This window comes from Mytilus trossulus, chromosome 1 (genome assembly GCF_036588685.1).
Source record: "Mytilus trossulus isolate FHL-02 chromosome 1, PNRI_Mtr1.1.1.hap1, whole genome shotgun sequence".
Taxonomy (NCBI): Eukaryota; Metazoa; Mollusca; class Bivalvia; order Mytilida; family Mytilidae; genus Mytilus; species Mytilus trossulus.
The window spans coordinates 62,664,485-62,805,295 of record NC_086373.1 but is presented as its reverse complement, the minus strand read 5'-3'; the positions used below and the strand labels follow the sequence as shown (position 1 = coordinate 62,805,295).

The following is a 140,811-nucleotide window of genomic DNA, read 5'->3' as shown; positions in this document are numbered from 1 at the left end:
TTTATATACACATTGTGCCAATCATAAACTGTCCTGTTGCTATATAAATAGAAAAATACTGAAATTATTGGTATAGGTCATAGATGAGAAACGAATTCACTGACTTTACTTAAACCCGAATCCCCACATATTTACTTTCAAAACAGCTAAATCAAATATAAGGTACGTAACTTGTTCACATGTTCCCGTTAAAACAAACAACAATTATAACGGTAAACAACGAAAGAATGGGAACATTATAATAATTACAGAAAAATGTCCGCACACAAAGGAATCTATTCGGGTATGTAAATAAAATATGATAAAACAAAATCCTAAAATCAATTGAGATAATCTGGTAAACCGTTTTCATGTCATGCACCCAATATGCTTAAATAAATGTTAAAAGAATTATCGCTAAAATAATTTTTGAAATTTGATAACCATATATTTGAAAATAGCGATGATGGTAAATTCGACTGAGCGGAAGACATTGGTTTTAATATGTCTTGAATGATAATAGAATTGGTATGTGGGGTGCAAGTATACAGAAAGTCACGCAAACTGTCAACCAAAAATAACAGGTGTTCTAATCTAAGTTACACCTGTAGAGAATAGTCAGTGTTTTGTTACTTTCATACCTGCTCAACGGAAGAAAAAAATTAATTCAATGGACATAAAAGTAAGGTATGCGGACAATATGCAACCGCGATACGAAAATATGACAATAAAATCCATTACTTCATAAAAAGAGCGTATAAATCGACATTGTACGGTAACAAACGGGCAAAGATAGCGATCTTAATATGAGAAAGTTTATTTTACATAACAAACGAATGGATGCTTTAATAATATTCGTAGACGAGTTTCTAACGTTTAATTATGCAAAAAATCAATAAAACTCCTTTACAATTCATAATATATTATACTCTTAAAATATTTTTAACCACATATAAAGCAATTACACTCCAATAAAATATGGAAGTAAATCAAAGTTATGAAAGAAACACGCTCGTAGCAATGATGCTAGATATTTGTAACTATTATCTTAATCATTTACATTTAATATATTCTCTAATAAAACATTGCTTATTCGTGTTACAGCCAAACTATTCTATCATTAATCTCTTTCAGTCAAACAGGGTCAACACCTATCCACATATAAACCCGCTTATCTTTGTAAACTTGTATATCGTTGTAAAATGACATCATTTGCAGTACATTATTATAAACTTCGCTTATCTTCGAGAAAGTATAAAAAGTATATGTTTTCATTTAGAAATTAGTTCAGTTAATAATTACTTACTTAGACGAAATATCAACATATAAACCCGCGTATCTTTGCAATTGTAAAATGACAACATTTGCAGTACATTATTATAAACTTCGCTTATCTACGAGAAAGCATCAAAGTATATGAATTTCCATTTAGAAATTAGTATATTTAATAATTACTTACTGAGACGAAATATGTATATCCTGACACGGGTTTCTCAAATTTAAACTTTTAACTGTAGAAACTTTGTTGTACAACCAAATAAATCATCTTCTATTCACACACTGATGTTCCAAAAGTGAAAAGATTTTTTAATCAATTTTACTAAAAATTATTCCAGTGCTTTCAAATGAAAAATATTCGTGTTCAATTAGACTTAAAGATGATATACATCATGGGGATGTCGTACGCCCATTTTACGGTTGACTTTCTAAAAATTCAAATGCTTCATTTAATAATATTGATAATACTCCTTCCAATAAGAAATTTCCAATGCACATATTTTATTCGATGTCCATTCAATCAAATCACATACAAGAATTTTCACTTGACAAAATAATGCCCAGTTTGACATCAAAAACGGAATAATTGAATTTGTTTTATTTTAATTTCACAACAAAATTATTCTAACACGAGATATTCACATCAATGGTACAAAATGTATCTAAATCTCTAATCATATTTCTCGCGTGCACCTTTAGAGATTTCTTCTGTTGTGTTTTACCACGTGACCATGCCTATCATAGCCGTCATATAAAACCTTTAATTTTTTCTATTGAGTATAAGACTGTCTTTAATAGCCAGGTAGAAAACATAGTTAAATTAATGATCTCTTATTTTCCCACACCTTTTTACCTATGCAGGTTCATATAACATTCTTGCTGTTTATTTATTTTTCACCGCTGTAATTATTCTTCGACAGAAATAACTTTCTATTTGACTATCTAATTAAAATTAATAGCATTGATTAGTCCCTATATGAATCATGTTCTGTATTTGAACATTACCATTGATTATATACATTTTTCATTTTTTAAACAAGTTTCTCTATAAATTGCATGTTAGTCTGTCACATGAGGCATGACAATTTATGATATAGAACCCTTGAGACATGCCTTTAAAATGAACTTTGCAAACCTCTTTATAAACATCACAGTTATTGTACTTTATTTATTTATCAGCAATTGTTTTATTGTGTTCGAATGTTCTTATCATATGCATACTATGCATATACATAATAAACCTCTTGAACACATATCACATAGGGAGACTCGTACTTGTTCGACTCTTGTGTGTCCTTAAGCTAATCAATCGACTCATCATAAAGTATCTCCCCTGTGGTCAAAGTGCACACACAACCCAACTGTCGAGAACATTACTATTTTGTTTTTCTTTCATTGAATAAAAAATGTATGATTAATATTTCAAACTGAATTGTTTGTTCAAGTTGTATCATTTCATCTTTGATCTTGCTCCGTTTATCGAACTTGAAAACACATGTATATTGTATTGTTCTGCGTTGTATTGTATTATATTGTATTGTATTATTGTATTTTATTGTATTGTATTGTATCGAATTGTATTGTATTGTATTGTATTGTATTGTATTGTATTGTATTGTATTGTATTGTAGTATATTGTATTGTATTGTATTGTATAATTTGTATTATATTGTATTTTAATGTAATTATAATTTTTATTGTATAATATTGTTTTGTATAATTTGTATTGTATTGTATTGTTTTGCATAATTTATATTACATTGTATTGTACAAAAACGCTCATCAGCAGTGTAAGCTTCAGGTCATGAGGGGAAACATGTTATTTTCTTTATACGAGCCATATAGATACAGATGCGTTTCGAAAACATTATTTTTGACATTGATTACTTCGCTGAGATTGGAGACATATATTTTTACAACGAAATTGTCTACATTGCTTATTTGAATTACATTTTTGAAGATCAACTATCAATCTAACTTTATTACCGAACAAGTGCTAAGTTTAAATCTTTATGATAGGTATAAGGATTACAAACAGCATAAGAAAATATATTAACGATTAGATTGCAATGTGTAATATATGTATTGATTGATTGATTTTGAAGCTCTTATACAGATCGTCTATGCTGTTTACATAACCGATATGTAACATCAACCGTACGCAACACTTGTACACATTTACTACAGTTTTGTAAACACAATTCGATTAGCTCCATGAACTCCGGTCAAACAATCCTAAAAACTAAACGAAATTATAGTCAATCTTGTCATCAACATGTTTTCTGAAGCATCAACAACAGTGAAAAAAAGAGAGAGATATGATTTTTAGTTGTTAAAAGATGTAGTTTTACTAATTATTTCTGAGGAGTATCACCGTCTCAATCAGTGCATGATTGAACAGATTAATTTAGGCAATAATACTTTTGTGATTAGTCAATAGTTTTTTTTCAAAATAACACAAACATAAAAACTAATATTATATAGTCTTGATGGTACCATTTACCTAGTGCTTCGGCATTGTGACAAGATTTGAAAGATTTTGTAAAAATTCGAAGTAAGCTAGAACTATTGTTTTTCAAACTTGGAAACCCTTTCTCCTAAAAAGAAAAGAGTTCGAATCTGCTTTCACTGATTGAAGGTAAGTTATTGCCATATTGATAACAAAAAATAATCTTTATAGCCTGTGCAAAGTTATCAATGTCTCAGTTAAGTTATATACATTTTATGCATAGTTTTAAACAAAGTTGAATAAAACCAGTAGTGTTAATCAAGTTTTAATTTTGAAAAAGACATCCTGTAACGAAATAATTGCAGTTTTACAGATTTGAAAAAGACGTTACTTTGTTAATTTTTTACCCCTCCCCTTGAATGTTTGGAGAAAAATACCAAGGATGATACTCACATTATAGTTGAATCTTTTGTCATGTTTCATTTCTGCCAGACTTGTAGATTATTGTCTTTTTCAGTATATAGCCCACTTTGCTTACGTGATATTAAAAAAACCCGACCAAAACAGTGTCCTGATAAATCATTTTACGAAATACGGAACTAACTTTCGGACAAAAATGAAGTTTAAGTATTTCAATCTGCAAATTTCCTTGAAGCTTCGGTTGTAGGAAATAAACGTGTTGCTGCAACCAATTAGCATGGGTTTGAATGTTGCTTTTGTATCTTTTGACTCACTTGAACTTTACACATAGATATAGGAAGATGTGGTGTGAGTGCCAATGAGACAACTCTCCATCCAAATAACAATTTTAAAAAAGTAAACCATTATAGGTTAAAGTACGGCCTTCAACACGGAGCCTTGGCTCACACCGAACAACAAGCGATAAAGGGCCCCAAAATTACTAGTGTAAAACCATTCAAACGGGAAAACCAACGGTCTAACATGACTTTTTTTCATCTAATTACTAGTATATTACAAAAGCCATTGCATGGTGTCGTGTCTACAATGTTCTTATTTTGGGCGATATCTTTTTGCGCCAAAAAGTAACTCATTTGCGCCACAACTTAATTGCGCCAATACTTCTTTTGCGCCACCTAATTTTCAAAACTATAGGTATCATTATTATTGATTGTTGTTGTACACCAGTATTTAAACGATATGGAATTTAATAATTTACTTTATTTCGAATGTGCCTGATGAAAGCTATCCCTGAAACAAGTGTTTTGCGCACATGTGTACCATATCGTATACGTTTTCAAAGTAATCTTTGTTTGTAGAAATAGTACGATACATGATGTTCCGAATGTTCATTAAACAGTTTATTGTCGTTTTCTACAATTTCCGCTATCGCTTATGGTATGTATACTATTTCTCTTTTACATGTTTAAATATGTGATTTACATTGCAATAAATTTCAAGGGAAATAAACGTTTACTGTTATAGTACGGCATGGATGTCTGTTGTTTTGATCAGTGTGTTAAACTAAACGACTACTTCTACCCTTTGAGTGTACGCCACTGCACGCGTTCTGGGATAGTCTTTTCCAGGTGCTTTTTAAAAAGACAAAACAATGGGAAACAGAATATAAGAAGCATCAAACAATAGGAATGTGTCCATATAACACTAACATTTTCTATGATCCGTGGATCTTAAAATTGGGAGGAAAACTCTAATTTGGCATTAAACATTGAAATAGTTTATATCACAGGGAACATGGGTATTGAGTTTCAAGTTGATTGGACTTCAACTTTATCTAAACTACCTTGACCAAAAACTGTAATCTGAAGTAAGACACACGGACGGACGAACGAACGAACGGACCCACAGACCGAAAAACATAGTGCCCCTAGATGTAAAAAGCCATGTACCCGCAAAACCTGGTTTTAACCATAGTATTTTTTCGTATTTACCGCTTTTTATTTATCAATCAACGTTTTCTTTACAAAACGGAACATGAGCACAAAAACATCTAACAATACCTTGAAATTGCTTTATCCTTGGTTACACCAACAGTAGAAAGTTATTGAAATGTTCTATCAATTTCTAAACAATTTTACTAAATGATTATTGAATTTAGAGTCCCTTTTTAAAACTTTTGTCTACTAGTATGCATTATAAGTACAGCGCTAATATACCTATCAGTTCGACCCAATATTCTGTAAGAGCAATATAAATTGTAGGTACTTCACTTTTGTCTGTGAAACAAATTACTGGGATTCTACAAGTGAGTAAAACATCATTGGTTTGATACCAATTAATTCAAATTAATTTCATGCACATTGAGATTAGAGGAAAATCATCGAAACAACTTTGATCGACTAACCCAATATTTTTATGAGTCTCTTATATATAGTTCACTCCCTGTTTTCAATTTGTTTCGAGTTTATTTTTCTATAAGTTTCTTGTTAGTAATTGTTGTGAGGACAATATTTATGTCCTCATTTTTATTTGTGGTTTTCGATTATTACAAAGTATCTTATAACCTTTCTCATTAACAAAATAAAACATACTAAAAATGTACTTATGGTAGATAAATCTGCAGTACCTTCTTGGCAAAGCCATCATAATATACAGGAAACATCTGTAGAAATGATGATTGTTCATATATATTTTTCTTACTAATGTGTTATGGACAAGATCATTAAAAGACGAGATAAAGAGCAGGTGAGAGAGATAATAATCACTTAATTGTTCTATTATGTTGTAATTATTTTCCTGGTCATAACCTATGTATTATATGCCATTCTGTCTGATAGTTAATCCTTCAAAACATGTATACATCAAAAAGTACAAATATATAACATTCCGGTAGGTCAAGTTTACATGTGTAGTCTGGATAGTTAGTACGTCTTTTTTGTGTAATGTTATAGGGTTGTGGTCATGCATGTAGGTCGACCTTTAAGATAAATACAGTAAGTTCAAAAAGTATCACTAAGTTATAATTTATTTCAGCACTCACTCTTGGCTATTTCATGGTGGCCATATTTTATTAATGGTGGAAGTCGAGTGAGTGTCTGAAGAGAACAACAAACCTTCGAAAGAAAAAATGGCCATACAAGTCAAAGTATTTATTGATTGATTTTGGTGGTTAATTAACACAACTTTCAACATACTGACCATTTCGTGGCAGTCATATTTTATGAGTGGAGACAGACGGTATGCCTCGAGAGAACAACCGACCTTTGTTAGGACATAGGCGGATCCTTTTGTGGGAAAATTTTGGTTGATTATATAGGGAATCACTGAAGCATGACAATCCTAGACAACTAAGATTGTAATCGAATATACATCTAGTATAATTGAGTTCAGCAACTGTTAGCTTGTTTGGGATTCGAACTCACAAACTCAATTCTGACAGGCAAGTAGACCATTGTAGATGAACAACTTAAATCATAAGGTTGAACAAAGCCTGTCGGTTACTATATACATATAAGCAAGTACAAATACCTCAAATACTATATTGCCGCCCAATTGTTGCGAATCAATTCTCTTTTTTTGTAAGTGTTCGTTGTTATTAAAGTACAAGTATATTTAGCCGCTTATTCTAAAGAACATGTGATAAATGCCTTATAAATAATAGTGATGTGGTAAAATTGCCTATTTTGGTATGTTCTCGATGCTCAACGAATCTGTGTCATTGGTGTTAATTGTGTATGAATTGAGTTTAATTTTCATTTTATTGAGAAACATTATTGCGCAGAAATAATATACATTGACAGTTATCACAATGTTATTTGTTTATTTTAAAGCGAAATAAAGACTTAACTGTCCATTACGCAATGACTGTGTTAAAGGTGGACGCTGATGTTCCATATGTGACAGCTACCGGCTCGCCCTTTTAAAATTTACAGCAGAAGCTAGCATAGGATGTTTCGGATCTGTCACTTTAAAAAATACATTGGTCAAGTAATTATTTCTGTACGATGATATAGTTTATAAAACATTCGGAACAAAAATCGTTGCTTTTATTTCAATGATATCGTTATAAAAGAGAAGCAAAAGATACGAAAATGAAAAGTAAACAAGAATGTGTCCCTAGCACACAGATGCCCCATCCGCACTATCATTTTCTAGTTTCAGTGAACCGTGAAAATGGAATAAAACTATAATTTGGCATTAAAATTAGAAAGATCATATCATAGGAAACATTTGTACTTAGTTCGAAATTGATTGGACTTCAACTTCATCAAAAGCTACTTCTACAAAAACTTTAACCTGAAGCGGGACAGACGAACGAACGAACGGACGGACGAACAAACGAACAGACGAACTGACGAGCACACCAGAAAACCTAATGCCCATAAATGGGACATAAAAATAAACCGACATCGTCATGGCTTAAAAAATGAAAAAGACCAATAGACAAACAACAGTATATACAAAACATACAAACCAAAGACTTAGCAACAATTGCAATTTGTCTAGTTAAATTTCTCCACATTTGAAATTGAAAAATTTGGAACTTGAAATAACTTGGATTTTAGTACATGTGTATCTTCCAAACCATGAGGCATATCATTAAAACATATGCGAGTACTAGTAATACAAATTAATGATATTTTATATAACGAAGATGATTCTCAAGGTTGTGTAATGATGCTTTCGCGTCTAGTCATTTCAGAATAATTATGATTTTATCATATTTTTGTTTGTAACTTCTTACTTTGGGTAATGATTTGGAAAGTTCTTTCAAAAGTTGCTTTAGTTCTTAGATTCAAACATCGTTTGACATGATGCAATCATCCGCGAAGATTGCTGCAATCAGAAAAAAAACATTGATGTTAATCTGTTGGTGGTACACCTCGTCAAAATATGTAATTTGTAACAAAGAAAAAATATCTCATATATCTATGTTTCTTTTTAAGAAAAACACTGCATATTGCTATGACGTAAGACCAAGTCATGGCTGTCTGCTGCCTTTCTTCTTCTTGAGTAATCTGTCTACAGAATGTACCTGTAGAGAAATGGAAATACCATTAGGAACTTTTTTCTTTTCTTTTTAGCAATGTTCTATTTGAGATCAATCCTTCCCACCCATGTATTACATTGCTAAAGATCGTCCCCTATTAGAAAGTCAGATATGCAAAGATTGTTTCTATTAGAAAGTCACAGTTAATGTCCTTTTATCGGTTTGTTTTTAATTGTTCAGATAACACCACGGTCAAATCTACAAATAGCGACGGCATTTGATAAAAGAAAGAAAAAAACGAACACCGAAAGTGCTACTTTTTAAAGCAGGTAAAGAATTTGCATTTATCAGTAACAGACATTAGTATAACAGTGACACACATTCGTGCACAATGCCAGACACTACTGGTGCACCTATATATGCTGATAACATGCGTATGCACATGCATTTTGCTAATTATTTGTTAATTTTAAAAGCAAACATCTGCCATTTTAGATAGGGTTTAATTGTATCTGCTTTGACTGTGTCTGTGTAGGTAGGTGATATGGTATTGTTTTGTCTTAAATGTCAGGTTTAACAACAAAAAAATAAAACCAGAAGAATTTAGAAAAGTTTTTATTTAATCGTGTAAATGTTTAGTGTTAACACTATCACTGAAATCAGCCAATTCTAGACAACACATGACAATAAAACATTCATTTTCTTAAATAAAACAAAACAAAAAGCTTCATCTTCTTATAAAAGATATGATAAGCAGATGGTGTTAGATGAATTTGTTTCACGATAATTGTTATAACAGATAATTAAGTTGTTTTTGTGTTTGTTTTCTTTTATATTATGTTTTTTTTTCAAGTCTTAAATATAGTTGTGATGTATCTGTTCCAGACCATATGAGTATTTGGACCGTACACGTACGGTCCGGACCGTATACGTATACTCATACGGTCAGACCATACGCGTACGGTCGGACCATATGAGTATACGCGTACGGTCCAGTACGAGCTGACCATATACATGTTATTTGATCATATGTGTTAAATCGAAACAATCTTTATTTTTAGTTTTACAAATTGTTTTGGATAATTAATTACAATTAGATAGATAAAATGAACAAATTAACAATTGAAATAAGGTATTTGTTTAATTGTATATCTGAATCCTATCTTGGTACTCTCGCCCAAGGTGACACAATTCAAGTAACGTAATATTTTTAGCATTTTCATGTATGCAGTTCTGGCATGTTCTTTTGCATTTGCATTTTTGGTAAAGTTGCTAAATATTCTAAAACAATTGAACCCCCACATTATGTTTACTTCCGATACCTTCAATTTCAGTGTTCATAATACAATTAATGTATTACTGATCGACATGCTAAATGCAAGAGAATAACATATTTAATTAGCGTGAATTAAACAAAAGTTAAAATAGAAAGTTTTTGTTTCAATTACAATTGAACTTTTTTATATTAATTTGATAGTTAAGTTATGTTGATCTGCTATATGCATTTGTATCTAATAAACTTGACCAACTTTTTGATATAAGCCAGACCGTACGCGTACGGTCCGACCGTATGAGTATTTTGAAAAAGTACGCATACGGTCCAGACCGTACGCGTACGGTCCGAATACTCATACGGTCTGGAACATATCCATTGAGCTGGTAGTAAACACGTTGGCAATAAAAGAGGGTTGACTAGGAGATATTCCCTTCCCTAACCAGTTTTTTTTTTTGCAACTTTTTCCACCTCTAAATTTTTCGCTCCTATATCCCAGATCTAGACTTTTTATCCCCTTTATCGCACATCCCCACTTATTCAGGTGAGGATCCAGGATTTTAGGTGAGGGCTGCGCAAAGTGTTTTTTTGTGGTAAAATAATCGAAATATTCTCTATAAGGCTGAGGACAACCCATGCTTTGCAAATTTTAGGGGGGGGGGGTGCACGCACAGCACGCATACGCCGAATCCGCCGTTGATGTTTATCTCGTTTATCCCACACAAAAAAACGAAATTTACGTTATGAAAAGGTCAAACGAACCAAATCTGCGCCATTGGACGCTCATTACTAGACTTTAACCCCGTGAAGAAGTTTCTCCGTTCCAGTACTATTTGCGAACATTGCACTGAAGCCGGATGTGGCCAATTTAACGTTTTCTCGGTTGTGTTTCAGTTTTGCTTTTTTGACTTTTTGTCTCAAATTATTAACAACGCGAAATCGCAAAATTGACAGCATCCGCTTCCATAAAAAGGAAACACGACGTATAGTAGCATCTGATTTGGACCCGAAACATCAATGTGTTTTTTTCTGAAGTTACCTCGTCGACAACGTTCGGATCTAAAAGTATGGAAAGAAAAGATTACAAAAACAATTTCAAGAACTCCTTCAACGGACCAAGCACCCATATCTTTATTTTATGCAACATTATCGGTAAACCGAATATGTGTGCATTAACTCTACCTGATAACCTCAAAGTTTGGTTTCACCTATACCTTAATATCAAATACATAATAAAAAGGTTTGATTAATTTTAATCAAACAGTCACTGTTACTCTTAACTTTTAATCATGTTGATACAATATCTAAAGTGACATATCAAATTATGCAAAGTATTTTTTTCGTTAAACTTGAATATAATTAGTATTTCATTAGGAAAATTAATTACATAATGATCTTAAGTAGATGTTTGAGAGATTTACTTTAAAAACCAAAACAAACAAAGAGGCGTTGGAATAATTCTATCAAGAGGATTAACTAACTTTTTCTGTTTGTTTCTTTAAGTTGACATTGCGATCGTTGTGGTGGGTCTTCCTTTAGATGTCTGTCCAGGTATTTAACTACAACTTAATCAGTGGAACGAAAATCTTTTACTATTTACAAACAATTAGTTAAAAAGGTGTTTGGTGTCAAACGGTTACGTCTAAAATGTGTGATAAGTCTCTTCATAACGTTACAACACGCACTTATTCTCATTCATAATAATCATGAAGTTTAATAGCATTCCACTAAGTCTTAGGGTTAATTATATAATATAAAAACTGCGTCATAATTGATTTATGAATAAGATAAACCGAAAAATATGGAATATGCCAACATAGTTCTTTTGAAATATTTATTATGTCTGTTTTTATATGTGTATGAAAGACATGTAGAGTTCTTAATCCAAAATCATCTTTCAGTTCAGAATATGTTTTCTATTTGTCTTTTAATAATACTTTAATGAAACACATATAAGTCGTACAAAAAGTAAGATTTACTATAGATATAATAAGAATATGTACTTAAAAGTATGTTAAATTGGTAGGCTGGTTCGTAATGTTGGCAATATAGCATATTTTTTAGGGAAACTGTTTCTTGGATTTATTTACCAACGACGTCAGTTTCCGAATTAAAGGAGTAGGGGCTTTAATGGCCTAAAATGGCCCCAGATTTACAAGATAATAAAAATTCTAACAGAGCAGATTTTTCTCCATAAATTATAAGAATACGAGTAAATGATTTAAAAAAAATGTTTTTATTTAACTAAAAAAGGTTCAATGACGTCACAATGGTAGGTGCAAATGACGTCATAATTGGGAAAATAAGCAAAAATACTGAAAATTTGATGGTTTTTCTAAATTTTGACCACCGCACCATTCTTGCACCAATTAGAAATTTTAACATTTTGACAAGTTCATACATATCAAACTTCGGATAAAAAATCTTTTTGGTGCAAGGTTGGTGCGATAGTTTATTTTATATTTTTCATAGCCAAGCGGAGCAATAAAAAGCTGAAATTTGCCGTCCAAATTTGACCTTTTCATCTGACAAAGTTTAGTTTATACATTCTTATACCTATAGAAACTTTTTTTTTTATGAATGTAAAGTGTATTCCTAATTTTATTTCCGTAAGTTTATCTAGTTTAATTTCTTTAAAAAATTCGACAGCAATAGACTTCATGTGTAAGGGAGTCAATAACAACTTTGAGGACAATTTTTTTTAATTATGAAATTTTAGATAGACCTTCAATATAACAAAATCTGTACATTTCTGATGTTCTTGCTAATTATAAATTCAAAATTTGTTGTTTGAATGGGGCAATCTTCTCTCTCTGGTATTAGGTCAGATCCGTGAATTATTTAACGAAAAGTGTGTGTGTGTGTGTGTGGGGGGGGGGGGGGGGGTATTTTACCTATATATTTTACCTAAATTTCCATAATTGGCGAGAAACACGAGATTTATTTCGAAAATGAAACTACCTATATTCCAATTGGATGTGTCTTTGCGGGTAATGTGCATAGAGAACATGTTCTATAAAATTTGATGGTAAAAAACGGAAACGGCCTAAGGTAGTCTATCCATATATCCGTATAAACATGTATATATTATCCGTATAAACATGTATATATATATTATTATATAAGTACGCCTGAACCTGTGACAACTCTACAACAGATTTATTCATTGGATCACCAGCAGTTATGGTGATACATGGCTGTGTACATTATGTATATACAACTCGTTTAAACATCAACCCAACAATTGGTGTGAGTGCCAATGAGACAACTCTCCATCCAAATAACGATTTAAAAAGTAAACCATTATAGGTTAAAGTACGGCCTTCAACACGGAGCCTTGGCTCACACCAAACAACAAGCTATAAAGGGCCCCAAAATTACTAGTGTACTATATGGATAATTGATCTTTCCATGCATAGAAACAAGAGACTGAAGTCTGTAAGCATACTATAGGTCTGTTACCTTTTTAAAGGTTATGTTTTGAATAGTTTTATAATCATGCGTAAAAATGAAGTGTAAATTTTAAAATGTGACCCGGCTTTGTTGTTAAGCCCCATTTGTGGGCATTATGTTTTCTGGTCTATGCGTCTGTTCGTCCGTGGGTATGTCAGTCTGTTCGTTCGATTGTCCTTGTGTCTCGCTTCAGGTTTAAGTGTTTGGTCAAGGTAGTTGAATCTGACATCAGACTCAGACTTTTTTTGAAGTAAATTTTACTGTTTGTATTGTGTGTTTGATTTTTTCTACTTTGCCTAGAGGTAAAGGGAGAGGGGGTTTGAGATCGCAAAAATAACATGTTTAAAAGGGGGTGCCGCTGTTTTGTCACCTTACCCAGTTTTACATTTTAAAAATATATACCTTTTCATAAATTGCGTAGGAAAAAAAGTTATATTATATATATCTGATAGTTTTCTCAACTTTTCACTTATTCAAACTTAAAAAGGTGCCCCCCCTTCAACTCCAACCCCTTCCGGAAACATAACTACTGCCATGGAAATACACTGACTTTTGAAAACACCCTTTAATGCATGTGTCTGTATCTATTTATTTTAGATAATCAATATTAAGATTTCTAAGCGCTAAATGTGTCTTGTCTTTATATTATTCTTCTTGTCGCTGATAAGTGAGACCCCACTCAGCATCAGATGCACAATCTGTATATATCAGCAATACCTGGTGTTTTGTTTTGTTTGTTGGTGTTTCAATATGGCTTTCCCCCTTAATATTTACCTTGGAGTTTGTTTCTTTTTACTATTTACATCTTAAATTGCCTTTCTGTTTCAATATATTTAAAATTAAATCTTGTAAATAGAAAACAAATCGCGGTTGCCATGGGAACAGATATGTTGCTAGGGAGAAACAACAGTGAATTGGCAAAAAATGTGCAATTAATTATGTAATATTTAAATAGTGTACAAGTTTAAAGTTCACTACATGCTAAACAGGTTCAATTTCAAATATAGATATATTTAAGCTGTATAATAATCATGTTTGATGAGTTTAACTCCGCCATTTTAGTGGTTGCTAGGCAACAGAATAAAGGAGCTAGACCCAAAATTCGATTATTTTCAGAAGGTCTATGGTATAGACTTACAACATGACAAATTAAATGGAATTTGGGGGTGGGGCCAAAAATGGCCCTTATAGCCCCTAGTCCTTTTTGAAATGGTCGGTAAAATACATGCACATTAAAAAATAATCCACGAAATCAAATTTGAGGAAAAATGCTTTTATTGCTGTTTTTCGTCTCAAAGACGCATCCCTAAAACTTTATTAATAAGGGAGATCACTCGTATAGTGTTATGATAGATTAAACTTGTCTATTTTTATAAATAAAAAAGCGCGTACGATCATCCTTTTTTATCAGTTTCAAGTTGAAGATACTAAACAGCAAACAAGTTCATGCATTCTATCTAAAAATGTAATCATTTAGTTATCTTTCAAGTGATAACAAAATATGTGCATTGAATTTTGCACATCCACAAAACTTTAAAATAGCTAGGTGACATGTACTTTTAAGGTGGTTTAAGGAATAAAACTGATATAAACTGCCTTTTGACAAAGTGTATTAAGAATGTACCATTTGTTAGACATACTCTTATACTACTTCAACATGTATGATATAACAACACGAACTTTCTGTCAAAACGAATTTAAAAAAATCCCACCAGCTGATAAAATGGAGACATATATACCTTAATAACGATGAGTGATATGAACTCAATCCAAGCAACGTAAATATTAGTTTGACTCTTTGTCAAGTGAATGTAATGCATCAAACCAGTGAAGACCTTAGGAGTGATTTCGTCGATTAAGATAGACAACCACAAGACAATTAATAGTTTCGGGATTAGAGGAGGTGGAGATAGCTGCATAATTCACCCCTATAACACAGGAATTAAAAGATTAAGTTTCGTTTTATTTGATTTAGTGCACAAGATATATGGGTTATTTAGGGAATCGGTACTGTAATATACATACAATTAATCAAAATATGATTCATTTGACAATTGTAATATCTTTTGAATCGAGAGAAAAACAAACTGCGATGTTTTTTCTTAATGGTAAAACGAGATCCTCTATGATTTAATTCTTTATATAAACAAATTACAAAGATTTCGTTTCATCCTTGAAATGAATACACTACAGAATTGTCTATCTCAAATGTTGAAAGAAACGAATAAATTTTTTTTTTATTCAAATCAATTCAGTTTTCATTCATTCATATATATTTTTTTTCCTGGTATGACGTGTTTTATTTTCTCTTCTTTTATATGTTTTTTTTTTACAAAAAAGCGGGGTTAAATCCATTGGTTGCTTGGACTGAGTCTCTGATTTCACGAAGAATTAATATAAGTAGGCCTATTGCTTGCTCCCTTGATTTATTTTTAACTGTTGCTTATTTTAGTACATATTTAGCAATTTTTTCCTACTTTTAAAGACAGTAAAAAATATAATAAATCGAAAAGGTATTTTGTATGCAAATTGGGTCGCACATGATGAAGGACGAGAAATTATACTGTCAATGGGAATATGTGGTATGTTAGGAAATACCAGAAACTTTTCTGTGAAACAGGCCTCACACAGGTCTCGCAACAAGTTGTAAGATTTTTGGTACGCACACGAAGAATCCGAGTTAACTTCTCAATCTGATAGGACGTAACTGCGTATTTATACATCCCAACTTGCCTCGTAGCCAAACGGACGCTTCTCTTTCGCATATATAGACAGGATCACTTATTAAGTACATGTGACCATACTTCTATATGCCAGTGGGTCCTTGAGATTTAAATATTTCATATTATAGAATAATGGGAGTAGGTTAAATTAAAAATGATAGATCATTCAATATCTTTAGTCTTAGAAAAAAAAAGGTTTTTGTTACGATTTGCGCGCGTATAGACATGAAAAACATTTTTTTAACAAGTATTCATTGCAACTTAAAACAGTTGGTGTCTATCTGGAATGTCGTGTCATAACTTTTTTGACTGATCGTTGTAGCTTCCAGGTCAAAAGCCGTATTTCGATACTTTTTACAATACGAATGTATAATAAACTCAATAATGATTAGGTATACATAGTAACACTATAAGTAAAATACTCGACGTTAATGTCATAATTCAGGTCAAAGCACTTCTTTCAATACCAGCGTCTAAGTTGATGAACCAGAGGTATGTCAACGAACGACTCGTCCTTTTTATTTAAAAAATGATCATCAGATGGTACTAAGCCCTTGTTGATAAATATTCTGTATCAACTTCACAACTAATACACGATGGTCTTGAAGTATATATTCTAGGTATATACTGATATTGTTTTCCATCTTAATAAGCTGTTATAGTATTCTTTTTTTTCGTCTTGATAAATATTAATTTTACTGTTTAGTCTGGTTTTGGTTTTATGCATTTGACGCGGCTCTGTACCTATGCATCCCGTTTCTGTTTTTGTATTCCTGTCTTTCATTTTTGCTAATGTGCTATGTCAATATGTCTTTTTGTGTTTCTTTGTTACATATGACGTGGCTCTGTACTTATACATCCCGTCACTGTTTTTGTATTCCTGTCTTTCAATTTTGCTAATGTGCTTCATTTGTATGTCTATATGCCTTTTTGTGTTTCTTTGTTACGAATGACGTGGTTCTGTACTTATACATCCCGTCACTGTTTTTGTATTCCTGTCTTTCATTTTTGCTAATGTGCTTCATTTGTATGTCTATATATAAAAAAGAAGATGTAGTATGATTGCCAATGAGACAACTATCCACAAAAGACCAAAATGACACAAACATTAACAATTATAGGTCACCGTACGGCCTTCAACAATAAGCAAAGCCCATACCGCATATAGTCAGCTATTAAAGGCCCCAATAAGACAATGTAAAACAATTCAAACGAGAAAACTAACGGCCTTATTTATGCAAAAAAAATGAACGAAAAAAAAATATGTAACACATAAACAAACGACAACCACTGAATAACAGGATCCTGACTTGGGACAGACACAGACATAAATAATGTGGCGGGGTTAAACATGTTAGCGGTATCCCAGCCCTCCCCTAACCTGGGACAGTGGTATAACAGTACAACATAAGAACGAACTATAAAAATCAGTTGAAAAAGGCTTAACTCATCAGATAGACAAAAAATAAAAGTGGACGTGGCCGGGTACTTTTACATCCCGACACAAAAAGACACAATGAACAGATCTGAGAGTACTCGCAGTTATCGGACAGCTAGTTCAAAGCCATTAACAACTATTAAAAAAAATCATGCCTCTTAGACTAAGCTATATATCTTTTTGTGTTTCTTTGTTACATATGACGTGGTTCTATACTTATACATTCCGTCACTGTGTTATTGTTCTATGATGATTTTTGTGTATTCTTATCTTTCATACTTTAGTCTTTATGCCTTTTTTGTGAATATGACGTGACTCTGTACTAATACATCCCGTCATTGTGTTATTGTGTCATATATGTGATATGTTTATATAAGTAATGTGCGACAGAAAAGGAATCAAATATTGAAATAGAAAATCATAGAAGATAAAGAAAAAGTGATGATTTTTATAATCATCGTGATCGTTACCTTGCAAAAGGTGCCGAAAGTATGATAAAATGTTCGAGATATTTTTGAAAACAATTAGTGCCCATCGGCTGTTGTCTGTTCTATGGTCGGGTTGTTGAAGCTTTGACACATTCCCCATTTCCATTCTCAATGTTAGCTTTCAGTCAAACCCAAACGTCTTTAATTTAAATAAAAATCTCTAAATGTTACCAAATTTAAATTTTAACCATTAATTTTTTTAATTTAACCGTGTCTAAGTTTGTTAAACGTGTAGGATTGCAGTGTCAGCGTACGGTGTAGGTATGTGAACTTATTTTAAAAACAACATAAATAAAAATTAAACTATTGGATGCTTTATTGGTTCAAATCAAATTACTGTTATTCAAATGAAGAGGCGTTTAAGAAATCCAGGAACATATAATTACGTTGACTGCATATCCCATTATTTGTTAATTGAAAACGTTACAATAATGTCCAGTCAATCTCAGGTCATGTGTTTTCTTTAATGGTGAAATTAGATTACTATAATGATATTTATAAACGTAAGCATTTTAAAACTGCAATGTTGCACATATATATTAGGGTTCCTTGGAATGATTCATTAATGTTTGTTCCACGCCGAGCTGTAAATGTAACACGCAAATTCAAGACGATAATTATAATGTCATATGAATATACAATGGAACAGGGCGGATTTTATATCTACTATATCACAATGCAACAGTCCACAGGAATACATGCCAGTCTATCCAAACATATTTTTCCGACTCCGAGTAAATCAGTTTTTTTTACCTGGGTAACTTCCAGTCTATGACTAATCCGGCTCGATAATGAGTCCCCCTTTCCCATTATCGTGAATTTAATTCTTAATTATATGTCATGCATTTGAAAGTATATATATCCTTTTCTTTGACAAGAGGCTGTTAGAGCGACAGCAAACCGGATTTATTAATATTTATTTGTGTCTTGGCATTTTTCAATATCACAAGAACCATAACTGATGTACGGTTAGAGTGAAAATCAAACTTGACCTACATTTTGTCATCAGTAACAACATATTAAAATATGCAAAGCTTTGGTTGAATGGTTCATGAGTAAATGCACCATCATGACTGGTAACACATTTTTTCAATCGTTAAAGAACCATAACTCCAGAACCGTAGAAGTCAAAATCGTCATTTTTAAACTTGACCTCCGTTTTGTTGTCAGTAACAACATATTAAAATTTTAAAAGCTTTGGTTGAATGGTTCATGACTTAATGCAAGGACAGGACTGGAAACGCCATTTTTCAATCTTTCAAGAACCATAACTTCAGAAGCGTAAAAGTCAAAATCGTCATTATTGTACTTGACCTCTATTTCGTCATCAGTAACAACATATTAAAATTTTAAAAGATTTGGTTGAAATTTTCATGAGTTAATGCACGGACAGGACTGGAAACGCCATTTTTCAATCTTTCAAGAACCATAACTCCACAACCGTACAAGTCAAAATCGTCATTATTGAACTTTAACTCCATTTTTTTTATCAGTAACACCATATTAAAATTTTAAAAGCTTTGGGTAAACGGTTCATGAGTTAATACACGGACATAATTGGGTCGCCGCCCGACCGCTCGGCCGCCCGCCTCACATCCGTAAACCAAAAAACCGACATTTTTGTCACAAAAATCCGGTTAAAAACCTATATTATCATATATGATAGATGATCAACGCATAATGTCCGATACTTAAACTATTATCTCATCACACATGACGATATCACATATGAAACTGCACCAGTAATTCATATATAGCTTCGTACTTGCTTTAATAATAGTGGCAGCCATCAGCTTATCACCAGCTGTCATCATGCGAGATGAGACTTTTCTCATACGTTCCATCCAGCAAATTCTATTATTTTTTGTTTGCCACTCATGTACTAACTATTGGTCGTATACACTTTCTCTTAACATCTTTATTCCGTAAAAACATGGCAAATCCTACTACACCATCTCTAACCGCATTTCCACCTGACCAACAATGCTATAAAGTATAGCTTTTATTAATAAGTTATAACGCCTTTCCTCGTCGGCTTCATCTAGCATTGTGACAGTTCATGATGCCTGGTTGCATTTTGTGTAAGTGCATTTCAAACTAGCTGTTTCCCTATGTCCGAAACAGGGGCTACGTTCTGTTTATTACGCTTCGTTGGCTTTGATTATAGTTTAGCGAACAACGTCACCAATGTTTCGGAGTTTGGCTGTTTTCGCCAGATGTTTGAAGGATGATAACACTTACTGTACAGACATTCTCTATTAAATAACCTATTGTTTAAAAGGACTACGACCAAAAACAATTAAATTTCCTCAATGAGATCTGCAAATTTGCGATAAAAACGTTTGTGCTTCCTTCAGTGGACTTTGAATCGATGTTTCTGTGAACATATATAATTCGATCTACACCATGTCAATTTTGATTTCTTTGGTACATAAAAACCCATATTGATATCTTAGAACGACTTTAATTGTATATCATTAAAAGGGTAGACAACATGATATGACTTTTTCATCCAACCTTTGTTCAACCTCGACTATTACGTCCACAACAAAACTTTAAAAGCGTGAATGAAAAAAACCAAACAAATGTGAGACGAAATTGAGTTCATGGAGTATTACAAATGTCGAATCAAGGATTAATATCAACTAGTAATGTTGGAGACTGATATAAAACAAATACCTTTCATTAAAAATCATATAGATTGTATAAACCAACATCAAAGAGTAACACAGAAAGACAATTATTAAAAATACCATAACATCTTTGATGTTTCACACACAAATGATATGTAGACAGAAAAATAAACATCTCCAACTTAGTTGGTTTCTGTCTTAATGTTTGTTTTATTAGAAATATGTACTTGTAAGTGCAGACATTAAATTCTCAAATCAATTATATATGACAACGAAATTGTAAGCCCTTGAATAAGTTTTATTGCAAAGTCAGAAAGCGAAGTGTTATGCTATACAAGAATATACTATTTTAATGCATCAAAAGCCTCTATTTATAACATGTATTGTTACGTCAAGAAGAATTTGCATCAATTAAAGTAAGGGTCGTATTGACTCTGTTAATGACCTTGAAGTATTTTGAAAAGAATAATTGCATATATATATTGAACATATACAACTTTATCGTTGGTAAATAGCCCCAGTGAATTAAGATCAATATAGATAGCAGTTTAAGATATGAATACATTTATACTTTTGTAAAAACAATTGTGACGTCGACAGATTTGCTGGCTATCAAACCAAGTTTAATTATGTACCAAGTCAAGCATATGACGGTTTTCTATTCGTTCCGTTGATTTAACGTTTAGTTTTGTCAGGTTTAATGGAATTCCCCCTTTTTGATTTGACCTTGGAATTCGGTATATTTGATAATCCCTTGCCTGAACCAATTGGTATAAAGAGGTTTATCTTAGCGAAGTTTGCAAATTTGCGGTTTCTATATCAAAATTGGTTTGCGTGTTTTTTGTTTTGTTTTTCTTTTTCCCGATTTTGATCTTCCATAATGAAAAAGAGGGATTTTCTTGGCGATTTAACCATGAACACGCAAATAGTGCAAACAATTCCCCCAGCGAAAATTTTCCGTTTTTCTGTAAGAAAATAAAATAAATTCATAAAGCTTAGAGGGCTAAAATATAACATAAAATCTTGGGTTGAAAAATAGTATGACTAGAAAATAATAATGTATAGAAATAACACTCACGAAAAAAATCCCAAAATAAACAAAGATGTTTACTTTAATATTGCTTTCGACAGGCACCTTTGAAAACATGCGGTTGAATTGACCGGTTAACTAGCCGTACAATAACCAAGGGTCAACAATATATCAAAACTAACGATGCATATTTGGCACACACATGGTCCTCATACTTATAAACTGTTTAACCGCAGACTTTGCGTTCACATTCTATATGCTTTTATTTATAGTTACGACGAGTGATTGATCGACGGAAACAACCTATGTATTTATTACAAGAGATATCACTGATATGATAAAGACATTGTTTGGGAAATTATACCCTATATTATAAAAGCTTATGTAAAAGTACTTAGCACGTTAACATCCATCAATTGATCCATGCGGGGCAATAAGAAATGAATTTGCAGAGAAAACTATCTATTCAACTTTCCAGTATGATAAAAAGTAAACGAATCAAGATTACTAAAACACTGAAGGGATTCACATACGAAGATGGACCAGATGTGTGCACAATATAAAGTTATTAACATCACCTGCAATGTATGCATCTCCCCAAAGACAAAATCGGACTCAAAACCCCACGAAAGATTGGTTAAGTGACATTTTCTACGCTTTACTTGATCCTTTAGCTCGAGTTTTGATGTCTATAGTCAGATTTGTCAGTTCAGTACAAAAAGATACATCATAAAAAAAACTAAAAAAAAGTATACAAGTTGAAGGAAGACAGAAAACTGTATACACAATCAAATGAAAAGAAAAATATTCCAAAACATTCCCCAGAGCATGCAGAAGGAGCAAACTGATCCCGAATCAAAAGCAGCGGCAGTGGTATGGATCCAGTAGTTAATGCCAGGATTATAATTTGATACGCAGGACGAGCTTTTCGTTTTCATTAATCTCAGCATTGTTGCCCGAAACAAAGCAGTTTGCATACCAATTCATTAAAGGAGATGTAGAGCAATGAAAACTAAAAGTTCGCCCAAAACAAATTTGCCAAATCTGCATCTTGGTAGAAAAAAACAGTTTGTTTCGAAATAATAAGACAGCTGAACGAAAGTAAATTTACAACAACAACAATAAAAAATCATTGACAATTCATGTCAAGAAAGAACTGCTGATTACTTCGCTGGTACTACCAATTCAGGGGGTGAATCTTCTACCAGCAGTGGAATCAATCCAGTGAGGCTTATGATTTGGTCCGCCATATGCGCTTTTCGTCTGCATAAGATTCGCCAGCAAAACATGCCCACCAGACACTATATTTAGCATTAAACATCAGCATAGTACTGTTTCCTTTATATATACATATATGGGCATCTTGAACTTTTATCTTTCATATTAACAGATTTAGACAAAAATTATATAAGTTATATTATGAAAAATTCATAAAAAATACCAAGTTTATAGTTATTATACCAGATATGCGTTTAGTCTTATGTATATGGCATATCTTGGTGAATTTCTGCGGGGAAAAAACTAAGCAAATTATGTGGTTTGCAGCATGTCGATAGTTAGACGCTAGATATAGTTAATTTATAAAAAACAAAAGGTTGTTTTGTGTTGTGAACCTTCCCAACTCTTAAGCTCGTCAAAAAGTAAATTTGAAAGTGAAATATGATTTTGTTTTTAGTAATTAAACGTTTTAGACTCAAAAATGTTTTATCCCTTAACAAATTACAGTCTAAGAGGGACTCGGTTTATTCAGATATTCAGATTTAACTCTAATGAGAAATGTTCTTTCTAAAGGTGTTATTACAGTTATATATACTTTTACCATGTAAAACATCATTTAAAAAAAATATTTTGTTTTATAATTTCAGCTTTCCTAGTCTTAAACATCATTCACAATGAATATTGTGAGAAAATTATGCAGAACCTGTAGCTAGATCAGGATATGAAATCTTCACCTTATCTTATAAAAAGGACATAAAATATACAAATGCTGAAAAACGAAAATCACCTGCAAATCCAAAAGCTTAATGAATTTTTAACTAGGTCAATTCTGCATTCAGTGACTGAGAATAATTGTCCAAGAAAATGAACCGTTTTAATAATCACACCTACAAGATTTAACCGTTTAAGATTTTTTTAGAATCAGTCATTCAAAGATATGAACTAAATGACAAGAAAAGATAGTAAAGAGGATGGGAAACAGTAAGAAACAGAACAAGATATGTCTTTTGGGAAAACCTATGCCATGTTATGGCCAGGTGGATTTGAAATTGCGGTTTGAATTTGTAGTATGATATTTCATTGAATGAACATCTTGAATGTGATTTATTAAAGACTCTAATTTACAACTGAGTAGCACGTCAGACGGTGGTAATTGAATAAGTTATTTAGCTAAAAGTATGAAATGTATGTCAAATTTTATCAAAAGGCCATCATATAATTGATATCAAATTCAGGTCTATAGAGGAGATCATAGCATATCAGTTTGTAATGGGCATTTAAATCATGATAATGAGAGAATTCTATAGAAGACCCCATGAATATCGTTGATAGTATATGTACGATATTAAAAGGATATATAACAAACAAAAAAATGTGTCAAAATGATAATATTTCTGCAAATATGTCACTAACTTCTAACTTAGACAAATCTTTAACTGAAATGATTTTGACATTAAGTTTTTTACCACCTTATCTATTAGCCCTGCCACAATCCAATACATAAGTCGATGTATAACTACTTTGCTATGGCACTGTAAACTAACAAGTCATATACAATTATTGTAAAATTGTTCCTTGTGTTACGAAAGACAAAGCTGCTACAGAGAAATTTTATTGTTCAAACTGCTAAGATAATAAGGTCTTGACAATTAACTTGGAAAGTACTATTTTTTTCAACGATACTTGTTAAGTCGAAATTCTGGTGGATCATATTTCTTAATTTTGTTGATTTGGAATTCCAACCATAGTTGAAAAACTGGATCGTCTTTCACTGTTTGTATACGCAAATTTCACGGAGTTCAGTATTTTTGTGATTTTACTTTTTTCATCAGTATGTTTAAATGCATTATATCACAAACGCTCCAAAAAACGTCTTTTACAATAACTAAACTAGTTTTATAAGCAATCACTACCTGGCTTTAAAATCATACTTTACTGTCTAATCTAGGGAATCGTGAACCACATGTAGACCTTTAGAAGTTTGAAATATATGTTAAGCCCTGTTGTCACTATCAAAGTTTCCTGTGACATGGAAACAGTTTTTGAAAGAATTTCGACAGGGAAAACTGTCAAAGAAATATTTGAAGAAAATAATTACAACAAAATTTATAGACTGGAATCACGTTCTATGTTTTCTTGAAGCTTGGATGGTATTTAATTGGAATAAGCCATTCATGGTTTAGCTTAGGCTTGATTCAAAACAAAAGCACAAGGTAAAAACTGTCGAACAAAAGTGATGAATTTCGGTAATTGTCACTAATAAATGACATGAAAAGAAATTGATTTAATTCGTAAACAAAGAAAAAGTGAAAAAAAACAAGAGACAGAAAATATCAAAGACAAAATCAAAACTTATATGCTGAAAAAAAACGAAAAACAACGAATAACAACGGAAAGGCAATCAGCGGTTGACACAACAACACATCAAAAAGCTAAATAATAAGAAACACAAACGTCGTAGAAAAATCAGTGGTTACATTAGTTGCTTTAGAAAACAACGTATATTGTGTATTTGTACAGTGAAATCATGGCTTTAGAGTGCATACAATTCATTGCAAAAATTAGAAGATCTGGTATGATTGCCAATTAGAAACTATCCACCAGAGACCATATGACATAGATGAATAGAATGATGTTAGCAACTGTAGGTCATCATACATCTTTTAACAATGAGAAACATCCCTATCGTATAGAAAGCTAGAAGGTCAAAAATATGGCTTAAGTACACCAAAATGATAGACATTGACCAACGACAACCAGTGAATTAACGGTTCGTGAATTATGACAGGCATATACAGAATGCGGCAGGGTAAGACATGTTTACAAATTATCAACACTCTTGGAAGATGTTGTAACAGCATTACGAAAATAACCTATCAACACCATGAACATTTTCTTTTATATTCTTAACTTAGATACAGGAGTACGCGATTATTTTTACCTAAAACGAATTCGACATATATATACATTCTTATTTAAAGAATGGGAAATAAAGACAACAGTAGTACACCGGTGTTCAAAAGTCATAAATCGATTGAGAGAAAACAAATCCGGGTTACAAACTAAAACAGAGAGAGATCATACTCTGCAAAATGACAGATTCAAACTAAGATTCTCTGAAGCTGTCATTATCAACATGATAGCTGAGGAATATCAACTCGTCTACACTAGGTGGAAATTACGACAATATATGTCTCTTTGATGATACTTCAGCCAGTTATGTGAAAATTTCAAAAAGTTCAAAATTAAGAGTTTTTGAACCAAAAAAGACATAAAGTATAGCCAAAGCCGGACATGGAATACAAGCTTCGTAATAAACAGATATATTCCTCAAATACTATATGATTTTAAATCAATTTGTAGCAGCAAATTTTTATAACAATATCCGTATTTTCATAGCTACTGGACTTGTGATACACTGAGGGACTCACAGTTCACCAGTATTTGTATAGGCCTGGTGGTAGTAGTAACATAAACAGTAATACTTTCTCTGCACCAAATTTATAGGAAAACATAATAAATGAGGCGGTAACTAAATGACTTAATTATCTACCCAAACGGCATTTAGAATGCGACATGAATGCATCAAGTCTCAACGGAAGAAATATTAAGGCATATAAATATAATTAACCAAGTCATAAATATAGTGTAGAATATGTTAATTAGAATAAAAAGGACTATCAAAATCTGCAATTTAGAGAAAAACATTTTCTAAAAAGCAAATGTCAGTGATTTGGGAGAACCATAGTAATAGTTGATTACTCAAGGTACTAAATCATTTAAATTGAAAGCATGCCGTCATATACGTTTTATACTTAATAAAATATTTCATTCAGCAACGTCATAGACAGAACAGGAAGGCATTATCTTGAACAGGGCCTAATTGTAAGGGATTACTATGCAGAATAACGAAAAAACTATTTATCAATGCTTCAAACTAAATAAGCGAATCGGTGTTTATCCCCAACAATACCAAACGTAGTTAATGAACAGTAACAGTTGTATTATAATCTATATCAATGAGCCTATAAATCCAAAGGATAAATATATGATAGACAATTCCTTAACTTGTGAGTATTGTAAATACTGTGGACTCTAGTTATTCGTGGGATACAAATTTTCGTTGAGGTTTACAAAGGTCAACAACGAGTTTGAAAGTTCAACGAAGAACTATTGTCTTTAGACTTGTAATCAAACGCTGGCACGACAACTAATTCAATATCAACAAAAATACATTTCTCAGAGCAGAAAATAATGCTCATAAAATTACATGAACGCACGGTAATATAACCATAAAATCAACGAGTATACACAACTTAAAATTAATTCTTTCTGGTGGATTTATACTTTCACGATAAATCTATTTATTTTGACATTGAAATCCAAAACCTCACCGCAAACACACGAGAGGAAACCTTAAACAACAGGAAAAGAAAGTTTGTCTTGTTTTAAAATACATGTGTATGTTTTAAGATTACTGGTAGAAATATGAACAACAAGGTATGAAAAAGACATCGATCACTTTCAACATTTGATTTAGTAATAGTGATCTGAGATTGAAATTTTAAAGTCATCAATGAACATGGGGGGAAACGGTCGAATTTGAACATAAAAAACTTGAATCCAGGTCATGTGCACACCCATGAAGGCATGATCCATGCACATTTACATAATCAAAACTGTAAGAAATTTGTAGGTTTTTACCTGACCTTTCAAAAAAATCTTGTTTCAGTGTACGGTCTCCTGCTTCGAAAAGAGCTACATTGGCTGAGAATAAGTTTTCAATTTTCGCTGCCAAAAAAACAGGATGTTTACAGTATTGTCTCCCCTCAAAACATGTATATTTAATATGATTTTTTAACTTATTTCAATCATTCAACCTGTTTTAATTGAAAGCTAATTCACTAATGTTTACAATCAAATACAAAAAACATGATACTTTTTCACCAGTTGAGTAAATAAACAGGAGTTTCCCTCCATGGTTATTTTTAGTCGGGGAATAACCCCTAGTTTTTTTTATACGAAATTGTTTATAGCACCCTGGGTGAGCCAACGATTTATACCAGCCATTACTGTTGAAGAGCTATATGAATAAAATCGACCTTAAGGTAATATACATATCCATCTAGGGTAAACTTTGCCTGAGGAAGTTAAGCAGAGGTATCGACCCGATGCTGTTTAAAAGAAAACAACACTTAAAGAATATCATGCGCCCGAAGTGACTTTTGTGTTTATTTTTTATCAGCAATAATTAATGCTCCAACCAAATAATGGAAAGCAAAGAATGTATAAGAACCCAAATAATTGAAAAGCTACATGACCAAAAGGACCTATTCATAATAGCCAAATTAATCTAAGGTCAATTATATGTCTGAGTAATATGAAAGCTTTTGTCTGAAAATAAAAAAAATCTAGATCTAGATATTAACGACCATAATTCTGACCACATGACATCATAGATTCTTAATTTTGAGAAATGAAATAAAGACGAAACGTACAGCAAGCGAACAAAAATACAAACTGTACCAAACAAAATATGATAAAAAGAGATAGAAATGTCAACACAGCATTTCTTTGAACTCCAGAATGAGAGCGAAAGCGTGGAAGACATTGTTTATCTTTAGTAAGCTCGGTTGTTTGTCTTTTTCTTCCCTTTTCTGTTGATGGACTTGTTTTTCTTAGATTTAATTTTTGGAACCATTTTGTAATTCGTTCTGATTGTTTTAGGCTGTTCTTATACTTTCATTAAACTTAAAATCTATAGGTAAAAAGCGCTTGTTATGTGAATTTTTTGTACAGTGATTCTGGTCGAAGAAATAACCTTTGAGAAATTGTTCAAGGTGAACTGCACATTTAGACGACAGACATCTTCTGTAAAATTGCAACAAACAATTGAGCATAATAAACTTTCTTTACTCTACATATTGTATCTTTTCTATTGAACAATAAAAAAATACTTTGTAAAGGTGACCTTCTCAAAATTGTGACAATGGTTATCCGTGATGTTTAAACTTAAACCCAAATTGTCTTTCTATGCTCTCGAAAGATAAAGCAGTATATCATTTACTTGCTAATTTTGAAAATATGGTTATTGCCTAATGTATACTTGATTTACAATGGCTTGGTGTATTTTACAATTTCTTGACATCTAATTACCAAAACTCTTCAATGTTTAAGCCTTTGAAAGCTGTTGTATATTCTTATGTATCATAACAAAGAGAGAAATTTTAATGCTTTAAAATGTTAGATGATTTTTCAAGAATTGGTACAATAACAGTCATATTTAGAAAATAAGCAGCCACTGAAATAATATATGTACAGTGCCCTTTTTTGTATCTAAGAATAAGGGGAAGTGTTATGATTGTCGATGAGACAACTACATGGTATGCCTTTAACACATTCATGTAAAACAATGCCTTTTTGTTCCACAATTTTATATTTTCCGATATAGAAATTTCTTCGTACGTCAACTGAAACCGAAAGAATAATCTCGTCAATCCATCCACAAAAGGGTTTCAGTCTTAGACATTTATGATTTTGCTGCGCCCTTGGTGAAAGGTGAAATGCAATGTTTGTATATTTTACTTGTTTACATTTTTGAACTACTCTTGAAATGACTTTGATATAAGACTTGTTTTAAGACGACTTGACAAATGACATAAATCTAATATATAGTCACTTTAATTGATATATGATAATCCTTTGTTTTACCATTTTACTGCAAGTAGGGAGACATATTTATTATGTAACAATTTGTATCCACTTTTAGATCATAGAAGGAATTAAGTTGTTAGGACGTAAAAAGTATCAAAATGGTTGTAAGAGAAAAAGAAAACCAAATTACAAAATTTACAAAATGTTTTCAATTGTTTTAATATTGTATTTCATTCTTATTTATAATCAAAATAATAAAGAATTGTTAGGACGTAAAAAGTATCAAAACGGTTGTAAATGAAAATCAAAATCAAATAAAAAAATTACAAAATATTTTCAATTGTTCCAATATTGAATTTCATTCTTGTTTAATTAAAATGATAAAGAATCTCAACCGAAATTCAAGTATATGTTGGATTGGCCTCGCCACTGGTATCATCTCTGGACCCCTACGACTTAGTTGTACATTTTTTGTTTCTTTATCTTGATATTCTGTCATTATGTCAAAATTCTTGTTCAATCCGTGTCAAATGAGGTCTCGTTCAGCACGTTATGTATTGATGGTGTCAATAATTTGAGAAGAATTATGTCAGAGGTGAAGATAAAAATCATTTGATTATAGCTTATGTCATGCAATCTATGGATTTGTCAATTGTTAATATTTATTGACTACAATCCATTGTAGGGGTGCACACCATTCAAATGTTGCATTCTTTCATTCTGACAGTAAATATTTATCAATTGTTAGGTTTCATTCTGACAACTATTTGGGAATTGATCGGTTTATATCCGTTGTACTACTACTTTTAATTTTATTGTATCTAAAAATACTGTGCATGACCAGTATACAAACCACCATGCTTTACATTATAGGATTGAATGCTTTTGTATAAGCATGTCATTAAGTTCTTTGAGGTTGGTTTTAATAACTGCAAGCCTTCTTTGAGGTTGGTTTTAATAACTGCAAGCCTTCTTTGAGACTGTATCAGTTGTATTGTTGTTGTTTTAGGGGGTTTGTTAGCTTGCATTATTTGTTATACTGGTATTACGGCGATCTTGTTTCTGCAACCTTTTTAACTGTGATTGTTTTGATGAGATTTCTGTGATATTATTATTCGAAGTTAAAGAGGATCAAATATAGATTTATTTCGTCTTCAAGCCATTGTTCAACTACTAAATTGTCTATTCTTCTTACCAGCACACTTGGTACAATTAAAAACCTTATAATAAATTGTTCAAATAAGGCCTTCGAAAATAGTGGAATAAATTACTTTTGGAGTGTCAAGAACTCGTTGGAAGTACTTGATAAATTGCATGCTCATATTGGTGATTTTGAATCTGTTCAAAGTTTTGATTTTTCTACCCTGCATGTATACCACATTGCCTCACATTCTCATTAAGAAAAAATTCACACACCTAATTAAATGGGCATTCAAAAAATCAGAATGTGAATATATATGTTCAAACTCTTTTAGGTCATTTTTTAGTAGCAATAAACAAAAAAACTATGTTAATTGGACATGCTTTGATACTATATATGCCCTTGATTTTTTACTAGATAACATTTTTGTTCGCTTTGGGGATTCCGTATATCGTCAGATTATCGGAATTCCAATGGGGACTAACTGTGCACCACTTATTGCGGACCTCTTTTTGTATTGTTATGAGTTACAATTTATGACAAAAATAAGCAAAGACCCATCAAAACAACATCTGATAAACAAATTTAATAATACTTTTAGATTTTTGGATGATATTTTGGCTCTCAATAATGACGACTTCAGTATGTATATTAATGAAATTTATCCTGCTGAACTTACTTTAAATAAAGCTAATACTAATAATGACCACTGCCCTTTCCTCGATCTTGATATCTATATCACTAACGGAAAGCTGAATACTAAGATTTATGATAAAAGGGATGATTTTTCATTTCCTATCGTTAATTATCCGTTTTTAGATGGTGACGTTCCCTTGTCACCATCTTACGGTGTTTATATATCTCAACTTGTACGATTCGCTCGTGTTTGTAACAATGTTTTAGATTTTAACGAGAGAAATTTATGTATTACTGAAAAATTATTACACCAGGGTTTTCGATATCACAAACAAGTCAAAACTTTTACTAAATTTTATCATCGGTATAAAGTCATCATTCGTAAATATAGCTCAACATGCAGACTTTTTATACGTTCAGGTATTTCACATCCAATTTTTTATGGAAATATTCTTTATAAAGCACAAAGGTGTCAGTATTCACCTCAGAAACTTACAAAACCTTTAAATAGACTGATTAAGAAGGGATATAATTACGATACTGTTGTCTAGTCATTAAAGATTGCATATTTTGGCGTTAATATTGAGTCACTGATAAGGTCTTTGCGTCAGAACTAAAGACATTTATTCTAAAAACAGTTGTTGGCATGACACGGGTTATGTTTTTCTCATATATGTTATGATGGTATGATACTAAACCCCTAACGGGAAGGATTGTGCCTGATGTTCATATGATGAAATCATAATCTTTCAGTCAGTTTAATTGAAGTCTGGAGCTGGCATGTCAGTTAACTGCTAGTAGTCTGTTGTTATTTATGTATTATTGTCATTTTGTTTATTTTCTTTGGTTACATCTTCTGACATCAGACTCGGACTTCTCTTGAACTGAATTTTAATGTGCGTATTGTTATGCGTTTATTTTTCTACATTGGTTAAAGGTATAGGGGGAGGGTTGAGATCTCACAAACATGTTTAACCCCGCCGCATTTTTGCGCCTGTCCCAAGTCAGGAGCCTCTGGCCTTTGTTAGTCTTGTATTATTTTTATATTAGTTTCTTGTGTACAATTTGGAAATTAGTATGGCGTTCATTATCACTGAACTAGTATATATTTGTTTAGGGGCCAGCTGAAGGACGCCTCCGGGTGCGGGAATTTCTCGCTACATTGAAGACCTGTTGGTGACCTTCTGCTGTTGTTTTTTATTTGGTCGGGTTGTTGTCTCTTTGACACATTCCCCATTTCCATTCTCAATTTTGAGGTTTGGGACTTTTATGAAAATTGGTTAAAAATCAGCTCATGTTTCTGTGTCTGTCCTAGGCCAAGAACCTTGTCGTTTATAACATACAAAAGATTAGTGACAACCTTAAAACATTGATGTTGTTGAATATCATTTCGTTCATAATATAAGTCAACAGTGTCATGTTACTTGTTTATATAATTTGATATTATGGCTGTGCAACTTAGTTGAATCGTATTTCAGCAATACTTTATATACTTTGAAAGTAAGTAGGTTTTAAAGACATGAAAGACAGAGAAATATAGATTATACGAGTTTAGTTTATAAAACAGGTTTACATTACATTAGCAACCGAATGTTTGCGATCATAATAAGAGATTGAATGCAGTCACCCTAACCATGATTAATCACATCATCATCAATTGCTTTTCTATAAATCTGATAAAAATAGGTAGGTAAAATCCCAGACATAAAGATAAGTATTAAACTACTTTTACTGCAACATGGTTACAAAGTCATGCAAGAGTGGATGTCATGAATGTAAAAAGCAATTCATTGGCTTATATCGATTAAATAATGCACATTTTATTGAAATTATTCTTTCAAATAACAATAAGCGCTTACATGATCAAATGACTTTGATAACAAGGTCGTCTGCGGTTTGGTTAAGTGAAAAGTTTCAGTCATACTGAACTTTTTAAAAATAACTTTATTTGGGAAACAAATACAAACCAATTTTGGTTATAGCAAATACATATAGACAAAATCTGGACAATAGTAATATACATGTTTAAATGCTAGATACACTTACTGGAAATGTGAGGATATGATTGAAGCTTTAAACTTTCTGCTTGATAACATTTATGTACGTTTCGGCGATAAAGTGTATCGTCAGGTAGTAGGTATTCCTATGGGCACCAACTGTGCCCCTTTAATAGCAGATTTATTTCTATATTGCTATGAATCTCAGTTTATGACCAAACTCAGTAAAGACCCATCATTGTTACATTTGGTTGATACATTCAAAAATACCTACCGTTATCTGGATGATATTTTTTCGTTGAATAATCCAGAGTTCTCTACATATACTTCAGAAATTTACCCAAACGAACTTACTTTAACTAAATCTAACATAAACAGCAGCAGTTGTCCTTTTCTAGATTTAGACATTTCAATTTCAAACGGGAAACTTCACACTAAAATTTACGACAAAAGAGACGATTTTTCATTTCCTATTGTTAATTTTCCTTTTTTAGACGGCGATGTGCCTTTGGCTCCATCATACGGTGTTTATATATCGCAACTCGTTCGGTTTGCCCGTGTGTGTTCTGATGTCATAGATTTTAACGAACGTAATCAATGCATCACTGGTAAATTGTTGTGTCAGGGATTTCGATACCATAAATTACTTAAAACTTTTACTAAATTCTTTCATAGATACAAAGATTTGATTAGTAAATTTGGCTATACCTGTAGAAAGCTTATTAAAGATGGTATTTCTCATCCTAAATTTTATGGTAATATTGTACTTAAAGCGAGGAAATCACTATGTGATCCTTGTTAACTCATCGATCCTTTAAACAAACTTATAAGTAAGGGTTATCGTACCAATATTGTAATTAGATCTCTGAATATAGTTCACATTGGCACTAATATTGATTTTGTCATTAGCAAATTAAAACATAACTAAATTTCATTATCTTTTGAGGCGAGATGTATAGGGGACACAGCCACGTTAACTTTTATTTCTATAGAAGTCGCTCTTCACTATACTACTACCTGTCGATACATTTATTTTTGGCATTGCACAAGTCATGTCTTCTTTGACTATTAATGACGTTAAAATACTAAATCCCCGTGATGTGTTTTAGTCGATTTTAGTCTCTGATGCATGATTTTTTACTATTAATTGGTTTTGGCTTTTAACTAGCTGTCAGTAACTGCGAGTACTCTCAAATCGTATTTTCTTGTTAATTCGACCTGTTGATACTGTTTATAATGCTTTTTTGTCATTTTTTATTTATATGGATCTTGGCTGTATACCAGCTTTGATTATTTGTAATATCTTCAATTTTTCACTTATTCTTACAACATTTGTATAAACTTCAAGATTATAAAAAAACGGGTTTTTTTCTAAAGTGAACATTGATTGGTTAAATATTTCTCAGTGTGTTTGAATTTGTTTGATAGCCTTTTGGTCATGACTGTTTGTCTCTAATATTTAATTAACTGTGCATTTGTATTCAGATATCGCAGATCAAATTTATTCGTTCTTTGTGTAATCATACGTTTTTTGATTGAGTTAAGTCTGCCAATTGATATTTTATCGTATGTTTTTATATGTTGTGATGTTATGCTATTGTTTCAGAAAAAGGGAGAAGGTTTGGGCCCATTAAAACGTTTAATCCCGCTGCAAATGTTTGCACCTGTCCTAAGTCAGGAATCTGATGTACAGTAGTTGTCGTTTGTTTATGTAATATATACGTGTTTCTCGTTTCTCGTTTTGTTTATATAGATTAGACCGTTGGTTTTCCCGTTTGAATGGTTTTACACTGGTGGTTTTGGGGCCCTTTGTAGCTTGTTGTTCGGTGTGGGCCAAGGCTCCGTGTTGAAGGCCGTACTTTTACCTATAATGGTTTAATTTTTAAATTGTTATTTGGATGGAGAGTTGTCTCATTGGCACTCACACCACATCTTCCTATATCTATATGTTTCATTTATTCAGTTCTAATGACTCTTTAATTAAAAAAACCAATACCAAACAATTTCATCTGATAGAATAGCTGTTCAGTATAAAAGAAAATATTGCAGTGAAAAATGTGCTGGTCGCAGGCCTCGAAATGGATGAAATTGTCTGCTACTACACCAAATTTAAATTAAATTGAATGTCCTATGTTTTCATAAAGCATTCCGATTAAAAGAGTTCGATAAAAGGTACTTTTTAAAAGAAACAACTCAATCCTTAACGAAATGATGAAACATATATATTGAAATTACTTAAAGCATCAATTTCATGAAGCTAAAAAATCTTTCTGGTTTATTTTTCAATCTTTAAACTGACAGTTGGAGGTTAGGCTAGCAAAGTAGCATCCCAGGGGGCTATGGGTTTTTTTTCTGTGCAAACTTTTATTTTCGCCTTCAGCAAAGAACAATCTATTTTTTTAGCGACAAACCGAAAACAATTTTTTTTTCTTTCAATTTTAGCATTACATATAGTGGCAGCTGAGGGTGAAACAATCAAAAAAAATTTCTCAGGGTCCAAAACATTTTTTTTTTTTCCAAAAAAAACTATAGCCCCCCCCCCCCCCCCCCCCCGAAAATCAAATGGTTGCTGACTAAACTATTGCCGGTAGAATGATAATAGCACTTCCAATGTTGTTTCATATTTGCATAAACAGATACTTTTCTCTTTAAAAGAGATGCGAAAATTAAACGGAAATACCGAGCTAATTTATATTTTTGTTTTAATGAAATATCGCAAATAGATTTTGGTTTTGCGTGACAGCATATTGTTTGTTTGTCCTTTAGACGAATAAACTTTAATAATTATTTAACAAAAAGCGATACATAAGTGTAACTGTCATAAGAAGGCAGATAAAAGGAAGAAAAAGGATAGCGAAAGAATGTTGTTGCGGAGAATATTTTTTTACTGCAAATACCTTTATTTAGAATAACCTTTTGGTGACCTTCTGCTGTTGGTTTTTTTTTTCTACGGTCGAAATGTTGGCTCTTTGACACATTCCCCATTTCCATTCTGAATTTTATTTATTTAAACATATGTTTCTTGAATAAAACAAATCGTTGAAATGACAAAAGCATGATCGATACATCTTTTATTAATATCGCTATTTGTGATCATTTGTCGGCCATCACTGGAGTTCACACAGGTTCCCGTAAAATGTTGACGTCATAATACAAAATATATGATGCCACATTGGAAAGTGATTGTTGTATGACGTCAATAGTTCAAGTGGGACAGATTCTCGGTTCAGCGGGAATAGCGATAAGGTGTGTTAGAATAAGGAGTAAAGTTTCGGATTTTATTTTTGATGACTCAAATTTAATTTCAACTCAAAGGGGTTTATTGGTGAATACGAGACAGTCGAACGTTCACAAGACCTGTCTTTTACATATGGCAAAATCAGGGTGAGGGGTTCTTTATCTTTATTCAGAAGATTTGAACCACGTGACTTTAGCCTTTTTGATTTTAAAAATTACTTCCCATAGTTTAACTTGAAAATATAATTTGCGGATAATCCAGTCCTTTTCCGTCATGGATCTAAAACTAATGTGTCTTTGAAAACTTCCTTTGGCGGAAATTTGAAATTTACAAAAAAAAAATCTACTGTATGGAGAAAACGTTGAAAAAATTTACTTTTTACGAAAGGGGAAGGTTAAAATCAAGATGTTTTTAAAAAGATTTCGACCGAAAACTTAAGAGAGCAGGTAAGTTAAAAGTTATTAAACTTCAAAATTCAACCTAACGTTAGGCTACAAGATATTTCCCTATATCTTCTTCAGTATCTTGATTTCTGTTTGGTACCTTGCTTTTCAATGATGATTTACGATTTTTTCACTATTGTATTAGGCAATTGAACACGAATTAAACCCTAAAAACATGTACAATTCACCTAACGTAACGGTACGAGTACCTTTAAGTTAGCAAAAATAGCAGCGGACATCTTTAACCCTCTTGCTGATTTATGGCTTCTACACACAAATCTTGTTGATTGTGTAGAACGTCAAAGGTTCATTGTAACGTCACAATACTCAGGGGCACTGACAACGCCAAAAGAGACGGCGTCAAAAGGACGATTTTGGCGGGAATAAAGTAAACTGAATAAAATGCTTCAAAAGTATACTTAAAACAGATGCCAAGAAATGATACAGGATCATAAGCTTGTTAGTACTATAATACCAAATTATTTATCGTGTTTACTAATTATCTAGTTTTCATGTAAAATGTTGCATTCTTTCGAGAAATTTGTTTTACGTTTTTTTTTTAACATCTATCAATCAGAATATCTCATATAAATCAATAATCGTATTCCTAGTAAATAACCACAAAAAAGGTGACTGTTATACTTGATCACGCGAAATAATAATATTCATTCACAATACACCATACACGCTTTATTTAAAAGAACTGGATAATTTATTTAGGGCACAAATACCACGATTGAAATCTCAGTTTTTTTTTTGTAAAAGTACACACATGTTAACCGATGTACTTGTATTGCCATGCGATATTTCAATACATTTTAAACCTGTTTCATCATGGAAGCACTGACTTAAAAATATGTATTTTCATTTAAAATGGGGATGTTAATATAAATGTGTAGTAGACACAAATTTTAATGATTTCTATTCATATCATAGATATCATAGATATCCTTTCCCAGTGGCAAACTCTTTTTTTTTTGGCATTCACCACAGATCTTTTACTTTGTAGGACCCACTGAGCAATAGATTTATGGTATATTGAATTTCAGACGTCCTTAATATTGCATGAAATATTTGCCACTAACGGTTGAGAAGAGAACAATTTATCAATTAACAGATTTTAAGGCGGATAATTCGTGTATGTCAATTACAGTGTGTCCGTTTTCATTTATTTTTAGTAAATGAAAATGAATTATTATTGATTCAGGTTCACTTGTAGACGATAGTAAATTAATTTATGAGAATTTCTCCCCTCGTTTTTACTATGTTTCTTTTTTAATTCGTATTCTCTATATAAAATTTTGAGTAATAAGTGGTCAACAAAATAATAATAAACATGATTAAAAAATAAGCAAAATGAATATGGATAATAAATATTCTCTCGCCTACCGAAACAAGGATTGAAATCATGATATTTTAATCTGACACGTTTGATACTTTACAACAAGAAGTAGTTATTAGAATCATAGAACAGCTGCTCGAATATTTATTTGTTTTTAACAATGTGTTCACGCTTTGTTTTTTATTTTCATTTTCATTGGGTGCCGTTGTTTTGCCGTTTATATAATGATTTGAGAGATTTTTGCACAGTACCAATTACCTAATTAAAAAACAAGAATAAATATTTTAGTATTTTATAGGTGAATCATTTATGCATTTCACTTGACAAAGATAAAACATAGTCGCCTTCAAATTAAAGCTAGTATAGCAATTGGTATATTATTTTCACTTCATTTTAAGACAAGAAAGATAAAAAAATATATATTCCAAGGTTAAAAGTTGTATTCTTAAATAATGTTGTATTAAAAACATCGTTCATGACAATCTAAGAGCAATAACTTCCGTAAAATTACTTATACATCGCTTTTCATAATTACGGCTACATTGACGCGGGAAAAGCTATGGACGGCGGGAAAGCGCAGTTCTTCAGAGAGACACAAGTTTTGCAACGTCACAGATAAGAAATGTCAAGATGCTTTTGGCGCGACAAAGCAAGAAAAAAAACTCGGCAGCAAGAGGGTTAAATACAAGATTTCCTAGAGACTACACATTTTGTATTTTTATGATTTGATACTATGCACATAGGTGAAAATATTTAGATATGGACATTATTGTCTTTATCATAAAAAAACGTAATGTGAAAAAACTGTCAAAATAGGTGCAATTTGGGTACCGTCACGTTTATAGATGCGGACACATTATTTAAGCCTATTGTAATGGCTGCCACCATGATAAGGCAAGATGGCCACTATGGACCCAAATTTTGCAATATGAGCAAGAGAAATTCAATAGCAAATAAAGTGATATCGCCAGTCAGTATTCAATTTTTCCCGATTTTTTTTTTTTATTGATTTTTCTACCGTAATTGGGGACTTCGTCCCCATATAAACAAAAATGAACTAATAAAAAAAAATAACAGACTTATATTTCGAACGCCAGACTCTAGTTTTGTATACAAAAGACCGTAATCGGTTGCGCTCGAGGCAAACACGTTAAGAAGTCAAGTGAAGTACGAAGTTGAAGATCGATAAGAACCACAACAACAACAAAAAATACGCTGACAAAATATTTGTCTTCTATACGACATGCTTTCCTGATTTTGTTTATTACTATCGGAATTGATCCACAAATCCTTAGACGTAAGTTTGTGTAGCATCTAATATACATGGCAATTCATTTCCTATTACTTTATCTGGCTGGTTGATTTTTGGAGTTTCAGTTTTATATGTATTTTTCAAACTTTTTAATTTATTGTCATTAAACAACACTTCATCTTATTTTATCTAATAAATCATCAGTGGTGATAAATCTCGTTACAATAAAACTATTTTCCCAAACATGTCAAATATTTGTATTTCAAGTGTGAAATATGTCATTCAAAATTATGATTGCATCTCCTTCAGTGGGGTAAACAGTCAAAGCCTTCTTATCATTTTTATTTCATGTTCAGAAGTCAAGTTGATTTTATATTGAATGTCTCTTTAATAGTCAACGACCATTCGTACGAAGTCGTTGGGTCGTTATGTATAAAAATGATACAGTTAGACAACACATGGCGTTGTCAGTTTGTTTTTCAACTTATGAGTTTGAGTTCCCCTTTGGTATCTTTCGCCTCTCTGAGACAACATAAAAAAATAAAAAAATAAAAATTAAACATAGAAAATGAATGTTTGAATATAAATACAAAAAACAATAAAATTTTGGATAAAAAATATTCTACGTCACACTTACATCAACGATATGAACAATGTGAGGACATCTATTTCCGAAAAAAAACCAACGTGAGATATTGGTGTAACCAAGCATTATCGAAATATTATGATGATTATGTAAAGAATCGATGTATGACATAGTGTGGAAACGGAACTGTACGGTTTTATAATAGTTTGACCATTCGGGAGACTGACAAGCGGGGCTCCGACATTCGTAACAATAACAAGTTGCTTGATAGAAAGTTTGATGAACTCAAGTGTTACTATATCTATAAAACGTTTCTGCTTCAAAAGTTTTGATAATTAAAACATTCTATACGTATATATGAACCAATAAAATAATAAAAACAACAGATGCATCCAAACGTTTTCATTAGAATTGTGGGGCTCCGAGTAAATCGATTGAAAACTGTCACGGAGCAGCGATCAAAAACGTTTGATAAACATCGAAAATCCTATTGTTACTATCAGAATTTTCATATGTACCTTTTCTGATATATAGTCTTACCTGTCTGAAAGTTTGAAAGTTTGAAAGTCATTGTCCAAGTAGAAACCCCAATGTACGTATTCAATTTCTAAATGTCGGATATTCTAATTGACTGTACAATCGTTCGGAGCCCTCCTGTGGCTAGGATGAAATTTGAAAAAAGGCAGGACAGGAGTTTGAAATAAAAAAAAAACAGGATGTGCAGATATAACAACCAAAGGAAGCATGGCTAAATGTTTTATTCTAGCCCCATCCCACCCGGCCATAAAATGAAATGGAACCTACACATGCCATATTTGTTTATATAATATATATATGTTTGTGCTGTTTTTAGACCCTTCTACAACGAAATTTGTTTGACATGCACACGTATAAAAATTGCGGTTTTTATCCAACGCAGTCATAGGTTTGAACGTAGTTTTCAATTTAGACTCGTTTATATTTTTTGTTTGGGCATGTATCATATTTTCCCTCCGGTTTATATGATCCGTTCATCCTATATATTGACTCTTAAAATTCAAGAGTTAATCTAAAAATGAGGGTACTTTCTCTAAAAATGAGGGTACTTTTTATATGGCCTTCCAAATACCGTTTCGATCCCTAACATCACTGAAGAGACATTTATTGTCGAAATCCGGATATGGTGTACTAAAGAAATATTGACACCGAATGTTTGTGGCACAACATCCTGTCCACAAGTTAACAATTTTTTTTCTTTTTGTGACGTATTAAATTTATATTAGGATCCATTTTGTTACATCTTGTGATCAATTTTATTTGGCAATCGTCAATGGCAGTCAGCAGGGTTAAAGAACATCAGTTGTTCGACCTGTTAGTCAAATGCGTTTTGTTTAAATATACTTTTTCACTCTTTTGGTCTTTTGGGAAATGTTGTTTGTGCTGTTTTTAGACCCTTCTACAACGAAATTTGTTTGACATGCACACGTATAAAAATTGCGGTTTTTATCCAACGCAGTCATAGGTTTGAACGTAGTTTTCAATTTAGACTCGTATATATATATATATATATATATATATATAAAATGACTGAATAAATAGTCAACGATCAATCTTACAGGGCGATGGATCATGTAATATGATTCTGTACACTACAAAATATAATATATAACAAGTCAAAAAGGGTACAACATCACCATAAAATAACTATAAAATATACAAATATTAGATATTTCGGATAACAGATATCCTTCTTCAATAATAGCACGATGTCAAATGAATCATGTCAATTCAAATTGAGACTCTATCAAAATCTTGATTTATACAATTTAAGCGAACGCTGGAACAATTTTAAAATTTCCAAACACACCGCAAAGACTACAGAAATATGCCAAAAATAAAAATAGTTATTTACGATGTGAAATGGCACAACTTTAGATTTCCAAAGGATGTGACAGTTGAGATGTAATAACTGCATTGAGGGCAGTCCTCAAACAAAAAAATCAAAATAATCAAAAATGTCCTTACCGATCCAGGATGGTATAAATTAGACAACGGTAGGGCAATTACAACGGAAACTACATATTAAAGCCTTCCAAACGAATAGCAGTCTAATAGTGATTGAAAAAAAAGTTTTGTATATTGAGCTTAAATAATTGAACGTGGCAACGTACTTATACATCATCCCGAATCAATGAAAACCTGTAATTTAAACGGTAATTTTAAAAATAATTTCGAACTGTAAAGCCAGTACTAAATCCGGCGTTGTTTAAAACAGGTGGTCACAGGAAAATGAGGGACTCGTTCTATGTTTTTTCATTTATGCCCTCTGGGGAGACTGTCCGTAACTTTCTTATCCAAAATCTTTCCCGAGCGACTCTGTCGACCTTCGACCAACACTCGTTGTGGTCTATGATCGTGATGGTAAGGTTTTTGAGATCAGCTTGTGTGTGTCCAGGTGATCTCAAATGACGACTTACGGGTAGGTCGGGCTTGCAAGTGTAGTCACTTCGATGACCATTCATGCGTTTGTTAAATGGCTGCTCTGTCTCGCCAACATACTGCATGCCACATCGACACTGAAGGAGGTATACAACATTCTGGGTTTTGCAAGTTACATTGCAATATATAGTGTACACAGACCCAGTCGAGTGGCAAGTGAATGTTTGAGTATTCAGTATTTGTCGGCAAGTCAGGCAACGTCTGTTACCACATGACTTGCACCATCCTGCAGTTGAACAGCTTTTATTTGAGGAAACGTCAGCTCTAACAAATAAGTCTTTCAGACTTGCTGGTCTCCGAAAAGCTAAGACAGGAGGATTGGGAAAGATCTTGGATAATTTAGGGTGTTTGGCAATAGTTTGCCAATTGGCACGGATCAAACGTGAAAGGTTATTAAAGGCTGGATTGTATGTAAGAACAAACGGGACTATTTTGCTGCGCCTCTTCCGTTTGTACTGTAAGAGGTCATTGCGGCTGTTATTGTTAGCGCGCGCAAACCCCTTATCTATGTCCAATTTCTTATAACCTCGTTTTGTCAAAAATCCGCGAAGTTCCTGTAACCGTTTCGTGACAGCCTCCTCAGAGGAGCAAATCCGCTTGACTCTGAGAGCTTGACTGTACGGGATACTTTTTGTACAGTGTTTTGGGTGACAGCTTTGGGGAGAAAGGTATTGATGTTTATCTGTGGGTTTACAGTAGAGGTCTGTTGATATGACACCGTCCTTTATAGATGTGGTTGTGTCTAAGAAAGATATCTTAGAGTCGGAAATTTCATACGTAAATTTAATTATATATATAGCGGGACGGCTGCAGTGCAGGCGATTTGGTGTCACGATATCACAGTAGCATGGGTTCGAATCCCAGCGAGGGAAGAACCAAAAATTTGCGAAAGCAAATTTACAGATCTAACATTGTTGGGTTGATGTTTAGACGAGTTGTATATATATATATATATATCCTATATTGACTCTTAAATTCAAGAGTCAATCTTAAATTGAGAGTAAATTATATGGCCTTCCAAATACCGTTTCGATCCCTAACATCACTGAAGAGACATATATTGTCGAAATCTAGATCTGGTGTACTAAAGAAATATTGACACCGAATGTTTGTGGTGCAACATCGTGGCCACAAGTTAACAAATTTTTTTTCTGTGACGTATTAAATTCATATTAGGATCCAGTTTGCTACATCTTGTGATCAATTTTATTTGGCAGTCGCGAATGGCAGTCAGCAGGGTTAAAGAACGTCAGTTGTTCTACCTGTTAGTCAAATGCGTTTTGTTTAAATATACTTTTTCACTTTGTTGGTCTTTTGGAAAATGTTGTTTGTGCTGTTTTTAGACCCTTCTGCAACGAAATTTGTTTGACATGCACACGTATAAAAATTGCGGTTTTTATCCAACGCAATCATAGGTTTGAACGTAGTTTTCAATTTAGACTCGTTTATATATATATATATAAACACTATTCTAATATATCCTAAAGTTAAGATAATCCTAAGACCATCATAAGACACCTATATTGGTATCCTAAAGTTAGGACAATTTCTAGGAGTTTCCTAATTTACGACATGTTTGATAAACCATCACACTTAGGAATAAGATATATCCTATTTTGGTCTTCAGGACACGTCCTAATCCTAAGAGGGCTTTGATAAACAGACCACTGTATTTTACATAACCAGTTATTGAATTATTTTGATTTGGAAGTCAATGGCCCTCTCGTATATTTAGTTCCCTAATAGTTAACATAGAGACAGTCTTTAATAAATACCGAATTCAACAAATGGGTGTCCATTCATAGGTAACTGCATGAAAGTAAATAACTTAAATTCTTAGAAGTGTATAATACTGGTAGCAGATTTTTGTATCTGCTCGTTGGTTAATTGAATATGGCAATAAATCTTTGATTCGTGAAACTGAAATCATATATATGTTCCAACTGTACGATAAAACAATATTTGATATCTTATATACTTACGTAAAAAAGCAAACAGTCATAAAAATAAAAATTAAGCATGGCCACCCAGATGTAAAAAGACTTTAGCCGAAGAAACGATACTTTAAGCCATGTTTCAAATATTAATACACCGATCTTATTAAAGATACATGTAGATTGTATTGGTTTCCGTATCCTTTCTGACACTATCAGATATAAGTTTTGAAGTTTTTGGATTTACTAAGCCCGCAGTCGAATCCACGACACTTTGCACGAGAAGAGCGAGTTACAAGTTAGAACCTAAAGCCTTTGTTAGTCTAGTGTTTTTTGTATTTAATTAAGTTCATTTATATGTTTCGCAAATTAAGCGTGGTGTCCATTTTTGCTTAATCATACAGGGAACAGCTGAAGCCCGCTTCTGGAATTGGAATTTTTCGCTGTGTTGAAGACCCACTGGTGTCACTGGGCTGTTTTCTACTCTTTTGTCGGATTTTTTTTTATCTTTGACAAATTCCTCGTTTTCATTCTTGTGTTTACCACAAGACCAAAGAAGCGGCTACAATAAAACCAACCTTTTTATATTATACAGCATTACATAAAAAGAAAACTATATTTCATAAAGTTTAAAATACTTGTTAAATATAATGATTTAACAAAAGTAATATTATCATGTATTTCAACTTCTCACTAGAATCATAAAGACTTTATAGCACGAGCATCATCTTTATATGCACCAAATAAATTTTTATTGCAATTCTTTCTCGCGCCTTTCCCCCCATTAAATGATGTGTAACAGATAAACTCAATATTAACAATTTTTGCAGTGAAAGATTAATTTATGCAAATTTTGAACTGATTGTTTATGTTAATGATTTAGCTATATATAGGAAACTAGTGTGGACACAGATCAGTGTTGGTGATACTTGTCTTCTACATGTCTTTTTTTCTCTAACTATAAAATAGAACAGAAGCTATTTTGGGCAAATTTCGATGTAAACATCGGGGGACCTTATTATTTTCCGCGAATTTGCGAAAAGTGATATCGGATCCACTCGTTATAAAAATGTATACCATCGAAATATACAAAAAATCAGGGACGGTCAAAATATTTTTTTTTCAATTTTCTTTTTAACACAAAAAGATCCGGTAGAATTATGGGTTGGTCAATTTTAATTGTGGTTAGTTACGTCTTTTTTTGTTACGAAAATCGCCGAGTGAATTGTTAGTTTGATTCAATGTCCAATTGTGACGTTAACGTCGTTAGCTACGATTCCCAGTTACGAAATATTTATTTCCTAACTCGGTAGCGCAATTTATTGCAATACTATTTTTTAATATTTACTAATATTAGAAAGCTAAACAAAAATATGGGAAAGTCATTTTGGAGGAAATTCAAGTGCTGGAAGTGTTGTCCAAATTACAAGAACTGGAAAAAAGAGGTAAGAAGATTTAAATCTATTGTTAAATCTGTCAAGTCGGCCGTGCAAGGGCTGTATAGCTAGTCAAGGTCGTTAAAAACTTCCATTTGATCAAGTTGGCCAATACTACCATCATGATAAATCTGGAAGTTTTGAAATGTGGGTTGAGAGGAAAAGACTTAGTTTTCTCGTTTGAATTGTATTACATTGTCATTTCGGAACCTTTTATAGACGACTGTGCGGTATAGGCTTTACTCATTGTTGAAGCCGTACCGTAACCTATTGTTGTTAATTTCTGTGTCGTCTTGTTCTCTTGTGGAGAGTTGCCTCATTAGCAATCATACCACATCTTCTCTTTATATTAAATCTATTGTTAAATATGTAATTGTCATGATGTTTTCCCGCGACATGTACTACCACCATGACAAATCTTACGTCCAATCGATCGGCGTACTAGAGGCAAACAACGCCTATACAACCACAAGCAAACCAGAGAGTATATAAGTACTCATACTTTCCACGGACTCTACAAGAGTTGAAACACCTTCCAACAGCTACAACTGACGCTCTGACAAAAGGGGGTTCCAGCGTGCACTAGCCAACAATAGTGCACACAAGAAACCAACACCATAGACAGCAGTCAAGTGTACATAGTTTTAAATTGTATATATATATTCGGAACGTTTTATTTGTAAATAGTTAAAGAAGAATGCTGTCTCATTCTCCGTCTATGGACTTATAACATTCTTTTACAGTCCATAGCAAAGGAGAAGAAGAAATTTGGTTGTTTCAAAATGTGGGTTGAGAGGAAAAGACATTTACCGGTGTATTATTCTAAATGTAAGGCTAAAACATATTAAATGATACTAATAATTTCTGATGTTGTTGTTTTTTTTATTACAGAAGACCCAAGTTGCGTCTGATGACTTCTGGACAGATTGTGATAGGTGAGTCTTTAGTATTTTATTACAATAACAGCGGCGGATTTAGGGGGAGACCCAGGGGGCCGCCCCTTTTCTGTTTTAATTGAATAAGGAAAAACTGAAGCATGACTGGAGCGGGTCCCCTCTTAGGCAGTCAGCGGGCCCCCACTTATGAAAATTTCTGGATCCGCCACTGAATAAACATGATAAAGTATGGTTTCCGAAAAAAATAAATAAAGAAGGTGCTTTAAAACAGCAAGGGCAGATTCGAGTAAATAAATAAACTCATCATAGATACCAGGACTAAATTTAGTATATACGCCAGATGCGCGTTTCGTCTACAAAAGACTCATCAGTGACGCTCGAATCCAAAAAAGTTAAAAAGACCAAATAAAGTACAAAGTTGAAGAGCATTGAGGACCAAAATTCCTAAAAGTTTTGCCAAATACAGCTAAGGTAATCTGTGCCTGAGGTAGAAAAGCCTAAGTATTTCAAAAAATTCAAAATTTGTAAACAGTAAATTTTTAAATATATAACCATATATATCAATGACAATTCAGGTCTGCTGACTACTGGGCTTGTGATACCCTCGGGGAAATAAATCTCCACCAGCAGTGGCATCGACCCAGTGGTTGTTAATAAACGCATCATAGACACCAGGACTAAATTTAGTATATACGCCAGACGCGCGTTTCGTCTACAAAAGACTCATCAGTGACGCTCGAGTCCAAAAAAGTTAAAAAGGCCAAATAAAGTACGAAGTTGAAAACGCGTTCTACTTACTTGGTAAAAAAGTTTTACTAAAGTGCAAATTATCCAATGTTTTTCTTTAGTTCTTGTGCTTTAACCAGAAACATATGTGTTTCTGCAGTAAGAAAACAAATCTGAAGTTAAAATACCAATTCTTATTTATAAGAAAAAAATTGAAATCAAATGTTCAAAAAATGATGTTTAATTTACATATAAGATTGAAATAATATTTCATGTCACATAGGGAAACAACAGAAGTAGGTAAAGTCGCAGAAAATACCAGTGTATTTCAAGAAACGACAGAAGAAGCAGTTAGTCCGATAGATGATTTGAACCATGACGAGGCATTCGTGTCGAAGTCTGTCACAGAATTGAGTTCCGAGGAGAAAAATGAGCCAGATCTCGAGTCATCGGAAGAAGAACTAAAGGGCGAAAGGAAAGAAGAAATAGAGAGTGAAAGGAAAGAAGAAATAGACGGCGAACGACGGGAACCAACAGAAGACGGTAGGGGACTTCCTAAAAATTAATATAGATCTATAATTTTGCAATTTCAAAGAGTATGAATTTTGTAAAAAAAAAAGTAGGCGGGAATTTTGGGTAAAACAGACCAGGATGAGCAACTTTCTATAATAAAAGTCAGGTTGACAATTCATGTGAATAAAAAACCTCAGGATAAACCAATGGAAGAATACAGGACAAATTAAAAAGGCAGGACAGAGATTACAACTAAAAAATGCAGTACAAAACTGTTCAGTCTAGCCTCCCCTCTAAAAATCAAATGGTAGGTTTTACACCATTTTCACTCACCTTTCTGTATACAGAATATCAAGATTGTATTTAAAAATGTTTAGTTGTAGGAACAGTATGGGACAGCATTACAAGGGGTAGCATCAGCCAGGCTGATATATCTAGTGAACATGCAAATAACCAGTGCACATCCATTGCTTTGACTGCAGCCGGTACACACGAGGTCAAATCTATATCAACCTGGGTTTCGGTAGATATTGACATGGTTTTGTACCAAGGGGATGAAAACCATGGCGTTTACAGGTATTTACATGGCAATAATTTTATCTTACACAATCAACTAACCCTCCTGAATAGTTACCTCCTCTTCTTTACCTTTCGCTGTCAGAATTGAAGTAAACACTTCGAATCTACTTCCAAAAACTTAATCAAAATCAGTACTGTAAACCAACTTATTTTCGCGGATACTTAATTTCGCGTTTTACCCTTTCTAGAACAATTCGCGGCTTTTTAATTTTGCGATTTTTTAATTAACATGCTGTAGTTTAGTAAGTCAAGATCCTAGTCTCACATATTCGCGTTATTTTTCTACTCGCGAAAGTGCCGAAAATAATTAGCTCGCGAAAATAAGTTTGTTTACAGTATTATTTAACTCTTATTGTTACATGATAGGTCTTTAAGCTTAACTGTAGGCTTATACAACAGTACACTATAGGTCTAGCTGTTGCTCTGTTGTTCTAAAGCTAAATCAAAGTAATGGATCATGTCCTGTAAATGTCTGAATAAAAAAAATATTTAAGTTTTCTATGTTCTTTTTATTAATAATTTTTATTTTAATTTGGGTGGAATTTTTATTGTTTTTTGTTTTTTGATGTTGTTTGTTGTTGTTTTTTTGGAGGGGTTGTAAGTTAAAGGTCTATCATTTAGCGGAAACACTTTAAAAAAGTAATAAAACAGTGTAAAAGATTAAAAGGCTGTCTAGAAGTTCAACGAACTAAACATTATACATAACGTTTTTTTCTCTTTTATCAGTTGAAATTGTGGATTTTTTAACAGTAATAACTTCTTTACTTGTTATAAAGGTTACGATTTATTTATCTCGAAGTTTCGCTAGTTCTCTATGAATAGAACACATGTACTACTTTTAACTTATTTACTAACAATTGTCGAGTTTCTTTTTCATTTGGTTTCAACTCTCCTTAATTTTCTTTTCTTTGCAGATCACTTTTCAAAATCTCCTCTGATAACGATGATCGGATTTCCCTCGACGATCTCGTTTTAAGAGGAATCACCCCTGTATTTATGCCTACAATAGTAGCATTTGCTAAAATACTGGATATGTGGCAAGGTATGTTGTTTTACCCAGACAACATGCAAATAACCGAACTAGATAAAATTTCAATTCCTCTTTTGTCTAGTGTTATGGCAGCCCACCTTACAGAACGAGCACCAATGATCGTCACCATAGGCGTATTTTCATTGGCGTTCATCAAGGAAGGTGGTAACATTTGGTTATTTGACAGCCACTGCAGGGGTGATAATGGCGAAAAGTGCGTGCCTTTGGGTACTGGTAAGGCGTTTGCTGTTCCGTTTTCAAACATCACACAAATCACTGAATACTTAGAAAGAGAATACGGAACAAGCAACGCATACCAGGCAGCCAGTATCCAATACACATTTCCTACCATGGACACAGAAGCAGGAAAGCAGGAATTAGAGGCACTAAACGAAGAATTGAACACCAGATAAGTCGGAAGTATTAGCCTCAGAAAAACGACTTCACTGTTAAGGGGGTAAGTTGTCCGTTTATCCTTATATGTTCTTAACTCCGAGATGCATAACTCTGATTTCTTGCCTAGCTTTGGCTATACCTTTTTTTGTCCTTTTGTAATTTATAGCTCTTCAACTTTTCAATTAGCTTTTTATTTTCAAATATATTGACTTGTGTATCACTGAATAGGCATAAATTGTCCAAATGCACATCGGGTGCAGAATTATTGGTACCTGTTATGTTATTATTGAAGTAGCAAATATCATATGTACATAAATATTTTAATGATTTCTTAAAACTGATCGACGGTAATAAACATGACAGTATCACATGGTGAAGGTCAATCATCCATAAAAAAATGTCCCAATATCAAGCATCCAATGAAATGATCAATGTCCCAGTTACTGATCCAAATGATGTATCCAACAAAATTCTTAAATATGCAGATTCCCTAGTGGCTAAAAAATCTGAAAAAAAATATAAAAATATTATATGATAAATTATATCATTTAATTCATTATAAAAAGGGTGTACAAAACTAAACTGCACCATATGCCTAAGATTTGACACCTGTGTATTTGATATTACTTGTGAAAAAGCATATACCTACATTAGTTAGGTAATTGTCTCAATGGCAATCATTCATCATCACCTAATCCTACACATTAAGCCTAAAAATTGCCATCTGTCATTCGAGTTCCTTGCCATCTACAAAATAGGCTTTCCAATCAACGAAATTTTACACTTGTTTATAATCAATCTATAAAAATAGAAAATGTGGTATGATTGCCAATAAGACAACTCTCCACAAGAAACCAAAATGACAAAGAAATTAACATCGCTAGGTCACCGTAGTTAACCTCCGATCAAATATTATTCAAAATTGAGTAAAAAGATGAGGATTTACTTTCATTTTATAGGAAAAATTGCCAGTTTGGATTGTATCCTGCCAGAAAACACCGTCAATTACTAGCTGTCTCTAAATACAAGTGTGTGAAGAAAGATTTTTACTGAAATATGGGAAGATACGATAACTGCAAGATAACACCATCATGTACTAGCTGTATCTACATACAAGTGTGTGAAGGTTGATTTTTACTGAGATATTGGTAGATAGGATAACTGCAAGATAACCCCATCATGTACTAGCTGCCTGTTCATGCAAGTGTGTGAAGAAATATTTTTACTGAAATATGGGTAGAAAGGAAAACTGCAAGATAACCCCATCATGTACTAGCTGCCTGTACATGCAAGTGTGTGAAGAAAGATTTTTACTGAAATATGGGAAGATACGATAACTGCAAGATAACACCATCATGTACTAGCTGTATCTACATACAAGTGTGTGAAGGAATATTTTAACTGAAATATGGGAAGATACGATAACTGCAAGATAACCCAATCATGTACTAGCTGCCTGTTCATGCAAGTGTGTGAAGAAATATTTTTACTGAAATATGGGTAGAAAGGAAAACTGCAAGATAACCCCATCATGAACTAGCTGCCTGTACATGCAAGTGTGTGAAGAAAGATTTTTACTGAAATATAGGAAGATACGATAACTGCAAGATAACACCATCATGTACTAGCTGCCTCTTTATGCAAGTGTGTGAAGGTTGATTTTTACTGAAATATGGGTAGATAGGAAAATTGCAAGATAACATCGACTCGTCATGTACTAGCTGCCTGTACATGCAAGTGTATGAAGGAAGATTTTGACTGAGATATGGGTAGATAGGAAAATTGCAAGATAACATCGGCTCGTCATGTACTAGCTGCCTGTACATTCAAGTGTGTGAAGAAAGATTTTGACTGAGATATGGGTAGATAGGAAAATTGCAAGATAACATCGACTCGTCATGTACTAGCTGCCTGTACATGCAAGTGTTTGAAGAAAGATTTTTACTGAGAGATGGATAGATAGGAAAATTGCAAGATGACATTGACTCGTCATGTACTAACTGCCTCTACTTGTAAGTGTGTGATGGAAGATTTTTACTGAGATATGGGAAAATACAAAAACTACAAGATAACATTGTTATGTACTAACTGTCTCTACTTGTAAGTGTGTGATGGAAGGTTTGACTGAGATATGGGTAGATAGGAAAACTGCAAGATAACACCATCATTTACTAGCTGTATCTACATACAAGTGTGTGAAGGAATATTTTTACTGAAATATGGGAAGATACGATTAATGCAAGATAACACCATCATGTACTAGCTGCCTGTACATGCAAGTGTGTGAAGGAAGAGTTTTACAGAGACATGGGTTGATACGATAACTGCAAGATAACACCATAATGTACTAGCTGCCTGTACATGCAAGTGTGTGAAGGAAGATTTTAACTGAGGTATGGGTAGATAGGAAAATTGCAAGATAACATCGACTCGTCATGTACTAGCTGCCTGTACATGCAAGTGTATGAAGGAAGATTTTGACTGAGATATGGGTAGATAGGAAAATTGCAAGATAACATTGACTCGTCATGTACTAACTGCCTCTACTTGTAAGTGTGTGGTGGAAGATTTTTACTGAGATATGGGAAAATACAAAAACTACAAGATAACATTGTTATGTGCTAACTGCCTCTACTTGTAAGTGTGTGATGGAAGATTTTGACTGAGATATTGGTAGATAGGAAAACTACAAGATAACACCATCATTTACTAGCTGTATCTACATACAAGTGTGTGAAGGAATATTTTTACTGAAATATGGGAAGATACGATAACTGCAAGGTAACACCATCATGTACTAGCTGCCTGTACATGCAAGTGTGTAAAGGAAGATTTTTAATGAGATATTGGTAGATACGATAACTGCAAGATAACACCATCATGTACTAGCTGCCTGTACATTCAAGTGTGTGATGGAAGAGTTTTAATGAGAAATTGGTAGATACAATTAGCTGCCTGTACATGCAAGTGTGTAAAGGAAGATTTTTAATGAGAAATTGGTAGATACAATAACTGCAAGATAACACCATCATGTACTAGCTGCCTGTACATGCAAGTGTGTGAAGGAAGATTTTAACTGAGATATGGGTAGATAGGATAACTGCAAGATAACACAATCATGAACTTGCTACCTGTACATGCAAGTGTATGAAGGAATATTTTACTGACATATGGGTAGATACGATAACTGCAAGATAACGCCATCATGTACTAGCTGCCTGTAAATGCAAGTGTGTGAAGGAAGATTTTTACTGATGACAGATGTACGGGTATAAGGTTACTGCAAGATAATACCATCATGTACTAGCTGCCTGTACATGCAAGTGTATGAAGGAATATTTTTACTGACAAATGGGTAGATAGGATGACTACAAGGTAACACCATCATGTACTAGCTGCCTGTACATGCAAGTGTGTGAAGGAAGATTTTTAATGAGATATGGGTAGATAGGATGACTACAAGGTAACACCATCATGTACTAGCTGACTCTACATGCAAGTGTTTGAAAAAAGATTTTTAATGAGATATGGGAAGATACGGTGACTACAAGGTAACACCTTCATGTACTAGCTGACTTCACATGCAAGTGGGTGAAGGAAGTTTTTTACTGATATATGGGTAGATATGATAACTGCACGATAACACCATCCAAAACGATAACTGCAAGATAACCCCATTATGTACTAGCTGCCTGTACATGCAAGTGTGTGAAGGAAGATTTTTACTAGTTATGGGTAGATACGATTACTGCAATATAACACCAGTCATGCAAGTGGGTGAAGAAACTTACTATAATTACAAGTGTCTGAAGGAAAAGTCCTACTGAGATATTGGTAAATACAAATCCTGCATGAAACCACTATTACACACTGGCTGTCTATTTTACAAGAGATTGAAGGAAGAATCCTACTGAGATATTGGTAAACACAAATCCTGCAAGAAACCACCATCACACACTGGCTGTCTATTTTACAAGAGTCTGAAGGAAGAGTCCTGCTGAGATATTGGTAAATACAAATCCTGCATGAAACCACTATTACACACTGGCTGTCTATTTTACAAGAGATTGAAGGAAGAATCCTACTGAGATATTGGTAAACACAAATCCTGCAAGAAACCACCATCACACACTGGCTGTCTATTTTACAAGAGTCTGAAGGAAGAGTCCTGCTGAGATATCGGTAAATACAAATCCTGCATGAAACCACTATTACACACTGGCTGTCTATTTTACAAGAGATTGAAGGAAGAGTCCTACTGAGATATGGGTAAATACAAATCCTACAAGAAACCACCATCACACACTGGCTGTCTATATTACGAGTGTCTGAAGAAAGAGTCCTACTGAGATTTTGGTAAATACAAATCCTGCAAGAAACCACCATCACACACTGGCTGTCTATATTACAAGAGTCTGAAGGAAAAGTCCTACTGAGATATTGGTAAATACAAATCCAGCAAGAAACCACCATCACACACTGGCTGTCTATAATTACAAGTGTCTGAAGGAAGAGTCCGACTGAGATATTGGTAAATACAAATCCAGCAAGAAACCACCATCACACACTGGCTGTCTATATTACAAGAGTCTGAAGGAAGAGTCCTGCTGAGATATGGGTAAATACAAATCCTGCAAAAAACCACCATCACACACTGGCTGTCTATATTACAAGAGTCTGAAGGAAAAGTCCTACTGAGATATTGGTAAACACAAGTCCAGCAAGAAACCACCATCACACACTGGCTGTCTATAATTATTACAAGAGACTGAAGGAAGAGTCATACTAAAATATTGGTAAATACAAATCCTTCAAGAAACCACTATCACACACTGGCTGTCTATATTTCAAGTTCTGAAAGAAGAGTCCAACTGAGATATTGTTTTAAATACAAATCCTGCAAGAAACCACCATCACACACTGACGGTCTATATTACAAGAGTATGAAGGAAGAGCTCTACTGAGATATGGTTAAATACAAATCCTGCAAGAAACCACCATCACACACTGGCTGTCTATATTACAAGTGTCTAAGGGAAGAGTCCTACGGAGATATTCGTAAATACAAGTCCAGCAAGAAACCACCATCACACACTTTCTGTCTATATTACATGTGTCTGTAAGAAGAGTCCTGCTGAGATATTGGTAAATACAAATCCTGAAAGAAACCACCATCACACACTTGCTGTCTATATTACAAGAGTCTGAAGGAAGAGTCCTGTTGAGATATGGGTAAATACAAATCCTGCAAGAAACCATCATCACACACTGGCTGTCTATATTTACATGTGTCTGAAGGAAGAGTTCTACTGAGATATAGGTAAACACAAATCCTGCAAGAAACCACCATCACACACTGGCTGTCTATTTTACAAGTGTCTGAAGGAAGAGTCCTACTGATATATGGGTCTATACAAATCCTGCAAGAAACCACCATCACACACTGGCTGTCTATATTACAAGTGTCTGAAGGAAGAGTCCTACTGAGATATTGGTAAATACACATCCTGCAAGAAACCACCATCACACACTGGCTGTCTATATTACAAATGTCTGAAGGAAGAGTCCTACTGATATATGGGTAAATACAAATCCTGCAAGAAACCACCATCACACACTTGCTGTCTATATTACAAGAGTCTGAAGGAAGAGTCCTGTTGAGATATGGGTAAATACAAATCCTGCAAGAAACCATCATCACACACTGGCTGTCTATATTTACATGTGTCTGAAGGAAGAGTTCTACTGAGATATAGGTAAACACAAATCCTGCAAGAAACCACCATCACACACTGGCTGTCTATTTTACAAGTGTCTGAAGGAAGAGTCCTACTGATATATGGGTCTATACAAATCCTGCAAGAAACCACCATCACACACTGGCTGTCTATATTACAAGTGTCTGAAGGAAGAGTCCTACTGAGATATTGGTAAATACACATCCTGCAAGAAACCACCATCACACACTGGCTGTCTATATTACAAATGTCTGAAGGAAGAGTCCTACTGATATATGGGTAAATACAAATCCTGCAAGAAACCACCATCACACACTGGCTGTCTATATTACAAGAGTATGAAGAAAAAGTCCTACTGAGATATTGGTAAATACACATCCTACAAGAAACCACTATCACACACTGGCTGTCTATAATAACAAGTGTCTGAAGGAAGAGTCCTACTGAGATATTGGTAAATACAAATCCAGAAAGAAACCACCATCACACACTGGCTGTCTATAATTACAAGTGTCTGAAGGAAGAGTCCGACTGAGATATTGGTAAATACAAATCCAGCAAGAAACCACCATCACACACTGGCTGTCTATATTACAAGAGTCTGAAGGAAGAGTCCTGCTGAGATATGGGTAAATACAAATCCTGCAAGAAACCACAATCACACACTGGCTGTCTATATTACAAGAGTCTGAAGGAAAAGTCCTACTGAGATATTGGTAAACACAAATCCTGCAAGAAACCACCATCACACACTGGTTGTCTATTTTACAAGAGTCTGAAGGAAGAGTCCTGCTGAGATATTGGTAAATACAAATCCTGCATGAAACCACTATTACACACTGGCTGTCTATTTTACACGAGATTGAAGGAAGAGTCCTACTGAGATATGGGTAAATACAAATCCTGCAAGAAACCACCATCACACACTGGCTGTCTATAATTACAAGTGTCTGAAGGAAGAGTCCGACTGAGATATTGGTAAATACAAATCCTGCAAGAAACCACCATCACACACTGGCTGTCTATATTACAAGAGTCTGAAGGAACAGTCCTGCTGAGATATGGGTAAATACAAATCCTGCAAAAAACCACCATCACACACTGGCTGTCTATATTACAAGAGTCTGAAGGAAAAGTCCTACTGAGATATTGGTAAACACAAGTCCAGCAAGAAACCACCATCACACACTGGCTGTCTATAATTATTACAAGAGTTTGAAGGAAGAGTCATACTAAAATATTGGTAAATACAAATCCTGCAAGAAACCACCATCACACACTGGCTGTCTATATTACAAGAGTATGAAGGAAGAGCTCTACTGAGATATGGGTAAATACAAATCCTGCAAGAAACCACCATCACACACTGGCTGTCTATATTACAAGAGTATAATGGAAGAGTCCTACAGAGATATTGGTAAATACAAATCCTGCAAGAAACCACCATCACACACTGGCTGTCTATATTACAAGTGTCTGAAGGAAGAGTCCTACTGATATATGGGTAAATACAAATCCTGCAAGAAACAACCATCACACACTGGCTGTCTATATTACAAGAGTATGAAGAAAAAGTCCTACTGAGATATTGGTAAATACACATCCTGCAAGAAACCACCATCACACACTGGCTGTCTATAATAACAAGTGTCTGAAGGAAGAGTCCTACTGAGATATTGGGTAAATACAAATCCAGCAAGAAACCACCATCACACTGTGGCTGTCTATAATTACAAGTGTCTGAAGGAAGAGTCCGACTGAGATATTGGTAAATACAAATCCAGCAAGAAACCACCATCACACACTGGCTGTCTATATTACAAGAGTCTGAAGGAAGAGTCCTGCTGAGATATGGGTAAATACAAATCCTGCAAGAAACCACAATCACACACTGGCTGTCTATATTACAAGAGTCTGAAGGAAAAGTCCTACTGAGATATTGGTAAACACAAGTCCAGCAAGAAACCACCATCATACACTGGCTGTCTATAATTATTACAAGAGTCTGAAGGAAGAGTCATACTAAAATATTGGTAAATACAAATCCTGCAAGAAACCACCATCACACACTGGCTGTCTATATTAAACGTGTCTGAAGGAAGAGTCCTACTGATATATGGGTAAATAAAAATCCTGCAAGAAACCACCATCACACACTGGCTGTCTATATTACAAGAGTCTGAAGGAAGAGTCCTACTGAGATATTGGTAAACACAAATCCAGCAAGAAACCACCATCACACACTGGCTGTCTATATTACAAGTGTCTGAAGGAAGAGTCCTACTGATATATGGGTATGGGTAAATACAAATCCTGCAAGAAACCACCATCACACACTGGCTGTCTATATTACAAGTGTCTGAAGGAAGAGTCCTACTGAGATATTGGTAAATACACATCCTGCAAGAAACCACCATCACACACTGGCTGTCTATATTACAAATGTCTGAAGGAAGAGTCCTACTGATATATGGGTAAATACAAATCCTGCAAGAAACCATCATCACACACTGGCTGTCTATATTTACATGTGTCTGAAGGAAGAGTTCTACTGAGATATAGGTAAACACAAATCCTGCAAGAAACCACCATCACACACTGGCTGTCTATTTTACAAGAGTATAATGGAAGAGTCCTACAGAGATATTGGTAAATACAAATCCTGCAAGAAACCACCATCACACACTGGCTGTCTATATTACAAGTGTCTGAAGGAAGAGTCCTACTGAGATATGGGTAAATACTAATCCTGCAAGAAACCACCATCACACACTGGCTGTCTATAATTACAAAAGTATGAAGGAAGAGTCCTACTGAGATATGGGTAAATACAAATCCTGCAAGAAACCACCATCACACACTGGCTGTCTATAATTACAAAAGTATGAAGGAAGAGTCCTACTGAGATATGGGTAAATACAAATCCTGCAAGAAACCACCATCACACACTGGCTGTCTATATTACAAGAGATTGAAGAAAAAGTTCTTCTGGGATATAGGTAAATACAAATCCTGCAAGAAACCACCATTACACACTGGCTGTCTATTTTACAAGAGTATAATGGAAGAGTCCTACAGAGATATTGATAAATACAAATCCTGCATGAAACCTTTATCACACACTGGCTGTCTATATTACAAGAGATTGAAGGAAGAGTCCTATAGTACTAAGATATTGCTTAATACAAATCCTGCAAGAAACCACCATCACACACTGGCTGTCTATATTACAAGTGTCTGAAGGAAGAATCCTACTGAGATATAGGTCAATACAAATCCTGCGAGAAACCACCATCACACACTGGCTGTCTATATTACAAGTGTCTGAAGGAAGAGTCCTACTGAGATATGGTAAAAACAAATCCTGCAAGAAATTATTATCATGTACTTATATCACATACTGGCTGTCTCAAAACAATATGATTCCTGCAAGAAAACACCACCACATTATATCTGATTTTAAATACAAGTGTGTGAAGGGAGAGGCTGACTGAGATATGGTTAAATACGATTCCTGCAAAAAAAAAAACGCCATATAGTTACAAGTGTCTGAATGAAGAAACTTTCAGAGATATGAGTAAATACAATTCCCGCAACAAAAAATCATAACAAACAAGCTGTCTCTAAATACAAGTGTCTGAAAGAAGAGTCCTGCTGAGATATTGTTTAATACAAAAATTGTCCAAAAAGAAAAATCTGTGGAAAATACTAACGAAATTCCTCCATAGATACACTAAAATTGTTTTATCAAAACTTTGAGTGCAGCATCATCCCACCAAGTCCTTTAAACTAAGATCACACATAATGCAAGGATGTATCCTATCACCTATACTATTTCTTATGGTTATTGACTGAATATAACAAAAGAAACAGATAAAAAAAGATTGAAATTTAACGAACACTTTCCACTCAATTGGAAGACTTTGGAGATGATCCTGCAGAAAAAACAACAACTCAAAATCAGCTGCAATAGAAGCCCCAACGGCCATTTTGCACAGAAAAATGGTCTGAATATTACCATCTAAAAACTTATGTTATATCCATCAACACCTTATGAAATCTTTTGGTCAAGTAAGATCAGCAATAAAAACTTACTGAAAAGAAGCAATAGTGAGAACATCACAAATGAGATAAAGCAAAGACAATTTAGATGTCTAAGCCATGCTTTGAGAATGCCAATTGAAAGAATACTAAAGTAGCTCTCAACTGGATAGCAACATTAAAGAGAAAACTAGGCCAACCATGTACAACCTGAGGGAGAAATGTTGCAAGTGAGCTACACAAGATTTGGTACACCAGCAGGAAAGCTCAGAATGTGGCAAAGAACAGGAAAAAATAGAAGCTTGTGGTAGTCTTATGTACCATTTGGGATGAAGAGGATATAAGTAAGTATTTAAAGTAAGAATGAAATTGATAAAATGTCTTTTGCATGGCAAAATGTATATTCATGTAGTTCTGTATTTCTGACAGCTTGAACATGGGTACTGAGGTATTAAAGGTGTTTTATCTGCATACTTATAAGGTGAAGAAGCACATAGAAAGCAAAAAATAGTCAAATTTATAAAGCTTTAAGATACTACTAGTCTACTATTTTTATTTCATAAAAAAGCATATTTTGTTTAAAAGGAATAAAATGTAATCTGAAATGTCAATGAAACTAAAACTCAGTATGATTTAAAAATTTTAAAAAGCACTCTTGATTGTTTCCTCAAATCATGTCAACAAATTTTTTGATAGTTTTTTCGGTACAAAATAACATTTCACTAAAATAATGAACTACGAGGAAATTTAAAACAGAAAGTTCCTTGTCAAATGGCAAAATCAGACCAAACGAATGAATAACAACTGTATATTCCTGACTTGGTACAGGCATTTTCTTATGTAGAAAAGTAACTTTAACTAAATTTTGAAACGGACAAACAAAATCCCCAAAAATGAATCACTGTCAGATGTAAACAAATCTTTAAAGAAATTCAGAACATATTTTTTCCAGCAAAGGCCTATATCCCATTCCCTTTTTTCGAAAGAATTTAAATAGGGTAAAATAACTTACACAATCATTAAAAACATGACAAACATATTCCAAAGAGCTATGAAGATTCTAAAGTATCTCAGGCTCAACAGAAACTCTCTCACTTTGTCTCCTGTACAAAATATATAAACCATTATTAACCATCACATATACATAACAATATATAATACATGTACTTTGTATAAAATGAAAATAAAATTATGAAGTTCTGGAATATAAAAATGTCTTTTCATGAATATTAGCATTTAAACCAATATGCCATTAAACAAGTTTGCACATTTAAATTTTGATGTTGCCTAAATTAATACTTTAGCTTTCAACTGGAATGACTGGATGAAACAAATACAAAAACAATATTTTAGTTTCTTGTGTATAATTTCGGAGTTTAGTATGACATCCATTATCACTGAACTATACATACATATTTGTTTAGGGGCCAGCTGAAGGACTCCTCCAGGTGTGGGAGTTTCTCACTGCATTAAAGACCCATTGGTGCAGTCTGCTCTATGGTCGGGATGTTGTCTCTTTGACATTATTCCCCATTTCCATTCTCAATTTCACATCTTCACATCATTTAATAAAACCTACCAGCAGATGGCTCTAGACTTGCTCCAAATGATTCCTCTTTACCTTTTCTCCTGGAATTATATTTAGCTTTTCATTTTCATCAATCAATTCATAATGGAACACATCTTTGTCACGAAACCATAAATTTGGATATACACATGTACATTTGTAGGTTAAAAAATTCAGAAGGAAACGCCAAAGAAAAGATGAGCAAATCCTCTTAAAGGAACAGATATAAAAATGTTTTTTTTTTTACATCGTTTACTTAAAGGATGTCTTAAAATTATGTACATAATGCATATAAATTGTATATAATGGCTGAAGGATTGTAAAAGTATGAAGAAGCAAAACAACCAAAACAATATTAAAATGTATTTGAAGCCCCTCTTGAAGGTTTTGTAAGACTTTAAGAGCCACCTTGCACGTTAAACCCACATGTGCATTTTGAATAGTTGGCAGGTATGTCATTGACATACATATATATATACTCTACCATGTCTACATTTTTTTGTACACCTCCTGTTTTTCATAATTTCAAACTTACAACTTAAAATTGAGAACAGCTCCTGCATTTACCATTAAGGTCCTAAAAAAAAGAAAATCTGCATTAGAAAAGTGTATATCATGTACATGTATAAGCACTGGTCAACTATTAGTCTATTTCTATTTAAGGATCCATGCTGTGTAGAAAGCTTAAGGTGTGAGGACTGTAATCATATAAGGAGCTGTGACAAGTTCCACTGAAGAGAGATTAATGGTAAAAAAAAACATCGTCTCTGAGGGTAGCCCTGTCCATTTAATAATGAGTCTTGAAAAGCCTTTCAAGACATCATAACTACTTGGACTATTGCAGTATTGGTAGCCAAATAAAAAATTGCTCAGAAACGGTACAATAAATTAATTTTGTCGATTTGAACATGTAGAAACAATATTCATTTCTATTTCAACCATTAAAGTGTATTACTATTATCCTCTTTTTACAAGTATACAGAAAAACATCAACTGGTTGGTGATTACCTTCTGGTGATAATAATGTGACAAAAATAATGTAATATATGGTTTAGTGTTATTACAGTCCAAAATTATTCTGACTTCCAACAGCTGTTTTGATAGACAAGGCTTTGAGACGTCCAAGCTCATCCCATTTCAAACTTACATAAATGAACAAATGATGAAGACGTCCAAGCTCATCCCATTTCAAACTTACATAAATGAACAAATGATGAAGAGATTAATGAAAATGAACAAATTGACGCCCAATTTATATTGATCCAAGGTTGTCAGTAACAAAGCAGAGCATCAACTTTGGACAGCTAAATATCCGCTTTTAGATATGGGACAAGCTCTGACGTCCCACGGCCCCAGGTTGACTAGCAAGACAGCTGTTGGACATAAGTCAAGAGTAATCTCAGAATTTAGTGTAATTATCTTGTATAATGAAGACACAATTAGTTTGAAACATGTGTCACAAGAAAGTTATCTTTAAAGTGTTGAGGGTTGTATGTAAATAAAGGCCAATAAATTTTCTTTAAAATATAGTATATATGCCAATTTATAATTTTCTTGTTTTTATTCTAGAACTAGAACTGTAAATTTCTATAAAAGAATCCATGCATGTTTTTGTATTACTATAAATATTCTAATGAACTACAATACTCTACCCAAAGAGGATTAAGTCAGATATCATCGTAAATGAATATTCAACTTGTCTATCAAAACTAGTGTCAGATTATATCAGAATTTATCATTGCAAATTATTAAACTTTTTCGTGTTGTCAACCGGAAACGACTGTTAATATTGTAATTCAGGAATCAACACCGGTCTAAAGTTAACTACCAGAAAGAAACAAAATTTAATACACCACGAAGTACAATAATTTGAAGGTTATTTTATTCCTTTTCGTATAGTTCTACAATTTTGAAATATAAATGGAATAAAAATTATATTTATAACATATCCTGATGAATATTGTCATTGCATATTATGTATTTCATTATTTTTAGTTTCCTTTTCTACCAAGATTCCTCTTCTGGCTTTTAGATATATCTGTGTTGTTGCAATAACAAACTTGCACAATTTTCTTCTCCCCAATATAATTTCCAAAAAGCTGCAATAAATCATTTTTTCAATGGCTGAAGGCGGCAGGGAGTATGGTTCTAATTTCAGCTGGTCATCAGAACATGTAGAAAATCTTCAAGAACAGAAAGACGAGGTTTTGTACTTGTAAACAATAATGATCAAAAATAAATATTTATGAATACAATATTAATGTATATAATCCGATATATGTATATATGATGTACTACTTTAGACCGAGTTCTTCTGTCCCTATAATGCATAAATTTCCTTTTTATTGGTTTTGCTATTTTCTTTTTTTTAAAAGGTATGGAAAATATTTTAAAGCCAGGGTCCAAAACATTTTGATATCTTTTCATAATAAATTGCCATACACATGTATCATTCTCATGCCTGGTGTTGAGAATGAATACATCTTGTAGGTGACAAAACTACAAGAGGCACAGTTTTGAATGACCTCTGAAACATTGGAAGTGCACATAATTCATGTAATTATAGACAACAAAAAATACATGGATTGGACACATTTTTTATTCGGTCTTAATATTAAAAATATACACATATGATACACATGCATACATTTGAAGATTTTTTTAACTATTTCATGTATATTTTTTATGTAAATGTATAGCCCACTGTGCTAAGACAAGCATGTAGATGTATTAGTTTCTAGGATTATGATGGACAAAATTTATCTTAAGATTTTTTGTGAAAAGGGCTACTGGACCTTTAATATTATTTGTTTAATTTTGAAGTCATGGAAGTTTTGATATTTTGTGCAAAAAAATAATGTTAAAGATCATACATATAAAATTTGTTCAAATTTATTTTGTACAGGTGTCAGCATTTCAGTGTTTATTTGAAGTAGAGGGAGACCAGAGATTTAGTATAATAAGTGATGGACCATTAGATTTAACAGATGATCAGATGTTCTCTCTTCAGGTATCAAAATAATATTTACTTGCAGTTTAGGGAGCTACCATTTGGTTTTTTTATGGAGGGGGGGCTAGGATCTCTGTCCTGCCTATTTATTTCTCACTCTGTTCGGTCCTGTCTTTTTTTTACCTAAATTGTCGTCCTGACTTTTTTTTTTGCAAGTGTCTCATTCTGCCTTTTTTTTTTACTCAAAACTCCTGTCCTGCCTATTTTTTTCAAATTTCATCCTAGCCCCCCCCCCCCCCCCCCCTAAAAATCAAATGGTAGCTCCCTTATTGAAATCAGTGATGACAGTAGAAAGAAAAAGAATGTAGTAAACCTAAACTTCACCAGAAAATTTAAGTTTATGAATCAACTATATAATAAGACTGCTGCTTGACAAAAAGTATTTGGCTACATAAATACATTACTAATTAAAAAAAATAATTGAAAAACTATCTGTTGCATTTATAAGCATACAATTATACAACTCTGGTTTAAAAAGAATCATAGATTACGCCTATATACAAAATGTTCAGATATTGTGGGATGCAGATCTTATTTTCATATCTTGAAAGGGAATTAAAATTCATAAAAAATTTCAAACATTAGAAAAAAATATACTTATAGTCCTATTAGGAACTGACTGATTTAAAAAAAAAAAACAAATGTATTTATAAAAAAGATACGGTACACATGTATTGTGGTATGTTTGCTCATGAGAAAACTCCACCCGAGACCAAAGAATGAAGTGTAAACAACTAATATAGATTAATGTTAGGCCTTCAATAATGAAGAAAACAAATTCTGTAGTGTATAATCAGCTGTAAACGGCCCCAGCATTGCAAATTCAAAAAACTTATGCATTAAGTATAAAAAAGAAGATGTGGTATGATTGCCAATGAGACAACTCTCTACAAAAGACCAAAAGGACACAGAAATTAATAACTATATGTCACTTTATGACCTTCACCAATGAGAAAAATCCAAACTGCAGAGTCAGCTATTAAAGGCCCCAAAATTACATTGTAAAACAATTAACCTGAGAAATTAATTAACCATGTTAACAAGAGGTAATTTATGCTTAAAATCAGTAAAAAATAACAATTCTAATATGATGTTCTTCTTTAGCTTTGGATTCAAAGCCATGTTCTTATTTGAATAGAACATGGGCTGCATGTGATTAACGTCGCAATTTCAATTGTCAGATGAATTTTGAACAAAGCCAAAGATCAAAATGGACATTTTCGTTGTTGTTGCTCACTAGGAAATTAAATAAAAACATTTTAAAAGTAAGTTTAAATGTTTCTATTATTGATAAACTGTTGATTTTCTATAACGTTTTTGGTTCATCAAATCAAAATGGCGTTTTTTTTTTTTAGGGTCTACTATAGGTCCGCTTCGAGGTACAAAAGTTCAAAATATTCCTATTAGAATCGAAATAATTCTATCATGCCATGCTCTATGCTTATTTTAACATGGGTAGGCATTATATTTGTAAACATTTAATACCTCGCTAATGCTCGGTACTAAGATATTAACAAATATAATGCCTACCCATGTTAAAATGAGCATAGAGCATGGCATGAAAGAATTATTTCTTAAATAGGACAGACCCATATTGAATTTTATTCTTTAATGTTACAAAGTGTGAATACTTTTTCACTTTATTCATGTTAATTTTAGCCACTTTTGGGTTTTAAATATTTAAGTATGTTTTGTATTTATTATAGTTTTTTGTCCCAGTGAAATCACCATATGACGTTATGACTGTAAATGTGTGTATTCCTGAACAAGATTTTAGAGAAAATGATAATAACAATAAAGATGTAGTTCTACAGAGATCAGAATCAAGTATGTAAATATGATTATATGTAAATTTTTTTTTTAAAGTCAATAACCATAGAAGTTGCATTCATATTAAATTGAAATATAGATTGCATTTTCATTATGATTTGAACTTTATATATATATACATAATTATGGTTATGACCCAAATTTTAATGGTTCACTGAACAAAAATTATATAAGGGTGAGCAGAGGAAGTTCTCCGATGGTTGCACATATTTGTTCTAGTCCTTCAAATATACTCTTTAAAATTGTTTTAAACAAAAATGTAGTCTGGTGTTTGAAAAAATGACATCACAGCAATGTCTGTTTGTAAAAAAATTTATGAAACATCAACGTGATCAAGCAGTACTCAGAAATAAATATGATAATTATCTATTAAATTAGATATTAAATATGACCAATATGTACTACTTAGTATCTATAACAATGGTAAGGTAAATAATTTCCGAAGGAATTCAGTATTTGGTCCTTGATGAAGAAAGGCATTATCTCTTTATGGAAAAAAATATTAAATTTTGTTTTATTTTGTAGGGAATACAGTATTTGCTTCATTTTCTGTGAAATTTTTATCTCCTTTGAGGTTAACAGTTGTATTAACACCAGGATATCCTTCATGTGAACCACCTATTTTTACATTGTCTTCATCATGGTTGAATGGGGATCAACTGACCTCTTTGTGTATACAACTAGATAAACTATGGAATGAATGTCCATCAATGCCAATACTCTTCTCATGGATTGATTGGCTTGAACATAATACTTTTGGGTAAGTCATATTTTTTTATTTCTTTGAAAAAGCTGTTTTTCTTCATAGAAATTTGATAATTTAAACTCATGGGTTATAAAATTGAAATTGGAAATGGGGAACGTGTCAATGAGATAACAACCATACCAAAGAGCAGAAACATACCAATTTCAACACAGCGAGAAAATCCTACATTAACATTGTCAGTTTTCAAACTTTTGACCTTTACATTTTAATGTATTTTTTAATTCGGTTAGTTTTTAGAAATGCAAGTTTATGAGATTTCTATGATGTAAATAATAATTGATGTGTTTTGATATCTGTATTTCAGTTATTTAGGTATCAGTGATAAAGTGTTTGTCCAACAGTGTGTGACAGATGATGATATTGACACCAGAGCTGTTCCTGATTGTGATAATATAGACGATACAGTCAATGAAATGCTCAGGTATTATTTATACAAAAAATGGATATACCTATAAAAAAACGACTAATAATGTCGATAGAGGCCTAATTTTTTGGCCCAAGAAATTGAAGCTTTTGACAACTTATCCAACTTACACTTGATAATCAAATAAAGGGAATTATATAAAATCAAGAAATTTAAAGTTATTAGACTGACAATATTTTCCATAACTACATCTTAATATACTTCCACATTGATAAATTGTGAACAGCTAAGAAATAAAGTATTTTACAGAAGCTTCCTTATAGCTGTTTGTGTAATCTTACCAGACTATAAAGTTATTTCTTGGATGCACACATTATTTTCCCATTAAAAAAAAACCAACAAAAAATAGATGCAAAACAAGAAATTCAAGAACTTTTACAAAATACATGCATTTTGTCTTATTTTTGCCTCAAAAATTATCAAATGTTCAATTTTTTTAATTTTTTTTACCACATCTAATTCAAGTCATGGAACTATATACCACAAAACATAATTTGTTATTACAGGCATAATATGCAAGAAGAGATGACAGAATTCTTAAGATATGATCAGGAATGTGGTATATGTTTTTGTGAGAAGTCTGGGAGAGATTTTGACAGGCTGCTACCATGTAAACACCATTTCTGTAGAGAGTGTATGGCAGAACATTGTTCAATTCATGTTAAAGAGGGTACTGTTCAACACTTATTGTAAGTACTACAGATCAAATCTGTGTACATAGGTAACATGTGTTCAAGCTTGAAAAAAATGACATGCCAGCAGCCTTATTGGTTGCTAAATGGGAAGTATTTTAAAAAACTCAAAAAAAAATTTGCTGCTTAAATTGATTGTAATTGCTTGAGAGTTTAAATTTATCGTTAATCCATGTATTTTACCTTTGATCTTACAGCCTAATATTTTCAAGTATCAACGTACTGGCTGTATCAATGAAAATATTGGGCAATAGATTTTGTGACGTCATAAATACGTATAAACAGAATAATAGGTAGTTTTGTTCTGGCTCATATAGATATTCCAAATGATATAGTCAGTATCAAAAACGAAACTACCTATTATTCTATATATATTTTCAAAACCTTTAGAAGTATTAACAACTGTCTTGAATGATGGATCAAAACTTAAATAAAATTTAATACTGAAAGAAATTTTACTGTGTTTTGTCACATTTTCTGCTGCGTGTCCAGGTTCTCTCTTGTTTCCTACACATATAAAAACTGGCAACCATAATTAGGCTACCAATGCTGAAAGTGGTGTTAAACATTAATGATCAATCAATCAATCAACAAACACTGATGTCAGAATAGAAATATCTTTTTTTTCTATAAATTATAATGTGATGAGACATTTTTTTTTTTTAATTCTAGATGTCCAGAACCCAAATGTGAAACAGAAATCAGACCATACATTTTAAAGGAAGTGCTGAATGATGATGATTATGAAAGATGGGAAAGGCTTATATTACAGGTTTTTACTGACTGTGGATCCATTTATTTTCATGGCTACCAATTTTTGTGGTTTGATAAAAATTTGCATATTCATGGATATTTAATTTCGTGGATTTGGCATAGTGGGCATATATTCCTTTAGAAATATGTAATTTGTTGAACATTTAGATTCATGGTTCTCCTATACCCATGAAATCCATAAATATTGGTATCCAACCAGTATTAATGAATCTACATTACTAGTATACTTTATTGTCAAGCTCACAGGTTTAGCTTAACCAGCTCTTGGGTAACATATTTGGGGTCAAATTTGGTTAGATATTCACAGGAGAATGCTTTAACAGTTAGAAAGGGGACCATGCTAATGAAATGATCCCTGAAATTTAAATATTGAACATCTCCTTGTGAATTCATAATTTTCTTTTAGAACAGTGGATACAAATGCAAGACTCATTCATGTGTTCCAAAATAGCTGCTCACAAATAATTGTTAAAGAATTTCAAATTGTTATCTCATTAAAGTCAAAAGTCAAATAATCAATACACATTCAGGATTATAATCATATCTGTAAAAAAAACTGAAGTCACACAATGAAATATTTTCTAGGTTGATATAATTTTGACCTTACTTTTGCTTATTCCATGAAACAGATTTGATTTAATCTTCATTGACATCCATCATTGCAGATAATGAGCTGCTATGATATATCAAAATATGTAATTTTATAGAAACAACATATTATTTTTTTGAGTTTCCAAACAGATTTTTTGCCTTTTTTAATCCCTCTCAAATGTTAAGCTCCAACCTTCTTTTTTTTTTTTTAAATCTTAAGACATTGAATGCTTGAAAAATGGATTCAAAGCTACATGTACAAGAAACCCCTAGTTTTTCTTAAAATTGACCTTTAATCTTCCCCATTTTTAGACTCAAAAGATAAATTTATTTTCAATATTAAAAGTTATACAATGTATATTATTTTTCAGTATGGATTAGATACAATGGGAGACATTATTTACTGTCCAAGATGTCAGAATGTTGTGGTCAAGGAGGAGGATTTAGGACATTGTTTGTCATGTTTGTTTACATTCTGTACAAAGTGCTTAGAGAAATGGCATCAGGTAAACTGCTCATGATAGAAATGTGTGATTAGAAATAATTGAAAATGTATTATTAGAAATAATTGAAATGTATTATTAGAAATAATTGAAATGTATTATTATGTGAAATAATTGAAAAATCAGCTGTCTTACTTTTGAGTTTCTTTTGATTCATCATTATTTGTGGAACCAATTAATGTGATTCCTGGTTTGATATACACAAATTAAAATGTTTAATTCTGTACAAATATTCTAGAGTCTTGTATGCAGAAAAATGCATTTTTATACGCCCATTTACAGGGTTTATAATGATAAAATATGAGACACTGTTGTCCGTCTGTCTGTTGTCACCATGTCAGACAACAATTAAAAAACACTTTAACCAATTTGCATGAAACTTTGATGAATTGTTGACATCTATCTAAAACAGGGAGTGAAATCCCTCTAGATTTTAATTTAGTTTAGATGTTACGTTTCCAAGTTATCTGACAATAATTTAATTTTGGACGTAACACGCCTTCTGATTGTCTGACTTTATTTTGTTTACCAGCTCGCTCATAGACAAAGTTTTCTCATGGTTTTCTCCGGTTTAAGATGGAATTTAGAATTAAATGATAAGAATATACTGTAATATTTTTTCTGTCTATTTTTCGAAAAAACATAAAAAATGTGGTGCATACTTGTTACTCAGGTAATTCAGTGTGCACAACATTTTTGATGTTATTTCTTCATAGACAGAAACAATATTACATTCATTCCTTAAATAACTCAGAAATGCTTTGAGCTGTTTTCATGAAACATTGTGTTGAATTAATAATATCTATTGACATAAGCTCCATTTTAATTTTTTAAATTCTAGATTTCAAGTTTATGAGTTAAAGGGGGTATTTTCCAGTTTTAGAACAATAACTCAAAAGTGCTTTGAGCAGTTTTGATGAAACTTTGGTGACTTGTTTATATGTATTGAAATAACCTCTCTTTAATTTTTTTTTTATAAATTTCTGATATGACTAGGAGGAGTTATAAAACTTTATTCTTAGAAAAAGCAACAGGCGTTATGTGCTCAAAACATAAGAGGTAAAGGTCCTATTTCAAAAAAAATCAGTTCTTTGACTGCATTCATTTTGTGTCACAAACATATGTTGTGTCAAATATTCAATCACAATCCGTTCTGATTTAAGCCTAAATGTCTAAATGTTGTGTCAATACTTGCTTTATAACTGTTCAGGGTTCAACCCCTGCAAGCAAATCCGGTTTGCTGTCACTCTCAGTGGGGGATCCCAAAATTATCATTAATTGGGCTTGCCTAAACAGGGGGCCCGCTCCAGTCATGCTTCAGTGAATCCTTATATAATCAACCAACATGTGTACTAAGTTTCAAGATGATTGGACTTCAACTTCATGTTAAACTACAATTTTTGTACCTTGACTAAAAACTTTTACTTGAAGGGACCAAAAACTTTAACATGAAGGAACCAAAATTTTACTACAAAAGGGGGGGGGGGGCTAAAAAACCTATAAATCTGCATCTGACTCTTAGAGCCTCTTGTTAAACATCATTTGAATACAAAATAAAAGACAAATTTTGGTGTGTTTTGTAACAACTTAATTTTATAGATAGTTACAGATTATACAGTGAGATTTTTCAATCCATAAATAGGTTAACAGATCTTTTGATACATGTATTCTTAAAAATACAACAATACCAGTATGTATGGCACTTTATATTGCTATTGTTGTTTCAGATGGCATCAAATCTTTGTGTTGCATTCACATAAATTTACATTATATTCAATCCTTTAATGTTCATGTATACTTCTAAATGAATGTAAAAATCAGGCTTGTAAAGAGGATAGATATAGGAAGATGTGGTGTGAGTGCCAATGTGACAACTCTCCATCCAAATAACAATTTAAAAAGTAAACCATTATAGGTTAAAGTACGGCCTTCAACACGGACCCTTGGCTCACACCGAACAACAAGCTATAAAGGGCCCCAAAATTACTAGTGTAAAACCATTCATACGGGAAAACCAACGGTCTAATCTATATAAACAAAACGAGAAACGGGAAACACGTATATATTACATAAACAAACCATACGAGAAAATATCAATTGGCAGACTTAACTCAATCAAAAAACATATGATTACACAATGAACGAATAAATTTGATCTGCAATATCTGAATACAAATGCACAGTTAATTAAATATTAGCGACAAACATTCATGACCAAAAAGCTAACAAACAAATTCAAACACAGGACATTACTGAGAAATATTTAACCAATCAATGCTCACTTTAGAAAAAAAACGGTTTTTGTTCTCTGTTTAATTTTAGACTCTGTTTAATTTTAGAGCTCAATTTTAATTATTATTACCTTCCAATGTGCAATTTTATTACGTCATATTACTTCTGTAATCAGATGAGAAACACTGTGCAACCGTAACTTCAGTGAAATGTCAACTTTCGTTGGCGATTGACATGCCCTCGAATTCAACTTCAACTTTAACCAAGGTAAGACTTGTTAAATCTAGTAATTATCAAAAAAACATTATTTTTTCCAGGGTGATACTTGTTTCTTTGAAAAGGAGGTGGAGGGAGATGAGGAGGGAAAAAATGGATCTACGAAGTCGGAAAATGTTGAGGAAAGCGAGAAGGCTGAACGGAAAAGGTTGCACAAGCAAAGAAGAGCGGAAATGAATTTAAGTTATCAACTAATAAAGGCCAGAACCAGACAATGTTGGAAATGTAAATCCCCTATTGAGAAAAATGGCGGGTAAATGCACTGTATATTGATAGCTAAATATAAGATGATTTTTAATTTGTTTTGTTTTTCAAAGCATTTGCTTCATGCTATGGCGTATAGTCATCTTTGTGACGGACATCAAGCCAATTTTTTTTAAGCAGATTCCTGGTCTCTTTCTGAAACTCCTATGTATATTTTCTAATGAACTACATCAATTGAAACCCTTGGAAAACATTAGTGGTTTTGTGAAATTTCAACATTATTGACAATAACACAATATTGCGCAATAGAAAATCTTCAATTGAAAATAATTATTTTTACCAAATTAAAGGGATTAATTTAAGTCTTAGTTTTTGGTGTTCTAATCTTGTATTACTATTTGGAAATTCACTTAAATAATCAGTTTTCCTTAGATCAAGTTAGCATTTTGTTCCAGTACAATAAATTTTTAACCAGTAGGGGACTATGTATTGCCATGCAAAAGCAATACTCTCAGAATGCTTGTTTGTACTAGAAGTCAGAATTGATATTCATAAAAACTGTAGATGGACCTCATTTCCCTTTCACTTGCTATATTTATTAAAAACATAGTTTGTACTACATTTACTACAGTTTAATGTCCTTAATGCAATAAAAAAGATTTTTATAGTATTGTCGAATATTTAATAAATACTGTGAAGTTGAACTTAGTGACCACTGAAAAAAAAAAGTTGAACTTGGTGACCACTGAAAATAGAAAGTTGAACTTGGTGACTACTGAAAATAGAAAGTTGAACTTGGTGACCACTGAAAATAGAAAGTTGAGTTGAACTTGGTGACCACTGAAAATAGAAAGTTGAACTTGGTGACCACTGAAAATAGAAAGTTGAACTTGGGGACCACTGAAAAAAAGAAAATTGAACTTGGGGACTACAAAAACTGGACAGTTTATACCTTTTGACTGGAAAATCAGTCCTGCAAGTGTAGACCTTCAGAATAGAAATAAAGGATAGATCATTATACATAGTGTTCAATTTATAATTTCTTGTGGCAGGATGGGGACATCATTTATGTGCAAAAATTTCAAGTTGTACTTCAACATCACTGTTGTCAAATTTAAGAATGTGGAACTACCGTATGCATCTGGCAGAACAGAGGAATGCATCTTCACTGTCTAGTTTAAATGTTTAAAATGCTTAAGAAGCCTCACCAAGAAAACTGAAAATACCAATACATGAAATTGCATTGAGAAAAATCTTTGAAATAAAAAGTGTGCACTGAAATTTCACGATACAGAATAAGTATTAGATTATCATGATACAAGTTTATCATTTATGCATTTTTTTCAGCTGCAACAAAGTGACATGTTCAAGGTGTTCTTCTGCCATGTGCTGGGCTTGTGGAAGAGATATAACCAAGATATCTTATGCACACTTTTCTGACAACCCAAAATGTGGAGAAATAATAAATGAGGATGTTATGCAGACTCTTTTCAGAGATCCAATTCCACAGGTAAGATAATACTGTATATTCAGAAATTATTGTGATGTTTTTATTATTGTGAAAATGACAGGATTCATAAACGCACTAATTAAAACTCACATTTTGAAATTTTTTATATGAATTTAACAGGATTTTTTCAATATCGCAAAAAATTTAAATCACATTTGAGTGTAAAATGACTAAATCGCAATAATAAATGCATGCGATAATTTTTGAATTTACAGTTGTAAAGTATTTCAACATTCTTTACTAGCTATTTACATTGTTTCATTTTCTACAATGGAACTATAATATAAGTAGCTGTATATCTTATTATATTGATTGATTGATCATGTTGATTGTTGGTGTTTAATGCCACTTTTAGCACTTTTGATTGTTATTTGGCAGTCAGCTTTTATAAGTGGAGGAGGTTTATTACTAAAAAAAAAATTTAGTTTGAAAAATTTAAGTCTAAAATTGATTTGTAACTATAGTCAAATACTTGCCAAATGAACAAGTGATTAGCAGCTAATACAGTCAAGTCTTGTCAAAATAAAGAATCAAAAACTTGAATACTGTAAATTCATAAATTATTGCGATGTTTTTATTATTAGGAAAAATGCGAAGGGGTTATAATCGCAATAATTTCAACTCACATTTTGGAATTTTTTATATGAATTAAACAGGACTTTTTACCATACGCAAAAATTAAGATCGTATTTTAGTCTAAAATGACAAAATCTCAATGATATATACATGCAATAATTTCTGAATTTACAGTAATCAGTTTCAATCTATTTTTGTTTTTTAAACTGATAGCATATTGAATATAACCAAGATTAATAATTCAGGCTATGCCGCTAATTTGAGTGTTAATTTGATAATTCAACTAATTGACACTTAGAATTATATACTAGATTTAATTTTTAAATGCCTTTTTTTTATCTACACAGAAAGTAAGAGAAATAGATGAGGCCATATTAGAAGGTGGAAAAGTTGCAGAACAAAATGTAAGAAGATGTTCTCGTTGTAGACAGAGAAATTTAAGAGAAAACAGAAACAATCATATAAAATGTTGGAACTGTAAAAATAGTTTTTGTTTTCTCTGTAATGAATTGATAAAACCACCATATACAAAACATTTCACAAATACCCTATGTAAACAACATTCAAAGCACGATGTAGAAGAAATTCAGCCAAGAAAACCAAGGAAAAATGCTGATATGAATAGTTAATAGAAATTAGAAGTTAGGTTTAAAATGAATTTAATCAATACCAATAATCAAAATGACAATCAACAATAATCAAATTTCTTAGTTGGTTTAAAATATGTCGTTATTCTTTTCAAGAGAAATGCAATGTTTTAGAATAGAAAAAAGTACATTTGTATTTAAATCAGCAATAAAAATTTAGATTATTAGGAAAAGAGAAAAATATTTCTGAAGTTTACCGATGTTTTTAAAAGTCTCGACATTTCCTTGACCTAGTATAATCAGGTCTTATATTATTGTGGTAAGACACATGTATGGATGGCATACCTGGATGATATTTTAGATATAAAATATAAAAACATCAAGTGTAAAAAAAGTAAAATTAGATATGGAATTAAATGATTTTGAAATAAATGTTAATTTAATTTAATTTATAATTTAATATGTTTTTCTGTAATTGATATTTGCAGTATTGAAACATGTTGAGGCAATTTTGCAACCTGTGATAATGTATTAATTAACCAGGAGTTGTGTATGTGCCTTTATGTGTATGTTAAAGGGTTATATAATGACTACATTCATAGTAATAATAGGAATTGCCATTATTTTTTTTTTGTATATATCTAGTTTTGTCTGTTTAGAATAACCTAAACTCCTTTAAGAAAAATATATCAATTTACAGTACATGTAGTAGAATAAAATGTGTTGAAATTCAACTCTTTTAAGAAATGTTTTTGTTATATCATTTAATTTATCTCTTGTGTATATGTTGAGAGTGCAAGAATTTGTGTATACATTAATTTTTTAAAAGCTACATTATGTGGTTTAATCCACATTTTTCAATATTAAGGTCATATGTGCAGATCTTACAAAAGTTCTTTATTGATATGGAATAACATATTTATATTTATTTAGAATTCAAGATATCCCAATTGTATAATAAATTATAAAAGATACCTTATTTATTGTAATATTATGTTTACTGTGATTCTGTGATAATAATTTGTATTTATTTATGACATTGTTATATTTTTTAGTTTACCTCAACTGGGTCCTTAAATCATTTATCTTTAACATAATTTTCATATAATGAATTTTTTCATAATTTTTATAAAAATTTTAAGATATAGAATAAATTTGAGAAAAACAGTTGCATTTAATTTTTATTATCATAGCATGTTATTTAGACATTGATGGTCATTGTAGTTACTATGTAACATGACCATGTGATCTTTTTGGTTATCTTTCTGTTGTTCATTAACACTTGGAACACAAGGGCACACAAGGTCATCTTAAAATATATGTTCCTTAAGCCATTTATACAAGGTTGTTGGAACTATGTTGTTACTGTGGTCCTTACTATGTTGAAGGCAGCTAAACACAAGACTTAGTTTAAATGAAAGACGTCTTAAAAATACAGTTGAAGCAAGATGTGCAAAAAAGGTTTTTTGAAAAGTGTAATAGTGTTTGTAATAAAGCCATTAGTTATCACCTATAGTTATAATCTTAGTAGAAGTAGAATGTGGTTAGTGCGGTCCTTATTAGACAATTACTATATTGAGCAGAGGCGGATATAGAAGGGGGCCCCCTTATCTGGGAAAAATTTGGTTAATCATATAGGGAATCACTGAAGTGTGACTGGAGCGGGTCCCCTCTTAGGCAGTCATTTCGCCCCACTGTTGAATGCAGCTATAAGTAGGTTTAAGCAATGAAAGTTGTCTTTAGAATGTCTTAACTAGTAGAAGGAAGACATGGTTAAAAGGTTTCATGTTAAGTGCTTACTGGTAAGTGTTTGTTTGTAACCACCCATTACAGCCTATGGTTACAATTATGTATCATATTGTTAAGCCATTGAGATATGTGTAGAAAATCTTAAATGAGAACTGCTAAAGAGGTTTTAATGAAATTAAAGAGATATTTCTTGTAAATATAAACAAGAGGCTCTTTCGAGCCTGAGTCGCTCACCTTGGTCAATGTGCATATTAAACAAAGGACACAGATGGATTCATGACAAAATTGTGTTTTGATGTTGGTGCTGTGTTTGTAGATCTTACTTTACTGAATAATATGGCTGCTTACAATATTCGTTACCTATAATGAACTTGGTCCAGAAGTGACAGTGGAAAATATTTTGTAAAAATTTACAAATTAAAGGAGTAGGTCCGGTAAGGGCCGATTTTGGCCTCAAATCCAAAGCCCATACCACATAGTCAGCTATAAAAGGCCCTGAATGACAAATGTAAAAACAATTCAAACGAGAAAACTAACGGCCTTATTTATGTACAAAAAATGAACAAAAAACTTATATGTAACAGCAACAAACGGCAACAACTGTATTACAGGCTCCTGACTTGGGACAGGCACAAACATACAGAATGTGACATGCAGGCTTTAACGTGTTAGCAGGATCCCAACCCTTTCCCTAAAGTGGGATCCCAACCCTCCCCTAACCTAGGACAGTGGAGTTACGGTACAACATAAGAACTATGAAAATCAGTTGAAAAAGGCTCATCAGAAGGATACAAACAGAAAAACATCTGACAAAAACACAGTGTTAAGAGGGGTTAATTCAGTGTAAATGATTAACTAACACGGCACTTGGCATGGTATTTAGTATTACCCAACAGGCCATCGGAAGTATGGACAACTTTTTTATTTAACCAGTAGATACAGGCTGAATGTTCCTGCTTTAGGTATAATTCATTGAACCTCTTGAAATCCATTGAAGCACAAAAGTTCTGAAGCTGGTACTGACTGAGATTTGACACTTAATGCTAGTTAGCCAAGAAATTAAGTTCAGAAACAAAAACATGTGTAAGTATGTACTAAAGTATGTAGCAAATCTTCTTAAGATCTACAAACAAATAGGTACCATGTAGTTATTTTTATGCACCGTTTAAGGCAAATTAGCCAATTCAGTCACCTATAGTTGAACTTGTATGGCTTATAACATGACCATATCAGCTTAACATGCTCGCCTAGTGTGCTAGAAAAGGTTTGTTGATCTCCTGCCATATCAAACAAAAGACTTTATATTGAATGTAGTTTCTGCTTCTCTGCTAAGTAAGTGATATATTTATGAGAATCAATGGTCAAAGTCTGGTAGGTTCTTAATCAGAAAATGTATTCCTGCAGACAGATACCCAGTGAACCAGCACATTTAAAATGTCAACATGTCTGTCTAGTACAAGGCAGTGTTGGTTCATATCACTTTAACATTTTCTCGTCCTAATATGCATGTAATATTTGCCACTGTAGGGTTAACATCGATCCAACAATCCCTTATTACATGATATATCTAGAATTGATTTACCATTGGCAACCATCATGAGAAACATGACAAGTATAAATAATCCGTCATTAAGTCCTGAAAAAATCATGTGGTCATCTGTGAGTAAACTAAAACTAACACAAACAATACTTGGTTCAGTAGTTTTTAGTAGGTACCAATCTTGGATAATGGAAATTCTGATATGAAACACAAGCTCTTTAATAATTTATGTCTATGTAAACATTGTATCAATGTGATGGTCGAAAAAATTTTGTGGTAACGAACAGCCTACTTAGAGAAAATTATCCCTGTCTCCATAATATCATTTCATGTGATGCAGGGCTAGCTAAATGTTTGCTATGTAAACTACTAGTATCTATAATTTAAAAAATGTTCATTGAATTTTTTGTAGGATCAGTAGTTTTTCTCATTTTATGATTTGTTCCTGGAGTGAGGAATGCTTCTGTAAAGAACTTAACAATCTAATGTTAAATTCCATTCCACGAGGAAAGGGTCAGAATTTGATAGTGTCTCTTTGATGAAATCTGTCGAAATGATGCAGTTAGTTTCACAGATAGTTTGAAGCCCCATAGCCGTAACTAATCTTACATCTAGAAATTAATAATGAGGGTCGGTTGGAAACATAACTATACGACAAAACAGATGAATTCCGATTCCCAATTGTGAACTTTCCATTTCTATGTAGCAACATTCCAGCAGCGAAAAAAAGAATTATGCCATGTATAAAAACCAGACTTAATATACAATTAACAAGACGAAATGATAAACCTTTATAAACTAGTTAGAAAACATTTATGGCAATTCTTTTTTTACTCTTTATTGACGAACATTTACCACAATTAACATCACGATATGCACCAGTAGATGCTATGCGCAGGAAACAACTATATAACAGAGCCAAAAGGACAAAAAAAGTTGAAGACTGGGTAAAACTCACAGATATGAGAAGAACCAAAAAACCCACCAGAAGTTGAAAAAAAACTATTTGTCTGACTTACTGGATATTAAAGATGAATTCAATACTTAGTTGTCTAAGCAAGGAATCAACAAACAATTCTGGAGATACGTTAAGTCGAGAAAACAGGAGAGACCCGAGTAGTGGTGTTTCAACATTATAGAATTGAGACAATAATCCAAAAGACAAGCAGTAGACAACCAATTTCGTTCTGTTTTACATGGCTTCTTTTCCAAACATGGGATCTAATACCATCAATAAAACTGAAGATATCGAAATTAAAGAAATGCGAATAACAAATTAAGCTACTAAAACAGTTAAATATCAATTAGATAAGCTATAATGGTCCAGACAAAAATCTTGCGGAATAATAACGGAAACAGCAGATGAAATATCGCCTGAAATACATATATTTGAAACCTGACAATCTAATTAAAATATAGATCTCCGATTTCATTATACTACGTTACTACATATGAGTAACGTAGTATAACGAAATCGGAGATCTATATTTTAATTAGATTGGAAACCTGAAATCTCAAAGCCGGGATAGCAAGCAGACTCATTAGGCAAGGCATAATCACATCTTTATTAGAGGACATGAAACTATGTACACATTTACAGGAGAGACACAAAAACACCACGTCTACTCCTTTTTCATAAAGTATAATCCACCAACTAGTTGCAATCCAGAATACTTGATAACACCACCAAAAATGACGCGTCAGTTCCATAAAAAGACGATTTGTCAGATTAAGATCAAGTTCTGAACATAAAAATTATAGCTTCCTCGTAAAAACCTCCTCACACTGGAATGAACTACCGTCTAGCCAATCAAACATTGATAGCTTTGAGGCATTCAAGACTCATCTCAAGCTCATAGCAGACAGATATACGTAAATCAGCACACGCATATTTTATCTGCACTGGCAGCGCAACTGTACGTTTTTGTATACGTCTAGACTATAACACTTGTACATATGATTTTAAAATAGCTCATTTTAAATTATACCACAACTTTATTTCAACATAATCGTGCGATGAGTTAATCGACTCTTTACGGATTATCCATGTGGGTGAAGATGTAGATTAATCTTATAAATCTCACGGGAAAGCAGTTTTATGGAGCACTTGGTAGACCCAGCAATGAAGCGATAAAAGTTTTTTTTGTGAAGCTGGTTTCTTGTTTGTTAGTTAGAGTAGAATGAAAGGTCTCTTCTCCTATCTGATTGAAATTCCAAACATAAAATAGACCTGTGTAATTCCTGATTCAATATATGATTTTGTTGGAGGTGTTTTTTTTCTGTGGAAACTAACAACTATATTTGTCATACATGTTAGGAATGTGTCTAGCAACAGTTCGGGTTTTCTAATATCAAATTGGCAATGTTGCGTGAATGTTCCAAAAAGCCAATATAATATTGCTAAAAGTATAACAAAACATTTCAAAGTTCAGAAACAGATAAAATTAAGAAGAGACGAAACTTAGAAAAATGCGTCTGATGTAAACTCGCCCTGTCTTTGAATACGCTTGTGAGGTATGGTACAACTATATTGGAGCAACTTCAACTATAGAAGAATTGTAACAGGATTGCATACCTGGAATATCTATATAAAGAGACTACTTGTTGTAGCTTCTCAAATTTGGAAATTTTGGGAAGTAGTTAAACTGCCAGACAAAAGCATAAAAAAGTGACATTCAAAGGGATCAAAGGGAAGATTGGAATAAAGTTTATGAAATTGACAAATTAAAGGAAACGTAGATATAAAAAAATCTAGGTAAAACTAAAAAAGTTCGCAATTTGTAATTGGTGCAGGCCCAGTAGATTTGGAGCCGGACCAGTAGATTCTTCAGTCCACTGGTCCGGCTGGCAAGTACACAAAAAAGCTTAACTTCGGACCCTGTTTAGGAAATAAATATGTCCACAAACTCGATAGTTTCCGTCTGTCGTAGTGTTATATCTATCTCTATTGAATAAACCATACTGGAAAAGAGTAAATCCGAGATTTTTTGTATGCAGGTTAGAGATGAATGTTATTCTAACACAACAGCGCTGTCCAGTTTCATTCCTCAATAACAATCTAATTAAAATATTGATCTCTGATTTAGTTTTACTACATATTAGTTGTCCTCAATAACAACTTATTCAAATTCAATATTGGTGCTCGGCCTCGTCGGATGAAACTTCAGTTTTCTTCTTCTTCAAATGCAATGTGAATGCACTGCTACAAGGAGCGAGTTAATAGCTTCCGTTCAATGTTTTAAGTCATAACTAATATGACGTTGCTTTCAACGGGTTGCCCAACACCTATAGAAGAGGGTGGTAAAGGGAGGGTGCTTGCACGAAAAAAAACGTGGAATAAAACATAATTTCACGTTGAACGTAAAATAATTTCTGTATTGAACGTTGCACGAACAATAAATATTTTTACGTGAACCTTTTGTGACTGAGTGAGTCACTGTCTACTTGTTTTTGTTGATATTCCCGATTTAGTATGCACATTTATGATATAATTGGTTTACAGCTTTTAAAAGAGTATTTCTTGACGATCGCTGCCAATTGTTTGAATTTTATTTCAAAAATACCGAGCACACAAAATAAGACGGTTGAAAATCACGATGCACGTAAAATTGAATAAGCAGAACACGTTGAATGAGGCACCCGTCTGCACAACTGAACGTCAAATAAAAAAGTAAAAACACGTTGAACGTGGAATAAAAAAACGTCGATCTTGTTGCACAAAAATAACCTTTTACCACCCTCTTAGAAAATTGTGAAACATTTAAAGAAGTCTTCTATGTCTTAAATAAAACTTCTCTGCAACATGTTGTCTATTGTCTATTCTCACCATTACATGATATATAATATATATATATAACTTGTTCACAAGGATTTTAAAAATGTTTGCAGTTTATGTATTTTGGTTCATAGTATATATATCAGACTTTAGTAGTACATTTCACAGAAAAGTAATTAAACACTGTAGCTTGCGTTGTAGTCAAGTCTTGCTTGTGGTTAAGCATACCTTTCAGAGACTTGTAGACATAAAGAAAAGTGACACTGCATAGGAAAAGTACCTTTCTCAAGAAGCACTTTTCGCTCAATGGTTTTGTAAAATATCTAAATATTTTTTTTCAATAACAAAAGTTTGTTTCCCGGGCAGTTTTCACAGGCACTTGTCTCAGAAAAAAAATCCTATATACCTTAATATATATTATATATTATATTAACTGTATTCATTAAGACCCCTAGAAAAAGAAAATTTAAAAGACGGAAACAAAACACTGAAAGCATTGTTGTAAATTTGTCATCTAAAGAACTTACACGTGCTGAGGAATCTCTTTTAAGTAAAGGTTTAAAATTCTGTCCCATCCCATCAACTGTAAATAACTTTCAGCTAGACGAAGACCTAGACCAATTCGCTAGACGTTTACGCTTGAAAGATTTTTTCTACAATAGGGGCAAGAAAAACCTTGAAGAAGCCGGATTAACATATTCAGATACTGACACCAATGAAGAAGTCACGTCCATCCCAAAATTTAGGAAAAAAAGTTCATGGAAACCACCAAAGAGTAAAAATGATAACTTGGAGTCATTCATTAACTACGTGAGGTCTGATATAAAGTCCTGTATAACAAATACAAGAAATTATAATTTATCCAAGTCAGAAAGTATAGCTTTGAAAGCATTAAAAGATCAAGAGGATATTGTAATAAAACCTGCCGACAAAGGGGGTGCTGTGGTTGTCATGAATAAAACAGATTATATAGCAGAGGGGAATCGCCAACTTTCAAACTCTTATTTTTATAAACAATTAACCACAGATCCAACGCTTAATACTATTCGAAGGATCAACACCATCCTTCAAGAGATGTTCGACAATAAGCATATAGACAATGACACCTTTGATTATCTCCGACCTCTTGAGAACGAAGCAAAGGCCGGACGATTCTATTTGTTGCCTAAAATACATAAAACAGGCAATCCAGGTCGACCAATAGTCATCCAACTGAAAAGATATCAGAATTTTTAGACCATCATCTAAGATCTCATGTGAAAGAACTACCCTCATTCATTCAAGACACAACTGATTATCTAAAGAAAATGGAAAGCCTCAATCCTTTACCAAGCAAAACTATACTTGCATCCATGGACGTGTCTTCTTTATATACCAACATTCCACAAGACGAAGGAATAGCAGCGTGTGAAGAGGCATGGAACACTCGTAGTGAAAAAAATCCTCCTACCGAGTGCCTTGTTACACTTCTCAAACTAGTACTGGAGAATAACAACTTCTCTTTCAATGAAAAACACTATCTCCAGATAGACGGTACTAGTATGGGCACAAAAATGGCCCCGTCATATGCCAACATATTTATGGGCCAACTTGAAAAACGCCTCTTGGCTAGTGCTCCATACCAGCCCTTATCATGGTTCCGATTCATTGACGATGTTGATTTCAAATGGACAGATTCACAAGAACATCTTAATGAATTTCTAGAACACTGTAACTCTTTCCACCATTCAATAAAATTTACATATGAATCCTCTACGGAGAAAATTAACTTCCTCGATACTACGAGTTACATCAAGAACGGAACCATTATAACGGACCTTCATACCAAACAAACGGACAAACATCAATTCCTTTCTCCAAAAAGTTGCCATCCTAAACACTGCTCCCGTGGTATCCCATTCAGCCAGGCATTACGAATCAAGAGAATATGCTCTAATGAAAACACGAAAGATGCTAGACTTGGACAACTTCGTAAACATCTAGTTGTTCGAGGATACAATAACAACATCATTGATAGCGCTTTCGAAAGAGCAAACAAAACTAGCCGCCAAGAACTTCTTGAGTACAAAGATAAGAATAAAGCAGCTAACAGAACACCCCTTGTACTCACTTACCATCCTGATTTTAAAAATGTGTCATCCATTGTTCAGAAGCATTGGAAAATTATAGAAAATGATTTAAATCTAAAAAAAGTATTTTCATCACCACCAGTCATGGCCTTCAGAAGACCTAAAAACATCCGTGACAAATTAGTGACTTCTGTATTAGCAAAGCAGCCTACTCCATCGCCCGGTTGCTACAAACAATGTGGTCGAAGGAATTGTTTGTGTTGTAAAGCTGCCAATACAAGCAGTTCTTTCATCAGCTCCGTTACTAAACAAAATTATACCATCTATTCAAATTCCAACTGTAAAACGGAGAACTCAATTTATATATTAACATGTGACACTTGTGGCATTCAGTATGTGGGAGAAACAATGGACAAATTTAATATTCGGCTTAATAACCATCGTTCATCGTACAAAACCAACAAAAACTGTCCTCTCACACGACATCTTCGTTCAACGAAACCGTGCATCCCTTTGAAAATGTCACTTTTCAAATTATAGAAGTCAACACCGAGTGGGACACAGCGGCGAGAAGGAGAAGAGAAAACTTTTGGATCCACCAACTCCACACTTTAGAACCTGATAGTCTTAACGAAAAAGACGAGAAAAGATACAGGAAAGATAAAGAATAATTTAAAAACTAAGCATCGTCCTTTTTATTCCGTAATATCGGCCAATGGACGTTGCTAATTTCAACTACCAATTATGTATTTTTAAGGCAGCTAAATCCAAGAGCAACATACACATGGAGCTGCAAAATAATTTTATTTTTAAGGCAGCTCAATCCAAATTCAACATAGACATTAGGCTGCAAAATTTTCTTATTTTCAAGGCAGCTAAGTTCAACATATACATTGAGCTGCAAAAGTTTCTTATCATCTACATCCGATTTCACCTGGATAGATGCACGCTTGATAAAGCTAGTTGGTCTAGCGAAATATTGCGTTTATTTTCATCATTTTGTAAATATTTTAAACATTCTTATATTTACATACTAAATAGTGTGTTAAAATTAAATTGTTAGGCAATCTATTCATATATTATATTAAGGTATATAGGAAACAACATTTTGAGACAAGTGCCTGTGGCAGTTTTGGGAGAAAAAAAGAATTTGTTCATTTGACTCTGAGAAAAAAAAGTTATTTTTTTTCACCCTCAATTGCCACTAAAAATCAAATGTTTGCTGCCTATAAAGGTGACGGTAAAAAATTAAAAAAAAATATGGATTTCAAAGGAAATTTTAACTTTCCCGCCGTATTTACTTATACAATCGGAATCCATCTGTAGTTATCCTTATCTGAAGTAAAATTATCTTCAAAGTGTTAAATCATAATTTTGATAACATTATGTATCTATATTGATAAATATTTCAATCTAAATAGTAAATATATTTGAATCTAGCTGAAAAATATGTTAAAACTATCATTTAGAGCTCTTGTTAAGGTTAGAGACTACGCTTCATGTTGCCATGTGACCGTTCCCGCTGACAACTTGACTTCCAGTTCCCGTACAAATTTATTGACGTTTAAGAAAATGTAAATAAAGAGCATGTAGTATTTAAATATGAACTTTAACTAACTAAACAAGGGAATTAAGTGAAAAAGAACCATGGCTGAAAAGAAATTTGGCGGTGCACCATTTGGAACACAGACTGCAAGGTTAACAATTTAAGTTTGCTAACTTTTTTTTGTCCATATGATTTAAGTTTTCACCCTTCAGACTGACTGGAGGATGATGTTTTTGCTATTGTCATGCTATGCGTTGTACTGTATCAAACTTCTTTATTCTGCAGCAACAATTATAATGAATTGTTCCCCGGTGGTTTTAATCAGTTGTCTTTCATGTCTTTCTTTTACTTTTATTATACTACTGAGTTAGAATTGTCTAAACCAAATACACCTTATCGCTATTTGTCTGCCATTACTGAATATCGCACAGGTTCCCATAAAATGTTGACATCATAAAACAACAAAATATCTGATGCACAATGGAAAAGTGTTTGTTGCATAGGCCGAAAGTTCAAGCGGCTAGGTCAGTAGGAATTAGGGATAAGGTGTATAATACACTTATTGCTATTCCCGTCTGACCTGAGAATCTTTACCGCTTGAACAATTGACGTCATAGAACAATAACTTTTTCATAGTGGTGTCAGATATTTTGTATTTTGATGTCAAAATTTTACGGAAACCTGTGTGATGTCCAGTACTTGCTGACAAATAATGAGAAGGTAATAAATAATAATAAATAAGCTTTATTTAGAGTTGGCATGGTATATAAAACATAGACAAACATAAGCTCTAATGAGCTTTTAACCGACATAAAAGGTGTATGATAGTCCGAAATTACTCTGACGTCCAACGTCTATTTTGCCAGAAAAGCTGGGGCTGTGGGACGTCAGAGCTCATCCCTTATTAAAAAGTGAATATTTGCCCATCCAAAATATATGTGCTGCTTCGTCGCTTCTGGTGCCAACGGATGGCCTTGGAATTATAAAAAATGGGGCAGCAATTTGTTCATTTTTCATTTATTTCTTCATTTATGTGTATTATAGCCAAGTTGCACCGAAAAATAAATAAGATAGCCTTGAAATACATGATAATTTATTAAAGAACTTAGTTCTGGCTGTTTGAACTTGGTTTGAACTACATGTACAATGTACATGATGAATCCTCATATTACCGTATGGCATCACAGTTTCCATTTAAAAAGCATTCTTATTACAAATACACATGATCTGACCATAAAACAAGATAAAGACGTTTCCAATTTTCATTCCATGACAAAATGTCCAGTTTGAACTGTGGTTGTGTTGGGAAGCATGTCATTATTAGGACATTGTGACATGAATTTGATTCGACAAGTTAAATTATTCTGGCTAAAAGTACAAATTGGAGAATCAAGTATCAAAATGGGTAGTTCAAATAATTATGCTCGATGAAGTCGTGAAAGAAATGCAATTTTAATCTTTGGAAGGCCTCACAGCATAATTAGAATAGCCTTTCAAGATATCATACAAAAATGTAATTATTATGATTAAGTAGTGGATACAAATGGTAGAAGACCTGATCATTACCTTGAAGGATTTTTAATACAGTTATTATTCATTTTCTATTTGAAATTTTTTCTTCCTATATACCTAGTAGCTACATGTACTAGTCAGACTCTGCAATTGAGTGTAATTGACTTGGTCACATCTTTGAAAGAAGGCCACTTAGCTTCTTTGGCCAAAATTTTTCTTTTTAACGAACTATTTAAATGGAATTTGAATTCATATTATTTATATGGCAATGATAAAATGTAACTTACAATGTATGTAAAACATGTACATGTTTTTATATGTTGTGATGTTATGCTATTGTTTCAGAAAAAGGGAGAAGGTTTGGGCCCATTAAAACGTTTAATCCCGCTGCAAATGTTTGCACCTGTCCTAAGTCAGGAATCTGATGTACAGTAGTTGTCGTTTGTTTATGTAATATATACGTGTTTCTCGTTTCTCGTTTTGTTTATATAGATTAGACCGTTGGTTTTCCCGTTTGAATGGTTTTACACTAGTAATTTTGGGGCCCTTTATAGCTTGTTGTTCGGTGTGAGCCAAGGCTCCGTGTTGAAGGCCGTACTTTAACCTATAATGGTTTAATTTTTAAATTGTTATTTGGATGGAGAGTTGTCTCATTGGCACTCACACCACATCTTCCTATATCTACATGTATATATCAAGACAGGGACTTTCATTTTGCTTTAAAAGAACAAAAAATTGAAAAATTTTCTTCTAAATCTATACTGGAACAATTACAATTTCACCAAATCATGATGAATTTCTTTCATTTGCAATATTTATTTATTTAAAGAACCTTCAGGTTTTTATGGCCATACTAGGGGCATTATTTTTTTTGGTCTGTGCATCCTTTCATTCATTCTTCAGTCCTTCTGTCTGTCCCGCTTTTGGTTAAAGTTTTTGATGAAGTTGAAGTCCAATCAACTGGAAACTTAGAGTTTTGACACCAATTTCATAATCCATAGAGTGGGGCATCTGTGTACTACCGGTACATGTATGGACACATTCTTTTTTTTAATGAGAATAAAGGAAGTTATTTAATAAATGATCATATTGCGTCAATTTGCAAATGTTATAAATACATAAATTAATTTATTATGATTATTTATAAAAAAAAGAAGATGTGGTAAACAGTGGTATGATTTCCAATGTGACAACTCTCCACAAGAGACCTAAATGACACAGAAATTAACAGCTATATGTACATTTGTAAGTCAATAAACCGCTTTCAACAATGAGCAAAGCCAATATTGCACAGTCGGCTTTAAAAGGCCCCGACTTGGCACTGTACATGTAAAACAATTCAAATGAGAAAACTAATGGCCTAACTATGGTTACTTATTAATTTTTGAAATCATTTACATTGTATCCATGTACCTTTTTGTAAATATTATGTTTAGCTTAATTTCTAATGTAAAAGAATAAAGTTTTCTCATATAAAAGTTGGTTAACATACTTTTAAAAACTAATTATTTTACGTTACATGTATTTTATTTCAGTCTTTTTTTAGCTCACCTGTCCCGAAGGGACAAGTGAGCTTATGCCATCACTTGGCGTCCGTCGTCGCCGTCGTCTGTCGTCGTCCGTCGTCGTAAACTATTTCAAGAATCTTCTCCTCTGAAACTACTGAGCCAAATACTTTCAAACTTTAACTGAATGTTCCTTAGGGTATCTAATTTATAAATTGTATCCGAAGTTATGATCTATCAACAAACATGGTCGCCATTGCTTAAAATAGAACATAGGGGTCAAATGCAGTTTTTGGCTTATAACTCAAAAACCAAAGCATTTAAAGCAAATCTGACATGGGGGTAATAATGTTTATCAGGTCAAGATCTATCTGCTCTGAAATTTTCAGATGAATCAGACAACCCGTTGTTGGGTTGCTGCCCCTGAATTGGTAATTTTAAGGAAATTTTGCTGTTTATGGTTATTATCTTGAATATTATTATAGATAGAGATAAACTGTAAACAGGAATAATGTTCAGCAAAGTAAGATTTACAAATAAGTCAACATGACGGAAATGGTCAGTTGACCCCTTTAGGAGTTATTGCCCTTTATAGTCAATTTTTAACCATTTTTCGTAAATCTTAGTAATCTTTTACAAAAATCTTCTCCTCTGAAACTACTGGGCCAAATACTTCCAAACTTTAACTGAATGTTCCTTAGGGTATCTAGTTTGTAAATTGTATCTGAAGTTGTGATCTATCAACAAACATGGTTGCCATTGCTAAAAATAGAACATAGCGGTCAAATGCAGTTTTTGGCTTATAACTCGAAAACCAAAGCATTTTGAGCAAATCTGACATGGGATAATATTGTTTATCAGGTCAAGATCTATCTGCCCTGAAATTTTCAGATGAATCAGACAACCTGTTGTTGGGTTGCTGCCCCTGAATTGATAATTTTAAGGAAATTTTGCTGTTTTGTTTATTTTCTTGAATATAATTATAGATAGAAATAAACTGTAAACAGCAATAATGTTCAGCAAAGTAAGATCTTCAATTTAGTCGATTTGACCAAAATTGTTAATTGACCCCTTAAGGAGTTATTGCCCTTTAAAGACTTTTTTCACAATTTGTTCATCATGTTGACTTACTTTAAAAAATCTTCTCCTTTGAAACTGCTGTATCAATTTCAGCCAAACTTAGGCTAAATGAGTTTCAGAGTATCTAGTATAAATCTTATATTTTATTTCCTTGTATGTCAAGAAACATAGCTCTTATGGCTAAAATAGAACATAGGAGAAAATGATTATTTTTTTTGGCTTTTGAAGAAAATAGGACGATCCAAAAAACATTTAAATAAATTGAAAAGCCAAAATAATCAGTGATGAGAGATTTAACCAAAAGAATTAAGGTGAGCGATTCAGGCTCTTGAGAGCCCCTTGTTTAATGAATCAGATTAATGATAAGAAGAATTAATTGATAGGCAGATTTGAAATATATAACAGGTGTTTTAAATTGCAATGTTTGATACATTTTGTACATTTATGTCTTATAATTTACCCATTGACATCTATTTAATGATTATCAAATTTCTATTATAACACACATTTAGTTAAAGATCTATGTGTTATAAAAGAAGTATGCCAAAGGTGGTAATTTAATCCTGTAATTTAATGAATTTAAAGTTTATAAATTGTAAATTTTGAAATAGTCTTCTTTTGTTAATTCTTTTACCATGTTTACATTGTGCATTATTTTAAATCCATAGAAAAAAAAAATATTTTGTAATTTCACAGTTTTTTCACGTTTCACAGATTTAAATGCTTAACTTATTAATGAAATTGAGAATTGAAATGAGGAATATGTCAAGACACAACATCCCAAACATTGAGCAGAAAAGAGCTGAATGCCACCAATAGGTCCTCAATACAGCAAGAAAATTCAGCAGGCCTTTAAACAAAAATGTGTAGGTCACTATATACATTGGTGTCAGATAAGTGTATTTTACACCTTTCCCTATTTCATACAAAACTTTTTTGTTGTGTATGGTTTGTATTGACACAGTTATTACAGTTTTAAATGAGTCAATTACTAAGTTTTATATTTTGATGCAGTATACATTTTCACTGAAAGCATATGGTCATCACATTTAAGCTTTCTTAATTTCTTTTTGAATTGATTCAGATTTGACGTGTCTGGTGTTCATCCAAAAAGTAAATATCCTGGAACCTTTACAGAAATTGCATATGATAAATATTCTACAGATGAACTTGTGAGTACTTTATTGTAGAAATGGAAAATACCATGTATTCAGTACTTACTGATAACTATAAAGCAAAAAGATATAAATATAAGATACATATTTTACTACATGTATAATACCACTTTCCTGAATACTACATCTCTGGAAATATTAAAGACAAGGTAAATCTATTTAAGCTTAATCTTGCTCATTTTGAATGTACATGTATCACAGAGAAACTAATGGTAAAATGCTGGTTTTGAACGAAATGTGTGAGACAGCATCAATGTTAACCTTGGTTGTTTTTTTTATGCCAAAAAATGAAGATATTTCTTGTCTTTGATTTAGAAACAAATAAAGAAAGGTTGGAATTCATACATTAATAAGAATTTAATTTGTTTTAGAAAAATATTAGGTGTAATTAAATGTATATAATACAGAATATTTGTAAATTTGTTGTCTACAATTGTCTTTTAAAAATTACTGTTTTTTTTTTAGAAAAGAAAGCTTGGGCCTGGAGCTTACGATGTCAGCCATGGTGGGTTTAGTAAAAAGTCTGTTGAATTACGAGCAGACGGACCTGGGTGGTCTAGACAGTATGAAGTAGAAAAATTAGCTGCATTACCTCACCTCCTTAATAAAGATCAATGGGAAATGAAGAGGATGCTGGTAAGTTATGGTATTTTGGAAAAATAAATCTGACTTGTTCAGAATCTACAGGACTATGGGTAATCTCACTGTTTGTACACCAAAATGAAAATAACATTACATCATTGGTTGAATTTTCATTGTTAAGTATGTTTTAAACCAATCACAACATTCTGGTGTTAGCTTTTAAAAATGTTACCCAGAATGCATAAGATTTTGATACAGGGAATTGTAGTGTCTAGCACCTTTGATTGATGGTAGAATTTGGATGTTGAGGACAATCCAATGAGATACGGTGTTGATAACTAGTTTCTTGTAATTTAATGTCCTTTTCCTTAGTCTTGAATGATTTATTGTCTTATAAATGAGCATCTATCATGTCTATATACATGTAGATTCACCATGGCCATATGACTTTTTTTTCAAAGTTACATTTTTTACTGCATAGTAACTAAATTTGTAATATGGTTTAGATGTGTTAAATGATCAAACATGTATCACATCAAATGACATGCCTGTTAAAAATGAATAATAAATAATCTTTTATTCTTAACATTGACAGTCTAGACGTACCCAAATTTTATTTACTCCATATACATGTATATTTACTTTCTCCTTGGGTAGTAATAACATTGATAAACTCAAGTGGATTTTAAAGTATTATGATTTTATTGATTCATGGAAGATAGATATATATTTGTATTTAACTTTAAGTGGACGTTGAAAATTAAATCTGGTTTTTATTTCAAGTAAATAAAAGGAATAAAAAGAAATAAATTGAAAGTATACAAAAAAAGGAAACATTTTAATTGTACCCACGTGCACCCAACCTGTGAAAGAAGCTTTCTTATTAAAACATAAATGTACAACCTGATGAAAACTATTTTTGTAAGCTTTTATTTAAATCCCGTACTGTTGATTTTAAAGTACTTAATCTCTAAGTAAATTTCATTATATATCTTTTAATAACTTTTATTGATTTTAGAGATCTTTACCTTGAAAGTATCACAATTTTTTATTTTGGTACATTGTATTTATAATGATTCTAGAGCATGTAGAATGAAGGTTTTTACCTCATGATTTTGTAGACAGTATGAGTAATTTAAACAAGAGGCCTCTGTCGACTTATATGTTGTTGGGCAGACCAAACTTGAAACTACATTGGTTTGCCCAAACCCTACTCAAAAGTAGAGACAACGGATATAGGAAGATGTGGTATGAGTGCGAATAAGACAACTCTCCATCAAAATAACAATTTATAAAAGTAAAGCATTATCATGATTATAGGTCAATGTATTGCCTCCAACACAGAGCCTTGGCTCACACCAAACAACAAGCTATAAAGGGCCCAAAAATTACTAGTGTAAAACCATTCAAAAGGGAAAACCAATGGTCTAATCTATATAAAAAAAAACCGAGAAACATGTACATGTATAAATTACATAAACAAACAACAACTACTGTACTTCAGATTCCTATGGTATGTATAGCCATAGTCATTTTCTTTTTTTTCAGCAAAAAGAAATTAAAGTGTCAGATGTGTTTTAGTTTTTATGTCTATCTGAGTAAAAACTTTATATACATGTATTGTCATGCTCAGCTTATGCCATTTAGTTTATAAGAAGGCAAACATTTCCATACTGCTATTGATTTGTCAGAAACTTATATAAGTTAGTGATATGCTTTTGCTCTCTGGTTTTCTCCACCATTACAATTTTTAGACTCATGTCTTTTTTAATGAGGAGCAACAGTTTTTGGCAGAAAGGTCGTTGTTTTCTCCTAGTACCATCTTTTTCTCCACCAATTAAGCCTAGGCACCATGATACATTGCACTTACAAGTATTTCGAAAGATTGAAAACTGAATAATGTATTAAATATTACAATACAACAGATACATCAATCAATAATAGTTATTTAGTTTGTATTGATCTACAAAGCTTTTAACAGTATTTGATTAATATGACAGGTTGTTAGCTAATAAAACATTTATACCTCTTTAATGATGTACGTTGTTAGCTAATTAAACATTTATGTGGTTTCATGTAGCCTGATGTAGAGTGATTGATTTATTTATTTAAAATTAAGACTTGGGTATTTCTTTGTAGAAAAAGTTTACATAGAAATATAAATATTTCATTACAAATGTACATAGGAGACAATAATTGTCTCATTGATATAATAATACCGGTACGTTTCAAAATTTAAAAAAATAATCTTATAAGCTGATTTTGATGAACTTGAAGGGCCTTGGTGGAACCATAATAATATATTTCAGGTTATAACATACAATAACTTGAATTTTTATACCCTTTCATTGTATTGAAAATTTTTGTAACAACCAGAATACCATCATATTTACTGCAATGTTCTACAAGTACTTGTATTATAAATCAACCTTTTTGTTATCAATCCTTCATCTTGACATATATTGTATTTAAATCTTTTTTATCTTACCTCAGGTTTAAAATTACAAATGTAAAGGGTTAGATTGATGTAGATATACCACAGTGTTATTTAAAGTTACAGAATTCAATTAGAAACAAATTTTGAACTGTCCAACATACTGTAAATTCAGAAATTATTGCGTGCATTTATTATTGCGATTTTGTCATTTTAGACTTAAATGTGATTTTAATTTTTACAATTTTTGAGAAAAATCCTGTTTAAATCATAAAATATTTCAAAATGCGAGTTTGAATTATTGCTCTAACAACTCTGTCGCATTTTAAGCAATAATAAAAACCTGGCAATAATTTCTGAATTTACAGTAGTGTGATCTAGATTTCATGGTTCATGAGATTTGATTTTATGTTAGACCAGTATCACAATATTGAATCAGGAGGGAATTCCAACACAAGTGTTTAATGGCAACATAACTGAGGGCTAATGAGGCGATTGCCCCTCCAATTTGAAAATTTAAGGAGTTTTTATTTGTCCCTACACACTTTAATAGTCAAATTTTGAAGTTTGTGAAATAAAGTTGAAATACAAAATGTTGTATCTTAATCATAGTCTAATTATATAAAAAAAAGAATTAAGGATGATACTTAGACGCACATCTTGTTTAAATTCCTTACCCCCGTTGCAGAATCTATAAGTATATGACACATACTATCACATTGATAATTTGCTGTTGTTTGTAATGTATGCAATAACAAAGAGATTTTGAATGATTTTTCAAGAAGGATATAAATTTGTAATCTTTTGTTTGAAATAGGTGAGGAAACTGGGTCCAGGTTCATATGATATAAAGGATTTTGTTGAGGCATCAGATGAAAAACCAAGAAGTAAATTTGGAATATGCCAAACTCTTTCACAGAGATTCAGAGAAAAAACTGTTGTAAGTATGACTATTGGATATGAGAGTAAAACAATATATAGAAGTGGAATTGTGAAAAAAGGGGGGAAGTTGATATTTTTCAGATGAAAATGTATAAAGAAAAATGGTAATGGGGAATGTGTCAAAGAGATGACAGCCCAACCTGAAAAAATGGAAAACATCCTTAGGCCACCAATGGGTCTTCAATGTAGCGAGAAATAGCATTGAAACAGTCGAATGACAAAATGATTTTGTGAATCATTTTAACAGATGCAAACACTTCCTCCATTTGTTAAAATGGTATGAGTCAAAATAAAAGCTTATGAAAACAGACCTTGTTTATTCACCACAAAGAAAACATCAATATTTTAGTGAGATATATTATTTTTACTTTTACCAGATTGACACACCAGGCCCAGGAACGTATGGTGATGGTGGTGTCCCACATGCTGCCAAGGAAGATAAAGAGCAAAAGTCAACCAGTACAATAGGAATGCTAGATGCTAAATCTTCATCAAAAAGAAACCTACCAACTGTAGTAAGTTTAAGATTCAAACAGATACAACTATCGAAAATCTGTAAAGAAGAATTTGTAAATGGGCTGTTAAAGCAATGTACAGCTTACTTTTTTTTTTAATTTGGGGGGAGGGGGAGTATTTTTGCAGTTATTATTTTAGTTTACAAAGAAGGAGAATAAAAATCCTTAAGAAATATTCTAATGGTAAAATGTTATTAGTATTTTTTTTAACTTTGAAACATTTAAAAAAATCATTTATTTTGTATATTCCAGTTTTCACTATTTGATGAAAATTTGTATTTTCATGGATACCTCAGGAATAATGAATCCACAGTATATTAGTTTTGATATATGTATATTGTTTATTTTTTTTATTATATATTATTATTTATTAACTATTATTTTAGGGGTCACAACTTGGTCCTGGTACCTATGAGTTTAAAAGTTTTGCTGATCAGACAACTGGAAAGGTGACCAGCTTACGAGGACCGTATGATCTGTTTTCTGGAGATAGAAACAAACCCATTTCAGATGGACATTTTGCTGCACCAGTATGTATATAATTTTTTTTTGTCAATTTTTATATCTTAGCACTTTCATCTTAGGCATCAAATAAACCAAAATATGACTACAACCAAAATGCCCCAATTTACAGCAGGAATGTAAAGAAAGATGAAAGAAAAAAATGTAATGCTGACATACTTTAAATAATACCTAAGCATCTATTTAAAAAAAAAAGTAGTCAAATGATGAATTATCTGTCTTATATAAGGTCAGTATAAAGAGTGGACAATTTACAAAAATAAAGAACTAGACTGTGGTTTAATGCTAATATAAATTTAGAACTATTAAAAACATAAAATAAGCACCTACAAAACAATAAAAGACAAAAAAAATAATATGGCAGTCCAATATTTTTTGATTTAAAAGACCTTCTCAGGCTTCTGTCAAAACAAGACTCAAGAGGATAAAAGAAGTGAAGTGAATTAAATGAAGCTGTGTTTAAATATTTTTTTTAATTTATTTAGAAATTAGCCAATCTTGGTCCAGGCCAATATAACCTGAGATCTTTTGCTGATGATTGGGGAACGATACACAGAAAGAGACATGGTAAATTTGGTAAAGTGGACAGAACTCCAAAAGTTCCAACAGAGAGGATATTTTGTAGTACCCTTCAGCAATGTCCTAAAGAAGAGGTAAACAATAAGAATGTTTCAGTTGATCAAATTTTGATCTTGACTGTTTAAAATGTTGATGTATTGTCAGTGATTGTCATTTTTCAATAAATAAAATGCTTTGAAATAATTTTTTGTAAATTAGTTTGTTGTATTGGTATATTGAACTTTAATTGAAATGAAAACTAAGAAAGTTTGAATTTTGTTGAAAACCACATGCATAGAAACTAGATCATTTAAAAATCAAAGAATCATTTAACTGCAGGATTTAAAAATGATTCTTTTTCATCAGCCAATTGCTTTTAGGCAGCTTTATTTAAATGGGAATAGAATGTTTAAGATGTAATTCAATAATGAAGAGTATTTTATCTTTTCTTTTCAGAATACTCCAGGTCCAGGTCGCTATGAGCCTGGTGAGCTATCTAAACCACAATCAGTTAATGCTCCAGGATTTTTGTCAACATCTAAAAGAAATGACAAACTTTCACAGAAATTCTTTACCCAAAACTTTGTAAGTACAATAATTTGTATAATTTTACTGAACATGAAAATGTGATAAATGTACAAGAATTTCATGTATTTTGCTGTAGAATATGAGTGGGGTTCTTAAATATAGGTATTTTTTCTTACCAGTGTTTATTGAGCTGTTTTGAAAATAGAGCTTCTTTAGAAATGAAGTGTATAGTGACAACTAGAACGATTTTTTGTTCCACACTTTAGAAGATGCAGTCCTGAAACAGAACTCCTTTTACAAATCCTATGCTTTTATAATGTTATGACCTATTTCTTGTCCTTGATTACTTTATGGTTTGAATGTCTTTATTTATAATTGCAAGAGATTAAAAACAACATAGAAAAAATGTCAGGCTTGCTGAAATGTTTTTTTTTCAAATCCCAATTTGTAATATAAAAAAGAAGATGTGGTATTATTGCCAATGAGACAACTATCCACAAAAAGACCAAAATGACACAAACAAAAATACAGTATAAGAAATAGATCATTAATAATGATAATTGAATAAGTAGACATCTCTCTCACAAGCAAAAAACCCTGAACTGTAAAAATATAAGGGCATGCACTACAGGCACGGGGACACATTCTACTGAATCCACACAGCAGGAGTAACAAACCCTGCAGAAAATATAAAAAAGAAGATGTGGTATGATTGCAAATGAGACAACTATTGTAAGAACTGTTAGGGTAAAATGGTGGTGCACAAAAGAATGAATTTATCTTTCTATGATTTCAGAACCCTGTGGGTCCAGGTCGTTATGATGTACAGAAGTTTGATGAAGCACAGCATCGTAATGGCACTGAAAGTGTGTTCAAATCAAAAACAGGAAAATTGTCTCTAGCTATGGATAAATTCCTTCAGTAAGTATCATAAAGTTTGAATATTAAAAAAAATCTTGCATTATTAAAAGCAATTCTTGAGTTCTTATGTGTGAATTTGGTGTTCACTTAGATCAATGAATTTTTAAGCCATAAAACACATTTGAAACCAACTGTGGATTATTTTAAGAACCAAAGCAAACATTAAATGGCATGTTTCAATCAACATTTCAGACTGAATCATTCCTGATTTTACTCCTGGTAAACTTTTAAAGAAATGTCATCTTATACTATCCTTGATATAAGATTGAAAACTGAGATTGATTTTGAATTCCGTTAGAACTCATTAAAAGTTGATCCAACTAAAAGTCTGATGCCCTTTAAAGCTTAACAATCTAAGGAATCAGTATTAAATCTCTATAAGTCAGTCAAAATTGAGGCATTTTGTTTGCAGGACACACAAACCGAAGAGTGGTAAAAACAAAAGAAAATCCAGGAAAAAATCATTTTGAATTAATGTTTATTTGTTTAAACTTAATTGATGTTCATTATGATAATTTATATTGTTTTTAATAATAAAGATGTATTTATTTCTTGTTTTTTGTTTTGTTTCTCTGTTTTGGGTTGTTTTTTTAGTGCATCAATGATTTTGTAGAGTACGACTAAACACCTATGGTTGGAGAAAAACAAGTATAAACCAATATCAACCTGTATAAATTAAAAGTCTAACAACACTTGCTGAAAATGTTTTCCCAGCTTGCATAGTTCAATAATGGCTGCACTTCATAATTCTGATTTTAATTTGATGGTTAAAGGATTAAAGAAATAAAGGACACTGATTAACTAATTGTTTAACATGGGGGGGGGGGGGGAATCATTGAATAAAGTGGCCAAATTTCAATTGTTTTGCTTTGAATTTGTTTGCTTTCTTAAAATAACTGTCAATGTTTCATTCACAGAGAAAGAGTAAGAGCTAAAGATGTTAGATTAGAGGACAGAGTCTTCCTTGTACCACCTGAAAAACCAGAAAGTTACATGAAAAGGACTAAAACTCAAATGAACTATAACCCTAGAGGAGACTATGCGTCCCAGCGAGCCGTTACAGTAATATAACCTGCACCAACCAACCCACTGCTTGTCAACACTCCACACTGTTTTATGTTTAATTTTTTGTTACATTTTTGTGACATAATTGTAAACAATCAATAATATGTGTTTTACCATGTAAAAATCCATTATATCATATCATGATTTGAAAATGATTTTAATTAAGCAAATAATGTACACAAATTTTTCACAGAACTTACATTTTTAAGCTAATCACCATTGCTAGTGACTTAAAATTAAAAAAATTCAAAACATTTCCACAATATTTGTTCATTCATTTGAACCCAATAAGTCTAGCAGCTTCACATTTAGCTGCGTGACATTATTCAGTATTTAGAAAGAATTCAAATTTGGTATTGCAAATTTCTTAGTTCTTATTGTTTATGTTTGTCATCTTTCAAAAGATGAGGAAAAAATCTTTCATCCAGAATGAATGTTTACAGTTTGTTTTTTATTAGTTGTGTACAAGAATATCTTAGTAGTTCTGTGTGGTGGTGTTATTTTCATTAGACAATTTTTAGTTTGTGTGATTGTGTTATAAAGAGTGCGATATCCACCCTTTCATTTCGGTGATTTAAAATAATCCAAGTTCTATTCCTGTTTTATTACAGTTTCTTGTTTATTTCCCTGTTTTACCCTTTTGAATTTACCCTAAAGACCAGTTTATTGTTACATTTCCTAATTTGTTTATTTCTTTGATTTAATTTATTTGTTCTGCATAAATATTTCAAAATAAAGGTTTCTACATTTTCAGGCAAGTTAAAACAGTTTACTAGTTAAAAAGTATGATAGGTGTATTTAATATTGTTATTGTGGAAGAGAAAAACTTGAGAAAAAACATATAAAAGCACAAAACTTTTTTTGTTTGTCACAAGAAATTCTAAAAAGACTTCCATTTGTTTCAATCACAAGAAAGAGAAGGGTCCTAGTTAAAAACATAAATCTTTTAACCAGTTTTAACCAGTTTTAAAGTTTGATCTCCCATTGTCTGTATTTGCAGGCAACTAAAACTATTGATGCTTCTGATGGGTCTTAATAGTTAGTGCCTCTCTTTGGATTTAAAGTTTTTGAATCTGAAGAAAATAAATCTTAGGAACAACATATTTGAAAAATTATATCATGTCCAATTGTACCGTTTTGTTATATATACTTAAAAAACTTGAATTTTTTTTAAAATTGCAAACAAGGATAAGCATTAATCCCATTCAGTTTACTATCATAAAAAAGGTATTCTTTTTAGGTACCCATAAAACAATAAACAATAAATGGTATTGTCGTATTCTTTAAACAAATACTTTTACTGCAACATGAGTACTGTAATATAATTTTATTTGAGAAACTAATTTTGTATGCATGCACTTATTTACTTACATATACAATGAAATATGGTTTTTAATTTTAATATTATTTCATATTGTTATAACATATAATGTTATTTGTGTTTCTATAATTTTATTTGTTGGTCCCATAGGTGACAACTTTTCTGAGAGAAGAAGTGCTCCACACTTGTCGTTTATAAAGGGTGAAAATATAAAGAGGGTTTTGATTACATCAGGAATGGTATTGAAAAATTTGGGGAAAAAGGACTCTACCTGGAAGTTAAAAAAGAGTGAACATGAAAACATAATTTTTTGACAAATGGGGGATTTTGATCCAATCCGAATTGGTATTGAAAACTTAACTGAAATATTTATATGTCCCCATGGATATCTAGAAGTTGACACCTATTTTGATTCATCAAATTTATTTGTTGTGTGATTACTTAAATGTATTATAAACCATTCAGTATTATGTAAAACATGTTTTTATTTCATTGTTTTGTTCTTTTTACCTTCATATATATATTTATATTTTAATATGCTCAAATTTATTTACTGTTTTAAATCACTTTTCTGATATTGTTGTAGTATTTTAAATCAGTATTAGAATGCACTCACACACATGGCTATAGGATATATAGTTTGATTCTAAATCCCCTCAACAAGAAGTAGAAGGAAGTACCTAATTATAACTAAATTTATTTATTTTCAGAAAAACAAGACAGCTGCATAGAAAATTTATTTTTCTGAAGACTTGGAGAAGCTTTTAACCAGTAGATAGCTTGTTTAATATGCATTTTCAAGTGCTTTGTTAATATATTGTAAGAACTTTTAAAAAGAACTAGAAAAGGGGTGCTTTTTTTGCATTTGTGTCAATTGTAGAATTGAATATTTTTGTCCAATACTGCAAAATTAATTTGATAAAATTATTTATGTGTAATTGATAAAGTTTATAAATATTTACATTTTAAGATTGAAAAAATTGCATTTGTTATAACCAACATACTTTTTTGCAATTAAGATATTATCCTGGAACACAATTTTGATTTAAGTCGAATATAAAGAAATGAACTGTACTATAAATAATGAGAAAGATTTTGTCTAGAGAAAACTATGTTATATAAATGGAGTTATGAAATCACTGCCACACATAAGTTTGGAGTTGTACAATGACATCTACTGCCTTGACTGGTTTATCATTTGCAAGTTAGTTTGCTCCTTGTTCAAATCCCAACTGCAATTTATGTTACTTTTGCTTTTTAATCTTTGTGGGTTATAATTGGATATATGCATTGTTTCATAATGAAAAAATAAACAAGTTTCACTATAACTTTAACACCATTTGGCAGTTGTGACCCCCCTTAAAAAAATATGTAAAATGGTACAATTTGTAAAAGTCTGCTTTATAGATCAATTATATAGGGGAAACTTCAGAAAACCAGGAATTAATCTGCTAACATAATGATTATTCTGTTTTTCATTCCAGTTTTTGTGAAAAAAAGGAATGTCTTCCTGTCTCATCTAATGTTTTGATTTTTGTGTTTGTACTTAAATCTCACTTCAATGGACAATGTGATATACTTTTTAATCTCCTTTTGTATGTGGCATTGTTACTGGTTATGAATTGAATATCAGTATTCTGTATGTTTTGTTTTTGAATAATATATTTTTATCATATTTGTTCCAAGATTTACAAAGAATCTTATATGTTCCATAGTATTTTGTGGACAGTATTTCAGAAGCTGTGATAGTTTTAGTTAATCTGCTGTTTTTATCTTCCATGCACAGTATTATTTGTTTATTTGTTTGCAATATGAATATATTAAGAATATATTTTTATCACTATATTTTATATTATATTGTTCTATTCCGTTGCTTTTATATCAAATGTATACAGAAGTTGTTGTTTTATAAGAATGATAAAACTTTCTTGTTAAACAAATTCTAAGTAACAGTATTACAGCTGCTTTGCTGCTTTGGATATTTTTCTGAAGTTGTTGGTTCTTTACATTTTCAGTACACTTCATAGTAACATCTTAAGTTAAGTCTTGAAATGTGTTAGATCATATCTACTTAATTGAAAGAATGACTTAAAATTTTCATTTCAATAAATTTTGAGATTTACATAAAATAAACATCACAAGATCAGTTTTATTTTAAACATATGTTGTTTTTCTTTTTCTTAAGAAAATCATTGTTTTACAGTACTGTTTTTGGTAACTACATCTCAAGAGTGGATGGAGGCAGGGTTTTGTATTAGTATAAGGTGTGTTTCTGTAGTTACTGTAACTACGACACTTTTCTTCTGGGCTGTTTTATTTGAAGGTGTAAAACTATTATATTTAAAATGGTCTTCTCTTTTGGCAACCAAAGGATGTATCATTTTCTGAAATGTAAGGATAATTTCCATAAACTGGCAAAAGCTATCAAGCAAACCACGCCAATTATCAAAGATACTTTTAAATAAATTGGCAAAATAAGCCTGCAGTGGTGGATAAGCCTCAATACTATGTCTGACCCTAAATCTGTGATTAACAGGTATCGTAAATACCGCACACTGGACGTTTACTATGTACCGCGCTTTATGTCACATCACGTCACCTTGACGTGTTACTATGCTTTTCTAATACATCTATCAAATAGTCCAAGACGTCTTTTATTTCTATCACCCACTGTATGATATTACGGTGCTGTAACTAAAAGGGAAAATGGATACAAAGATGAAAGCCGTCCGAGTGGGACACAAAGGTGCACTAAAAGTGAAATCTCAAAAATACCAAACTCTGAGTTATATTCAAAAAGAACAGTCCCCCAATGAAATGGCAAAATTAATAGCGCAAACACATCAAAGGAATAGATAACAATTGTCATATTCCTGTCTTGGTACATGCATTTCTTTTTGCCCTGAACCTGGTTTTATAGCTAGCTAAATCTTGCTTGTATGACAGTCCCTAAAAAATCCCTTATATACAACAATGTGTGATCAAAACAAATAGACATAATTGATAAAAATGTCAAATTTTGGCACAGCAGTCAACATGCAGACATGCGGAAAGTTATCCAGCATAGGTGTTATCTAACCTCATAAAAGCTTAATTTCAGAGGGTTCAAGAACTGGATCTCATACATTGTAATACTAGTATATATGCCTTATGTTCTGAAGTTTCCGTCTGTTATATGTCAATAGTCCTTGACCTCATTTCATGGTTCAGTGACTAGGTGAATTTTTATTTTCAGAATTCTTTATTCCTCTCTTATGAGTATTGAGATTGAGAGGTCCTCATCCGCGTCAGACAGTTTCCTCTTGACTTCGACCTCATTGCATTGATCAGTGAACAAGGTCAAGTTTTCGTGTGTAGGTCCATATTTCAGATACTTTAGGCAAACAATAGTTCTACTATATTTTTTGTATGGAATGATTGATAGGTGTACATATCCAACTGGTGTCAACTGACCTTGACCTTATTTTCATGGTTAAGTTGTTGTTTAAGTCCGTTTTTCTAAAACTTTTGGCAATAGGCTAACTATATTTTGGTGTCTATTTGTTTTGTTCACAATTAGTTGTCAATATAGTAGAAATTTATGCGATTGTCATATAAGTGAGAGGTTTACCTAGCTTTAAAATCAAATTTTACCTTAAAATTCTGTAACAAGTAAGTAATATGACAGTTGTCCATTCTTTTGTTGTGTTTGAGATTTTGATTTTGCCATTTTGTTAGGGACTATCCGTTTTGAATTTTCCTCGGAGTTTAGTATTTTTGTGACTTTACTTTTAAAGTTAGGTTTTGTGTTTTGGTTGTCTCTCTTTCTTTTACTAAGTACTGATTGCAATAGATCAACTATATTTGGTGTATACAAATATCTAACGATATACATGTCAGTCTGGCATGTTTTATTTGACCTACGATCATTTGTACGGCTCATTGCTTAATGTTATTTTTTTGTTTTTTGTGTGTTTCTTCATTAAAGCCCTATGAAACGAGTTAGTGGTGAAAAATAATGTTTTTCCAATTCTTGAACCAATGCACGTATACGTCATAAACTTAGTCCTCTGTGCACGTTTGTATCATTATTTTCGCAAATATATCATATAATCGTAATTTTTTTCTCTCTCTGTTTGTTATGTTTTAACAAATATAACTTGCTCATAAAATGCCGTGTTTTGAAGCCGAGTTTTATCGATTGTCACCTTATAGTAAACAAATCACAAAAAACATTGGTATTGAGCACGTGTTTAACATGTATAATCAGATGTTTGTTTATTTCAATGACAGATGTATGCGTATTGTGGTCACCGGATTTTTACGAGGAGGGTTACGCTCGGGTCACTATGCATACGGAAATTATATCGGTGAATTGCTTCCTGGAAGTAAGCAATTAAAAATAAGTAAACTTCTTCTAAATGTGGACAAATTAAAGAATTTTCCTCAGAAAAAAGTATAGGTACATAAGTTGTATAATGAAAACTATCCATTTAGTTATAAAAAACATATGCATATATTTTTTTTTAATTATAGGTTTCTTATGACTTTAATATACTATTGGCAATAGGTCAACTATATTTGGTGTATGGAATGATTGCAAAAGAGAGACGAAAGATACCAAAGGGACAGTCAAACTCATAAATCTAAAACAAACTGACAACGCCATGGCTAAAAATGAAAAAGACAAACAGAAAAACAATAGTACACGTGACACAACATAGAAAACTAAAGAATAAACAACACGAACCCCACCAAAAACTAGGGGTGATCAAGGTGTGTTTGTCTGTCTTGAAATCATCATCTGAACATGACCTCATTTTATGGTTCATTGGTCAATCTTAAGTTTTCCCGAATTAGTTTGTTTCGTAATTAAGAAATGCATTATTGAAAGGTGAATTGAAAAAAAAAAACCAAATTCTTAGCTTATTATGACAAAATTATACTTAACTGTCTGCTAAAAGCGCCATTTCACTTTCTTTTTATATGTTGAAGCTAATGCACCTTTTAGAGTACCCGATATTGTACTGATGTAATACAATTAGGTATATTATAAATGTGCTTTAAAAGCTTTTTTATCTTCTTTCTTCGTCTGCAGTTATAGGGGAAATAAATCTAAAATACAAACAATTCGTGCAACTCTTTCGTAACATCAGAATCGATCTACCAAAGAATCAGAACTGAGTGCTTCTAATCGTTTAAGCCTATCTTGTTATGTATGATTCACACGTCATGCAAATCAACAACGAACGGTTTTTTGTATGGCGTTGAAATAATGAACTAACACAAACAGTTTCTGTTTTGAATGGGAATTTTTAAGATCAAAATCCTAAATCGAAAAATGTTTTTGAAGAATAACCGATAGACAACCGTTGGGTGAATCCGATAAAAACATCTGAGAAAGGAAACCGGCAGAGTTTAAACGAGCGATAGCATAACATGCATGCAACAGATCTTGATTCACCGCACATTTTGATATCGAATGATAATGATTTTTCAAAATATGTATTTCAGTACGTCCAGTTGTAGCAACTGCGGAGAGCATTTTATTCAAACTTTAGAATAGTCACCTACCGGAAACATAATCATTTATCTCTTGTAATAAGGTATTTTAGAAAAAAGGAAAGACAGAAAAATAAAAACAATCACTAGAATTAAGAATTTTACTGTTTAAATCGCATTTTCATTTTTGGTTAATATAGGCAACTATAATTCAAGTTAAACGAAAACAAAATGTATTGGCCAGTTGCCCAAGTAAGTCCAAATAACATTCTCCTTCCCATATGCTTGTATTTAAACATATGGCCACACAAATCCTTTCTCGTTTTATCATACTTTGATATATCAAACGATTCATTGTCTTACACTTCAGCCGGCAGCGCGCATGTATAAGATACTTCCATGCATGAAAGTCTGTTAGTCAAAGGCAATAATGCGAATGATATCCACTATGAAATAAAAACAAACGAATTAATAGTATGTTACAAATTCACATATATAGAACGTTAATTTTACTCAGCTAACAGAAACATACATTGAATAAAAAAACAACAACTAATAGTTAATTTTGCATATGTAGCATACCAAAGTAGAAACCTACAATAAAACCAATAAAATATTATCTTCAATTTCAGCAGCGTGCATATGTAATATGTTCCCATGAATGGGAACTTGTTGGTTTATCAAAATGTCATATGGCGAAGGGTATCTACTTCATGAACGTAGTTATAAACAACAAACAGACAAAAAATCAATAGTTACAAATTTATAAAATGAAACGCTAATTTTACTCATCTCATGGTTTAAATATATTGAATCACTATTAAAGAAAACCTTTTGAGTAAATTTTTTTTCACAAAAGGTCACTAATTTAACTCACTCAAAAACTTAAAACCGACGTTGAAAGCTATAATTCTATACTTTTTGATAGATATCATGTATGCAATAAAGAATTTATGTAGAGAATGCATGTAAACGGCTGCAATGGTCCTTCACCAAAGATATGACTATTCAGTCTTCATTAGTCGTGATACTCACCTGCGAAAGTGAAATGATATATGACCCCCTTGTAAGTCACTAGTCTCTTTCCTTGAAACAATTCTGGACATAAAAGGAAAATAGATCGAAATGACAAATTGAACTAAACTACTAGTATATAACTCACGCACATTAAGTGATTGCTTCATTTTTTCCACAACATATTTGAGTTTTCCTTACTTTACTTTTAAGTCATATGAAACGAGTGACCGGTGAAAAATAATGTTATTCCAATTCTTGTACCAATACATAAAAACATTATTAACTTAGTCGTCGATTTTATCATTTTTTTCGCATAAATTTCGTATGATCGTTAATTATTTTTTTCAATCGTTCAGTGTTGTTGTGAAAATATGGCAGTTAATTTATTTCGTGTTTTGAAGCCTTAGTTTAATGATTGTCACCTGTTTGTCAACAATCAACAAAAAGCATGGATATTGAGAACGTGTTTAACAGTTATAGTTTATTCTAAGGACATCCATGCGTATTGCGATCACCGGATTTTTACGAGATGGGTCACACTGAGGTCACTTTGCAAACGGAAAATATGTCGGGGAATTTCCTGAAAGGAAGCAATTAACCTAAAGTAAACTTCTTCTAAATATGAACAAATTAAAGATTTTTTTTCAGAAAAAAAGTACATGTACATAAGTTTTATAATGAAAACCATCCATTGAGTTGATTATTATTTTTAATTTGAGGTTTCTTATAACTTTTAATATAAACATGCACGGCATCCGTTTTTTTTTTGTTTGGTGTTAAATATTGTTAAAAAAGGGACGAAAGATACAAGAGGGACAGTCAAACTCATAAATCGAAAATAGACTGACAACGCCTAGCTAAAATGAAAGACAAACAGACAAACAATAGAACACATGACACAACATAGAAAATTAAAGAATAAGCAACACGACCCAAACAAAAACTAGGGGTGATCTCAGGTGCTCCGGAAGGGTACACAGATCCTGCTGCACATGTGGCACCCGTCGTGATGCTTATGTTATAACAAATCCGGTAAATAGTCTATTTCGGTAGGTCACATTCATGAAAGGGAAGGAAATTGTAGTTACGACGTAAGGAACATATCCGATATAATTTGTGAAACGGTTATTTCATAACGGTCCTTAATGTTCATGCGGTTTAACTTTTGTTGCAAGTTACCTTTACACGATTATGTTGAATACAACAACAACAAATTATAATGCTACGTAAAGGAAGTCAGTTTCTTATATTTATTTATAAAATGCAGTTAAACGCATGTAATTGCAAATGTCTGTCATAACTTTATATCTATTATATCAAACTCTTGTTTGATGATGCCACTGAAAAATCAGGTCTACATTTGTCTTCTTTTGACCCGATTAAATCTAGCTCAAACAGTAAAATGTGGATTTTCATCAATACTCTTTTTTCCATCAGATACAAGCACTTGTTTCAAACATATTAGTTTGCATAATACCACAAAGAAATATTAGTTAAAAGTAAAATCACAAAATACCGAACACCCAGAAAATTTTAAATTGAAAGTCCCTAATCAAATAGCAAAATCAATTGATAAACACATCAAACGAATGGACAACAACTGTCATAATCCTGAATACATATAAATGATGTTATGAATAAGTTAAGATATTAAGAAAACTGAAAATCAACTAAATTAATGTATATCAATATCATGAATATATTTTAATCAATACATTACACTAATTATATTCAACTGAATGAACCTGTACTTGGAAGATCAATCAAAAATAATAAAGGTGACTCATTTCCCATCATCATGCTTGACAACTGGTTAAAACTTTTCATCAGATTTAGAAAAAAAGGTTAATGCCTTGATATTTCATACAATAATGTAATACTCATGCGTTAGCATATTGCCTAGAATTAAAGCTCAATGTTGAATTCTAGTAATTGCCGCTAACATATACACCATCATGATCTACAAATTCTAACAATAAGTATAAGTATAAATATAAGAAGATATGGTACGGTTGCCAGTGAGACAACCCTCCACAAGAGACCAAATGACACAGAAATTTGTTTTTGGTGTTTTGATGTATTTATGTATTTATTGAGGAAGTTGCAAAATACATATGAACTTTCATATAATTTTAAATATGTTAAATGCACCAGTCATACAAACATAATATCAAGGGTACAATAATTTTGAATCCATGCATATGCATAGTGATTAAATTATTACATTCAAATGGACATCTTGTTCACAGCTGTTGTACGTTGTTAAGTAAATCAAGTTTAAAAAAATAATGCATTTCCTTATTTGTTTGCAAAATATATGGTCAGCCAAGACCACATAATAAAAACACAATAAAAAAATACAATGAGGAAATGGGAAAACGAAACACATAAAAGATTTCCTTTCAAAGTGAACTCCAAATGTCTCGTTATCATAACGTTATAATTACTGAGAACATATTTTAGGGGTTGTTTCCATAATAAAATACGAAATTTTTAAAAGGCAAACATAGTTCTAATCGAGTAATTTATATTGAGTATATACTTTTTGGACCTTTTGGATTAGAGCTCTTCATCTTTTATATAAGCTTTGGATTTCAAATATTTTGGCCACGAGAATCACTGAAGAGACATGCATTGTCGAAATGCGCATCTGGTGCAAGAAAATTGGTACAATTGATTTTATCATATTGACCTGCAAAAAGGTTAATAGTAAATGTTAAATTCACATGGCGGATTCAGTGTAAATTAATAGCCTGAGGAAAATGTACGAACACGATAACAAAGACTTGAGGCCATCAAATATTTAGTCTGTACCTTAAAACATTTCTTAAAATTTTCTGTACCAAGTCAGGAATATTGCTGTTGTTGTCTACAGTCAGTTGTATCTGTATGTTAGCGTTTCCTTTGGTATAGTTCATTGTTCCTGTAGTTCCATTGTTTTCCTCTTATAATTGACGTGTTTCTCTCGGTTTTAGTTTGTAACCTGGATTTCCTTTTGCTTAATCGTATTTTGAATGTTGAATAAAATTATGAATGGAAATATGGAATGTGTCAAAGAGACAACAACCAAACCAAAGAGCAGAAAACAACCAAAGGCCACCAATGGGTCTTCAATACCGGGAGAAAATACCGTACCGGTGGCGTGCTTCGGCTGGCCCTTAAATAAAAATGTGTACTAGTTCAGTGATAATCGCCATCTTTCTAAACTCCTAAATATATAAATAAACTAAAATTAAAAATCATACAAGAACAGAGGCTTCTGGCTTGGGACAAACACAAAACTGCAGCGGGGTTAAACATGTTCTGTGAGTTCTCAACCTTCCCCTACATCTCTAGCTTATAAAGAAAATAAACAAAATACGCACAGAAAAACTCAGTTTAAAAGAAGGTACAGTCCGATGTCACAATATGTTAATATAAGAAACTAAACAAAATGATAATGATGCACAATTCCTCCTGTCAATAGTGGTTTAGTATCTTACCATCATAAAACATATGAAAAGAAAATAACCCGTATCATGCCAACAACTGGTTTTAGAATAAATGTGTTTATTCCAGATGTGAACCCTGTATACTATTGTTACCCTTATTCATTTCCCTTGGTCTTTACGTCTTCACCATTAGAACACTCGACCTGTTACACTCCGACAGTCGTTACTGCATGTGGATTATCGATGGTTGTTTTCTCTACTATTCAGGGGAATAAAACCTTTTTTTTTTACATTACATTTTATCTATTATGTCTGTTTGTCATGTTCACATATTGTTGTCAAAATAAATGAATTTCATGCGACTGTCATACACGTGAGAGGTGTAGCTAGCTATAAAACTAGGTTTAATCCATCATTTTCTATGTAAGGAAGTACCCGTACCGTGTCAGGAATATGACAGTTGTTTTGCATTTTTTTTTATGTGTTTACGGTTTTGATTTTGCCATTTGATAGAAGAATTTCCGTTTTGAATGTTCCTTGTAGTTCGTTATTTTTATTATTTTACTTTTTACAATATGGGCATATGGGCTACATTTGGAAGACAAACACATGCAAATCGTATACCAGTTTTAAATGAGTTTTTGTATACATATTCGAAGCTATTTTAGTGCAGAACTGTGACGTTGAACTGTATGTGTTTTTTCATAACAGTAATTACATGACAACAAGATTGCAGCTGGAGTAAAATTGATATTTAGCAATTAACACTTATGGGTTAACATTTATACAAAATACCCCGTTTAATACGCTGTTTCTATTAACATGGTATATTGAGTATATAAAATCTTGTTTTTGCAAAATACATTGTAAAATACAATACATGTACACAGAAAGAACATTACAGTCGATTTCTATTATACATAAAATGTTTATTTTGTTTACACATTGTTGTCAATATAATGGAATTGGATGCGACTGTATATATAAGCATATATGCCAGGTTTATTCCACCATTTTCTACATCGGAAACTGCTTTTAACAAGTCAAGAATACGACATTAGTTTTCCATTCGTTTGATGCGTTTGAAGATTTTGATTTTGTTTCAATTTCAGGGGCCATAAAATGGCTCTTTATATTATACTTCATCCATTTTCCTAAATTTAAACTTTCCGTGATATTTTATGAAAATTAACACCTTTTGCTGCCCATACAACACAATTCTGCACGAAAAGTAATACGAAGTAATTCATTTTGGCATTTGAATTTTATTACAGTATCTAAACAAATGTGCAAATATTTAAAGAAGTATAATGTATCTTTAAATAGATTATTATAATATTTTCTACTTTTATGCTCTTAAAAAATAAATCTATCAATTCTAGTGCACACAATATTTCGCAGCAATAGACCATTTCTAAAGACTAGTAATGAGTGATATTTAGAATTCTAAATATGCTCAAATTGAAACTAAAGTATTATTGCATGCTGACACAGCTATAAATAATATATAAATATAATATATTGTAACGAAATGGGGGTCCCTTGAAATGGAACTTGTTTTCCCTAAAATTGTGTGATGATGTTGTTGACATCTTACCGTTAATTGGCTGTTTCTATTATATATTTCTTGTGTAACTATGTTTCTTAACTTTTTATTATTCTTGACTATGTTTTTACAATCGTGAATTGTTTACTTAAAATGACGTACAACATAATGACGTCATAACCTATTTCTGTTATGACGTCGGATTTGGATTTGGCAATTTCGGTGAATGGTAAGCCAAAATGGTAAATGGTAAGCCGAAATGGTAAATGGTAAACCAAATCGGTACATTGGTTTATCTAAGTATAAATACGGTGGAGAAAACGGATAAGACTTCAGCACGACTTAAAACTGGGCAAGTAACACACGCTAATTCCAAGCGATTTAAATATACATGTACCAAAACCATTTACCAGACTAAATAGTAACCATACTATTTCCGTATAATGTGGCCTTGTTAGTTCCTTAAAAAGTTGCATTTAGAGAATAACTTCTCGAGAGAAACATTATCTTTTGACATTAAATTTGATTTTTAATTTTACCTATTTGCTGATTACCAGACTATAGTTCGTAAACTTTCGGGGTATATATTTGTATATTTCCGCTATCCATTTTCTTTAATTCACGTTATTATAGTGTTAATAAAGTATGGAATGTATTTGTTTGACTAGAATACTGTTAAGTTATTTAATATTTGTACGTATTGTTGATATTTAATGCATCTTAAAGTTAATACAAAGTGATTTTTTATTTAACGAGTCTGTTATTCTTACAAAAACCTATAAAGAAACAAACTTTAGATCTACCAGAACACCACAAAGTACCACGAAACCAGAGTACCACGCTACCAAAGAAGGATCGCCAGTTATAACTTTAGTTCATATATATACCTATACATTGTTATAAAACACATCCTTGTAGCAACACACTAAGGGTTACACATTTATAGTTTAACAACAAGGCCTGACCGCTCGGTTTTCGTTACAATATATACTAGTCCATTCGATGCCCTAGTTATCAAGGGTACCAGGATAATAATTTAGTACGCCAGACGCGCGTTTCGTCTACATTAAGATTCATCAGTGACGCTCGTGTAGATGTTTCAATTCCCATACAGGGAAGAACAAATATGTGTTACAGGTAAGATATGATTACATTAACGGTATCAATTTTCCTAAAAGGGGATGCATATTTACTATTCTTTTTGTTCTTTCCCAAATGAACAGCAAACAATCTGTTGTATAATTGTGCTTTTTTTTATCAGTTTTTTGCAAACCTTTCATTATCATGATTAAATAAAACAATGAAGCACACTGTATAAGAAAGCATACCAAATTTCTTCTTTTTTTTTTAATTGTACACCTTAAAACCATTCTAAATACCAAATAAAATCTGTCTATGATATATCAAAAATGGACACAATCAAGTAAAATTATAGTAACGTTAATCACTGGTCCATGAAATGAGGTAAAATCTAAAGGAATTCTTGCATACGAACATGTATATATTGCACATAAAACATTGCGGTTTCTGCAATGGGATTCACAGATAAAAGATACATAAAGAAAACGGCAGTATAACGATGTTCAAAATTATTTACGAACAAGGTACAATAAAATCGTATTTACAGATATTTCGGCATAACTAAGGGTTGAGATCTCATAAACATGTTTAACCCCGTCGACCCAAGTCAGGAGCCTCTGGCATTTGTTAGTCTTGTATTATTTTTAATTTTAGTTTCTTGTGTACAATTTAGAGTTAAGTATGGCGTTCATTACCACTGAACTAGTATATATATTTGTTTAGGGGCCAGCTGAAGGACGCCTCCGGGTGCGAGATTTTCTCGCTGCATTGAAGACCTGATGGTGACCTTCTGCTGTTGTCTGCTCTATGGTCGGATTGTTGTCCTGTTGACACATTCCCCATTTCCATTCTCAATCTTATTGTCTGTGTGCTAAAAGAGCCTGTACTTTATTCACTTAAAAAATTCCATCCTTAGCAGGCGCGGTAATGTATTTTTTAATTCCATACTTAAATAGAGGTGTACGTGTATCTTTGACATCGCCATTTGATAGTAGTGCATTAATTGTTAATTTCCCCACTTAACACCTGCCTAATTCAACTCATGATACTCCATTTACAAAACAGAAGATATCATGGTGATGGGGAAGGGGGACAATGGGGCGAGGGTCGCGCTGTATTTATTTTGTGTCATAAAATTTTAGGCAAAGCTGTGATATGGTTTATTTGAAAAGGGTAACCATAAACTAATACGTCTACAGCTGACACTGTTAAATTGAATTAATTATTCTTCAGAAAATTTTAAACAATTCAGATAGAAGAATCAAGAGATAAAAAAAATCACACAGTTTCTAAATGGTCAATGAACTATGAAAATAAGATCAAAGAAAATTGACATTCCTAAGACGGAAACTTCGTATTATGAGCAATCTGTATGTTTCCACTCTCTAAAATACGAAAGTTGATACAATATTAACGCAGACACCGGATTATCGTCATATTGTCTTGCTGGTCATATCTTTGCAGGTAAGACAAATACGAGCACCTGATGAATTAATTTATTTTTTTAAGTGTAACAAATTAATTCCAAAACATACAATACATAAGAGATTGAAAGTCAGTGGTATTTTTTATGTTACCGAATGATTTGTTGTAAACTTATGAAGAAGTAATTTCAACTGCAGAGCTGGAACTTTGAATTAAAGAAACCCTTCTGACGACTGTACGTATTATAATTATAATTATAACATGATTATCTGAGGTAGACAAAATTGACCTTAAAAGAATCGTATTGAGTTTTAACGTAAAAAAGTAGACATATCAGACATATTTTGACTTTAATGAACTGAGTACTTTAGTTTGAGATTATTTGTTATATAAGATAAACAATAATTGTACCTGGCATAGCCGTGCGTAAAATGAATTTCGGCATTTCTCCTCGAAAAATTACTTGTTTAATGGAATAAAATGTCTCATTGTAAACTTTCCCTTTTATATACTGTGTATTCGGTAAATTTGGACAAAATAGAGAAAGTGGCAATTCTTACCTTTCATACCTTTATTTTCATTGATTAAACATAATACTCTCGACCAGTGTACATTTTTAAGGTCCTTTGAGTTACTATACACATTTATGCACATTGTGATTCAAACAATAGTCATGTATGAAACGCATACCCAGTTTGAAGGTTAACTAATAATAACTTTATTCAATAATATTGCGAAAGATTCAATAACAATGACCGATCTAAATCATAAAAAGTAATAGGGATAAACTCGGAGGCGGAGAATGTCGAATATTTTAAGTAAATGTTTTGCAATAACGAATACAAAATTGTCAATCAACCTTTTAGAAAATAATTTCATAAACATGTCGTTCAGTATTGATAAAGTTTTTGCATCTTTGATTTGCGACATAAATTTTGGGCTTCAAAAGTCTACATACTTATTGACTTTATACAGACAATTAGCTCTTTTAAAACAATAAATGTTTCAAAACTACAAACTATAAAGTAATTTCTTAGAACACTGCAAAAATAATCATTCTAATTGATATTGTCATAAAGTGCGTTGAAATGAACAGTGGTATAGCAAATATCGCATTCCATCACAAAATCACAAAGTGTTATCACACACTAGAATTGTAAACTTCATAATCGTGTAAAGTAACCTGATATAAAACATTAACATAATTATTTAATAATGCATGATGGCATTAACACTATATTTGTTTTTAAATCTCTAACGAATAATTACAATATGATCCAAACATATTATTGTAGCAACATGTTGGTTTTTTTTGTTGTTTTTTTTTAAATATTTGTATAAATAGACTGTTAAGTTTATTATACGTGTCATATATTGGAACAGATTTTCAGGTAAATGATTTATTCATTATTGTAGAGAAGGGGGAAATAAGCGTCTAATTTTGAAAAATAAGAAAGAAGCCACTTTAAAACAATCTGTGTTTGGTGAATGCTGAGTTTGTGTTTTTGTACCTTTTTCCAATGTCCAAAGATATTTTGAAAATGAACTGAGATATATTCTTTACAGAACATTTATATAGAGTACATGATGTCTATAAAAAATATCTGGTATCAAAAAGCTTGTTATGTTTTACTAGTTTGATATGGATAAAATCGGTCTCTGATGTAAATAAACTTTCTTTTTTTAATTGTTGGTTCAATTTATTATGGGCCGGCACAAAGCCGGTCCATTATATGATATGGGTTTGAGATTGTTACATGCGTTTCTGCGGATCTATATTTTTATTTTCTCCGGTATATGGAAATTAAAAAGTAAAAACACAAAAATACCGAACTCCGAGGAAAATTCAAAAAGGAAAATCAAAAATCAAAAGGCAAAATCAAAAGTCCAAACACATCAAACGAATGGGTAACAACGATCTCCGGATTTTTCTTAACTGAAAGTGAATTTCAAACCCCTCAAATAACCACTCGGTGTTTGTTAATACTGCAATTTTAATACAACCAAACAGATTGAAATGAAAACATTTTGTGAAGAATTTGTTAATTGTCATGAAGAGAATAATTTGCTTTACTGTCTGAAGCTTTCTGATTTTTAGTTGTAGTATGCAGCAGTATTTTAGTCTGTTGTATACCCAATGAAAATATGAAAGGATATGGAGTAAATGTAAACGAGACCATGTTGTAACGAAATGGGGGTCCCTTGAAATGGAACATGTTTTCCCTAAAATTGTGTAATGATGTTTTTTTTTAAACCTTACCGTTAATTGACTATTCTTATTATATATTTCTTGTATAATCATGTTTGTTAACTTTTTATTATTCTCGTCTATGTTTTTACAATTGGAACATCTGTGAATTGTTTACTTCAAACGACGTTCAACACAATGCCGTCATAACCTATTTGTGTTATGACGTCGGGTCTGAATTTGGTAATTTAGGTAAAAGGTAAGCCGAAATAGTAAATGGTAAGCCGAAATGGTAAATGGTAAGCCGAAATGGAAAATGGTAAAACTATTTACACCACTGGGTCGATGCCACTGCTGGTGGACGTTTCGTCCCCGAGGGTATCACCAGCTCACTAGTCAGCACTTCGGTGTTGACATGAATATCAATTATATGGTCATTTTTATAAATTTTCTGTTTACAAAACTTAGAATTTTTCGAAAAACTAAGGATTTTCTTATCCCAGGAGTAGATTACCTTAATAATATGTAAATTTTCGTTTTACCTGAATAAGAATGACTTTTGTTGGGCTTGATCAGTCAACAAAATGGTTACTTTTAAACGTTCCTTTGTTTCAATACTGTCATTTTATTCTTTTAAATGAATAAGCTACATGATGAACCCTGGCATGCACACTCGTCCTTTTTAGTTGTCAAATTAAAAGGTTGCATGAATACGTATGTAAATAAGTTGAAAAATTAATTTGCAAGTAAATTAAAAAAAACATGTTTGTTTTGGTGTATGTGGACAAAACTGAACGAAATTGTCTACTAATAGTATAATGTAGTTCTTTTATTCCGCTTAAATGAATGTGTGTACAAACAAACAAAAAGTAAAAAAAAAATAAACACATTCTATTTTTTGTCGAATTCTTAGTTAAGTAAATTCAAACGATTACAGATATATTGGTCTTTTTCAGGATTGATAATTTTAAACATCCAACATTATGAGAACAATTGCTATTATCCTTATCATTGTGGCTGTTGTTGCAGGTAAATACGAGCTCTCTTAGTAAACAGCATAGACTGGTTCTCTCCTCTGCACTTACAGGTATCTGATTAACCCTGGTCGGAGCCTAACAGATAAAGGACAGGGAAACAGACTAGTCAATAGTCGTATTTCTGATTATTGCCATTATTGTTTAACGTTGGACGTTACCGATGTTGTTGATTGTGATAATACGATAATTAAATTGTACATTTTGTCATGTTTTATTGCAAATCCTAGCTCGTAAAGGGTTTCGGTAATCAATAATTTTGTTTACCCCTTTAATATGTAGAATAATTGATTGATTGATTTATTGGTGTTTGAAGCCACTTTCAGAACTATTTGATAATTCGTTGCGATCAGTTTTTTAAAGGTAGAAAAGCGCCTGCACAGAACCACCAACATTCTGTTAAAATAAACTGACAATTCATCTATTAGCAGTATAAGATTATTATTCAACATATCAGATTTTGAACAAATGTTTATGTTTAAAACGGTCGAATCCGCCTATTTCGAAAATATAAAAAGGTTGTTAGTTACTTACGGCGAAAACTATTTTTTTTTCCAAAATTTCATGAAGGGAAGAGTTAAAGAAAAGAAAATATTAGTCACAAAAGACATACTGTTAGATACTCCAATTTGTAATTTGAAAAACTTTCAATTATACTCATATGATCAATGCTTCATTTCAGTTGTGAAAGGAACAGGCGGCGGTGGTGGCGGAGGTGGCAGCTCTCTTACGTGTTCTTCAACGCACTGTTCTGGGGCTGGTATCTTAAAGCGTTGCGGTTGTGGTTGTCATAATTGTTGTGTTAAAAAATACGGTTGTAAGGGAGGAGTTTGCCGTCGATTTTTCCCTAAGCCCAGAGGTTGTTATTGTTACACATGTCGTAAGTTTAGAAAACATTAGAACAAACTTGTTATAGCGTATGTATGATTTTTGCAAATACAAATTTAGATGCATCGATTTTGTCATCGTGTTGATCTGACTGAAACTGTTAATTTGCAAAGACTTAAGCCTTTATATTGCAACAGACGTTTGATTTTGCAAGAGGCCTTGCATATGATTTCATTTTTAATTGTTCTTCCTTCCTTTCTTTTAGTTTTTTTTTATTGCATACCGGTGTTTATTCGTTCCATAATTTCTTTCAGCACGAGTCAATATTTTTTAATTAAAAAACATCTAAAATTTACAGTAATAACTTGCCCGACAAACAAAGTTACCAATACTGTCATTGTGAAGTACAAAAGCAATACATAACATTTAGAAAACCACTGGGCACAATATTTGTTTTCTAAATTCGTTATCCTTATATTATATATATACGTGGACACGAGTATATAGATCTGAATTTTACACAGATTGGATATTTATTTGATATCTTTGTAGAAAATATGTGTATACATATGGCAAATAATTCGACCGAAATTCTTTACATCACTTTTTCAATATACAAATAAATATTAGGTAAAAGCCGCTAAGTGTACTCGATAATGCTTTTACGCAACCGTTGCACGGACGGTTTGTCATTTAGATTTATTTCCATGAAAATTGCAAGGTAAAAAAGAAAGTTCATTTATAAGCTATTTGAGTTTCTCCTATAATATAGAAATGATAAGTTGACATATTTTCGATATGCTTTTAGACAACGCCAAAAAAAAATAAAGATTCACTTTATTGTAAAAAAAAACACCCCATCATTTTAATCATGCAAAGCTATGATTGTCTGTGCGTAGGTATACAGTCAGTCGAGATTGATTAAAATTAACAACTTCTTGTGTCTGTCTTTAAATATTATCAGTTAAACATAAGTGGTAAATTAACGTAGATGGCAGCATAATATATTTCATCAAAAGTAATGAACACATTCTTTAATGACAAATATCAATACTTTGCGACATGCAAACATTTTGGAAAAGAATAGAGAAATGCATAGACAACTTTCAGTCTATGCAATCTTTTGTTTCTGTAACATTTCCCTTGGAATAACTTTTTCAGCTTCTTTTTATGCCCCCGTGACAAGATGACAAGAGGCATATTATATTACGCTTGTACGTCTTCCAACTGTCCGTCCGGATATAGATACATGGTTTGTCCGGCTATCAATTCCTACAGTTTTTGAGCTACAGCTTTAATATTTTGTAGGGGGTTTTACACATTCTAAGCCTGTCTACAGGATTTTGATTTCTTTTAAATATTCTCAACATGTCAGGTATTTTTGTTTCGTAGTATTTTTGGTACTATCTGCATACAGATATCCTGATTTGTCTGGCTATCACTCCAAAGTCAGAAAAGGTGAGGTCGGATATAAAAAAAAAACGGTAGTTGGGGTTCTTTTCCATCCCTCTTGCTTTATATTTGAATAAATAAACACATCGTAGATACCAAGATTGAAATCTTATATTTACGCCAGACGCGCGTTTCGGCTTCAAAAGACTCATCAGTGACGCTCGATGAAAAAAATGTTAAAAAGGCCAAATAAGGTTCGAAGTTAAAGAGCACTGAGGAGAAAAAAAAATCCTAAAAGTTTTGCCAAATACAGCTAAGGTAATCTTTTTCTGAAATAGAAAAGCCTAAGTATTACAAACATTTTAAGTTAATTTATAATTTTGAACATATCAATGATAACTCAAGTCAACAAAGAAGTGCTGACAACTGGGCTGGTGATACCTTCGGGGTATTAAAACTCCACCACCAGTGGCATCGACCCAGTTGTTGTAAATAAACTCACCATAGATATCAGGATTAAAACTTTAGATTTACGTCAGACTCGCGGGAAGAGATGGTTTGTACTGCTATATTTTAATGCCCCTTATGCAACAAATAAGATTTTATAGCATTGTCAAATATCTTAGGAAGTTGAACTTGATGACCACTGAAATTATAAAGTTGAATTTGGTGACCATTAAAACTGGAAACATTTTGATGAATATTCAGTCCTATAAGTGTACACATTCAGAATAAAAATAAAAGATTGATCATCATACATAACTGATAATTTTTTACTTAGACATTGCAATTATTTCAAGTTGTACTTAAACATCATTGTCAATCTAAAGTATGTTGAATGATATTCATGCACACGACAGAGAAGAACAGAGTGCAGCATCGTCCATATCTAGGTTTTAATATAAAATACAAAGTATGTTTCATAAATCAACGTTATGTTGTTACGAGAGAGCAAAATATAAAAATTTCCTCAAAGAACTCAGGGAGATTCCGCTTCTTTTTTAATTTAAAACTTGAAGTTTCATTAACTTTGATTATCATCGAAATTTTTGGATCACTTTCAGGTTTAAAGCTTAATAAAAAAAATCAGAAAGAATATGGCTATGCAATTTAAAGTCCTGCAAAGAAAATGTTGAAAACAAAAGTGGACACAAGAACCGATAAAAGTAGTGAGAATATATTTTTGACTTAATGAAAATGAGTTGTAAAAAATTAAACGTGAAAAAATAATTAAAGAATAGAATAAAAGAAATGTATCTATGTTATGTAAAGTAGCTTTGTTAAATCAATAATCCTAACGAATATCACTTATATTACATCATTAACAAAAATTGATGAAGAATACCAAACTAAAAAAAATAACATATAGTTTTATATGGAGCAATAAACCTGAAAAAGTTAAAAGAGTTAAAATAAGTAAGAGCTACCCTGCTGGCGGGCTCAAATTGCTAGAAATAGATAAATATTTCGAAACGATAAATATCAAATGGGTAAAAAACTCATTGATAACAAAGACCAATCACCCAACTGGAAAGTCTTACCAAAATTTTATTTTGATAAATTTGGACAAGAATTCCTGTTATTTAAAATGAACTTCAACAATATTAATCTGATTAATAAACTGAAAGAATTTATTCCACAATTTGACTGAAAATAATCATATTATGCATAAATTCAAAATTTGGAAAAGAATCAGATCAACTATCAGACTATACAGCAACTTAAATGAAACAACAAACATATCAAATTGAAAGATTAATGTCTCATTTTGAAAAACTGAATAAACAATACAATTTTATTTGTAAATGACATAATTGCAAATAAAGCAAAATTTAATAAAAATATGATTTTAGGTAGACTATCTTTCCATGCTAATTGGTTTTCAGAATATTCAAAATTGAAGAAAGCAATACCAAAACAGTGGTAGCAACAGACAACTTACGAAGTATCAATTAAAACAAAAGTTGCTGCAGAATCCGAATTCAAATTTAAAGATAGAAAAGGAAAAACGGTATCAATCAAAAGCATTCCCTCCAAAGACACCTACGTTTCCATCCTAAATAGTAATTTTGAATAAATAATATAATTGAAAAAATAGGACAACATGTTTATTTTAGAAAACAATACATTAAAAAGACAAAAATGTTGTTCTTTATCTTTAACTATAAACAAGACAATTGATTGAAAATATTAAGATGGAATTACATTTCTCTTGGAAAATAACTTAAACTCCACTATGCAATGTCTCTTATGTCATTGAAGATTATGAAGGGTTTTTTTTTAACATGCCAATTTGTGAAATAATGTTGAGATCAAATAAAACTAGTACTTGATAAACTCAAAATAGGACATCATATGATATTACTTTGATCACTATTGTATGGATACAAAATAAACGATACAAATTATTACAGTGTTATTTTTCTTTGTATTTTATTCAACTTTGTATTTGTTTGGGTTATAACTATTTTGATAAGAGCGTCACTGATGAGTCTTATGTAGACGAAACGCGCGTCTGGCGTACTAAATTATAATCCTGGTACCTTTGATAACTATTTACACCACTGGGTCGATGCCTCTGCTGGTGGACGTTTCGTCCCCGAGGGTATCACCAGCCCAGTAGTCAGCACTTCGGTGTTGACATGAATATCAATTATGTGGTCATTTTTATAAATTTTCTGTTTACAAAACATTGAATTTTTCGAAAAACTAAGGATTTTCTTATCCCAGGCATAGATGACCTTAGCCGTATTTGGCACAACTTTTTGGAATTTTGGATCCTCAATGCTCTTCAACTTTGTATTTGTTTGGTTTATAACTATTTGGATAAGAGCGTCACTGATGAGTCTTATGTAGACGAAACGCGCGTCTGGCGTACTAAATTATAATCCTGGTACCTTTGATAACTATTATTAATTTATCGGAAATTATACTTTTTTCTGCATACAAAGGATATTATTCAGACGCGCAAAAAACAAAACAAATCAATGTGTTTGAAATTTTCAAAACGGAATATCTTCAACATTACGAAATATTGACAAATAAAGAAAGCGAATGTCAAAACTTCCATAATTTTGTTGCAGAAAAGAATAGATTATCTTCCTGAAATCAAATTTATCATGTTATCTAATTTTTATTCAGTTGCATTTAATCATTAGGTAAAATATTATATATATGTTGTGTACTAACAAGTACTAACATTACAACTGATATGATATAGACTAACGTAAACGAGGCCGGGATGAGGTATAGGTACTTTATGTATATATGTGTAAAGTGCAAATCAAATTATACAACATTGAAAAAAGATGAAAAGTATGGCAAAGTTTGATTTTCAGTAGTTTTTAACACTTTTAACTCTATAACCGTATGAGCTACTGAAAATCCGTTGACAATACCGAGAGGGGTCAACCGTTCATAAACTAAAGTTGCACAATTTAATTAGCAATAATAAATATATATATCTTTATGTGAATATGTGAATAACTCCCAAACTGGCCATTTCGCAATTTGCTGGCAGTGCATCGACTGATCATGCACGAAAGCGTATAAGACACAAATCGATGGATCGATAACGGTCTACGAATTTGAATATTTTCTCAACAAATTGGCGTTTTCTGTGGAAAAAAAGATTGTTTCAAGGACAAATTTGTGAAGAACAAAACAATAGATTTATACGTCATATCACACATATTTCAGAATTTGTATGTTTTTAGAGTAGTAGACGCTCAATAAAATCGGTCTCCTCCTTTAGTCGTGTAGATAAAACATTTTTAACTTTGAAGTATCATATGAATTTAAGGTTCACCATAACAAATGGCAGGGTTTTACCTAAAATTTACTCTGACCATACACAAACCTGCCCAGTTGAAAAGTTTTTAAGGCTAGCTCCCACTCAATCTAATTAAAAACCGATCTCTCATCGCTCCCGTTTTCTGATATGTCGCGTGGGAGATCTAACGAAAATCCGCTTTGATGTCACATTTGAGTGACCTCGTAGATGTGTCTTTTTCGACCAATGAAATTGAGTCTTCCACGATCTTGAAAGTTTATCGTAATGTAAAGGGATGTAACTCATTTTAAATACGACGAAATCGTCAGTCAAAATAATTCATAAACTTTTTTGATTGGCTTATTAATAGGTCGTCAACTCATTTGCATATCATTATAAATTCATAACTTCTAGTTCACTCACGTGTGACCTCAAAGCGGGCTTCGTTAGATCTCCCACGCGACATATCAGAAAACGGGAGCGATGAGTGATCGGTTTTTAATTAGATTGGCTTCCACTGGAGATATGAAATTTAAATGCATTTTGAGTTTCTTAAAAATAAATTCTTCTTTTGATTTAACGTACCTTTCAATCTTTTTCAGAAAGTTTATCAGGCGCCGCTCCAAAGAAGAGTAAGATAACCAAAGACTCAACTCGGGGTTAAAGATGAATAAAAAGGTTTTGAAATATATACATGTAGATTATGCTTTTTTAATTCAATAAAAATAAAATTTACAACAGCTAGCAGCATTTTGTATAGATTTGTTTCGCCAATGTGAAAGTGGAATGAGAAACAACGTCTTTAACCATGTACAACCAGGTCATAGCAAAACCAACCGTTACACTCGGCAAAATGTACAGCATGTTACAAAATACCAAATCATTAGTTTTTTACTGGTTCTCGAAATAAAAAGTAAAAAGGACAAATAAACACTTTCAAAAACAAAACAAACCATAATAAGACCAAAAGACTCAATTATGACATAATAAATGTCTAAAACAGAAGAAAGAAAAAATAATAAATTCATTTAATCATTATATATCAAAAGGAGATCACATGCGCAATAGGCAGTCATTTTATGCATCAATTTCCTTTAAAAAGTGTAGTCTATAATTATATTTGCCTAAATCTACGCCATTTTGCTGCCACGAAATAGACCAAAAGCTGTGCTTAAAAGTTAAAAACACATGAAATCATAAATCTACGCCATTTGTTCTTTTGATGGTACCTAACCAGTGGCGCATTCCTATGACTCATTGTATACTTTTAAAAATGTAGCATTGAATAGATTTGGTGTCCCCCCTTGATCTTAGTTACTGGTGTATGAAATATGTTTACATACCATCGTTTGAAACCTATATTACTTAAAAAAATGTATTGGTAAATGCTTAAATTTGTTTCTTCAGGTATAAGTCCCAAGTCAGGAGCCTCTAGCTTTTGTTAGTCTTGTATGATTTTTAATTTTAGTTTCTTGTGTATAATTCGGAGTTTAGTATGACATCCATAATCACTGTACTAGTATACATATTTTTAGGGGCCAGATGAAGGACACTTGCGGGTGCGAGAATTCTCGTTACATTGAAGACCCATTGGTGGCCTTCGGCTATTGTCTGCTCTATGGTCGGGTTGTTGTCGCTTTGACACATTCCCCAATTCCTTTCTCAACTGTCTCAATTGTTTTTGAAACTGAAATGAAAATGTCAATGAGTAATAGGTAGAATCTTAACAAAAGTATTAATTCTCATTTTAGATTTTTTTTGTAAATTCACTGGGGTTTAAAAGCGTTGACCGAAGCACATTTTGTATGAAGCGCGGGATTCTGAATCTGAAATACAAACCGTTCATGCAACGGTGACTGGCAACAGTTCTTTGAACGCATGATCGAGTACACACAATATTGTTTGCCATTGATATATAGAAGTCTTCTACCTAGATATCAATCAAATTTGATCAATATTCAGATCTGTCTTAACTCGAGTTCTCGTATATATATCATGTCAGGATCACGAAGTCAGAAATCTTCATTTCAACTAGAAAAAAATGTCTAGAAGTGCCCCTTGATGTTTCTCAACGCTATATATAGTGGGAGTTCGTGGTCTAGTGGTTAAGACTGATGGCTACAGTGCTGAAGGTCCAAGTTCGATTCTCATTCGGGGTGCTAAAAAAATCAGTACATCAGAAGGGTAATTTTCACCCTCTCACATACATCTCTGGTTCCCAGAACGGAGTTTAAACTATAACGGGTACTTTTGGGACCCCTACTTTTACCTGGAGATCAATCTTCTGATATCTGTCTGGTTTGTCTGTTTCCGCTGAGTGACCCGGTGGTTTCCTCTGAGTACTTTGGTTTCCTCCACCATAATCACAGTCTTCCCAGTGTCCTAGCACTCCTTTTGTGTTGGGTGGTGATTGCTTGTCATTGTAAAAATAATTGTCGTATAAATGTACGTTAGTGACACAGACACATCTCTATTAATCCCGATAGGGTGTTTACATGGATGCCACTGTACCTTTGCAGCTTTTGAGGGGTTCTTCTAATAACGGAGGCATTTACCAGTACATACATACATACATATATTATCTTTGTTCTGTACAATGGTATTATTTTCAGCGTTAGATGTCGTGAACATTTTCTTGCTTGTTTTATATAAAATATTGACAATGAACTGAAAAAAATGATAAAAAGTACGAATAAATAACCTTATGCAAGACTTACAGAAAGTATGTTATAAAAAAATCCAAATCAAATTCCGTAGCAATATAAAGTCTGAAAGTCTTTGAAAAACAAAATTTGTAATCAGAGATTGAAAACATATTGAAAGGAGGAATGAATTTATTTGCAAAAACATACACATAGACCTTTAATTGCTAACGTTCACTACTTTTGAACTTTGGATAGTTGTCTCGTAGGCAACCTTATTTTTATATAATAATTTTGTTCTATTGTTTTATATATAAATATATAAACTTACGGCACCTGTAATAGTAACATTATCTGCCAAAAGGTGGAAAACAACAGCAAAATCCCTCCCCCTACAACTGTCTTTTTCAAAACAACAAGCATGAAATCCACAAGGACAACGCTTTCATCTACAAGACCCCCTGGGTTCTTGATCTTTCTTGTTGTTCTGTGTTTTGCAAGACTGAAATGAAATGAAACATTAATCATGTGATTAATATTGAAATCTTGTATGTAAGGTCATATCTATTGCAAGCAGAAACGTGCTTCGAACTTATTAAATTAATAACGTGCTGTTTTCATTTTTTACAGCACAGGGTCGATACCTCTGCTGGTAGACTAGTATTCCACGAGGGTTTCATCAGCTCAGAAGTCAGTACTTCGGTAATGACATGATTTATAACAAATTTCCGTTTGAAGTTTTGAAATTTTAAAGAAACTGAGGTATTAACACCCTATTGCAAAGTTGACCGGAGAACTTTTTGTTTAAATAGAATAGTCACCTACCGAAAAATAATCGTTTATATCTTTAAACAACATTTTTTAGAAAAAGAAAAGACAAAATATAGAATTAAACACGATAAATAAGAAATAAGCTGATTTTTTCGCAAGTTCATTTGAGGTAATTATAGGCAACTATAAATCAAGTAAATTAATAAAAAAAAACTATTTACTGGCAAGAAGTCATGTGAAATATAACGATGACTGTTTGAAGTAATAAGTTCGAATAACATTCCCATTTTAATAGAATTAATTTAAAATTAAATTGATTAGTGTGGTCGACGGTAACACGTTTGTAAGTTGTAACTTGTTTGCCAACGACTATGATGTTATGCTCACCCAGTTTTTAAGAGGCCTTCCAGTGGGGACTCGAAATATTACACATTTCGATACATAAAATGAAACTTTCTTTTTACAAAGTTTTTAAGGAGTTTGTTTTTAAATATTTGTTATTTCATCACAATTACAACCGTGTCATTTATAAGAATAATAATGTAAATAAAAAAAAAAAAGGTTTATCCATTGCTAAAAAAAAAATATTTTAAAAAGTTGATTGGGTTAATTCACAAAATATCTTATTGATTAACAAAACAAAAACTTCTACATTGTGATCATTTCAGAATGGACTACTATTTATTCAATGCATATACATGTGCGTTTTGTTTGTAAAAAGTTCCGGATAATTCAAAAAACATTTAATTTGTTTAAAACCATAAAACGGTTCATTCATTCAGATATATGTCACTTTGCCTTATCTTCAAGTCCAAAACAATTTCTCATGTTTCTTACAAAACTTATAGTCTTGTGATGTATTCTATTGTTAAAGAATGAATGTTGCACTTTTTTTTTGTGTCTCATTGACGTATAAGACAAACTGACTACCCCTTTATTCATATTTAAAAACATACACGAGATGGCATCAATACAAATTTATGACACAAAATAACAAAATAATTTCAAGTTTCCTATATACATTTTTTTTTACATTTTATAAATACATTAACGTTAATTCAAATTTCACAAGGTTTAATCCAAATAGCTTTTTGACTGTTCAATAACTTCGTTAATTTTTTTTTATATAAATAAGGCTGTTAGTTTTTTCGTTTAAATTGTTTTACATTGTCATTTCGGGGCCAGCTATAGCTGACTATCCGGTATAGGCTTTGCTCATTGTTGAAGGCCGTATGGTGACCTATAGGTGTTAATTTCTGTGTCATTTTGATCTCTTGTGGACGGTTCTCTCATTGGCAATCATACCACATCTTCTTTTTTATATACATGTATATGCATTCTTTCTAAAATAAAACTTAAGACCGAATAAAAGTTTAAAGATGACTTAATTCGACAACCGCAATTGTTAAATCGCTTTAACGTCCGCAAAAATATGATCAATCAACACATAGATATAGGAAGATGTGGTTTGAGTGCCACTGAGACATCTCTCCATCCAAGTAACAACTTATAAAAGTAAACCATTATAGGTCAAGGTACAGCCTTCAACACGGACCCTTGACTCACACCAATCTGCAAGCTATAAAGGGTCTCAAAAACTACTAGTGTAAAACCATTCAAACGGGAAACCCCAAGGAACAATCTATATGAAAACGAAAAACGGGAAACACATATGAACAACATAAACAGACGACAACATGCATTGTAACTTTTAAAGCCAGTCAAGTCAATTTTGTCTGAAAGAACGTGCGATTTCATATAAGAAAAAATAATTGTCAAAACATAACAAAAATTAAGTAAAAAAGTTTAAGTATTCAACCTTTATAGCTTGCTGTTCGGTGTAAGCCAAGGCTCCGTATTGAAGGCTAGTTTTATTGATATTCAAATCACAAAGGTAATACCTGACAATATATTTCTAATTATTTTATTTAGGCGTTGTGAACCTTTGGTGACCTCACAGTTTAAATGTCTATCATAAGTATGTCGTGAGCAGTGGGCATTACAGACGAACGTTGACCTAATTTGTCCAGTCAATGAATGGCCGTAACTACACTGTTATGACTCCTCTTTGTTTTGTCATAATTTGTTATAATAAACCATTCTAAATCTGAAATGTGCAAGACGAATGATATCTTCTTCATAAACTATGTTATAAAAACAAGCAACTGAATAAAGTGAAATCAAATGCTCATTATACTCATCATTAGAAAAATAGAAGATTAACCAACATTAAAACTATGATTCCAGACTTTTGGATAGACATCATCTATGCAATATAGAGCTTCTATAGAATATATCGCCCCTTGTCAGTCAGCAGTCTATTTTCTTAACATTTCATTGAAATAAAGAAAAAATCTTGAACTCAATATTTAACTCACGCACATAAAGTGAAGTTTTAAATGATTGCTTACTTTTTCCTCAACAAATTTTATCTCTTCTTGCATTACAGTAATGCACATTGCTTTACTTTACAATTTCTTTTCCAAAACATGACACGTCATGTAAACTACATTTTCCTATATCAATGCACAGAATATTCTTACTCATAAAACAAATGATAATGACAAAACATGTTGCTGCAATCATACTTGGCTTATTTCATCATTTGTTAGAGACTTAACAAACTTTTGATATAAACATGCATTGCGTCCTGGGTTTTATTGTTAAATATAAAGAACATTATTTCTAGGATACACGAATTTTGAATCCATGCATATGCAGAGTAATTAAATTTATACATTCAAATGGATATTTTATACACAGTTGTTCGTTGTAACATATAAATCCGTAAAGGATTAGAAAAAATAATGTATTTCCATCTTGATTTGCAAAATCTATGGTCAACCAAGACCACCAAACTTGATCAAATATACAATGAGGAATTTGGAAAACGAAACAAGTAAACGATTTACTCTCTAGAATAAACAACCGTTTAACTCCAAATTCCTCGTTATCATAACGAAATAATTACTAATGACATATTTTGAGGGTACTTTCATTATAAAATAAGAATTTTATAATTTTTTTTTTTAGTTCTAATCGATTAATTTGCTTTTGACCTGGAACAGGGTAGACAGTTAAGGTTTAAGTCACTTGACGGCTTCAATGTGAAAAAAATAGCTAACGAAAAGGGTCACATGTGAAAACTGACCCAATATTGTGACTATGTTCTGGCATTAACCGCACAAGAGGTACGACCGAGATGACAAATACTTAAGCCCACCAAATGGTATGTTATACGTTATCTTTAATCTACCTGAGTCGTAATGGTTTCACCATTAGAACAATCGAGATGTAACACTCCGACGGTCTTTGATGTGGTTCATCGATAAACGTTCCGGTTAGTTGTGTTTCAAACTTCTCCGAAAATTCAATGGGGGTATTTTCCAGTTTTCGGATTACAACTCATAAATGCTTTTGAACAGTTTCCGTGAAATTTTTGTGAATGGTTTATATCTATTTATCTTTATAAATTTTAGATTTTTTTGTATCCGAGTTATTCATAAAAAAGGTGAATTTTCCAGTTGATGGAAAATAAATCAAAAGTGCTTTGAGCAGATTTCATGGAACTTTGGTGACTGTTGTATATATATTTAAATATCTTTCCTTTATCTTTTTTTATTTTTTTATTAAATTTCTGATATGACATTGAGAAACTTTATTCTTTGAAAAAGCGACGAGCGGATCATGCGGTCATTGCGCATCTCTTTATTAATTTTTCTTATATATGGTTTGCATATTTACTAATATTAATACTAATACGAATGGTAATTGAGTATATCCAACATACGGTTTGAAATTCCGGATATTGCTGCATGCTGATTCGAGGTCGGTAAATACAAAGTCAAAATATTTGCCTTTTAAGACGAATTGCCAGGAAAGTAAACATTTCATACGGCTAAAATATCATAAAAGGTAAAAGGTGTTCATGTTATGTAAATAACGTACACATTTTTTTTTCAAAAGTTTTTTTCCAGCTTATAATGCTTTCATTTACGCATATATATATTCTACGGGGGCACTCGATATACATCAATATTTCGAGAAATAACATAATCATTGTATAATGAATTTTTATCTAGTAGCTTATGAAATAACTGAAGCGAAAGTGCAAATATCACAAGTAGTTGCACCACTTTTAAAAACTGTGTGCGAAATAAACAAAAAAAAGAAAAGATAAGTATTTCAATATAGACAGCATATTGGCTGATTGTAAAAAAATTGTACAGATACAAATCGACAAACAGTATACAAATAATAAAGATAGCTATTTAAGAAGAAGTAAAATCATTACATGGTCAATTTTCGATTCTTAACTTGTCTTTTATTTTATCGCTTATGTGACATTTTGGTTGACACAATTGTTTGTTTTATAGTGATTAAGATTATAACACAATCTTGACTGCTGTTCTCCTATTTTTGACAATTTTACCTTTCATTTGTGTTTGTTTTGTTCACAGTTTGTTGTCAATATAATTGTATTTGATATAAGTCAACATTTTCTATTTAAGGAAATATCTGTACCATGTCAGGAATATGACAGTTGTTTCAGATTCGATTGATGCGTTTGAGCTTTTTTATTTTGTCATGTGATAAGGGAATTGTGTTTGGGCTTTTGAGTTTGGCATTTGATAACGGACTTTCAATTTGGAATTTTCCTTGGAGTTCGGTATTTTTTCATTATTTCATTTTTCACAAAGAGATAGGCATATGGGCTATATTCTGAAAAGAAACATGTAGAATTTACATTTTCCCCGGCTGTAGGTTGGCATTTTGTGTACCTAGGGCAGGTGAAGGAAGTCAAATTAAGGAGCACTGTGATTGGATGTAAGGGTGTAATACATTTTAAAATTTGTGTATGAATAACTGCAGTGTATATATTTACATTGAAACATTTTCTGGAGAATTACCCCCAAAGGCTTCTAAATTTTCTCAAATTTGATGTAAATTAACGATGGGCATGGTATCATAAACAACCTCCGTTGAAAGATGGTCACTTTACCATGTGACTTCAATTTCTAAACAAATTTATAAACTTATACAAGTAAGAGGTTTAGCTGGCAATAAAATCAGATTTAAATCACCATTGTTTGTATTAAAAATGCCTGTACCAAAACAGGAATACTTGAGCTTTTGATTATGACATTTATATTTTTCCATTTTAAATTTCCCTTGGAGTTTGGTATTTTTGTTAATTCACTTCTATCAAAATTGACACCTGTCGCTGACCATACAACACAGTTCTGCATGAAAAGTAATGGATATGGTATTACATCATCACATTTGAGTTGATATTTTATTAAAGCTCTTAAACAAATATGCAAATATTTAAAGAAGTATTATGTATGTTTGAATAGATTTGCATTATATTTTCTACTTTGATGCTCTAAACTGAAACAAACAGATCGATACCAGTGCACATATGGTTTTGCAGCAATATGCATATACTAAAGTCCAATAATGAGTTTAAACATATTTATGTATAGTGGATTGGGAAACAAGTTATTGAAACTTATATAAATCCCTTTCCACCTTGCGGGTGCGAGTGCTGACTTGCAGCGGCATTTTCCTGCTTTTTTCGAAATCTACAAGGGTGTCTTTAACGTGCAAGAAACGTTGCTTCCTCTGAACACGGGTCATCCATTTATCATCATCTTCCGACGGTCTATCATTGTTTCCTCAAGTCCATACTCGCAAATGTTGTCAAAGGGGAGCCGAAAATTTTGTTCCTGAAATTATCATCCCTGAACGGGAATCGAATCAGGAACCTTTGTGTTAGAAATGTAGTAGTCCGATGAACTAACCACTGTCTAGTAATTGGCGGTATTTAAAATTCTGACTATGTTCAAAGTGGAAATCAAAGAATCTGCATGCTGCATAACTATGATTTATCTTTTATACAATATCATCGAATAATGTGTTCAATACCCACTGGGGGGAGAACAAAAATTTGCTTCTGCTAAGATCTAATGCCCTACTCCCACTAGACCAAAATCGCACAACGCTAACCACGATCTTAATAAATTCAGGTCGTGGTGAGGACGCGGTATGAGCGGCATGGTAATGCAGATTTTCGTTGTTTTCATGATGATACTACGTCATCATTACACTTCTGCAACCATTCCGCTACGAATATACCACGATCTCAACCCGCTTATTCTGTGTCCTCACACGATTATCGAGATCTTCCTACACTCATCACGTTCTCACTACGACAATACCACGAGTTATCCGATTGCATAACACGCTCTTACCACGATCATTCTACGATCTTACTACGTTCATACCAATTACGCTATCAGCAATAACGTCAACATCATGTTCCATATAAATACTGTTCAATTCCTTCTTATTGTCATTTATAATTAATAGCATTCTCGAAAACAACACAGGCATGCCACCAAAATCAGCAAGAACTCGTAGGCGTGGTGTAGAGGGTAGAGGTAGAGTCAGAGGGGCCTCTGATACGAATCCTGATACCTTTGAGATGTCTAATCAACTAATCCAACATGCATAATAACGTATTGCTGATCCATCAAGATCACATGATGATATATTATTGAACATTAGTAAGAATAATACAAATGTGTCCGGCATGGTTGAGCTGTTGGAACACATATCGGACAGTGTGAAAATGAGCTACAAAAAACCGTCACAGTTTAGTTTTTTATGTTGTGTCATGTGTACTATAAGTTTTTGATTTTTAGCCATGGCGTTGTCAGTTCATGTTTGATTTATGAGTTTGACTGTTCCTCTGGTATCTTTCGCCCCTCTTTTTCAAAGTGTTCATTGAACCATGGAAATGAGGTGAAGGACAACGGGCATATCTCAGAAGAAACCTGGAGTCAGAAGACATCTGTATACTAAAGCTCTAAAAACATTCTGTAACAGAGAGATTTATGCGGAAGTAATGCAGCTCTGTTCATTATACCTTTAATAGGGTGACATTAGTCACAGGCATGCCAAAAACGACTGTCAAATGAATTCATCTAATTTTTAAGTGTATCAACTTAATCCCAATATGCTGATGACACCACACTTATTTTAGATTGTTCACCAGAATCCTTAGATGCATCTCTTTGTGTTTTAGAACTATCTGCTGAATGGTCTGGTCTCAAGATGAATTTAGAGAAAACAAAGGTAGTCTGGATTGGAAAAAAGAAATATAGCCAAGATACAATGTGTGTAAAGATGGGATTGGAGCAGGGTTCCAATAGATTTACACTATTGGGTATTAAGTATTTAGTAGACTTACAAGAAATGAAAACACTAAATTTTTAACCCAAATTTGAAGAGATAGAAAGAACAATGAAAAGCTGGTCCAACAAATACTTATCCCCAATTGGAAAAATTACAATAATTAAAAGTCTTATAATTTCAAAGCTCAATCACCTATTTTTACCTTTACCAAATCTAAATAATGGATTACTAAATCAATTCATAAATAAATTATTTGATTTTATTTGGGATGGTAAACCAGACAAAGTTAAAAGGGAAACAATTGCTCAAATATATGAACTGGGTGAACTTAACATGTTAAATCTAAAACAATACATCAAAGGATTAAAACTTACTTGGATAAGAAGAATAATCAAACAAACTAATAACTCTTGTAAGTTACTAACTTGTACTGAAAAAAATTATTAACTGAATTATTCTTGGTAGGTCCAAGAACACAAGTAAGAAATCCTTTTTGGCTGGAGGTTTTTAATGCTTGGACTGAACTACAAACCAAAGTAGCTATTAAGAACGAATATGATTTTATCGCATCTAATCTTTGGAATAATAAAGAAATTAAAATTGGTAATCAAACCCCTCTGTATAAAAAATGGACTGAAAAGGGCGTCTGGCTAATAAATGATTTCATTGATAATGATGGACATTTAATGAATTGGCAGGAATTTAAAAAAACATATGATGTTGATACCAACTTTCTTATATTTCAAGGAGTAATGTCAGCTATGTATTCCTATATGAAAAGTCTTAATATTAAAAATAATCAGCTTATGAAGCCTTATGGGCCAATTATCCCAACTACTATTTCTATATTTATGAAATCTACAAAAGGATCAGAAGACATGTATAATGTTTTGAATAAAAAAAATAACAGATATCACATAACAGGAAAAGTGGTCCTTAATCCTAAGTATACATAAATATTTTTTGGAATAAAATATACAGACTTCCAATTTACATTACTAAAAACCAGACTTGGGTTTATTGAAATTGTAATCGATAATCAGCTGTAATTGATTACAATTTTTCGAGTAATCATTGTAATCATTAATCAGCCAATAATCTGATTACATGTAATCTAATTTAATCAATTACTTCTCAAAATACCCTGTAATCCTGATTACTTTATAATTACATTCTGATTACAATGAAAATATTTTTAAACTGTGTTTATGTTCAATAAATGAACCTTTTTGTTATTCTTCTTTAATAATTATTCAACATGTTAAGATAGTTTGGTTTACTTTATATAGCATGTTAACTTCTGTAAAAAAATAAACTGTTACAGTATTGAGAAGTCATCATTATCAATAGAAAAGACAAACAATACACTTATTAAAAGATATTGTACATATATTCACAATTTAAAGATGTACATATATCTATTTGATATTAACTGTTATTTTCAAGTTATACTTTTCTCTAACCTTGAATTATAAATTTAACCCTTAATTATAAACTTCTGTTAATGTTGTGATTTTTTTCAACTTTGAATTGACAGGTAGGTAAACAATAAATGTTTGTTTTTATTGCAATTTCCAATTGAGTATAGCTGTAGGACAATTAATATATATGATAAAAGATTAATTAGACAAGTGAAAAATTATCTAATTAGCGCAAACTAAATCAAAAGTTGGACATATATCTTGTTTGATATAAGCAAATTTTTGTATGTATTTGGACTGGACATGTAAAAAAATGCAATGGTTTTTAGTACTTGTATTTTGTTTACAAGGTGAATCACAATTCCATTAAAATTTTACATAGTTTTTAACTGGTAACTTTATTTCATCATATTTTAACCTCCATAATCTGCACCTTGAAACACATATAAAGTCTGGAATAGGTTAGAAGACAAACAGCATACTTTTTATAAAAAGTTTACTTATGCGTTTACTTTTCTACATTGGTTAGAGGTATAGGGGGAGGGTTGAGATCTCACAAACATGTTTAACCCCGCCGCATTTTTGCGCCTGTACCAAGTCAGGAGCCTCTGGCCTTTGTTAGTCTTGTATTATTTTAATTTCAGTTTCTTGTGTACAAATTGGAAATTAGTATGGCGTTCATCATCACTGAACTAGTATATATTTGTTTAGGGGCCAGCTGAAGGACGCCCCCAGGTGCGGGAATTTCTCGCTACATTGAAGACCTGTTGGTGACCTGCTGTTGTTTTTTTTATTTGGTCGGGTTGTTGTCTCTTTGACACATTCCCCATTTCCATTCTCAATTTTATTTTTATAAAGTTATACTCAATTGAAGTCAAAATAATTCAGAGATCAATGATGATAAAGTGTAATGGGTCATAACCAGTGACACTATGTTCATGTATGTATGTACAGTGTACTTTTGTGTTTTTCTAAATAAATGAAGTTTGCAGTTAACATTTTATAATATATCAAACAAAAATCCTTTCTCAAAAATGCTATAGTTGCAATGTATATAAAATTCATCCACATAATTCAAAATGTATGCTTTTTAAAAATTTCATTGTAATCAGATGTTATCACGATTACTTTGCCAATGTAATCATTAATTTAATCAGACACTTTCAGAAATGATGTAATCGTTAATTTAATTTAATCGTACAAATGACAAAGTAATTGTAATGCAATCAATTACATTGAAAGCAATCAGACCCACCTCTGCTAAAAACTCAAAATTACAGTGGCTCCAATACAGGATTAACTACAGAATTTTGGGAACTAATAAATTTCTCTACAAAATTAAAGTCTCACAAAACAATAAATGCACTTTCTGTTCGGACTCAATAGAAACTATTAAACACATATTCTGGACATGTCCAAAAGTTTTTGATGTGTGGGAAGAAGTTAATAAATTGATATTGAACTACCACTTAATTTAGATATTGTCTTATTTGGGATATTAGAAAAAAACAGGAAAAACTACATAAGAAATCTCATTATACTATTAACCAAATATTAAATATACAAAACAAAAAGACAATGTGGACAAGTAAACAGTGTAGCCTTGAAAAATTTCCTTAAAGAAAATTTGTTCATTGAAAAAATAATATTTTATAAAAATAAACCATTGCAAAGAGCGTACACCTGCTGGAACCCCTGGCTTCAACTAATAGAATGATTTTATAAGCTAACTCTCACGTAATAAAAATATCTACCCAATCCATGCTACCTTAGATTTAGATTTTTCTATTCTTTTTTTAAATTATTAATAATATAAATATTCGTATATAGAAGGATTCAAAATCTCAACTTTATGTACTTGTCTCGATTTTAATGCTGTACTATTAACTTATTTACTATAATTATATTATATATGAAGTTCTTTGCCAAAAAACACATTACAAAAAAAAAAAAAAAAAAATAAAAAAAAAATCCCAATGCATGCAATGCGGACGGTCAATTGTGGAGCTTGGATTTTGAATCAAAAATACACTTCCGCCTTACGTAACAGTTTAGTTGTAATCTACTTAATCGTGTTACGGTTACCTACAATTAAAATAATTTAAACATTAACATTATTTGATAATACATGTTTATAGTAAATCTGTTTTTGGTTTTTTTTTCTATCTGAAACGAATAACAAAATGAGTCAAATGTTATTGTAGCAGCATGTTTTATATATTTTTTTAATTTATTTCGTATAAATAGACTTTTCAGATTATATGAATCGTCATATTTTGGAACAGAATTTAAGGTAAATAATTTTTCATAACTGAAGTGCAGGAACAAATAATAGGAGTAGGTCCGATAAGGGCAGATTTTGGCCTCAAAGTTTAGGTTCATCAAACGAAAGATTTTCGACACTCTTTAAACACTTAAGTGTCTGATTCAATTGATTCAATCATTTTATATGAAAGATTTAAACTGATTCAGTCATTAAAAACGCTCCGATTGAAGCTCAAATATGAAAAAAAACTATCAAAAATACAAAAATACGTCACTTTTCAGAAGGCTAGCGGGTCTAAATCATTTTTTTTATTTAATATAGGATTTCGCTATATTTTTCTATAAATGATCTTTATCTTATACTTAATAGAAAAATTAAATAAAAAAGTGGGGTAACCGTTCATTTACGCTCACAATCTGCCATCGAAAGAAGCATACATTTTTGTCAATGTCCTTTTTTTCTGTTGAACTAATAGGAGAAAAAGAGGTAATATCGAAATAAAAAAAAAGAACCTAATTACAGAAATCGACAAAATTTTACAATTACTTAGTATATGGATAGCTAATTTGAAAACAACAATAAAAAAAAGAAGGTTACCGATGAGTTTAAAAAGACATTTCAATTTTAATGCCCAAAAATGGCATTTTTGCACCAAAGGGAGATAATTTTGAGCTTTTTCAATGATATCTACATTTTAAAAGTCACCTGGGGCCAACACGAATTGATTTTATGGAAAGATTTATGTACCATATGATAAAGTAACAACTGCTTGACGTAATAAATAAAATTTGTAATGAAAAATAAATGTTTATTTTTTTCTAAAATTTTTATACCCGCGAGCCTCCTTAAATATGAAAAATCTATCAAATATGCCAAAATACGTCACTTTTCAAAAGGTTTTTGTCAAAAGTGAAAGTGGCCGCATCTATGTTCATCTTCAAACCTTATATATTCTAGTCAACAAAAGAAACGATACACGACTTTGAAATAAAATTTATCAAAAAGTATTAAATATAAAACAAAATGAGATACATATAGATTCTTACATTGATACCAGTGGATTATCGGATTTATCAAATCGAGAAAGTTAAATTATCAATTTTAAAGTTCGAGCCGCCTCGGCGAGTACTTTAAAATTTATAATTTAACTATTGAGATTGGATAAATCCGATAATTCACGAGTAACTATGTAAGAATCTGTTTCTCTAATGATTAAAAGACATTTTCTTTTTTTGTTTACCGAAAATCCCCTTCGAGTGCCTTTCACATTGCACGAAGTTGTCAATTTCATAAACACCTGTTATCATATTTTGGTTCATCCAGTCAGCCAAAAAGGTCATGACCCTTAAAATCATCCAATGATCTTCTGAGATCACCAGCAACCACACGTTGATTAAATTTTTTTATACAATGGGTTCGAAAAGGGATAAATTTCCATAGAATTAGAGAAACTATTTTAAAAAGCTTTCATTTGCAATATATGCACAGTTTTGCGGAAAGTTAAACAAAAATTGACACATAATTTTCTAAGTACTGAATAAAATTTCAAATTTGTTTAAAAATATCCAATATGATAATCAAGTTGTGTTCATGTTGTAACTAATGGGTTGAAATATTATTTTTTTTATTTTTTGGGAAAAAAAAGTGTTTTTTGAAATCTCAATAAATGCCAAAAAAAATGTTTCAATTTTTGTCTCAAATCAATGCTTCAGATATGAAAAAAACACACAGTGAATTTGAAACCTTTCGGATTAGTTTTAAGATTGTTATCGCTTTTTTTGAATATCGCTCTACACATACTGTCTATGGTAAATCAGTTGATAACGTATACATTTTGACGATTTCTCGCGGGGCCGAACTTTGCATCACAAATAAACGAAGAAACTGTATGATTTTTAAAAACAAATTGATGGCAAACACTGTCTTTACCTTTAAATGAGGGGTTGGCATCATTTGTTGGAACTTCTGTTTTTAAAGTTGTCGTTTTATGTAAATTTTGTAAAAAAAAAAAAAATCGCGAAAGAACGTCACAAAAGCAAAAAAAAAAAATTTTTTTTAACGGATTTATATTTTCATAACGATTAAGTATAACTTCCTTCAATATTGGTCCAATGAACGGAAAACTTTATCTAAATTTGAAAAAAGTCTTGTATCGTTTCTGTTGTTGACTAGTATATGTTATGAATTATCATCAATTTTATTTTATAAATGAACACGAATGCGGCCACTTTCATTTCAGACAGAACCCGTCTAAAATTTAACAAAAATGCAAAAAAATTTAAGATTTCAGTAATTTAGCATGACTTAATGATGCTAGTACCCGATATATGTAAATTGTCTTGTCAAAAACATCCCACATTTATGAAGCAGAAGCATTATACTTTCCAGTAAATAGCAAAAATATTACATTTTCCCAATTTTGTGAAACTGCTATATTTAGGGGCCAAAAAGGGGTCTCACTGATGGTGGAGATTTATTTCCCCGAGGGTATCACAAGCCCAGTAGTCAG

At 32.1% G+C, this 140,811-nt stretch overlaps 5 protein-coding genes across 8 annotated transcripts; 4 read left to right on the top strand and 1 right to left on the bottom strand.

The window, feature by feature from the left end:
* Positions 1 to 45,945: 45,945 nt before the first annotated feature.
* On the top strand, positions 45,946 to 49,452 carry LOC134686424 (uncharacterized). Its single transcript, XM_063546123.1, has 5 exons — positions 45,946 to 46,017; positions 46,900 to 46,943; positions 47,914 to 48,173; positions 48,521 to 48,719; positions 49,449 to 49,452. Exons 1-5 carry the CDS (start codon positions 45,946 to 45,948, stop codon positions 49,450 to 49,452), a joined length of 579 nt encoding a protein of 192 aa, XP_063402193.1.
* Positions 49,453 to 50,454: 1,002 nt separating this feature from the next.
* LOC134681314 (protein SMIM7 homolog) lies at positions 50,455 to 63,301 on the bottom strand. The gene is made up of 5 exons (XM_063540890.1): positions 63,147 to 63,301; positions 62,030 to 62,071; positions 61,507 to 61,556; positions 60,940 to 61,030; positions 50,455 to 50,654 (listed from the first exon to the last, which is right to left on the bottom strand). The coding sequence occupies exons 1-5, from the start codon at positions 63,170 to 63,172 to the stop codon at positions 50,639 to 50,641; spliced, it is 225 nt and encodes a 74-aa protein (XP_063396960.1). The 5' UTR covers positions 63,173 to 63,301; the 3' UTR covers positions 50,455 to 50,638.
* On the top strand, positions 59,218 to 76,636 carry LOC134681292 (E3 ubiquitin-protein ligase RNF14-like). Of its 3 annotated transcripts, XM_063540869.1 has the most exons (12): positions 59,218 to 60,271; positions 62,158 to 62,242; positions 64,400 to 64,504; positions 66,211 to 66,331; positions 66,860 to 67,094; positions 67,405 to 67,521; positions 68,031 to 68,213; positions 68,889 to 68,988; positions 69,953 to 70,087; positions 72,634 to 72,845; positions 74,144 to 74,306; positions 75,230 to 76,636. In XM_063540869.1, the coding sequence occupies exons 2-12, from the start codon at positions 62,240 to 62,242 to the stop codon at positions 75,509 to 75,511; spliced, it is 1,656 nt and encodes a 551-aa protein (XP_063396939.1). In that variant the 5' UTR covers positions 59,218 to 60,271; positions 62,158 to 62,239; the 3' UTR covers positions 75,512 to 76,636. The 3 variants fall into 3 exon arrangements, with proteins under 3 accessions (XP_063396939.1, XP_063396947.1, XP_063396933.1); XM_063540877.1 differs by lacking the exon at positions 62,158 to 62,242 and having other exon boundaries at positions 59,219 to 60,271; XM_063540863.1 differs by lacking the exons at positions 59,218 to 60,271; positions 62,158 to 62,242 and adding an exon at positions 63,301 to 63,698.
* Positions 76,637 to 83,840: 7,204 nt separating this feature from the next.
* LOC134686319 (uncharacterized) lies at positions 83,841 to 85,142 on the top strand. The gene has a single exon (XM_063546027.1). It carries the CDS (start codon positions 83,841 to 83,843, stop codon positions 85,140 to 85,142), a length of 1,302 nt encoding a protein of 433 aa, XP_063402097.1.
* Positions 85,143 to 86,090: 948 nt separating this feature from the next.
* Positions 86,091 to 102,837, top strand: LOC134681285 (ciliary microtubule-associated protein 2-like). Of its 2 annotated transcripts, XM_063540850.1 has the most exons (11): positions 86,244 to 86,299; positions 91,330 to 91,417; positions 91,886 to 92,056; positions 95,254 to 95,376; positions 95,756 to 95,893; positions 96,280 to 96,423; positions 96,901 to 97,068; positions 97,430 to 97,558; positions 98,298 to 98,422; positions 99,340 to 99,484; positions 101,519 to 102,837. In XM_063540850.1, the coding sequence occupies exons 1-11, from the start codon at positions 86,250 to 86,252 to the stop codon at positions 101,537 to 101,539; spliced, it is 1,302 nt and encodes a 433-aa protein (XP_063396920.1). In that variant the 5' UTR covers positions 86,244 to 86,249; the 3' UTR covers positions 101,540 to 102,837. The 2 variants fall into 2 exon arrangements, with proteins under 2 accessions (XP_063396910.1, XP_063396920.1); XM_063540840.1 differs by lacking the exons at positions 99,340 to 99,484; positions 101,519 to 102,837 and adding an exon at positions 98,835 to 98,972 and having other exon boundaries at positions 86,091 to 86,299.
* The last annotated feature ends 37,974 nt before the right edge of the window (positions 102,838 to 140,811 follow it).

Bases quoted from the DNA above. Each gene is read 5' to 3' on its own strand.
- LOC134686424 (XM_063546123.1), top strand. From the start codon at position 45,946: ATGGGAAAGTCATTTTGGAGGAAATTCAAGTGCTGGAAGTGTTGTCCA. The intron at 46,018-46,899 runs GTAAGAAGATTT...TTTTTATTACAG, and splicing joins ACAAGAACTGGAAAAAAGAG to AAGACCCAAGTTGCGTCTGA. The intron at 46,944-47,913 runs GTGAGTCTTTAG...CATGTCACATAG, and splicing joins TTCTGGACAGATTGTGATAG to GGAAACAACAGAAGTAGGTA.
- LOC134686319 (XM_063546027.1), top strand. From the start codon at position 83,841: ATGGAAAGCCTCAATCCTTTACCAAGCAAAACTATACTTGCATCCATG.
- LOC134681314 (XM_063540890.1), bottom strand. From the start codon at position 63,172: ATGATATCTGACTTAATCCTCTTTGG. The intron at 62,072-63,146 runs GTAGAGTATTGT...TCTTTTTTTTAG, and splicing joins TCTGACTTAATCCTCTTTGG to GACCTTAATGGTAAATGCAG. The intron at 61,031-61,506 runs GTAGGTTTTATT...TATTTTGTACAG, and splicing joins AAGTCTAGAGCCATCTGCTG to GAGACAAAGTGAGAGAGTTT.
- LOC134681285 (XM_063540850.1), top strand. From the start codon at position 86,250: ATGGCTGAAAAGAAATTTGGCGGTGCACCATTTGGAACACAGACTGCA. The intron at 86,300-91,329 runs GTTAACAATTTA...GAATTGATTCAG, and splicing joins TTTGGAACACAGACTGCAAG to ATTTGACGTGTCTGGTGTTC. The intron at 92,057-95,253 runs GTAAGTTATGGT...TGTTTGAAATAG, and splicing joins GGGAAATGAAGAGGATGCTG to GTGAGGAAACTGGGTCCAGG.
- LOC134681292 (XM_063540863.1), top strand. From the start codon at position 63,615: ATGGCTGAAGGCGGCAGGGAGTATGGTTCTAATTTCAGCTGGTCATCA. The intron at 67,095-67,404 runs GTAAGTCATATT...TCTGTATTTCAG, and splicing joins CTTGAACATAATACTTTTGG to TTATTTAGGTATCAGTGATA. The intron at 74,307-75,229 runs GTAAGATAATAC...TTATCTACACAG, and splicing joins TCAGAGATCCAATTCCACAG to AAAGTAAGAGAAATAGATGA.